Here is a 138,800-nt window from a genome sequence, read left to right on the forward strand (position 1 = left end):
TTAATTGAATATAATTTTAAATTATATTTTTAATACCTAAAACCTTTTTCTTATTTAGTTTAATATCCTTTTTTTTCATCTGATAGGTACAATACCTTTGCCTTCTCTGAGGATACAAGTTTAAGTTTTTTAAATGTTCTTTGATCTTTCCTTCTTCAGGGTCATTTATTCTGAGTGTTTATCTTAGTCTTTCTCTTTCCGACTGTGGAGTTTGCTCCTATTTCTGATGAGCCCTGATTATTAATTCATGAAGGAAAAGGAAAATCTAGTTTGCTAAGCAAGTATGGCTTCTCAGTAGGACATTCTCCTGAATGGAAGGCTGACTGGGAGCTAGTTGTTTTGTAATGGGATGGTCCTATTCATCAGGATTGGCTTCTCATAACCGGCTTTCCAACCTGAGCCAAAAATGTCATAAGAAAGAGTTTAATCTGGGCCTCCCTGGTGGTGCAGGTAGTTGAACGCCGCACTGTGAAGCAGTCTGCATCCTCTGCAGCACTGGTTTGATCCCGGCCCGGCCAGCCAGCGAGAACCCCACACGGCACGGCAGACCTCTCCTGTCACGCCCGCTGCTCCCCTCAGCAGTGTATTTCGTCAGTCTGCCTGTTCTGTTTCCTGCTCTGTCTCTGGTGAATCCTCTCACCCTCCCGCACATCTGGCCTGTACCCGGGTTCTTGTATAAATAAATAAATCTTAAAAAAAAACAACTATAAAACAAAAAAAGAAAGAGTTTTATCTATGTGCAAACACTTGTACTAGTTCTTAGAAGCCTTAGTTCTTCCTTGGAAATGGGTTCAAAGTCTCCGGAAAAGAACTGTCATTACGGGGTGGCCAACAGTTCGGAGGTGCTGCTGTGGGGGAAGGTTGAAATGATCACAGAAGACTGAGTTTTAGTGATGCCTTTGCTTTTGTCTCACATTCTCTATACAAAGCCAAGAACTCTTTATCCAGGACCCTGGAGGGTCCATTTCAAAAGTTTAATCTTTGGTACCCATAATACTTAAACATGGACAATCTCCTATTGACCAACTCTTAATTTGGGATCATAAAAATCCCCCAAACTGACTTTCTTAAGGAAACTTTTGAACTGGACTATTATACCATTGCTGAAGTCTGGTTTTTGTTTAGCGACAGTTTCTCTCATTTGCTAACTGACTGCTAATTCCATTTTGTGACTCCTGGGGAAAGCTCATCATTCCTCAAATTGATAAAACCATGGTAGCTGCCCATTCCTTTTTCTTACTGGTTGCATAGAGAGGTTTCAGAAAACTTGAATTGACTAAAGCTGATTAGTGGGCTGGACATGAGAGGTTTGCATCAACAAGTTAAATGATCAGAATATTTTAAAATAAAGGAAACCATCTCTGTGGGGGCTGTCAGCATGAGATTCATGCAGCACTCAGCTGGCTCCCTACAAGTCCTTCACCATACATGGGGGATTTTTTTCAAAGGACAGAACTTATGCCACCCACATTGCACCTAACTTGCCTGCCAAGCAGCTAGGAAGACATAGTGGTGACTTCTGGGGAAGACCAGGTGTGCATCACAAGACACTGGCCCGCAGAGGGAATGAGGGGGTTCTGCACAAGGAATTTCCCCACCCCACTGAACACAAAGGGGGAGCTGCAAACACCAGGAACCAGGGAATCAATCCAGGAAGGGGGAAGGGCAGGAGCAGCCTAGGTTGGGGGGGGCAGAGGGGAGGGGAGGTGAAAGGTGCCAGATTGACCGTGGGGATCACAGGGGAAAGGAGGTCACAACAGTACCCCTGCCGAGGAGGAAGTCAGGGTAGGACTGCACACCCGTCTGCAGACCTGTCCAAATCACCCCCTCTCTCCTCTGCCCCCACCCCTCCCTGCCCCTCCCACCTTTAACCAGGTGCAGACTCAAAGCAGGCCAGAAAATGTTGAGAGGGATGAGTGAACTCAAAATGAGTAAGTGGGCTCAGAATTGTTTTCACCACCACCACCACCCCCCCTGCCAGCAGGACAGGGTGGAGACAGGGGATGGTGTATGTACTTTTAAAATATAAGCTGCTTTTTCAAACACTCAGTTTGCAAATTTTTTAATTCATCCCTACTTGATATGGGAGCTCACCTGGGATTTGGAAATACACTCCAGGTGGATACATGCGCATGTAAACTGATTTGAAATCTTATACTAGGATTTTGAGTAAAATCCCCAGGCAAGGCCCAGGCCCGGGGAGAGAGAAGTCTGGGAAGTGACTGGAACAGAGTTGCTCAGCAGTCACTGCTGGTGTCAGAAACAGGGAGTGGACTGTGAGAGAGAGCTGCAGAACAAGGAGGCCTGGGCAGATCTGGGAACTCCTCTTTCGTCTCTTCCCCAGGATCTCTCTGAGCAAAGGCCTCCAACTCATTTCTCAAGCCTCCTCTCCCCATACAAGCCCAGGGCTTACAAATCTGTGTCTGTCCCACATCCCACTCCTGATCCCCAAGCCCTCTCTATCCCCGGAGTCCCTCCCCTTTTCTCCTCTTTGATCCCAGATTTTTGCTAAGCCAGTGACTGTGTCTAAAGATCTTCTGCCTTGCCAGCGAAAGTTCTTCAGTTTTAAGAACTATTATGGACTGGCTTTTGTAGCTGAGTTTAAAAATAACCCCAGCAGAAGGCCACTAAGATGTGGCTTCCTGAGAACCTGCAGGCCTTGGGAATGCAAATCTGAAAATGATCCCGCTGCCATGGGCACTGGCTGGGGAACACTGCATTTGCATCTGCTGTCCGAATCCCAGGGGCTGCAAATCAGTCAGTGGCTCATTCAAACCAGAACCCTGGCACCGACTGAAGTGCCTTGGAGATGGATTTGGAAGGAGGAATAGAAAGGACACTGTTCTGGAAACTGGGACTACTGAGTCCAGGGCACCATCAAAGCCACAGGCAGGTGGCAGGGTCCCCACCTGGCTGCCCCGCAGGTGACCTTGAACTTAATGGAGCATTCCCTTCCCTTTCGGTTAGCAGGGTCCCACCCCTCCCAAAGACACCTTCCAATACTTTAAGTCATTGCATCTATTTAAATAATGTCATCACCACCATGACACGTTTTCAGGCCTGGAACAGGAAAGAAGCGATTTCACAGAACACACATCCACATACGGCAGGCCCTTGAATAGCACCATTTGTTCAACAGTGGCATTTCGTTATAATATTGATGAGAAAAAAGAAACCCCCAGTCAACGTTGAACAAGATCACGTCACCCAAGGACCCAGTTTCATTCTTTGGTTTTGCTTAAAGTTGCAGTTCCCGGGGCCTTGGGTGAGCGCCACCCGCAGTGACAGAAGAGCCAATTGTGGGAGCAGAACCAAGTCCGCTTTTTCTTGCCTAGGAAACAGATTTTCCTGAAATCACTTCTATCTATGCATCTGAATGAGGCAGTTCCCTCCCACAAGCCCTTATCTGACTCACTAAAAACCTCATCATATTATATGATACCATAAAATATCAATTTAAAGATTAAATATCTGGTTCCCTTAAGATTCTAATCTCAGGGATCCTCACTGCTGAGAGCCAATGAAGCACCATCTCCAGGAAGTCCCCAGGGGACCCCTTGCCAGGAGAAAGAACACAGGGAACCTCAGGAGGTGTCATAATCCCCTTGGGCTCACTGCCCGCTGGCCAGAGCTAACCACACAGGCCACCTGAGACCAGATGGAGGGCAGGGTAGTGGGGGGGGCGTGGATGGGGACTCAGTGAGTCCCACACCCTATTCATAGAACATTCCATTGCTCCCATCTCCCCTAGAATTCTCCTTTTCTGCTAAACAAAAAAAACTCTCTCAAGATGCATGTGGAGAAGGGAAAGGAGAAGAAAGGCACACACCTTTATTTCCGCATTTCTCCAACACTCCTGTCAACTTCAACCCCCCCCCCCAATAGAGCAGGTGGCATCTCCCCTTTAGGGACACCCAGGCTATGACTCGCTCTTCAGAAAGGCAGGGGCGTACTGCTGTCTTGGCCTGGGTGTCACGGCCTTGGGGTGGGATACGGACAGTATGGAGGGCAAAGAAAGGCAAACAGAAACCATGCGCATTTAAGCGTTCTCAAACTCAATTCTTTCCATTTATAACACCTCCAATTTATACTCCCAAGTTCCAACCACCTTGGAACAGACAATTTGAAAGTCACAGAAGAGCACAGAATGCAATTAGGACATGGGAGCAGCAGCTATCCCTTCTGGGGATCCCAGAATGGAGATGGCCCCCCAAAAAAACAAAACAACTGCAGAGCACAAATCTAATAATGCCAAACAGATGTCAGAAGAGGGCGAGGGGGGGCTGAGGGGATTTTACTGTGTTGATGCAGCAGAAAAGGCAGCTGGCAGCTCTTGGAGAGAATCTGGGTTACCAGATCCAAGAGCTCCCCGGTGAGCATTCGCTCTTCTAGGTGGCATTCTTATCCTCCTCACAGAATGAGGACGCTTCATCCCCGGCTCCACAAACCTTGAAGGTCTGGCACCAAAGGACCCTCCAGAATTTCTGGGTCACAACTCAAAGGCTCAGAGTTCCCTTTGCAGAGCTGAGCTCCTTGTAATCTCCCCTGACGCTTCTCCACGCAAATCCAGGTGCTGGAGCCCACAGAAGGAAGGTGCCCTACCGCTTCCCTCCTTCCCTCCTTCCCACCTTCTCCTGCCTCCTTCCTTCCTCCTCCCTCCATCTTACATTTTCTCCTTCCCTCCCTCGTTCCTTCCGTCAACAAATTACTTAGTGACTACCCAACATGTGGTCAGGCTCAATCTCCATCATTTAGAAAAGAAGACTTTAAAATTTATAAGCAAACGGGCCTCCCCCGGTGGCACAGGGGTTGAGCACGGGGCTGCGAAGCTGCCAGCAGCCTCTGCGGCGCCAGTTCGATCCCCGGCCGCCGGCGAGGGTCCCACATGGTGCGACAGTCCTCTCCTGCCACGCCCGCTGCTTCCCTCAGCAGTGTATTTCGTCAGTCTGCCTGTTCTGTTCCCCGCTCTGGTTCTGGTGGATTCTCTCACCCTCCTGCGCTTCTGACTGTACCCAGTGCTTGTGTAAATAAATAATCTTAAAAAAAAATTATAAGCAATGTAGAAGTAAAAGGTACCTTTCCCAGGCAGACAGCTAGAAATATAAGGAGAGACAGAATCCCACTTCCACTGGATGCTTCTGCCCATCCACCTGCAGAAAAAGAAAAAAATCAGACTTTTTCTTTACCGGACAATTCTGGGTCTGATTTTGGGCTGAAGACATCATGCTTCCCCAAAAGCAAGCATACAGACGGCACCCCACTTCCAGTATCTGCAGCACAGAGGGAGCAAAGATTCTGCTGTATCTGAGGGAGAAAAGGGTGGATACTGCCAAACAAGCCCCTCTCCTAGACCCTTCTGGAGCCTGCTTCTTCTCTCTGACCTTGGGGCTCTGTTGAGAATTGGGGCCTTTTTCTGTTGGCTGTGTGCCCCAGGCCCCAGGCTGATGTAGATGGCACCAGATACCTGTTTTATTTTTATTCTCATTACCCCTTGCATTTTATCTGGACTACCCCACTCTACCCACTCACACCAACATCTTGGTTCCTGCACAGAACACAGCCATTTTTGGTGCTCCACAATCTGCTTCCCCCCAATTTTTTCCCTCACCCCAAATCCTGTCTCTCTCCTTGTGGAAGAGCTGTTCATAGAATACACTTATCATTTTTGAATGCTTAAAATGGCCCAATGACACACAAATTTATCATGTAATAAAATACCACAGGTAATTTTATTTCTAGCCAACTGCCTGCCACCAGCAGCTTTCGTCCTTGTGAGTGCTCTGAGGCCCGGGAGTGAAGGCAGTAGGCTCCCACATTGCAAGCAGAGAATCAGCTGCAGATCGCTACTTGGTGTCCTCAGGAAGCCCGAAAGTTTTCTGGTTACCACCGCAGGGTTTCTGCAGGCCAGACATTTACACATTGGGAAGCATTTTAAAGTTTAATTCAGAGCCGCAGAGACAGGCGCTGTCCTGTCTCCCCACGAGGCCATATGCCCCAGCTCTTCCTGCCAGCAAGGATTCCAAACATTGCTGCTGGTTCTTCCCTTGTGAATATCATCAGATCTTTCCACCCTTCCCCACTATTTCCTCTTCTCTCCTTCTTCTACCTCTTTCCCTCCAAATTTCTCAGTAAGAAAAATATCATCCAGTGTTCCTGGGAAGACAGGGAAGCCGTGGGCTACTCCAGCCCTCCGGCACAGGGAGACAGACTCAATGAGCTCTCCCCTCCCTGCCTGGGAAGAGGGCCTTTGCGGTTTGTGGGGTGAATCAATGGGATTTTGAAGCTGTCCCCAACAATCACCTTGTACCAGGCTTGTCAATGAGCTGGATCCTAGCCCGGACCACAGGGAATGACCGTCTCTCGACCACGGCCTCCACTGCACCATCTAAGAGTGCCCCCTGGCGACGAGCCACCCTCCAGGTAGGTCTGAGTGTCCACATGCATCAGAAGACAGCACCATTTTCCATCAAAAAATAAATCCCTTATCTCCCACCTAATGGCCTCTCCTCTCTCCAGGAGGACAGCAGCTCCCTGTCCAGAGAGGAGTCGGAAAAGCACATGGTATCCCCTCCCTAAAGGGAGTGCCAACTGGCTACTCAGTGCCTTCTGGTGTCACATACCAGTACAGACTGGGGTGAGCAGAACAGCACCCTCCCCAGAGACACCCCATCCTCACCTCTGAGACCTGAGCACTCGGCCCTCCATGGTGAAGGGGACCTAGTGGATGTGATGAAGCTTAGCACTGTCAGAATAATCCTGGATCATCAGGGTGGGCTCAGAGTCCTCGCAAGGGTCTTTATAAGGAGGGAGGGACTGTATGAAGGAGTTAAAAAGCCCCTCACAATGTGTGGCCCTTCATTAGATAAAAGAGGGTCACAGAATGGGAGATGAAGGGGAGATGAGACAGAAGCAGAGGTCAGAGTGACCCATTGCTAGCCGGGAGCACCAAGCCAAGGAATGAGGGCTGTGCCCTGTCGTGGAAAGGCAAAGGAAGGCTTCCCCCAGGAGCTGCCAACAGGAACAGACCTGTGAACACCCGAGGTGAGCCTCGGAGCCCTGTGTGATGGCCAAGGGGACACAGTGTGGGCATCCAGAGCACAGAGAGGGGGCCTGACATGGCACCTTTCTCCAAAGCTGTGCTCCTCAACTTAGGGCAACTTTTGCCCCCGGTGGGGCGTTTGGAAATGTCTAGAGACATTTTAGATCTTTACAACTAGAGGGACGCCAAGGGCAGCTAGTGACAATGACTGGAACAGGCTCCTACAAAGAATTACCCAGAATGTCAGCAGGGCCAAGGTTGTAAACCCTCATGCAAGGCAAGAAAAGAACTCTTCGGCCTCAAAGGGTCATCTGGGGAAAACCTGAACCTTATCGGCATCTCCAGCATGTGTCAAGGAATGAGGAGGTGGGGCGGGGGGAGAAGCATGACCCTCCTCCCCTGCACCCGACATTGTAGTTTGGGCACTCCCTACCAGATGTATGATTCGCAAACATTTTCTCCCTTAATGTGCGTGAGAGTCACTTTCTTGATAGTGTACTTTGATGCACAGAACTCATCTAATTTTGATGAAGTCCAATTTTTCTATTTTTATTTCATTGCTTGTACTTTGTCATATTTAGGAAACCATTGCATAATTCAAGATCATAAAGATTTATGCACATTTTCTTCTAAGAATTCAACAGTTTTAGCTCTTACATTTAAGTCTTGGATATTTTGAGTTAATTTTTGTATATGGTTCGAGATAGAAATCTAACTTTATTTTTTGCATATTCAGTTATGCCACTACTTTCGAAAAGACTACTCTCCCCCCATTGAATAGTCTTGGCACCCTTGTTGAAAATCTATACATTTGGTGGCAGTTATCATCATCTGAAATGTATGTGTTGAATATATTATCTGCTCTCCCCAAACTCCCTCCCCACCCCAACAGAAACTAAACTAAGTTTCATGAAGATAAGAACTTGTCTTGTTTACTAGTTATCTCCAAGGCCGGGGACATAACAGGCACTTGATAAATATTTGCTGGAGGAATGAATATATAAGACTTCAGTTTCATTTAGAAACAAAGGCCATTGTGTACCTTTATCCCTCCTCAGTGCAGCAAATATTTAATTTATTATTGCTCCAAAAAAACAAAAGATCATTGAACAATATCTATGCCAGATCTCATGGCAGTTTCCTGTGTGGGAGGAGAAGAGCCTAATTAGTCAAGTAAGTACCTGTTGGTAAAGAGAACATTCGCAGTGAACTTGAATAGAAACCCAAAGGCCAGGATAAAGGAATCATCAGTGATGCATTACTTGATAGTCTAATGATGATGCCACCCCCACAGGTGACATTCCCTTCACTTCCTGCGCCTGAGTTCACTCACCCCCACCAGGTCTCAGGCCACGTGCAGCACGGGTATCCTGGTATTCTGAAGTTGTCTAGTCTTCAGAAACAGGCTGTGTGGGTAGCTACAGTTGGTTTATTTAAGGAACGCAATTTTTTACTAGCAACTTATCTTCCAAGAATTAATATTAACAAGTCTGCTGATAAAAAGAGCTTTCTTATGGGAAGTGTCTGAAATAACCTTGACTGTGAGGATAAGGTTTCAGAGCTTTCCCTACAAGTGCACAGGTGAGACTCTCAGCCAACTGCCTGAAATAGAAAAGGTTTTCCTTGAGCCTGGTTAGAAAGAGCACGTCCGCCCACTTGTGGACCAAGTCAGGAGTGGCTCCGTTTTCCAAGAACGCAGACACGCCACCTTGCGGTGGAAAGTGCTAGCCACACTTCAGAGCTCGGGCGTAATTCATTGCCCCCGGGGACAGGCGTTGAAGAGGTTCTCTGAAAACCTTAGGGACATAAGCATCTCTGGGTGAACATATCCAAGGTAAGAAAAACAAACAAGTGCCAGGAAAAATAACCAAACTTAATTTTTCTGAACTGTGATTGTCGGCACAATACATATATGTGTGATATTGACGACAGTATTTAAATTTAAAATTGTTTTAAACAAAACATACAAAATAGAGAACACTTTCCTTTTAACATTTTCTTTTACAATCTGTTAACTTTTGTTTTGGAACCAGAAATCTGCAGCTTTTCCTTTCGCACCGACTCTTCATTGTTAAATCTTGTATCCAGTTCCATGTGAAAGCGGAATTCAGCCTTCGCTAGTGCTAGGAATGATATTAGTTTTGCTTTAATGAAAAGTCTAAAAACAGGTATTCTCAAGGATTTCAGAAAATCTTTGCACAACCGCTGGGGTGTCTGCAGGAGTCTGGCGCTGCAGAGTCACAGTCCCAAGCTTTCCTTCACAGGTCACGCTGTGGATCATCTTTTACACTCTAGGTAGAATTAACAAAGGCCCTCTGAAGCGGGGGAGGGTCTCTTCAGAGCATCTAAAAGCCAGAAGCCACCCTGGGTAGTCAGTTTTCGGTGTATCACAATTTCCCTGGCCGCTTCAGGCCACCAGTTAACACCTCCAGACACTAATTCCAGCTCCGACAAGAGCAGGAGGCCAGAACCACCTGTTCTCCATGATGTTTTCACAGCTGCCTTTGTGGGGTAATGTCCAAAGTGCTTCTCAACCCAAAGGCCAGTTAATGAGAACAATCTTTGCTGCTTAGCATAAACAGATTTTCTTCCCTCAGAGGATGTGAATGAATTCAACAATTCTCCTTCGCCTTGGGCCGTGACCAAGCCTCCCAACTGGTTCACGTGTCCGATTCACCAAACCACGCAGAACGTGTGGCCCTGGCCCCAGGAGGGGACCCAGCTTACAGGTGGCTGGCTCCGCGTCCAAGACAAGTTCCATTTTTATCTTCTAGCAGAAAGCAGTTCCCACTGAATAATCCTAGTGTGTGGGTAGACGTGTCCTTACCTAACTTGCCATGTGGAGCTGAAGTTTTACTGCAAGTCTGATATTAGCCCCATCTCTCCCAGGAATGGGGCCACATTAAGTTGTTGGGAAGCTGCCTCTCTCACTAAGATGAATTTCTTAATTACTTCCTGGTGTGTGCCTGTTGTGGGCACATTGTCCAATATTTTCAATCAGATAAAAATGCTCAAACCCACACCGAATAAATAGAGCTAATTATTACATCCAAGATTACTAAATATGGACCCTCATCAGCTGCGATCGCAAATGTCACCACGTTTAAAACTTTCTTCACACACATTATCCTTCCACTTCCTTGCTGTATTTACAGCACATTGAGCAGAGTGTTTCTGGTTGCACTTAACATTTGCACGTGTCTCTCTCTTTTCAGGACACACAATTTCCACTGCATTCATTAGAGGCTCTTTTACAACTTGCTATCTGTGAAGAATTCCATGTCCTGGGCAGATTTTTCACCTAAATACACAACTACTCGCTTTAGAACAACCAAAACAAACCTTCTTGACCTTTCCATCCGCTCTGCAGCTCAGTAGGTTTTGATCACACACTCCCCGCAGCCCTGGTCCAGTTCTCACACAGCTTTGTTGCATAACGCTATCTAAACTGCTTTCTCTCGTGGTGTGTTTTGCCAAATAAGCACTTGGGAAAATGGTCTTCCGTTTACAAAGTGGAACATTTCACCCTTTGGATCAATTTTCTTCTTCCTACTTTTCAGATAGGAAAAAAGACCTTGTTTTTCTAGTATTGTACTGTGGATACTGAGTTTCACAAGCCAAAAAACTCAGTTTTATAAGCGACTACAGTCACTTTCTAGAGCTGATCCTCTGGATCTGCTCTCCCTCTATGTGATGGGAGAATGTGTCACTTAGTCTCCAGGAAGTCACCCTGTTGTTTCCACAAGGATGTGGCCTGGTTCCTGCTGCCTGAGTGGCTCCTGGTGTCCACTCAATGCCATACAGGCGCCCTAAGGAGCAGCGGTCTGCAGCCCTCCCCTGCTCCATAGCTGAATTTCAATAGACAGCTTTGGGGATGCCTAAGCTTAGCTTTTTACTGACCGAATATTCAGAATCTTAGAGGGTGGGACATAGTCATGGGGGTACTGGTGTTTTTTAAGTTTAACCACACCAGGCTTAGACACTGTCAGACAAGATTTTCTCAAGATTTCTCCTTCCTGTTCTCCCTGAGGAGGCATTTATGTTCCTTGGAGATGAGAGAGAAACTGGCGGGGAAGGGATTCTCCTCTGTGGCCTTCTCTCCATGCATTGGCTGCATCGGAACCCAAGCTCGAAAATCCCCCTTGATATGACCGCTGGAGCCCTCGGGACACCAGACCTTTTTGTAGACCCAGGGAGGGCTTAGTGGCTCTGCCACATGTCAGTGGGCCATGCAAGAGTGAGGCCCCTGAGGACGGGGAGTGGGGAGCGTAGGGGGAGCGTAGAACAAGAGGGAAGAGTCTGCAGAGCCAGGAGTGTGTTCTCTGGTGCTGTTGGGGGGCCTCCACAGGCCACAGGGAGGCCCCAGGCAGTGGGAGACTCAGGAGCAATCCTGCAGCCCCCTCTCTGCCTCTGACATGCCCACCAGCCTGAAGTGCTGAGCGAGAGGTAGGACCCGGCTCCCAGATGCTCCTCTTCTGTAGCCTCCCGGGCTGCTGCTGCCATTCCTCCACAATTTGAAGAGAAGTGAAAGAAAAAAATGGATCCCCTCATCATACACTTGTCCAAGTCTGTTCTCTCCTATAACTGGACCAAAGCTTTGGACTTCATAGCCAAGAATGTGAACCCTTTGGTGCTTGGCTCCCCCATAAGAGCTTCCCTAAAGGAAAGGTACCTCCATTCCAGCTCCCCAAATGAGAAAGCACCATAACATAAGAAAACCGGGCCCACAGCCCTACAAACACGGTGCTAGGAGGGGCCCAGAGTTGGCAGCTGTGACACCGCAGCCAGTCTACAGACTTCAGCAGCCGTCCTCATGCCCACCCCCACCCCCACCCCCGACCCCTTCCCCAGGCTCAGAGGCTGTCGGTGGGCGGTAGGCGGGCTGCAGGCCTGCCAGGCCCTTCTGCTCTCCATTCAAGGCAGAGGAAAGTGGACAGAAGATGACACCGGAACAGAGGATCAACAGTTGGTTACAAACTCACCTAACTCGAGACAAGACAAGAAGGGGAGTTTGCTGTCCGGACTCCGTGAAAGCCGCTGACAGATTCGAGTCTCCCCTGTTAGCACAAGGGACATAAGTGAACGACTCTTAGAGATGAAAAAGAATTTCTCATCAAATCATGTTTCCCATTTCTATTATGAATAAAAATGCTATCAACATTCTTGTACAAGTCTTTGTGTTGACATGAATTTCATTTCTCTTAACACGGCTTCCTTAATTTTGCAATGTATTGCTTTGGTGCTGTTTTAATATAAACATGATTTAATGCAAAACAATTTCGTAATAAAAATAAATCCCTCTCTCCCCTATTGGAAATAAAATGAATTTGGGGTGGGAAAATGATTTTTAGCATGTCTCCACTCATAGTAGAAACATAATTCACAAGTATACCACCAAATGGTAACTGGCAGAGGCCTGGGGTCAGAGAGGCTGGGAATGTGTGGGTGCTGTAACAAAAAAAAGGGGGGGTACATACATGCCTTGCTAAGGGGCAGCTGCAATTCCCCTTCAGCCAGTTCACCATGCACACCTGATTTTGCCAAATCTTCCAATTTTCCAAGAGAAGACAGATTTTGGGGGGTTATATGTATGAAATCTGCTAAATTTAAAGGTCAGCCAATTTAAAAAAACAAAACACAACAAAACACAGAAGCCCTGGTTGGATTGCTCTGTCCGACAGCGGACAGAGCAGCAAGATAAAACACGAGTGCAGGCCGGGACTGGCTCCAGGCCCGCTGGTCCGATCTGGGTTACCAGCAAGACGACCTTTTAGCTTTTCAAAAAACACAGCACGCTGCGCCCTGTCTGGGACTGTGATGGACTAGGTCAGGAGTGAGTGCCGGGCGCCTGCGTGTATTTTTTAAATGCCTGGCTTCCTTGGGTTTCACAGTCAGGGTGAAGAAGCAGGAAATTAAACTTCAAGTTTCATCACATTTCCCAATGTCAACACCTGTTGAAAACACTCTTGCGCCGTCTCAGGCTGTCTAGCTGATTCTGAGCTTGACCGCACACGTAGATATTAGCAAACTAAGGCCGGTGACGGGACACAGCAAAATCTGGGTCCATGGGGGCGTCAGCTTTGTCTCTAATTAACCCAAATGGCATCCCGCTGGGGCTTTTCTGTGTACTCTCTGACGACATTAGAACAGCTGGCCCTTCTGGAACCAACTCCACTCTCAGCCACAGGTGCTCACAGGGGAGCTGACAGGAATTTCTTACTCACACACAGGCCAACCACTGGAATAAAAGCCTCTCTCCAAACTAGGGAGACGATGAGGAAACCAGGGGAAGCCGGTCAAAGAAGCTGTCCGCACCTTTACAGGTCATTTAGCAGAAGACAAAGATGTGAGACAAGGCCAGGGTCGTGGGGACACTGCATTCCTAGCGTGGACTCTGGCCCGGTGGGTAAACAAGCCGGGGAGGGAAGGTGCTGGGCAGGAACCAGTCTCAAATTCTTTCCAACGAGCTCCTGAGAGCCCAAGACAAATGGGTCTTTTTGACAAATGGAGACAACAAGCAACCGGATCCTCTCGTGGTTTGCATGCCGAGCCTGTAACTTACATTTCATGTCAAGCAAATGAAGAAAAATTGGAAATAATCATGAAATGGGCGAGGGGCATGACCGCAGCACTGGCTGCAGGCGAGAGGACTGCAGGGCGGGCGCTGCTGCAGGCCTGGAAGCCTGAACGTCGGGCCAGAGGACATGGCGACGACACACACGGAGGCCACAGATGAAGACACGTCCACGGCTGAGATCGTCCTCACCCTGACGGTGTCCGGCCTCGAGTGCGTCACCGGCATCCTGGGGAACGGCCTCATCATGGCCCTCCTCGGGGCCCAGTGGGCAAGCGGCAAACGCCTCCTGGTCGGCGACCACATTCTGCTCCTGCTGAGCTGCTCCAGGCTCGTGCTGCAGATCTGGATGATGCTGGAGAGTGTTTACAGCCTCCTGCTCCGGGTCACTTACAGCAGGACCGCCGTGTACGTGCTCTTCAAGGTCGTTCTCATGTTCCTGAACTTCTTCAACCTCTGGCTGGCCGCCTGGCTCAACGTTTTCTACTGTGTGAGAATCGCCAACTTCACCCAACCCTGGTTCTCCGTGATGAGGCGGAAAATCGGGGCGCTGATGCCCTGGTTCCTGGGGCTGTCCCTGCTCGTCTCCCTGGGCTGCAGCTTCACCTTCGCTAGCGACACCTTCTACGTGTACGTCAATACTTCCACTCCCATCCCCGCCGGGAGCAGCAACACCACTGAGCAGCCCGACCTCTCTGAGGCCCACGTGTACTTCTCTGACACCAACGTGGCCAACCTGGTCCTCCAGCTCCTCCTGGGGGTCTCCATGCCTCTGGCCATGTTCATCCTCTCGGCCGCCCTGCTGATCGCCTCCCTCAGGCGACATGCACTCCGCATGCAGAGCCACGCCACGGGCTCCAGGGACCCCAGCGCAGAGGCCCACGTGGGGGCCATCAAGGCCCTCAGCTCCTTTCTCGCGCTCTACATTCTCCACGCCGCGGCGCTCTTTCTGTCCATGTCCAACATCTTCGGTGCCAACGGCCCCTGGAGCGCCTTGTGCAAAGTGGTCGTGGCTGCCTACCCCGCTGGCCACTCGGTGCTGCTGATCCTGAGCAACCCTGGGCTGCGGAGGGCCTGGAAGCAGCTTCGGCACCAGCTTCATCTCCAGCTGAAAGGGCAGCCCCTGTGACCTCCCGCCCCGGGATGCCAGCTCCTGCCGGCTGTGCTTGTCCTGGCCCAGATTTCGCTCCTCACCATTCTCTCCTCCCCTCATCCTGCTCCAGCCTCTTCCCCAAGTAACCGGCTCCCTGTCAAATTGAAATTAAATGTTTAACTCGGGATTCTTAGAAGCAGCAGCTAATGGGCAACTGCAATGGATGTGTGAGCACTTCTTGATCTGTCACCCACACCCTGCCCTCCAGCTCCCTGCTCCTCCTCCTCCCCTAGTCTCCGCCACCCCCTGGAAGGTTGGCTGGGGGCCCCTTGCCAGGAGCGCCCATCAGTTCTCACAGATCAATCAGCCTGGGGCGGGGGGGAAGGATAGAGCCACCCTACAAAGGCACCTCCCAACCCACAACTGCACAGTCCAGGCGGCAGAAGGGACAGCAGAGCACCTGCAAGAGATGGGCTGAGGGCAGAAAGGCTACTCCTCTCTCTCCCCCACCTCCCGCCTCCCCCCTCTCTCTGCCTCTCTCTCCCCTACATCCCTTTATAGTTGCAATAGCTTGGGACTGACTTACCTAAGAAGGACATTATTTGTGATATCACAGCATTTTAACAGTTTTCCCCGGGGGGTATTTATTTATAGGACTATTTAAGGTTGATAAAATATGACAACTTAGATTTTGAGGTTTTATCCTAATTCCTAAAGATTAGAGAAACACGCTTTTTCCAAACCACACGTGCATATGCTACGAGGACTCAGATGGTCACAAAGGCAGACAGGAAAGTGGTGTGAAGACCCCGTCAGCAATGCGAGCGCCGGGATGCCCGAGGCGGCCCCCTGTCCGTGCTGACTGTGAGGAAAGCATGTGTCACTGTTTCCAAGAACCGAAAGGGGCAGCAAGGTAAAGAGCTTCCAGGACGACCACATCCTCCCCTGTGCTATCTCCTGCCCGCCTTCAACGGGCTGGAGTTTCCCAGCCTGCCCCTCTCTCCTCCCACCCCCTCCCTCTTTCCTTCCTTTTTCTTCCTGCAAAACCATGTAAGCTTCCAGAACACCCTGTCTTTGAACTGGTTGGCTTTAGGCAGCTGCCTTGGAACTAGAAAGTGAAGAACCGGGGTTTTCCTGTATTAAGGTACTGAGGGGTCCACTCTGCAAACTCAACATGCCTGCCCTGTCCCCTGGGAGAGCCAAGGTTCCTTTCCCACAACGTCACTCTGGACAACCCCCCAGGCCCCTGCCCCCCCTTCCCCCTGCAAGTGGGGCAGCTAAGGTGGGGGGGGTCACCACAGGACTCCAGTCTAGAAAGCCAGGGACAGGCAGGGGGTGTTCGGGCCTAGTCCAGTCCTCAGAGATGACTGAGCAGGCAAGCAGCCAGGGTGCGTTTCAGGGCTGGGATTCGAAGGGCACCGGAGGGTCCCACCGTACAACACAATCTCCCCCTCCCCACCTCCTGGGTGGCTGCTAGATTCCACTGCGGTCCCTGCTTTCCTTGAGCTTGCTAGGCAGGAATTCTCTTTTTTCTCCCAGGCATCCTAAGGAAAAGAAACTCTAAGGTCTTTTGCAACAGTGAGTCTTACGCTGGGGTGGGAGGGGCAGAAAAATCAGAAGCAATCCTGGCAGAAGAGATGGGGGAGGGCAGGGGCCTGACACAGATTCCTGTTCCCCCTTCTGCAAAGCGAATCCTTCAAGGAGAAGGGAATTTCTTACTCACACTGATTTGTGGGACGAGAAGGGAGGATGAAGAGGCTGAGGAGCCTGCCTCCATGTTGGGGGCCCGGGGGAGCTCCCTGGACCCCTCCTCTGGCTATGGCAGAGGGGACGAAGACGCCCCACTGGAGAGGGAGAGTGGAGGGAATGTCCTCTGGGGAGAGGCAGCCCTATGGCAAAGGAGGACGGGTGGAGCCTGGGGCTGACCCAGGAAGGGCAGGCCTGGGCAGAAAGCAGCCGCAGGCAGCACAACAGGTGTGGGCTAAGGGTGGCACAGACACAGCCGCAGCTGAGCAGCCAGCCGAGGGCAGGGAGGCGTGAAGGTGGGGTGAGCGGGAGGCGGACTCAGCTGGTCTCAGTTTGGAGAAGCTCCCACTCGCACGCAGCTCCTGCCTGGGCTTGGGCATTACCCAAGCCACAGAGCAAGGCTCCCAAGAACTCTGCAGTGGAACATTTCTGGGTGGGACCCTGCATAGTTCAGGATGCAGTGGTGCACCCTGCGGGGTCAGCCAATCACCAGGCTCATGGGGAGAAAAGGATCGTTTACAATGTGTTTGCTTGACTCTCAGTTTCCCTGACTGTTTTACTAACGTGTCCACGGAGCCTCTCCATTCTGTCAGGAGAAAAGTGGGTTTTGAAGACAGTCCAAAGAGAAAATGAAGGAATCCACAATCTCTGCATTTGGGTGAGGCAGCAGCAGTGAGAGGGTCCCAGGTGGAAGATCAATGGATAAATCCTCACTGGCCCCTCAGGCCACCATCCCCACTTTCCCCCACTCCAGGCTTCGTGCGCCGCGCCCCCCCAGCAGTCCCTGGAGCCAAGATCACATTAGCCTGGATCCACTCTGCTCCTCACTGGTGTGTGACATGCCGCATGTTATCAGATCTCTCCGAACCTCAGTTTCTGTGTCTGCAAAGTGGGAATAATCACAATACCTACCTTGGCAGCCATGGGATGGAAATGTGCCTACCAAAATGGATTTGAGGATACCACCCCCAAAGCCATTCACTCCATGACAATGAGTAAGAACTCCTCAAACTACAAATCACCACACAAAGATGAGTGTAATTATTCACTCAACAAACACACACTGAGCATATAGACTATGCATCGAACACAAAGATCCACCCAACACAGCCCCCCACTTCAAGATGCACTCGAAGGCTGGGGCAGAACAATGTACTAAATAGCAATGTGGGCGCCATTTACTAGGAGGTCAGGAATGTACCACGAAACTCAAATGTTCACAACTACAAGTCACTCCCCTCCAAAAAATACTGTATATCCTGCTCTTGCTGTCCTTCTGCAGGGCAAGAGGGAAACTTGGGACAGACTCCTCTCTGTCTCACTGGTCCAGTTAGAAAAGATGGGGGCCGAGAGAAGAAATGTTCCATGGAACATCCTTAGATCCCACAGGGCCCGAGGATGCAAAAAAGAAAGGCTTCCATTACATGCCACTGCCCTAGGGAAAACTGCTGTTTGCATCTCTTGCCTAGAGTCCTCCAGGACTGCAAGTAAGTCCTCGGTTTATTCAAACCAGATGTAGGGTGATGAATGATGGCCGGAGGCCCTGAGAGCAGCTGGGGCTGAGCGGTGGAAATGCTCAGCAAGGAGAGGTGGCGAGTGACTCTGGAAGTCTGGAGACCCCAGGGGATCCCTGTGTGGCTTCCTCTGTCATCGCCCTTGGGAGAGGACCAACTTTCACATTCTACCCATCAATAGTCATCCACGAGGACAGCATGCCTGCCTTTGGATTCAATGCCTGGGAAAACACTTCCAGGCACCTGGAGGCCATGTCTATGTGAGGCCCTGCAGCCATCCACTGACCTATCCTTACAGCCATGGCCAGGCCCCCAAGGAACAAGGGTGTATCTGTCTGGGGGAGCCTACGAGAGAAGTACCCTTTGCTGGGATTACAGGTAAGTGGGACTGTGATTTAACTCCTACCTCTACCGTCCACTCCCCACCCCACCCCCATTCCCTGCCTGAGCATAGGCCTCTCCCAGATTCCACTCTCCACATCAGCAGGTCCTAGGGGCCAGGTGCTCTGGGAGTGGGTGGCGAGAGTCATGGGGCGTGGGTAAGGTCAACCATAAAGTGGGAGAGCTGCAGGAAAGGAGAGGTGGTGTCACTCTGTGGGACCTAGCTGAGGTGTCTGAGCACATGGGCATTGCGCGGAAAACCATGGAGGATAAATCCCAAAATCCAAGCCGCAGACCCAACAGAATCTGGGGGTCTGCTCTGCATGCTCCCTGACACAGCCTTTGACAAAAGGAAAACATCTATCATCACCATGGAGGCCTCTAACTCATCCGTCCTCGAAACCCGTGGCCCCAGACCTCACGCACAGGATGGCAGAGCAGATGGCAGGTGGCATCGGTCCGTCAATCAACGCATGAGGGTGACAAGATGAGCAAGCAGGGGGAGACTCTAGCCCTGGAAGTACATTAAGTGAGCTATATGTTTGTTTTATGTTTGTTTTTGACGAAGAGTTGTTCTGCCTTGTGTGAGAGGGAGCTTAAGACGTATGTTCATGGTAATGCTTAAAATAGTAATATTCCTCTGAGCTCCTTTTTTCTAAATATTTGTAATGAAAACGAAGGTCTTCTCCCAATTGGGAGTGTGCGTGTGTGTGTGTTTGTGTGTGTGCACACGTGCACATGCAAAAGCATTTTAAAAGCTGAGACAACTTCTTGCCCTGCTCATTCTCATCTATGATTCAACCCCCTTCATGCTGGCATTCGTGTGTTTTTTCTCTGCGTTTTAGCTCTTCCAACTCCACTTTGCCCATTTCTGCAAATATTAAGCAGGCGCTGCTCTATTTAGCTGAAGTTCCTCTAAATAGGGCTCTGCTTGCTTGGCCGTGGCTCGTGTCTCTGGCACCTGAATATGCTGTGCAGTGGGGACACTGCACTGTTTTGATTTCCTTCAGCATAAAGCGATTGGGCAGTTTCATATTAGGCCTCAATAAATCTTCACTGTAAGGAGTTTCACACTAATCATAAGCTACCTGTTTCTGTTCAAATAAAAACTAAAATAAAATTTGAAAAGTCTTAAGATCTCATTATCCTATATTTTCTCAAAAATTAAGTTTCAATACTTTCCAAGTACCTTTTCAGGTTTCCCAGAAGAATGCTGTCCTCCCTTGGGTCTCTGAATTTTTTCTCACCCTAGGTTATGTTGGCAAAGAGGTGCTCTGGGGGGGGGGGGAAGAATGAATGAATGAATGAAAGGAAGGAAGGAAGGAAGGAAGGAAGGAAGAAACCCTTGGATGGAATTTTCTGGCTCCTACTGGGTGACTACCCCAGGATGGAATTCAAACTACCAACCTGATGTCACTAACAGGAGCCTGGGGGGAGAGGCACGCCACCCCCTCAATCTTCCAGGCAAAATCACAACAATAGTTTGAACATCATGATGCAAGAGCACACAATCTAGAGTTCAACACAGTAGGAGCTCTGTGACTTTGGGCAAATTGCTAACTCCTCTGAGCCCCAATTCCCTCTTCTTTAAAACAGGGGCAGTAAATACCTGTCTCAGGAGGTCATTATCATAATGTGTGAAATTCATCCAAGCGCTCCGCGTATGTTGTAAGCCCTAGGAAGTGTTTCTAGTCATCCTAGGACTGAAGGGCAAAATGGTGTTGTTTGGGTTCGCGGCCACAAGATGGCATCTCCCCCTTTCTGCACACAAACCTTTTCTGCAGAGGTACGTGCCGCTCACCCTTCAGAGAGCTGGTGAAGGGACCACATTTCCTCCCTCCCTCATCTTTTGTTTTAAGCTCCAGATAGTCCCTTGAAATTTTGTTAAGAACCCAGTTATTGATCCTTATTGTACCCTCCAGGGAGACTTAATAGCATTCAAGAACTGCCAATCTTCAGAATTAGAAGAACTAAATACGAAGCCACAGATGTCCCTGCTGTGGAAGGGTGAACTCCCTGGTCTCCTCTCTCTTCATCTCTCCTCTGGCTCAAAAGAAGGTGACAGTGGTTGAGCGCTGGGTTGCGAAGCTGCCAGCAGCCTCTGCAGCGCCGGTTCGATCCCCGGCTGCTCCCCGGCCACCGGAGGAGGGTCCCACATGGCGCGCAGACCTCGCCTGCCGCCCGCTGCTCCCCTCAGCAGTGTACTTCGGTCCTTCTGCCTGCTCTGCTCCCCGCTCTGGCTCTGGTGAATCCTCTCACCCTCCCGCGCTTCTGACTGTGCCCAGTGCTTGTATAAATGAATAAATAGATCTTTAAAGAAAAAAAAAAATCTCTTATAAAATTCTCTTATAAAAAAAAAAAGAGGTTGACTTCAAGAGGGGCCCCTTTCATCACATCATTTCACTGAAAGATCATAATCAGTTCATTAAGATTTCAGTTTCATCATATTTTTCTAGCTACCATATATTTAAAACTCTGTGGGGGAGCGGGGAGGGTAAGGATAGTACGGTAAATAATGGCCACAGAGCAGCAAGGAAACTATCTATCAACAAATCTACTAGATCTTTTCAAGAGGAAAATGATTATTTTTGATGAACCCAACAACTGACTCTAAAACTTACACAGAATAAAGGTCCTTGAACAACTAATCTCCCTGCGTTATGAAGGCATGTGACTACCAAGTCCCGTGTAGTTAAACAACAAAACAAGAAAATGAGCAGAAAAATAGTTTCTTTTATCCGTGGGAACTTAAGATACCATAAGAGTGAACGATATGTAAGTGGGTGCTTTATTTTTTATTTATTAAATGGTACTGGAAATAGGACTCCTCATTTGGAGAAAGATAAAGTTGGGGCCCTTCTTCTTACATTAGACAAAGGGAAATAAAAATAGGTAAAAGACTGAAGTCTGGAAGGTGAACTGATTAAATCGACAGGAAAAAATACAGAATAACTGAACAAAGGGTGGGCGATGGCTTATTAAATAATCCTCAAGAGCTCTAAAGTGGATAGACACCACCAGACACCCCCAGAGCACCCCTCACCAGTACCTGAACTATGATAAGCCTCTCTCAAGGAGGTACGTATCTCAAACCCCCCCAAAGTGCATCTTGTCAATTGAGTTAACTTAAAGACCTGAAATGTGCCCTCTCTGCTTTGTTTAGCGCATATGGTCTGCCTCTTTGTAAGTCTGCAAAGCAGGGGTGGAGGCGGTGAGAGGGAATCTTGGAAGCAGAGGGAGAAAAGTCCGGGCTGGCTTTAAACTCTTGAGGGAGGTGCGACCAACGAGAAGCAGAAGGGCCTTTGGAGGACTAAACCCAGTGCCCGAGAGTCAGGGGGCTACCAGCTGCTGCTGGAAAGAGAAACCGACCAGGGGCTGAAGCAGCAGCTACAATGTTATTTTGCCCTAAGAAGGTGGTTCTGGTTCCAAGAAAGGGGACTGGGTCATTGGCCAAGTTTACAAACTCTAGTTGCAAAATACTTGGTAGAAAGCATTTTGTTCATTTTGCTCATGAAGGAACACAGAAATAAAAATACTGGAGCAGCCTGGTCATTGCTCAGAGGATGATCTTGGGAGTAAAGTTGAAGGGGCCTGGCAGGAGTCCCTTCAAGCACCATTCCATGGGCAGGGGGCTGAGCAGCAGCACTATAGCTCTCCTGACAGAAACACAGGGAAGGGAAAGCCGTCAGGCTCGTTCTTTGAAACAATCTGCAAGCCAGGAAGTGGCCCAGAGCAGTGTTCAGCTGAAGAGCCAGCTCCAGATCACGTGCAGAAATTCTCACCATGCATCACCGGGGCCTTTGTGAGCATGAACAAGTTTCCCTGGCAGTAAAACAAGGTCCATGGTGATAACATAACCCACCTGAACCGCCACCATGAAGAACAGTTCATTAGCTTTTTGAAAGTGAAATAGAAACTTACCATTGGATCCAGGAATGCCCACCCACCCCACCCCACCCCCCGGTGTCTGCCCAAGAGAAGGAAAGCAGATGCCCCCACCAAGACTCCGTCGCAAGTAGTCACACTGCATGGTTCTCCATGGGCAACAAAGGAAGCATCCAAACGCCATCACTAACTGTGGTGCGGCCAAGCAGCGGAGTGACACTCAGCCCCAGAAGTAGAAACTGTTGACAGCACGGGTGAGCCCCCAAAACATCACGGTCAGTGAAAGGAGTCAAACCATCTGTAAGTGATGCCATCTGTAGGAAAGTTCCAGAAAATGCAAATCTATAGAGATAGCAGATCAGTAGCTTCCCAGGACAATGGTAGACCAGCCCCCAGGGAACTTGTTGGGGTGAAGGAAGTGTCCTTAGGCTGGGCTGTGGCCTTAATAAAAATCACTGGCTGGTGCACTTCGCTGAGGGGATTTTAGGAGGCAAAAATTATACCTCAATAGAGCTGCTGGAGTAAAATGGCACTGAAGGGATGGTTATGGTGACTGGATGAGTTAATATGCATTAAGCACCTTAGAAGAGCCCCCAAGGGTAGTGAGCTCTGTGTCTATTTCATAAGAACAAGAACAAATACTGTGTGATCCATCATGGGAGTAAATTACTAACAGTTCTTGTATGTTTTTCTTCATCACAGGAGGCACATCTGAGAACTTAAGCAATGGGATCTCTCCTCTTCAGTAAAAAGGTTTTCAAAAATCACACTGATTTTAAACTGATTTTAAATGAGTAACTTTGAAAAATCATTCAAGTTGAGACTTTGGCACCTGTCACAGGGGCTGGCCTCTACCTGCCACCCCTCCTGTCTGGACTCTTGCCTTTGCACTCTTTAAGCCTTCCAGCTAAAGACCCAAGAAGGTGGCACTCCCCCCTCTACCTCTCTGCTCCTTGTGGGAGGCAAATCTCCCCACTGTCTCTACCCAACCCTACCGGCCTCCTGGAGAGCCACTTTCTCTTGAAGCTTTTCCCAACTCTTGCTCATTGCCACACCAACACACACACACACAATTGAATCACCAACCAATTTTTCACTTTGTGTCCTCAAACACTGAGAATGGGAGGCGGGGCACTGGATGAACACTAGTGTGTGGGTGGGTAGGAGGGGGTGTCTGCACCAGCAGCAGCCCCAGGAGACTGCCAGCCATTCCATCACCACCAACAGCTCCCTCCAGCCTGTTCCCAGTCACTCCCGCCCCAGCCCAAGGCCAGGAGAAACCATGGAGCCACTTGCTGTCCTTTCTGGAATTTCATCTGAATGAAATCATACAATGTAGTCCTTTGCATCTGTTGTCTTTCACTTCACAGAAAGCTCTATTGTCACAGCTGGGTGGGAGGTGCTCCTGGCTGGGGGGTGGAGACCACTGGGATAGTGTACAGAGAGCAGAAGGGCCTGCACAAGGATTATCCTGACAGTAAGTCATAACTGAGGCCGAGAAATCCTGCTCTTGTGGAGGGAAGGAATGAATGAATGAAGAAATGAATCACATTTTAGACGTGAATTGAAGGATTGTTGGTCTTCTCAAAATCAAAGCAAGTATCTACAAACATTTCATTATCTCTCCCTTTTCCATAGATTGAACTTTGTTTCTCTGCTGATATGCTTTCAAAGAGCTCTCCAGGATGGGAGAAGTATCAGAATTGTTCTATCAGGGTGTAGTGGCAGGATGGGCACACAGCAGGTTTCTATGATCCTGCAGACAGGTAGAGTCCTGGAGCCCTCGGTGGCTTTCTCAGGCTTTTTTTGAGCTTTTACATGTAGTGCAGCAACCAGGTACACAGCAGGCAGGGGTGTCAGGGGGCCGGCCTCCAAGCCCCTGACAAGTCCTCACTCTGGGCTTCTCTCCCCTTCTTTCTCCTGCCTCTCTTCTGCCTCTGCGTCTCTTAGCGGATATCTCAATGCTGCAGTCATGGCCCACAGAAGTAAACACACCTACAATAATGTAACAAATGCAGGTGCCCACCATCAGGCAGGGCAATCCTAATGGTGGGAGAGCAGAAAAGCCTGAAAATCATTTACCCTACAATCCACTCCCCTCGGGGTTTTCTGCTAGACAGTTGACATGTAAGTTATATACAATTTTCCCTTAACAAATATACACACGGCAGCCATGGCCCACAAAAGAAAACAGCAATGACACAATACAACAGAACACAAGTAAGACCAGGCAGGGCACCAACCTAGTGGCAAAAAACAATTACTGGCATCAGCAGATGATCCACTGCTTCTGCTGCCAAAGGCACTGCTCATCCGAGAGGGGAACCACTCAGGCATCTGCCGTCACACACCAGGAGCTGTCAGGCTTCCTGGCCTTCTCTGGCTGTAGTCTTGCCACAAGCCACACCCCTCATCCACCCCCAGGATGCACTCACTCTTGGATTGGCAATTCTGTACTTAGGGGGTAATCACCCAATCTTCAGTGTTTCTGTCTGTGGTCACGCCAAGACTCGGCTTTCTTAGCCACCAATGCGACACGCAGACCCCCGCACTCAGGCCAACCCATTGCACAAGTGCATGGGTCAGGGATCCGTGGATACAAGCTCCACATGCGGCTTCTCTTGGGTCCCCTCTTTGGCTGTGGGCTCTGCTGCTACAGAGCAACCCCAATATAAAACAGGTTGCCTGACTGTGGGTCCTCACCAGTGCGCTTAAAGGGGAATTAATGCTAAACTGCAGACACACACAAACGGTTGATAAAAGGCTTATTTTCAAGGGAAGGGGAAATGGGAAACGAGTAACTCAGGGAGAAAAAGGGGGAGATAAGTTCGTAAATGTGTCCTACCCGTTCCACTGACCTGGAATCCCAATGACCCACCAAGCTGGCAAAAACCTACCAGTCACGTGGCCAAGAGCATGAGCCACGTGAGTGTTACCCCACTAACATGGCTGGTTATATTCACAAACAGGAGAAAATGGCTGCTTAACTCCGCCCTTAGGTCCTTGCAACTTTGGGGATCATGGGATTTGTAGTTCCCAGTGTCTTGATGAAGTGGGGATGGCATCCACAAAGCCTGTACGAAGTTTGCTCAAGACGTCCTTTCCCCCTAACACCACCACAAGCCACGTTCCCCACCCATCCCCCAAGTACGGGTTCCTCAGCTCCTCACCCTCACTAAACAATGAGCAGGACATCACCCACAAGTGACTTTAAGAGACTCACTGGCCTTCTGTAGCACACTTAGGCTGCTTAACAGCTGCTCAGGGCTTCCCAATCTCAGCACCAGTTTTTGCCTTTCTAAGTTGGCTTTTCCTCTGCCTGGCTGCAGAGAACTTGGCGAGGGCTTCCTCCCTCAGCCTCTTGGGCTCTTCTCATGCCTGCCCCTTCCTCTACTCTGGCCTTTGCCTCTCTGGGCTGTGGCCCTAGGATTTCTGGGCAATACACAGGCTGCTTTTAAACACTGAGGCCCACTGGCCACCCCGAGATTACCATCTCCTGGTACAAACAATACCATCCTCCCCCAGGGTCCCCAAAACTTAACATTACCCTGCCAACGTTCCTCCACCTTATGGCAGGAGTGTCAGTCCAAGTTCATTCGTTGTTCCTTGTGCCAGCACTGGGCGAGCTCTGAATCATGGTCCTTTCTTCCCCAACGATTCTGCTGCCTCAGATGTCATGGGCTGGTCCTCACGGGCTATCTCCCTCGTCCCTCAGCTCCCCGACCTTGTCCACCTCCTGTGTTCCTGCAGCATCTCTAGCTCTTCCTGCAGCTCCTGGCCTCTGGTCACCTCCTGTGCTGCCATGGCACATCCAGCATTGTAACAGGCAAACACAGTCTGCTACTCCTCAGGCCCTCCTGAGGTCTTCAGAGGGCTCCACACCCCTCTGCACTGAATCCATCTTGCTGACTTATGCCAATTGTAGGGGCAGGAAGGCACATAGCTGGTTCTATGATCCAGCAGATGGGTAAAGGAGAGTCCTGGAGCCCCCCGTGGCTTTCTCAGGCTTTTACTGAGCTTTTACATGTAGTGCAGCAACCAGGTACATGGCAGGCAGGGGTGCCAGGGGGCCTGCAGGCCTCTAAGCCCCCAGCAAGTCCTCACTCTGGGGTTCTCCAGCATTTTTTCTCCCCTTCTTTCTCCTACCTCTCTTCTGCCCCTGCTTCTCTAGGTGAGTATCTCAGTGCTGGAGTCATGGCCCCCAGAAGTAAACAACACAACTATAACAATGTAACAAATGCACGTGCTCATCATCAGGCAGCCTAATCCTAATGAAAATCATTTACCCTAAACAGGCGCACTGTGATGCCCTGCACAGATTCCCCCACAGACAGGACCCTCAGGCCATGGGGCACTGCCAGCAGCCAGTCAGAGGCTGATGGAGTCACCTCCACATCCTGGCTTAAGAGTGCCCCTCACCCTCACTCAGGGCTATTCTGAAGGCCCTCCAAGCCTCAACTCCTTGTGGGGTGGCTGAGGCCAACCTCTCCCTGCCCCTCCCCTTCTGGGCCTTCCCATCCCATAGGTGTCTCCTTGAATCAATCTGGAACAAGGCCCCTGCTCTCCACCTCCAAGAGTCTGTACCCAGCGGTCACAGTGGGAGACAATTGCTCTGGAGCATGAAGGCTTTAAACACATGTAAAATCTGCAAACTAATCTCTAGTGACAGAGAGCAGATGGGTGGTTGCTTAGGGGTGCAAGGGAGGGAGAAGTGGCGGGTGCTGAGAGCCACCAAGGAATGTCTGGGAATGATGGATACATTTACTGTCTTGACTGTGGTTTCCAAGGGGCATGCACTTGACAAAAGTCACTAAAGTGAACTCTTCAAACATGTGCAACATATTGTACGTCAGTTACACCTCATCACACCTGTTGTATAAAAAGAGGGAAAAAGCCTTAAGGAGAGTCTGTGGAAATAAGTGCATAATTCTTAATACAGCTATTTTCATTTTGTCCATCTTTTGTTTTTGTTCCGTGCATGCATATTTTATAAGGTACAGTGGCAGCCCCCATTCACTGTTGTCAGCTGGGATGTTGTCACCCACCAAACTTGTTATTGATCATATCTGAAAGTACCCCCAGTTTACCGAGGTTTATCTCTTTTAATATAACACAGCATATCCAAGATCAGAACCGTAATAATGTCAACAGCACCGTCTGGCATCTTGGTCTGGTCTCTGAAGTGCAGAAGCGAATGCACAGAATTCCACGTGACCCTTGATAAATCCTTTGGAAAATGTCAGGCGGTGAGAACCGGTGATAGGAACACTCAGCGGTATCTTGGCAAATATTATATCGTATAACTGTGTCACACATGCTGCTACGTGGCCTTCATAATTGACATTTTCCTTAAGTCAAAGTAAAATATACAAATGGTAATAAATCATAGTCTCCTTGCAATTTCCTCCCCCTTCTGCCAATACCAGTTCCCAGAGGCAACTTCCTTCTTCCTTCCTCTTTTCTTCTTCCTTTCTCCCTCCAGCCTTCCTTCCTGTCTATCTTTCTGGGCAGATAATATACTCACAAGTCAAAAAAATCAAAAAGGATTAAATGTCATGCACAACACAAGCTCTTCCTTCTACTCTATCCCTCGTCACTGAGCTTCTTCCCCAAAAGCCACCAATTTTTTTTTGTCAGTTTTTCATCTCTCCATCCAGCAATGTTAACAAGCATAAATGTTTATAACCAGTACACTTCGAGAGGATTTCTCCCTTAAAAGACAGCCTGTATTACACACTTTGTTTCACTTACGAACATATAGGCTATCATCCAAAAATATACAAAGTGCTTCCCAATTTTTCCTACAGTTGAAAACAAATGTTGGTGTACAGAGCTAGTCCAGCCTCAATGAACATATGGGCGGTTTCCAATCTTCTGCCATATTTTAATACCCTCATGGCACATCACACTGCGAGGAGGCGAGCATGTTTAGTGTACACTCTTAAAAACGGGCTCTCTAGGTCAAAGAGTATTCGCATTTGTAAACCAGAAAGATATTGCTAAACCGCCCTCCTCAAAGGTTATAGCAGCTAACGCTCCCACCAGTTACACAAGACAAGGACTCCCAAGAATCCCTGCCAACACCCTGAGTCATCAAGCTGTTTGATTTTTGCCAATGTGGTCAATGGAAACATACTGTAGTGTTATTTTAACTCAGGATTTTCATAAATATGTACAAGCAGGTTTTTTATGTTTGAGAGCAATCCATGTATCCATTTCTGTGAGTGTTCTGTTCCTATCACTTGCGCATTTTCCCATTGGCTTTATGTTCTTTTATCTTATTGATTTTTTTAGCTCTTTCTGCATTAGGATAATTAGCTTTTTGACTGTGAAATGAACCCAGTGTTTTTTTCAGTTATTTTTTGGGGTATGAATTTTTCCAAATGATTTTTTTAAATGTTATGTAATTGTATCAATTTTTCTTTCAAGGTTTCTGCATTTAGTATTATACTTAGCAAAGTTATCTCTACTCCCAGATTAAATACAAATTTTTCCATAAATTCTTCAGATAATTTATTCGTTCCTTTAGCGTTTAAATATTTGGTCCATCTGGGGACATTCCTTGTATACAGTGTGAGGTAGAGATTCACCCATATTTTGTGTAAACCTTCCTTGTTTTCCCAATACCATCGATTAAAGATCCTTGTACTGAAAAGGCAACTTACTTAAAGCATTTCCAGTTTCAAATATTAATTAAGTACAAATTACATGGTTAAATTGATTTTATGATGTTTTGAATATAGATAGCATCATTGACTGGCCTATGAAAGGTGAGAATTTGGTTTCCATAAACACCCCTCTCTCCCTCCGCCAATGTTTGATAATTACAACATGCTTAGTTCCTCTATAGGCTACTTTAGCTTCTTTAAAAAAAAAAAAAAAGATTTATTTTATTTATACGAGAACTGGGGTACAGGCCAGATGTGCAGGAGGGTGAGAGGATTCACCAGAGAAAGAGTGGGAAACAGAAGAGGCAGACTGACATAATACACTGCTGAGGGGGAGCAGTGGGTGAGACAGGAGAGGTCCGCCGTGCCATGTGGGTTGCTCCGAGGCTAGTGGGGATCGAACAGGCACTGCAGAGGCTGAGGACAGCTTCACATTGCTGCACTCAACAGCCTGCGCCACCAGGGGAGGCCCTACTTTTGCATCTTTAAATGGTTGACTTATGCCCCTATTTCTTGCTCCAAAAACTTGAATCAGTGCCTAGGCAATCCTGTCAGCAACATGAAGATAAGTATGTGTAGATGAATCATTAACATGTGCATGTTTGTCGTTCCCACTCTACATTATCCACAAGAGGGGATATAACAGAAAAATAATAACAATAGCATGCAGAGGACGTAGACTCAGATCAATGCTTTACCATTTATGATTCCCAAAATAAATATCTGTGAGTCCACACTGATATAAAATGATTGAATAAAGAAGTAAGACAAGATTTTCAGAACTGTAGAAGCAGCCACTCGAAGAAACCATACAATCGAAATTGCTGTCAGTAAGAGCCACTGATAGATGACAGTGTGAGGAGGAAAAGGATATTGGCATCACCTCAAATATGTCCCCTTAAATATGCGTTAATCACCCTGGTGATTTTTAACTCATGTCCACAAATTCTTTGATGTTCTTCCCTCCAAGAGGGAGATTTAATCTATCCCACTCCACCCCCAAGTGGTCAAAGAACAGATTGTGGAGGGGGGGAAATAGGTTCTCCACATCACAGGTGGTTAAGTCATGTTGATACGTGGCAGCCCCGCTCACAATGGGGAAGGGCTCTTCGCCTCTGGTATTCTTCCCAAAATCTATTGCTCTAGCTTCGTCATGAGAAACCATCAGAGACACCTAAATTTAAGCACATCCTACAAAATACCTCGTTGACACTTTTCAAAAATGTCAAAATCATGTAATACACAGAAGACGAGAAACTTTCACTATTAAGAGACATTCACAGCTAAAAGCTCTGCGGTATCCTGAACTGGATCACAGAAGAGAAAATGGGTATGAATGGAAAACTGGTGAAATCCAAATGAAGTCTGCAGCTTAATTAATAGTAATGTTCCACGTTGAGTTCCTAGTTTTGATCATTGTCCCACAGCCATGCACACTGTTCACATCGGGAGCTCCCAGAAACACACACTATCTCGACAATTCTCCTGTAAATTAAAGTTGTTTCCAAATAGAAAGGATAAAATTAAGTGATGATCTACGTTTAAAATAAAATCTTCTATTACTGGACTAATTGGCACTTGGATACTTTAAAATTAACACCACTCGGGGACGTTTGGAGGTCATGCAATTACTTCCGTTTGCAGGTGAGAATAACATGGTTTCTGATTCCATTTTGTATGTTCTATTCTACCTGAAGGTTGACATAGCGGCTTTGTATTCTGACGCCCTGGGGTTGTTTTTACAATGAGTAAAGATGAAAAAAATGGGAATCTTTAGTGTCTTGTGTTTTTCAAACCGTAAGTTAGTAATAGCAAAAAAATAGTTTTAATAAGACTAAAAGGGGCTTTTTAAAAGTTATTTTTCTTTGTGGTATATTATCATCCTAACATAACAGGCCACAACGCCAAACACAAGCGGGGCAGCCCATTTCTCATTAGGCCTACCCTACCATTATGCAGCAGTGAGTCCCCCTCGCGCCTGACCAAAAGTGTTTTGTCAAATAGCCCCCGGCATGCGCCCTGCTCTGCAAACACAGAGAATGTGGACTTTGGGAACTTCCCACTCTGTCCCTCTCCCGGGAAGGCCCAGCGGCTGCCGAGCAGCAGAACGAACCGCCCCGCCCAAGTGCATTCGAGGCCGGGGTTATCACACGCGCCCCCACTTTCACGCGCCCGGGAAGCTGGGACTCGGGGAGGGCGCGCGACCGCGCACGGCCGGCTGGAGCTGCAGGGAGAGCCCGGGCCGCGCGCTCGCCGGCCGAGAGCAGGCCCGCGGGGGGCTGGGGGTGCGCGCGGCCCTCGGCGCCCCGGCTGCCGGCCCGGGCCCGCTCGCGGGAGGCGGGAGGCGGCGCGGGGGGGGGCGGGGGCGGGCCTCCGGGGCCGCCGGGAACCGGGGCGGGGTCCAGGCGACCTAGAAAAAGGAAGCGCGCGCCGCCGCTCTTCCGGAGCCCCGCCGCGCGGCAACATGGGGTCCCTGCCGCGGCGCCTGGAGCTCTTCTACGACGTGCTGTCCCCCTACTCCTGGCTGGGCTTCGAGGTGACGGCGGGGGGCCGCCGGGGCCGGGCGCGCGAGGCGAGGGCAGACGGAAAGGCCGGGCAGGGCGAGGGGCCGGTGCCGTTCCTGGCGCTGCCCCACGGGCTCGGGACGAGCCGCTGGAGCGCCGGGGCTGAAGGTCACTTTGCGTTTCCAAACGGGACGCGGTCGCTGGCTCCAGGCCCAGCCCTTGTGTCCTACAGCAGCGCTGTGCTGGGCACCCCTGCGCCCTGTCCTGTCAGTTTTGGGGGGTGGAGCACAGGGCAGGAGGGACGCTGTCTGCAGAGGCAAGGTCCCGGGGCGGAGCTCTAGCCGCGGAGAGTTTGGCCATTCCAAACCGAACGGCTTTGTGTGTAGCCAGCATGACCCCCTGCGTGGAGCCTCGGGCTGACGGGCTGCCAGAAACAGCCCGCCCTCTGGCTGCCTTCTCGCCTTTTCCATCTCACATGCTGGTTCTGTGCTTCTCTGCTCCTGTAGATCCTGTGCCGCTATAAGAACATCTGGAATGTCAACCTGCAGCTGCGCCCCAGCCTCATTGCAGGGATCATGAGGGACAGTGGTATGAGGCGCAAGTCAGAGGCAGGGAGTTGAGGGAAAGCGGATCTCTAAGGCCTCTGGGAGCTGCCCTGGATGGGGACTCTACACGGGCACCCGCAGCAAGTAATCTGCTGTCTGCCCGATACTCAGGTCAGGGGTCCTCCAGCGGGGACCCTATTGGTCACTCAGCAGGGACTCCGACTTTCCCTTTGCAGGAAACCAGCCCCCAGCCATGCTTCCACGCAAAGGCAAATACTTGCTAAATGATATCACTCGTCTGGCCAAGCAAATGCAAGTTCCCCTCCAGGTGCCAAAGGATTTCTTCACTGTGATTCTTGACAAAGGTGAAGAGAGTGAGATACAGATAGGGCATCAGGTGGAGATTGTAGGGTCGGAGAAGGAGCTCTGGTGGTGACAGAAAGTAGAACAAGCTGTGGGTGAACTTGGCTTAAACCAAGCAGAGGCAGCGGGACACGGCGGGAGGAAGAGCAGGGTAAATGGGCAACGAGAAAGGGTTGGGAGCTTGGGAGGAGCTGGGGGACCCCAGAGGCAGAGCAGAGCTGTCCTCCATGGGGACTCATGCGAGGACCCCTCCTGCGTGCTGCGCCCCTAGGAAGCTTGTCAGCCATGCGCTTCCTCACTGCTGTGAACCTGGAGCAGCCAGAGATGCTGGAGAAAGTGTCCCGAGAACTCTGGATGCGAGTCTGGTCACGGGTGAGTGCAGGGCTCGCTGGAGGGATGCTGGATGACTTGGTGACCGTCCCCTAGTCCCGTCTCCAGAGTCCTGGCCCTGCCACCCCTACAGTCCACAGACCCTCTGTCGTCCTGCCCCCCGGTCACCCGCCCCCTTCCCTGCTGACAGCTCTTTTCTCCCCAGGATGAAGACATCACGGAGCCCCAGAGCATCCTGGCCGTGAGTGTCCTGCTCTTCCCCACTCCACTCAGAAGGCGTCTGGGAACAGTTGTATTTGGGGGCCAAGAGGACATAGTTTTCTTATTAGGGAGAAGAGGTCACAGTGATTTGGGAGGGGAATTACTGTAAGTGTAGAACTTAGAGAATTCAAAAAAGTTCACGGTTGAAAGAAGTGCAGAATTCTCCATGGCAGAAGTTACTTGATGAAAAACTCAGTGTTAACAGTGTTAGCACCCCCAGATTGGGGGGCGGGGGGATATAGGTAAGGTAATTCTTGACCTGGAAGATCCCAACACAAACCTCCCCCATGCATGTATGCAGGAAGCAGGAGATAAAAAGACAAAAAGAGATCATTGACTCAAGCCAGAATTCTCGAGAAGCCTGCATGAGAACAAATGAAAATAGTTCAAAACAGTGAAATGTGTGCCCAGCACAGTTATCAGTACAAAAACACATTTTTCTCAGGATTAAATCAGGAAATTCAAACCAATATTTGCTGTGCGGTTTACAAAAGATTGTGGAGATATGTTCAAGATATAAAATGGCAAGTCACAGATGTCAGCTATACAAAGAATGGCCGGTGTGACCTCCAGTGTTTTCCTGCAAAGTATACACATCCGCTTACCTTGTTACTTAATATTTAATAAGCATTTTCCATGCAATTTTTAAACTTTTAGAAAGAATTCTTAGCTTTTTTTTTTTTTTTTTAAGATTTATTTATTTATTTATTTATACAAGCACTGGGTACACTCAGAAGCAAGGGAGGGTGAGAGAACTCACCAGAGCCAGAGCGGGGAACAGAACAGGCAGAATGACAAAATATGCTGCTGAGGGGAACAGCAGGTGGCAGGAGAGGTCTGCGCCCCAAGTGGGACCCTCACCGGCGGCTGGGGATTGAACCGGCACTGCAGAGGCTGCGGGCAGCTACGCAGCCCAGCGCTCAACCGCTGCGCCACCGGGAAGGCCCAATTCTTAGTTTCTATAGAGTGTTCCATTCAGCAGGGCTATCTTTGCTTACTTAACCCCCCACATGTCAAACATGTCACCTTCTCATTTAGTCAAGGCGAAGATCCAGTCTCAGCAGAATGTGCTGCATGGCGTGGTGTCTCCAGCTCCAGGCCGAGTTCAGGCAGCAGTGGTTGTCAACCCGGGACCTGTATTGGAATCCCCTGGTGCACCTGGGCGCCACCTCCTAAAGTTTCCCCATAAATGTTTAAGGGCTGGCCTATGCATTAGGGGTGTTTTAAAGATGTCAGAAGATTCAAATGAGCAGCCGAAATTGAGAACCTGGGATCCCACACTCTTCCAGAAAGTCCACGCTGAAGCCTTAATCATTCTCTAGAAACCAGGCAGGTGGCTGCAGCCCTTTAACCTGCTCAGAGTCCCCAGGAAATTCTATGGGATTCAGCCCTGGATTTAAAAAAGTATGAGCTATTTGGGCCTCCTTGGTGACACAAGGGTTAAGACACAACCTGTAAAGCTCTCCGCAGCCACTGCAGCACAAGTTTGATTCCTGGCCAGGGAGCTGCCCACATGGCACAGCAGACCTCCTGTCTCACCCGCTGCTCCCCTCAGCAGTGTATTTCAGTCAGTCTGCCTGTTCTGTTCCCCGCCCTGTCTCTGGTGAATCCTCTCACCCCCCACACCTCTGACCTGTACCAAGCTCTTGTATAAATAAATAAATAAATAAAATGTATGAGCTATTCAGGAATTCTAAGAAGCAGGAAGGCAGCAGCCAGTGACTTGTCAGGGAACACAAATTCTAGCACCGACTCTGCTCCTAAGTAGCCCTCTAACACCTGGCTGTTAATGAAAAGGTGGGGCAGCCACCTCTAAGATGCCCTCTGGCGTTTAACTTCAGTAATTATGACTGTACCACTTGCTCTTTCCACCAATGTCAAGATTTTGAAAGAAAACATTGACCCTCAGGGCAAGGAGAGACCTCTGCTGGTGGGTGGGTAAAGGCCGTTGCCAGTAAAAATTTGGAGGAATAAAATAAAGACCAGAGTAGCTCCTGAGCCCCGCCCGCTGCCCCCAAGCGCACACATGAACACATAATGCATACAGTTGTCCTTTCCACATCCCACACGCCCTCAGGCAGCACAGAAGGCTGGCATGTCTATGGAACAAGCCCGAGGACTTCTGGAAAAGATCTCAACTCCACAGGTGAAAAACCAGCTCAAGGAGACCACCGACGCAGCCTGCAAATACGGGGTGAGCCCAGCTCCAGTGGTGAAGACAGCATGAATCTCTGCCAGGTCCCCAGGCGCCTGTCCAAAAGCTGTCCCCAACATGAGTCCTGGCTCTCCAGGACAACCCATATCCTCTCCCTCCTTCCCTGCACCCCCCGGAAAGGAAGGGAGGGAGAGAAAGATGGTGAGAGAAAAGACAGCATCTCAGAACACTCTGGCTGCGTTGCTTCTGTGACCTCAGACCAGAATTGCTGCACTGCAGCCTCCAACCCCAACCTGAGTGATCACACCCCTCTCCATCCCCTCCCACCACCCCCCCCCCACCACACCCGACTGCTTCCTCCAGGCCTTTGGGCTGCCCATCACTGTGGTCGAGCTGGATGGCCAAACCCACATGCTGTTTGGCTCTGACAGGATGGAGCTACTGGCACACATGCTGGGTAAGCTGCAGGTTCATCTTGAAGACACTTCACCCCAGCCCAACCCCATAGTGTCAGTTGACCATATGGACAGATTCAGATCCAAGAATGTTCTAGGCATTCTAACAACTAAGCCTAGTATGGGCACAGTGGTGCTGGAGGTTGAAGGGGATGGGGCCACCTTCACCCCACATGACAGAAGTAGCCTTCTAACCGTGAAACCAAGCAGAGCGCCCCCTGGAAAGCCTCTCAGGCTTGTGGCCAGCCTCTGATGAGTGATTTTCTCCACACAGGAGAGAAGTGGCTGGGCCCTGTGCCTCCAGCCCCGAGTGCCAGACTTTGATACCCAGAGGAAGAAACTACTGGAATAAGCAAGCAGACCATCAGCTTCCCCCTCCTCCATGGTGGGACACTGGAACCCCAGTTTCCCTATCTGACAGGTTCGCCTTTATTCCTGGGGATGCCAGGAGGAGGCTGTGGGCACATCATGGACAGTGACTGAGGCTGCTCTACCTTCTGGGCCTCACACATGCCTTCAGAGCCTCCAATTCTGCTTCCCCACAATAAATGTTTATGCTCTCGGGCATGATCCCTCGGGTCTGGGTCTTCCCTGATGTTTGTGTTCTTGTTCCTGAGTCACATCCTGTCCACTCTGAGTACTTGAGAAGACCCACTCTCCCTGTCCTCCAGCCCCTATCCACCTCAGCAGCTCTCATGGAAGGAGCGGAGAGCAGTTCCTTTTTCTCTTCTACAGAAACTCTCTGTCAGGGACAGAAAACTGAGCTGGATGGAATTTGCCACTGACAAGTTTGGCCCTTACCGTCTTCTGACCAGCCCTGTTCCTGGTACAGGCAGGGACTAAAGGTCGCTGGAGTGAAGGCTGGAGGGCAGCAGAGCCTGACGGAGTTTGCCCCCAGATGGTTCAGCGGCACTGACTCTCTGTGCCAGGGCACGCGTCCAGGGAGAGCAGTCCACTGGCCAGATCTGGGACAGCAGCTCCTCCCCTCTCGCACAGTGCAAAGCTGGACGAAACCCAGAGGCCTTGCTCCCAGGCCTGTATAAGCCCCGTCCCCTCCCACACAGACCTGTGGCTTTCCCAATCCCCCACTTATTAATCCAAGCCCCTGCTCTATCAATAGAGTGCACCAGAATACTGTGTTGAAAGGGTTCCTGGACCCAATTTCAGGTGAGTGTGTGTGGAGGTTTTCCCACACCCACAAGCAGCTCTTGGGCACCATGAGGGTGTCTAAGACACAATCAGCTCTGACACAATCTACATCAGAGTCCACAGGTCAAGGACTCCGTCTCCCAGAACCACCTCCACTTGGGAAGCCACTCACCAACCCAGGCTGTTACCTGTGCTTCTGACCAGCTGGCTCCAGACTGGGTGTCTCGGACGCCTCATTTTAGGCTTCAGGTGTCAGTGGCAAGCCCAAACCAGAGGTTCCCGTGACCCCCCTCCTCAGGTTTATTAATTCACTAGAGCAGCTCACAAAACTCAGGAAACTCATTTACTCACTAGGTGACTGATTTATTACAAAAAGAACTCAGAACAGCCAGGTGGAAGAAATGCATGGGGCAAGGGAGGGGGAAAGCACATGGAACTTCCATGCCCTCTTTAGGGGGTGACCATTCTCCCCAAATCTCCACGTTTGCCAACCCAGAAATTCTCTGAACCCCAACCTCTTCTTGGATTTTTACAGAGGTTTCATTACTTAAGCATGACTGATGAACTCATTGGCATCAGCAACTCAGTCTCTAGCCCTCTCCCCTTCCACTCTAACCACATGGCTGAGTCTCCAGGCAGCCCACCCCCAACCAGAGACCCTCCAAATACCAGGTAGTTACATATGAAAGACACCTGGATCACTCTTAACGCTTAGGAAATTCCAAGGCGTTGGGGAGCTGTGAGCAAGGCACTGAGTGAAGGCCAAATATATACAAAAAATACATTTTAGTCACCGCATGATCAAATACATATTTTTCTTATAAACCACAATATCGCTCTTGGACTTCTTTGAGAATACTCTATTCAGAAGCTGAAACCACACTTGGACCCTTGTTCGGAATCAGGAATAGCACCTATGACAGCACAAGGAGCTTTAGGACTAAATGCCATCTTCCTTTTGCCCCTTCCTTCTGGCTTCTTCAACGCAGTCCATTTGCCCCTTTTTATACCCCATCACTTTGTCTTCCGCCTCTCTCCCCTTTTCATTATTCTGGCAAACCCCAGGATTTCAAACCCCGCACCTGTCCGCGATCTCGTCTATCTTGACTACCTGTGAAGAAAGCCAAAAGTACATCTCCAAAGAACCACTCCTTCCTCAAAGAAGATTTCATGACAAGTACAGCAAATATAAAATCAAAATATGGAGGCAATGTCCAGTCTCAAGAAACATGAGGGCAAATTAAAACAAAATGTGATGTTTCATACACTGAAGTTATATATATTCAAGCTATATATCCAAGTTCCCATGTTTGCTGAAAGCCTAGTGAGTGGACATACAGTTTTATGGATAGATGCTTATCCCAGCAGTATTTGTGACAGCAAAAAAAGAAAAAAATTAACAGTAGAAGGATGCTTGAATACATTATGCCGTATCTAAGATGTAATATTTCATTGTCATCAAAAATTGCATTTGTGAAACATTTTAAAGAACATTGAAAATTCTTAGCAAATAATATTGATTGGGAGAAATGAAATGATAGTGTGATATCTTGATGTATAAAAATATATTACATCACAGAGGACACTAATATATTAATCCTGGAACAAAAGACATCAAAATGTATCCACTTCATTTTTTGTGTATTTTCTAAATGATCATTTATTCTGATAAACAAATACACACACATATATGTAATAAGAATTTGTATGGGCCTCCCCGGTGGCGCAGCGGTTGAGCACTGGGTTATGAAGCTGCCCACAGCCTCTACAGCGCCGGTTCGATCCCCAGCTGCTCCCCGGCCACCGGAGGAGGGTCCCACTTGGCGCGCAGACCTCTCCTGCCGCCCACTGCTCCCCTCAGCAGTGTACTTCGGTCCTTCTGCCTGCTCTGCTCCCCGCTCTGGCTCTGGTGAATTCTCTCACCCTCCCGCGCTTCTGACTGTACCCAGTGCTTGTATGTATGTATGTATCAATCAATCAATAAATAAATCTTTAAAAAAAAAAAAAGAATTTGTAGATTCACATTTGGATATAATTGTGCTTCTTTTCCATTGTTTTCTAAATGTATCAGTTATTGAACTCAATCCTAAATCTCACCCTGGCTAATGTGGGATAATCTCTTACGATACAGGTGTATTTCTCCGATTTTCCCAGTCTTCCTTCAAAGACTCTAATATTCTATATTCCTAATCCAATAGAGTTTAAACTTCTCCAGAGGGACAAGAAAATTTCTAGATTAATCCTTACACACATAATCTAGATTACACACAAGCTAGTGTATAAGTATCCTTATACACATAGAGAAGGAAATGTATCACAAGGGATTGGCTCACATGATTATGGAGGCTGAGGCGTGCCATGTTCTGCCCCCTGCAAGCTGGAGTCCCTGGAGAGCCAGTGCTGTAGATCCAGTCCAAGTGCAAAGTCCTGAGGATCAGGAGTTCCTGTTTGAGGGTGGAGAATGTGGATGTCTCAGTTCAAGCAGAAAAAGCAAATTCACCCTTTCTCTACCCTTTTGTTCTATTCAGGCCCTCAGCTGACTGGATCATGCCCAGCCACACCAAGGGCCATTTCAAGAGCATTGTACAAACGGAATTAGATTTGCTGGTTTTCACAGCCCAATTCCCTGAGATCTACCCAAGATGCTTTTTATTTCTGAGTAGCATTCCACGTTATGGATGTGCCATGGTTTATCTGATCCTGTTTGAGGACATTTAAGTTGTTTCCAGTTTGGGGTTATTACAAGTAAATGCAGTAAGTGCCATGTACATTGACGTACAGGTTTTTGTTAGCATATGTTTTTGATACTCTGGGATAAATACCCAGGAATACAATTGTTGTGTCATATAAATGCATATTTAGTTTTTAAGAAACTACTTTATTCTTTTTTAAAAAAGATTTCATTTATTTATGCACATAAGAGCTGGGGTCTAGACCATAGGTGTGGGAAGGAGGGGGTGAGTGGATTCACCAGAGATAGAGAGGGGAGCAGAACAGGCAGATTGACTGAAACACACTGCTGAGGGGAGCAGCGGGCAAGACAGGAGAGGTTTGTGGGTTTGTGTGCCATGTGGGTTTGCTCCCTGGCCAGGGATCGAACTCGTGCTGCAATGGCTGTTGATAGTTTCATAGTGCTGAGACTTAACACGTTGTGCCACCAGGAAACTACTTTATTCTTTTCCAGAGTGATCATGCCATTTGATCTTCCTTCCAGCAATGCCTGAGTGATCCAGTTTCTCCACGTATTCACAAGCATTTGGTATTATCACTATTTTTTAGTTCAGCCTTTCTGATAAGTGTATAGTGTTATCTCACTGTGATTTTAACTTGCATCTCCCTACGGGCTAATGATGTTGAACATCTCTTTGTGTGCTTATTTGCCACCCACATATCCACTTCAATGAATTATCTGTTGATTTCTTTTGTCAGTTTTCTAACTAATGAGTGAGATTCCCATGGGGTCTACTATGTACACCTAAGAGTGCCCCACACAGCAAGTGAAGAATAACTATCCACTGAGTCAGGGAGTGAGGAATTAGGCGCACCTGCTGTGGGAATGGGAGTGGGAATGTCTACCACTCTCTGTAAGAACACTGTAGCCCCATCGATCAAAAACTTCACCCAAAGGACTTTCTGAAGTATCCATGTGGATAAAACACACACACAAATATATTAAGTGCAAAATCCTGTAAAGCATCTAAATGGTCATCAGTGGAAAAGAAAAATAAAATAGTGGTTGTTCCATAAAATGAAACCATTTTTTAAAAAGAATATAAAAGGATGGAAAGAAATCTCACAAACAGGGCCTCCCTGGTGGTGCAAGGGATTAAGTCTCAGAACAATGAAGCTATCAACAGCCACTGTGGCATGAGTTCGATCCCTGTCCAGGGAGCTAACCCACAGCAGACCTTCCGTCTCACCCACTGCTCCCCTCAGCAGTGTATTTCAGTCAATCTGCCTTTTCTGCTCACTCTGGTGAATCCTCTCACCCTCCCCCCTCCATCTCTGGAACCCAGTTCTTGGATGCATAAATAGTTCTTGGATGCATAAATAAAATAAATCTTAAAAAAAGAAAAGAACAAAGAAATCACACCAACAATTGCCTATGGAGCTAACTGGGATGGGGCCTGAGGGAACTTTCTGGGTGATAATAATGTTCTATATCTTGACTGGCACTTTACTCACACAAATACCTGTCTTCATCAAAACTCATTTTATTGTGTGCAAAGTTTACTTCAAAAGAAAAAAAGTTAACTGTAAACAAATAATTAATGAGTCATTTTCATGCATACTTAAGTAGTTAAGTGTGCAAATGGGGAGTTACTGTTTTATTGGCATGAAAGGAAGGAGTCCTCTACAGAAAAAATAAGAAAATAAAAGATACTGATGGATTAGTAAAGGGATGGATTGATCAACGACACATAATAAAGCCAAGTACAGTGAAATACTGGTTCTGAATTATGCAATGTGTACATGTGTTGGCTGTAAAATTTTTTTCTGCATGTTTCCAAGAATTCATGACAAGATGGTGCTTCCACGCTCACCTGTATGTATAAGAAACATTCCACGTGTGGTTAAGTAGAAAAAGCAAAATATAAAACAACGTATGTCAGATCCCACATGTATGAAGAAAAGGAACTTGATTGTCCTACATTTGCTTATTCATGATCTCTCTGGAGGATACCCAGAAAAAGTTGGGGAACTGGTTGTTTCTAAGAAAGAGGATTGAGAGACTGAAGTGTTGAAGTCTAAAGCGACATACTTTTTACTATAATTCTATTGGCTATTGAATTTTATACCATGAATATAAATTATACTTTTCATTAACTCTAACAATTACTTTGAGTCATATATATCCCTTATTTTTTCTTCTAAAAAATTGTTAATATCCACATGATACTTTCTCAGATACCTTCCTTAATCATTATATTTTTGTATTGCTGAAAATCCAGATAATCTCCTATCTCATTAAATCTCTTCAACAAAAACTCCTGGAGACAGAGATGTTGCATTTCCTGGGTAGTATTCCAGGAAATATTTCCTGGGTAGTATTCACTTAGAGGCTATCTGTCTATGCAGGGCATGTATGATGTAAGTCACAAGCACATGCCCCATCATGAAATCAAGTCCCCACACCAGGACTGTGCTCACCCCATCTGACCTCTGTTTTGGCTTTGGCTGAAGCTCCCGGGTCACAACCAAGCTGGAGGAGCAGAGTGGGGAAGTGGTGACAAGTAAATTTAGTTTTAAATTCTGAAGTTCAGAAAGGTTAAATAATTACCCAGGGTCACACAGTGAGTAAGTGAACGAACTGATATTTGAAACCTGGTCTGGCCACCTCTAAAAAATACGTGTGTGACCACACTACCTCCCCATTTTCCCATATTTAGGGACACATTCATGTGTGACCTGTTCCCATCCTCTGTAGACATTTCTAACAACACAATGCTGGTTTTGTCACAAGTCAACAATCACACTCCATTTCTCAAATTCCAGAGTGGCTTTTTGTGGCTTAGTGCTGAATTATTTGAGCTAGAGGGTTGGCCTGAACTCCATCACTCACTCTGTTCATTCCTAGTGAGCTTCTGTACAACATGAAAAGTAGTTGAGGAGGGTGACCTCACACACTTATCACTACCTACTGAAGGGAGATCATGCTCTGCAAGCATTTCCATCTCAGAAACACCAATGTTGCTGACCTAGTTCATGCAAAATCATTTCTTTCACCTTCCCTACTCATTTGGGAAAACTATTAACACCCAGGAAAACACTGTCAACTGAGTTCAAAGGTCAACATTCTGAGGTTGAGTCTAATAAGCAAATCACAGGCTTTCTCTGGCTGCTTTCTTCCTCTGTTAGAAAATAATCACAGGACTTAACCCATATGATTGATACCAAGATCAAATGAGATTGTGGATGTGAACCAAACTGTTCACACACCCACACACACACACACACACACACACACACAAATCACCACCAACACCATCCTTGAGGAGTCACCTGCACAGTGGGCTGGTAGTTATGCAGTGAAACATGGTACTGAGGCTGAGTCTAAAGGGTTAAATTGCTTTCAGACCCGAAGAGCATATAAGAAAAGGCACCCATCTCCACTTTTCCTGAGGCCTGTTTTCAGTGGCAAGCAAGTGTGGAGATTAACAGCAACCCCAAGCTGAGCTCTAGAGCAGCTGGGAGCTCAGAACCCAGAAGAGGGGTGCCCAAACAACGACTCCAAACGCCAGTGATCTGAGGAGAGTTTCTGCTTTCTTCCTGCATGAGGTGCCCCATGACTGGCCAAAGAGCCTCATGGGTTCACATGTCTCTGCCCCTGACCTGCTTCCAGCCAATAAAATTGAACTCCCTTGTTCTCAAGCCCGCTGCCCAAGCCTACACAACTTCTCTTCTTTTCTTAATGTGAGCAATGGCGTCCTGGATAGGAGTCTGGCCGCCTCTATAAGGCACTAGTCTCTGGATAAACCTTCTTTCTCCCAACTCGAGCACCATGTCTCACGTCTGACTCATGAGTGATGGGCAGCCGGATTTGAGTTCAACATCATCGCCTCTGAGACTCAGTCCCAACTAGCTCGTAAAAGATAAGCATCCTGATACAGAGCGGATGATCTTAATTTCCCAATCTTGCCAACCTTGTTTTGTCTCTGACATCTGCTGCTGCTGCCTTTGCTAGAGATCAACCTTTTTCTGAGACTTCGAGGTATGGGTCAAACGGCATGTAACCAGTCCCCCAGGGAAGACCACAGTGGTGATGATCTCAGAATGTCATAGTTGTCTTCATAAATTATCATTATTAGGGCAGCCCAAAAGAGTGTTTACCCTGGGATGACATAGTAGTTAAGAGCCAGGGTTCGGAACTGGGACTGTGGGTGCAGATCCTGACCCCGCCCTTGACTAGCTCCACATTTTCAAGTTTCTGACCTCATCTATGAAATGGACAGAATAACAGTAACTACCTCTTATTACATCATATTTTAAGCTACTTAATTTGTGTGAACATTAAGCACAATGAGCAGGACACATAAAACATTCCACACATGTCAATTACAAATATAAAGCCGATCCAGATTCAGAAACACAAAACTGGGGAAACGGAAAGCAGGCAGAGATCCAGTAACCTTACAGGGTGTCTGTCAATCACTTCCCCAACATCCTCCCCAAAGGAGGTGCAACAGGGGAAACCTCTAGCAAGGTGGCCTGGCAGAGGCAAGTAGAAAGTACCTTCACGTGACGAGTGAATTAACTGGAGCATTCCTCCTTTGCTAAGGATACTAACTAAGCCTTTGAAGACAAAAAGAAAAAGAAAACCTTAGGGAAGCGGTTTGGCCAAATATATTCTGGGCAAAAACAAACTTTTCCGTTGCTTGTCTCAATCATGACATCTCTTGGAACTCAAGTGGAGGAAATAAGCAAGAAAGAAGGAAAGAATATGCATAAGGTCTTCATTGTACTGTTAGGGGGAAAAGGCTGTCCTAAAGCTAATTCCATACAGGCTTTGTGGACGCCACCCCCACCCCAGGCCAAAGCCAAAGACACGGGGAACTCCAAATCCCATCACCACCAAAGGAAAGGTGGCTGGGACCTGAGGGTGGGGTTCAGCAGCCAGGTTGGTATAAAGCCAGACATGTGGGCTTTGGAGGGGTCCCCCATTTTGACTCTCTGCCAGCTCGCAGCGTCCGGCCAGCTCGGAGAGTGCGTTTTGGGTTTCCAGGTCTGCGGATCGGGTAGGAAGCATGAAAGACTTTATTTCCCTATTTTCTCCCTGAGTTGTACATTTTCCTTATTTCCTTTTCCCTTGTAAATAAACCTTTCATTAACATTTTCTGTGTGCCTGCAGTGGAGTATTCATAAGTCCCTTGTAAGCGCGCGGGTGAGGACCCACAGCCAGGCAACCCGTTCAATATCGGGGCTGTCCTATAACAGTACCATTATTTTTCAAAAGTTTTATAAGGTTCTAAATCTCCCTTCTATTTACAATCCAATGTTTTTTAAAGGACATTCACAGAGTTGTGCAAACACCTTTACACAACTTTAAAACATTTTCATCACCTCAAAAAGAAATCATTAGCAGTAACTCCCTAATACGCTCTCCTCTAGCAACCGCTTGATGACCAGAAAATGCATTGAATAATATAAACTCCACATTATTGAGTAATATAACATAAAGGTATGTTAATCAAATTATGGTATAGCCATTCAATAAAATACTACGTGGCTGTTAAGAAATTATGACAATGAAAGTTGTGGCAAGCAGTAAAGAACACATGACATAACTTCACAATTTCTTAAGTGATACAAAATGGTGACTATGTTCTGATCTCAACCAGAGTGTATTCTGGGTTTGTGTGGACAAACTGGAAAATGTGTAGGTTAAGATGTGACTGTGATGATTTTCCTTCAGCTTTTAAATCTTTGTAACATTTTATATTGTTTAACAAATGGAAATTTTAGCAAATCTACTTAAAGTGATTAAAATACGGAATATATTAAAGAGCGCAGCCAGCGGTCCAGCCTCTCTGTCTAGACCCAGTTCTGATCTCTACAAGCTGGTGTCTTCCTCTGACTTCCAAGTGTCTTGAGCTACCGGTCCCCCCCGACCCCCCACCCCGACTGCTGCCCCTTGACACAGTGCGCAGTCTCTCACCTGACATCTCCCTCCTGCACTGGCTCCAGACAAAGCCCTCTTATTCAGCGTAACCGCCCACCATCTTGGCCAATTTCCTTCCATGCATAAGTCAAATGTGCTTAGGACTCCTTCAGATCCCAGCTGGACTTTCCCCAGAGGAGCTGAATAGTAAGGAAAGGGTGGAAACAAAGTAACAGCCAGTTCTGCTCCCTCCACCATCCCCATGTCCCAGAGAATCATCAGGCCATTCCTCCACATCACACACAGACCCCTCCAGACACACTTGCCTCCTCCCTCCCTCTCTCTCACACACACACCCCATATAGATCCTCTGCCCAAGCAGCCTTAGCTCTGCCCCATGACTGTGCCAGGGATCTGAACGGTGCCCCACTCTCTGCTACTCCCTGGGCTTGCTCACTGGTATCACCAAAGGAACAGAGCTGAGCCTTGCCTGCCCAACTCTGTCTCCCGGACAAAGGACAACTCTCATCACTCAGCACTCCCAGCACCTGCCTCACCTTCTGACCCACCCACTGAGGCTGGCCTAGCACTGCCAGTGTGGGGGGAGACCAGCAAAGGTCTCCTGATAAAAGAGATCAGCAAAGGTCTCCTGATAAAAGCATTCCATTGGGTATAGTGAGCACCCATGGGGTCAGGGACCTTGCGAGAGATGACTGAAACCCATCACCTGCCTTGAGCTCACAATGGAAGGAAGGTAGGCAAATGGAAAATTATATTAAGCCAGTTGATGGAAATGGGGAGTTGGCAGTGGAAGCCTGGCCACCATGCCACACCTGGAGGGGCACACGCAGGGTGCAAGGCACTGTGTGCTACAGACAGGCCCTGGTCTCTGATCCCAGGCCCAAAACATGTCCCCCAAGGCTATGGCAAACAGCTGGAAACACTGCACACACAGTGAAGGAGGGAGAAGGAAAGGGGATTTCACGCTGATCCCAAGTACGAAGACGAGTGTCCCCTCCCCCCCGCCGAGCTCTGTGATTAAGGCACTCAGGCTAGGAGGTGGGTGGAGTGAGTAAAACCCAGAAAAATCAAGAATTCAAGGTGGGGCAGTAGGCAGGAGGTCAGCCTTGAGGAAAGGGAGGAGGAAGCCTGGGCTGGGACAAGGGACCGGGCAGAAGGGAGGGAGGGGCCTGCGGGCTCCAGCTCCTCCCTCCTCCGGTTCCCCAACAGCCCTTAGGCGGAGCCAGGTTCGGACAGGTGAGGGAGGAACTCCTAAGACCGGAGCCCCGGGAGAGTGCTGGGATTGGGGTTGGGTGTAAGGAGAGGTTTGGGCCTTCGCAGTCTCCCACTCCTTGCTGCAGCGCTCAGGGAACACCCAACAGCTGGTTTGGGGGTGTGGGCTGCGAGTCACTGTGTTGAAGAGGAAAGAAAAGGCTTCTCTTCACCAGCCTCCCAGCCACTGTGATAACCCCAGCAGGAAACTTGAAATGTAAGTTTACTGGGTTAGAGCCAGTAGAGGGGGTGGGGGAAACCCTCATAGGTATGGGGTGCAGGTATGGGGTGTCTGGGCAGCTGTGTCCAGGCCTCTGTTGTGTCCCTGCACGCTTGCTCCCTCCAATAGGGGCATGGGCTGACTGCAGAAAATGGTAAGATGACGTCAGGGGGTGTTCTCTCCCCAACTGGGTCAGACTGGGGCCCTAGGGCCGGGGGAAGTGGGGGGGGGAGGGGTAGAGGTCCAGTTCCAGCAGTAATGGAGATAGGGCAGGGCCCGCCCCATCACCTGGATTCCAGAGAGGCCATGAGCATAGAGGCCCTAGTCACGGCCCTCCCAGGACTGGCTCCTGGGTGGTGGGGAAAGATAAAGCAGGAGAGGCTGCCTCAGGAAGGAAGAAGGAAGGGCAGCAGGCGTGCTGTGTGTCAGAACTCCTGGGCTGACTTCCTGCTCACCCTGGGTCAGCGGTGATCCAGGACAGAATGACAGACCTGGAGGGGACCCCCCCCCCCGATCATTTTTTGGACCATTTATTTGATTTGCAACTGAGAAACCTGAAACCCAACCAAGGGGTCTGACACTCCACCGCGCGCGACGCCCACCGCTGGCTCAGACACAGCCACTGTGTGTCTCTTTGCAGGTGCCTGGGGCGGGGCCATGGTGCCCAGCCAGTGGTGGGGGAGACTGCAGAAGCCGCTTCTCTACCTGTGCTGCACCTCCTTCCTCCTGGGGCTGGCTTTGCTGGGCATACGGCCGGACCTCGCCCCTGTTGCTTATTTCTTTCTCACCTTGGGTGGCTTCTTCATGTTTGCCTGCCTCCTGGTCTGTTTTCTGGAGTGGGGCTTCCGATCCAGGCAGACTGAGAGCCCGGGGGCCTCAGATGGTGCACGGTGAGTTAAGGGGCGGGCAGCATTCTGGAACCCCTTCTCCCTGTATTCCTCCCTGTGGACACTGCAACAGCGTCCACATTCCTGTGTCCCTGGTGTCCCTGAGAGGTGGGATCGCGGGCTCCGTAGCTGGGTCATTTTGCCAGGTGAAGACAGGAAGGGGGCAAAAGGCTCTTTCAGGCACCCACCAATGACTTCATTTCTTCTCCCTCAGGGACAATGAAGTCTTTGAGGTGCCAACCTATGAAGAGGCCGTGGTGCTGGAATCACAGTGCCACCCCCAAGAATCGGATCAACCACCCCCCTACTGTAGTGTTGTCATCCCCCCAGGACTAGAGGAGGCACAGCCTAGCCACCCAGAGGGGCCGAGGAGAGCCAGGCTGAAAAGGCGAGTGGTCTCAGAGGGGTCCATGGCCCTGGGCGGGAGCCCTGGAAGAACCCCAATTAGCCTTCGGCTGCGGGGATTGCGAGTCATGTCCACTGCTTCTGATATGCACAGCTTGGGTGTGCTCCCCAAGTTGGAGCCTCTGACTCCACCCCCCGCCTATGATGTCAGCTTTGGTCAGCCTGATGATGACAATGTTTTCTATGAAAACAACTGGACGCCCCCATAAGCGACTTTCCCAGGACACGTCATCTCTGCACCAGACCCACCATCCATTTGGCCAACATTCCCCAGTGCCTGCTGCCTGTCTGGAAGCTCCACCTGGACATTCCCCCGTGGGGACTGGAACCCAGAGGGGCACCAGGTGATGGCCAGCCCTTCCCTGTTGAGTCGGGGTGGCCCACTCCGGGTCTTCAGGGAGCTTTCAGTGACCTACCCAGAGCAGACAGTTCCAGACTCAGATGGAAAAGGTGCAGTGAGAAGGTCCAGGGAACCTGGAGAAGAAAAGCAGCAGCTGAGGGACAGCTGAGTCGCTGCTGCTGCGGGGACTGTCTCCAGCCCGTCCCCTGGTGTCCCGGCCTGCGAGGACCGTTACCCCCATTTGAAAAGCAAACGTCCCCGGGTTCAGGAAGACGCAACGCTTTGCACAGGGACCCGCTGCTAGTAAAGGAGCATAAAATGACTCGAGGGTCCCAGTGCCAGAGCCCCGTGTGCTCCCAGCACGAGGGGAGGGCAGCCGAGCCCGCACGCGTCTGGGGTGACCGCTGCGCGGGGTGGGGATCCCACGCGGGCAGAGTGGGGGGCCCGTGCAGCGGGGGGGGGCGGCTGCAGACAGGGCGGACTGAGAGTGGCCTGGAGAGCGCCCGGCCCCCCCGGAGGGGGACCCCCCAAAGCCACCGAAGCTGTGAGCCCCGCCGCGCGGGCAGCTGGGTCCGTCCTCCTGGGAGGGGGCGGCCAGAGGGGCGGGGGGGCCCCACGCGAGCTGTCCGGCGAGGGGCCGTCTCTGGGTCCCTCTGGGATCGCGTATGGGGGCGCGCCGTCTCCACGCCTTCAGCCTCACCCCGCGGCCCAGCGCCCCCCCCGCCTCGGGCCCCGAGGGGACCCCAGCTTCTCCGGGGCGACCGGCCGCGCCCGTGAAGGTTTCAGTCACGCGGAGCTGCGCGGCCGTCGCCGACCGGCCCCCTCAGGGAGCGCCCCTCACCCGCGGCGCGAGCGCCCGCCTGGCGCCCCCTGGCGCCCGCCTTCCGCCCTTACCGGGCCCGGCCTCGGCCTGAATAAAGCGCGGAGTCCGGCCACGCCCGCGTCCGCGACGTTCCTGCGATAGGCTGAGGGGAGGGGAGGGCGGCGCGGGGGCGGGGGCCGTGATTTCCGCGGGAAGCGCCGACCAATCACATCCCTGGGTGGGCGGGGCGGCCCTGCGCTCCGCCCCGCCCCTTCCCGTTCCGTCCGGCGCGCGCTCTCATCCCATTGGACGGCGCTTCGGCCTCGAGGGCTCTGCGCCTGCGCCGGCCCGGCGTCGCGTCCGGGTGGCGGCCGCGGCGGGGGCGCGCAGGCGCGTCGCGCGCGGCGGGCGGGGGAGGGATGCGGGGTCCGCCCGGTCTTGGGGTTTCTTGGGATTGTGGGCGGTGCGCGCTCAGCCCGGGAAAGCGGGAAATGGCGGCGCCGAGCGCCCGCTCCCGGCCCGCCCTCCGGCCCAAGGGGCTAATGGCGGCTGACAGGGGGCGCAGGTGAGTGCGAGAGGGTCGGGGGGGGCAGCGCGCCCTGGGCCCCCCGGAGCCCCGCGGGCTGGCCGGGCCGCGCGCCCCGCCGGGGGGGGCCTCAGCCCCTTGGGGGCTCGCGGGCTGCGGCGTCACCGCGGCCGCGCCCCGCGTGATCGGGGGTCGCCCGGCCTCCCCTCGCCCAGCCCGGGGGGCTCGGCAGCGGGGTTCCCGGGCCGGACCTCTTCCGCCGAGTCCCGGCTTCCCTTCGAGGGCACCCCCTGCCCCCCGGGAGGGACGGGGCTCCGGCCCCCGGAGAATCCAGGAGACCTGCAGACTCGGGGCTTTGCGCCATGCGCGTTGCGCGAAGAGCGAAGCCAGCGCGCCCCGCACCCCGGGGGCTTCCAGGGCTCCCACCGCAGGCCCCGGGCCTGAATACCTCGAGAAGGCGAGGAGGCCCCCGGGGCGCCCAGTGAGCCGGCCTCGTCCCCCGGCCCCCCATGTCCTGGCAGGCATCGCCCCAGGTAACAGAACAGGTTCATGATCCTGGCCAGACCCGCAGGTTAGTGCAGCCCCCGCGGGGCACAGACTCGCGACCCAACCCCCCGGTGCCCTTCCTGCCACCCCCTGCGCCCCCCAGGGGGCCCCGAAGCTCTGGTTGACTGCGGCCACCGTGGGAGCCCACCTGTGCGAGTCTGGGTGATGGGGAATACGGGAGGGGGCAGGTGTGTGGAGAATGGATAATGCTTCAGATGAAACCCAAGTTCTTGGCTGAAAATTCAAACCCGGAGCTTGAAAGGGTGAAGAACCGGGTGTCCAGTGAATTCTGAGTGTGGATGGGCTTGAATGGGGAGAGGCCCTTTGGGGGCACACCCCGCGATCTGAATGGAATATTTAAGGGCAGACCAAAGGCTTATTCTTGGGAAACCAAGGGAGGAGAAAACTTTGAAGAGGAAATGCTACCGGTGCTCTTTCCTCCCCTGCTGTGCGCCTCCCATTTGCCGGCTGGTTTTGTCTTTTTTTGTTTCTGGCCCCTTGTTTGGTTGCCCTGTATTCCTATCCCCACCCCCCACACAACCTCCCTCCTGGGTGACTGGGTGGTGGAAATTTTATGGAGCTTACACCTGAGAGGAGAAATCAAACATTGTGCAAAAATGAACAATGACGTAAAAATATATGTATAGGTATATATGAGTATATTTTTAAAAAAGAAAATGCTGTTGGTAAAGTAAGGTAGAAACCTGGGTGACCCTGCATGTATCCTAAAGAAATGTTCTTCTTTGTGGGTGTCCCCCCAGCCCCCAGCTGGTGTTTTAAATTAATGATAGGAAAATTATGAGCTGCAGAATGAGATGGCACAAGCCACCCACCCAAGAGGTGAGAGAGGAGTCGCATCTGACAGCACCCTCAGCCTCCAGCTCCCATTTTGGGGAACTGACCTCTCCCCTCCCAGCTCCCCACTTTTACTTGAGGACAGAGTTTCTTTCAGTACACTCACAAAGGAAGTAACCCACATGCACACACACCCCCCAGGTGGGCTCTTACAACTTAGTGTTATAAGATTCGAGAAGCTGTTAATTTAAAGGGTGCTTTGCTTCTGAATGCCCTACCTCTGGGCATGAGCGGGACTGTCATAGTATAAAATGCCTGCACAGCAGTTCAGGAGATTTTTTTCTCATTACAAGCTTCCAGCTGTGTATGATGTTATTTTTGTGATTAGCCTTGTAGCACCTATTTTTACCAGAGTTCATGTGTGTCATCCGTGTTACTGCTTTGGTGTGTTCTCAGTTGATTCTTATGCAGGGTTTTTGATTTCTCTAGATATTTCTGTGGCTGCATTTATTGGTCTGGGATAAGAGGACTATTATAATAAAACTGAAGAAAGAAGTTAAAATGAAGTTTTGAACCTCACTGTCCCAAACCCCAAATTTAACCAAAGTTGGCTGCTTTCCACTCTGGGACTGTCTCCCTGACTGCTTCTCTGCTTTGGGATCCCACGTGCTTCTTCATGGATCTCTCTGAGCGCTTCCAATACTCTGCCTTGCCTTCTTCTATAAATCTCTCGCCTAGAGTCAAGCCCAGTGCGTCGTATAAATACATGATATTTCACCGATTCTAAGATGAGAATTTCCATCTTCCCCACTTAAGCATCTTTGAAATCAGGATGCTTTTCATCTAGATTTTTTTTTTTTTAAGATTTCCCCATTTATTCAAGCACTGGGCACAGTCAGAAGCGTGGGAGGGTGAGAGAATTCACCAGAGCCAGAGCGGAGAGCAGAGCAGGCAGACTGACAAAATACATTGCTGAGGGAAGCAGCGGGCGTGGCAGGAGAGTTCTGTCATGCCATGTGGGACCCTCCCCAGGGGCTGGGGATCAAACCAGCACTGCAAAGGCCATGGGAAGCTTTGCAGCCCAGCGCTCAACTGTCGCGCCACTAGGGGAGGCCCTGGACTAGATTTTTAAGTTATAAACTGAAAATGTTACCATATCCCTTTCTCTCTGCCATCATGCCCTAACTGTTATGTATTTGGAAACTAAGTGGGCTGGCGAGTTCTAGATTTAGAGCTAGGCACATAAATGAAATACATGAAATGGGATTCATTTAGTTCATAAACAAAGGCTGATTTCTTTCCAAGCCCATAGTAGAAAACTTAAGAATCCCTGAGTAGAGACATCCCTGGTAAACAAAATTACCAGAGTAATTTAACTCTTTGAGTGATTTCCAGTTGATTATGTTGATCTTCTACCTATTTACTGTGATTTCCTGTCATTTTCTACTTTGCTCTTATAAGATCCTTATCATTTCTAGTGTCACTTTGTCACAGGAACTAAAAATCAGTTATGATTGGTATGAAGTGTGTAACTGGCTAATTTATTTTACTGTAAGATGATTTGAGTTTTTACCATTTTAAGGCATGTGAAATTTTTCTGGAGTGATCATTGCATTTGAGCCAGTAGAGGAATAATCCCTCATGAATATAAAGTGCTGATATATATATATATATATATTATTTTTTTTTTTTTTGGTCAAGATAGATAATTCCCCTAGGCAGATCATTATATAAAAATGATTTTAGTTCAGCATTCTCCAGAAAGAATTACGCAGCATTTTCTTGTGTTCAGTGGTCTTAATAATTAATACTTCCTTGTTTTTAACCAGATTCAGTTAATCTTGGTTATAGTAAGTCGTATTCTTTTTGTTCTTCCAACCCACCCTTCTCCACCCCAGTCTTTTGTGCCAAACCTTGAATTTGACAGTCCTCCGCCTTTATCCGCAGGGTGCAGGCAGTGTGTGGCATGCATCCTGACCACCAGGAGGCTCTGAGGAAGAACCGTGTGGTGCTGGCCAAACAGCTGCTGCTCAGCGAGCTCCTGGAGCACCTGCTGGAGAAGGACATCATCACCTTGGAAATGAGGGAGCTAATTCAGGTATTTGGAGGCTAAAGAGGAAAGCTAAGAAAACAAACTGGCTGTAGGCATAGGAATAGAGCATGGAAAAGGGTAGAAGCCATGTAGAGCTACAGAAGGGATGTAGCACTTCCTAAGCAAGTGAAAGTACCCTTCGGAGCACTTAATAGAAATACACAGCATTCAGCAGTATCAGGAAGGACTTCACTCTGTGGGTGTTTTTCCTGTCAAAGAAATTCTTGAGACAGATGATGAGTTGCCGCGGAGGTCTTCTGGAGACGTAGAATAATAGCGCTGGAGAGAGAAAAGGACTTCATGTTTTATTCTTGCATCTCAGGCCAAAGTGGGCAGTTTCAGCCAGAATGTGGAGCTCCTCAACTTGCTGCCCAAGAGGGGTCCCCAGGCTTTTGAGGCCTTCTGTGCGGCTCTGAGGGAGACTAAGCAGAGTCACCTGGAAGATCTGTTGCTCACCACCCTCGGGGGTCTTCAGCACGTGTTGCCTCCAGTCTGGAGCCTGAGAAATGTATGTTGTGCAGGGTGTTTTTGCAGGAAGGGGCCTTTTGCACCAGGGTGGGGGAGACTACATTTTTCTGTTTGTTTGGACTGCACTTCTCCCTCAGCCTGGCACAGCAGGTCCTGATTTCTTACAGTTGAGCTGCGACTACGATCTGAGCCCTCCCTTCCCGGTGTGTGAGTCCTGTTCGCCTCACAAGCAGCTCCGCCTGTCCGCAGGTGAGGCCCACGGGAGTGGCGGGCCCGGCGTGGCTCTTTCCTCCACCGCTGGCTGCCTGCGCCACGCTCACTCTCGTGGGTTTTGAGAACCCTTTCCTCTGAATTTGTTGGGCCAGCATGAGAGTTTGGCTGGGGGATTCATTGATCCTATTTTCCTTCTATCACAAATGGTATTTTTTATGGTGATTGGCTCTTGGAGCAACTTCTGTGGGTAGGGAAGGGAGTCCCTGTGGTCGGCCTGTTCCTCTATAAAACTGGGCTCTTTTAGATGAGAAAAGATGGCCCGTTGGGGCCTGATGACTGAGTAGCCTGGTGCCTGGAGCCAGGCTGGTGCCTGATACCCCATTCAGCCATTCGATAGACCCTGGCCAAGGGCAGAGGGTGCGGTGGGGAGCAGAGGCAGACCTTCAAATCGGGAGTGAGATATCAAAACCCTAGTCAGAGGGGTGCCTACAGTTAGATTGTGGTTCTCAGATTGATGCGTAGGTCTTTTCGGCGCTCTGTGCCACAGATACCGTGGAACACTCTCTGGACAATGGAGATGGTCCCCCCTGCCTTCACGTGAAGCCTTGCACTCCTGAGTTTTATCAGACACACTACCAGCTGGTGAGTTGCAGAATTGTGTCCTTTAAATGCCATTTAGTTTGCCCCCACATTTCCTTCCTGTTTTGCTTTCTGTGGGCATGTCTGTTTTGACCTGGTGGGGTTACGAAGATGACGATGTCTTTGTCTCCCTGGGACTTCTCATGTAGTGGGAGAGACGGAGTCCTTGTCCTCCAGAAGCTCACGGTCTTCTTGGCCTCCCCTCCCCAGGCCTATCGGTTGCAGTCCCGGCCTCGTGGCCTCGCCCTGGTGCTGAGCAATGTGCGCTTCACTGGAGAAAAAGACCTGGAATTTCGCTCTGGAGGAGATGTGGACCACAGCATGCTCGTCACCCTCTTCAAGCTCTTGGGCTACTCTGTCCATGTTCTACTTGACCAGACTGCACAGGTACACGAGGCAGAGATCGCTGGTGTAGCCAGCAGAGAGTGGGCAACGCTGGGCCAGGACGTCTGCTGCTCTGCCCACTGGGCTATTTTCCCTCCTTACCTTTTTATTTGCTCCCTCTGCCTCTCACCTTGTGGTGAAGTATAGAAGAGTTGGGGCATCCGCTGCTTAGCTGTTGGCCTCTGCGGCCGTGCGCTCCCTGAGCCGTGATATAGTCTAGGGTTGGCTTCGCCCTTCTACAGGTTCAGAAACTTGACTCCTAAATACTCAGGAAGTGAGTGATGAGATTTACCCAGCCAACTGAGAAGAGATATTTATAGTCAATACTACACAGGACATTTCCTTCTTGGATACTGTTACTTAGGAGTCTGGTGTTTTTCTAAAGATCACTGTGACAGATCATATTCTTACAAATGGAAGTTTGTTAAGAATTGTCCTGGTAAATGCCATTTTGTAGCAGTTTAATGAATTAATGTGCAGGGAGATTCCTTACCGTTGTCAGTTATGTGGTCCCAAGACAGATGTTAGGCTTTTTTACTTTCTGGACCTGATTCCTGTGCCTCGTGAGCATGTCCATGATGGGTAATATTCCCTGTGAACCTCAAATTCCTGAGTTGCACGACTCACTTGGTTACCGCTATTATTTCTGTTTTGAAATCTGTAATTGCCTGTTGTAAAATTTGATACTAAATCTGTATTTTGATTCCAGAATAATAGTACTTCTCAAACTTGCCTTTGGAAATGTCAGTGGTAAAATTAAAATTTGGGGGAGAGTCACATTGATCTGTCCAGGTGGGGAATCTTTGTTTCGTCTTCATTGCTGTCTGCGGCCTGTTTCTCAGCTGTCCTGCGTCAGTGAGAACAGTTTCTGGGAAGGCAGTTCTCATCGCTCGGCACCTGGGTGCTGTCATTTTCCTGCATGTTTGCCGGCTTCCTGATCAGCCCCTGCAGAGAGGTAGCCCGCCTTTGCTTCAGAACTATACAGCTTCTATTCATCAGATGTTCAGGTCGGTTGTATGCTTTCCGCTGAGGTCTGCTGGACATGAAGGGGGCGAGGAGGGGACAGTAGTCATGTTTCCTGCAGAGAGAGTCCTGTTAGAAAGTCACTGACAAGATGAATGTATTTCTATTTCTATACAGGTTTGGTCTTGTCATTCCTTTTACTAGGGATTTGTTATCTCATGGTTTTCCAAATTGCGTGTAGTTGATAAGGATCGTCCATGCTGGACAGTTGAAGATACAGCCCAGCATCGCCAAATCAGCTCTACACCCTTGTGTTTTCAGAGACATTAAGTAGATTTGACAGGCCCATGAGCCCACTTCATAGACACATAGCTAGTTATGCTGAGACTGATCGACATTCGAGGGCTTTTATTGTTTAATTCTCTGGTAACACTGCTCTCCACCTGGAATTGTAGAGGTAAAGTTTAAGCACATAGCGGGGAGAGGGAGGTACTGGGTTAACCTCCAGAGATTTTAACAATGTGGACTGTGATTTCAAGGACCTCAGTTAGCTGAGTCCTGACATCAGCAAAAGAGAAAGCACGTACCCTATATTCCTGAGGACCAAGCAGGGTTAGAGACCGTGTCCTCTACAGCAGCAAAGAATTGCCTCAGGTCAGGAGCCTTAGTAAAGGACGAGAGATTTGAGCTGACCTGGAAGGGCAGAGGCTACTAAAGCGAGGCACTGGTGCAGGACCCTTCGCAGGTGGGACGGTGGGTAGACAAGAAATGTGTGTGTGTTAGGGACATAGTGGGTAAAGGAGTACCAAGAAGATGGGAAATGAAGGGCCAGGATGCACAGGGCCTTGAATGTCTGTCTCCCCCACTTTCTTGTCTTGCTATTAGACCACCTTAGTAATTTGTGAACAGAAGGGTGATGCATTCACGGTGATGGTTAAGAGAGGTATCCTGTACCCTGGTTCTTATATAAATAAAATCTTAAAAAAAAAAAAAAAAAAGAGGCTAATCCAATACCACTGTCAGGAATGAAGTAGAAACCTGTAGCCAAGAATCCAGTTTGGAGTTAGTACAATGCCAATAAAAGATGGTAAGGGCCTGACCAGCCTAGCAGGCCAAAAGGGAGAGGGTTTATGGGCATAATAGTTAAGGGTGTGGCGCTCTGCCAGGGCTTGGTAGTTACAGGGCTACAGAAGGAGCAGGATGGAGAGATTTAAGGTGAGGAATTGAGGGCCTCAGGGTGTCAAGACCAAAGATGTGAACTTGGGGATTACATTACCTGTGAAAGGAAAATAAGTAATCAGAGAGTATGAAATCTCTGAGAAACAGGCTAGAATAACAAAAGCAAAAAGGCTTAGGACTGAACCTTGGGCTATAGCTCTCCTTGGTGAGATATCTCTAACTAATCCTCAGCTTTAGAGACTGAAAAATGTGAGGACATGGCAGAATCCATTTCTGACAGTGGCCAGTTAAACTCCCCACTACGGGTAAAGCCTGGTAGTTCCAGTGGGGATGCTTACCTGATGCCCTGGACATCTGCACCAGACTATTTCTCCCTGGAAGCCTCTCAAGGCTCTATTCTTTATTATCTAATACTAGGTGAACAAAGAAACAGAATGGGGGAAAACTTAAGATCCTCTTCCCCCCATTACACTTTTCTGACTAGAGATAATTCCATTAAAAATGGAAAATGGTATCTCAGAGACCTCTCCTCCCTTGATGGTGCTGGAGAGAAGGCTGCGGTTCTCACTGTGTATGTCCATTTTCTGCATCATCAAAGCCTCTCCTCATCCCATCTCCCTCCTGGGGTCACTGGTTCTAGAATTACCACTTATATATTAGAAAATGAGATCCATTTGAAGTCGTGACTTCCCTTTTGCTGTGTGGTTTTGGCTTTTGACTTGCATTTGGGTCACAGACTGCTTTGAGAATGTAGGAAAAGCCACGGGTCATTCCTGGAAAATAAAGCTGCCCATAAAATTTTGTGTGTAATTTCAGAGGCTTCCCGCGTTATTCTTTTCTGGGGTCCCAGCCCCCAGGCAAAAGCACATGCAAGAGTTACGAACTCTGCTATTTATAGAAGTACTGCAGTCTTCTCAGAAATAAATCTATAGGTACTATTTTAAGCTATGCAACTTTTGGAAAAATTCCCCCAAATGACTAATCCCCATTTATTGACTGGTTTAGTCTTATTAAATTCAGTTATAAAGCGTGGGCGTTCATGTTTTGGGCTTTGTTGTCCTTTATTAACTGACCTAATAATCTTACTCAACTTTAAAATGCTCGAGAGTAGGTGCCAAGCATATATTTTTATTTCCTTTTTAGAACAAAATTAACTTCCATTACTATATATTAAGTTTTACTATGGTAAATCCCAGAGGGTCATTAGTACATATCTGTCCTCTTGAGACTATCTACTCTCGAAATAAATGGTATCTTTTTTGGATCTCTTATTGCATTAAGATTTTCAGAAAATCTCCTAGAAAATACATACTTTTTCAGAAAACCAGCTTCTCCATTTCCAATTAGTTGCAGACTTACAAGTTTGTTTTGTTTTTTTTTCATCTGAAGTCCCAATTATCTGCAGCAAGAACTGATCTAAACAGATTAATAATTCTCAAACGTTCCCATGTCCGAATCACCTGGGGCCTGTAAAAACACAGTTGCTGGGACCCAAGACACTACCTCTCCTACCGGGTCCAGGGGGTGCAGATGCTGCTATGGCGAGGCTCACCCCAAGATTCCACACATGTCATATGACGGCTGTTCATATGGGGCCGTGTGGAGTCGCTGTTAGAGATGTGTGTGCTGAAAAGGTCCACCTAGAATTTGCTTCATTGTGTTTCACTCAAGTGCATAATAAAATGAACTTGTTTTTTCTCTGCTCATCTCAGAGAGGAGAGAGGACCTAGGCATCTTGAGTTTTCAAAGGAGACGTAGGCGTAACAGTTTGACTCAAATTATTATGCTATTAGAATAATTTTCCATTGAGTGGGCCAGTACATTCGTGGATGGTACTTAGTGGGAGATAAACAGGACTCCTGAGGTAGACTACACAATTGGCCAGGAAGAGGCGTAACTGAAAAAATGCTAACGTCATTAGCATTAGAAGAACATGCACCTGATAGTAATGTGGGTCTTTGAGATATGTACTAGACAGGTACAAGTTCTTTCTCTGCAGTATCTCATTTAATCTTCACAAATGGAGCAAATTAATTTCCAATTATCTTCTTCCAAAACGAGCATTGGGGCGCCCTGCAGATGCCGGACCTGGGCACCACAGATGCAGCTTCTCGGCGGCACCTGTGACAACGGGGCGGAGAGAAAGTGGCTATTTCTACGCTCAGTGCTTAGAACCGTGAGCACTAAGAATGGTTTGTAGCCAGACATTCCTATGGAAAAAGAGGGGAAAAACAACCAGTGTTAGTGCTTGAGGAGCTAAGTAGCTTTTCCAGTTACGGAGTCAGAGGTCAAACCTCTGTCCGTCTGATACTATTGCCCATGATATAGGCAAGGCCCTGAGTACTGCGTGCTCTCCCCAAACTGCATGTTTTGACAGACGTCCGCTCTGTCTCCGGGAAGTGGCTGTTTCCTACCTCAGGCAGCCGAGCGGTGCTGCTGGTCTCTGCACTCGGGCTCCATTAGCCTTTGTCTGTTGTCTCGTTACTGTCTTTCTCTTACAGGCGTGTTGCTCACTCACAGCTCCCCTGGGGTCCCCCTTTGCCATTTATAAAGGAGGGCGCCTGCTCTGAGGCACGAGATGATTGATGAGTGGGGGATGGATGGTTTATGGCGGGCTTCGTTAGTAACTTGCTTGCTTCTTAACATATCTCTGTAAATCCGTGAATTCTGTGAAATTATAGTCAAAATTCTGTGTCTGAAGGCAGACATTTTTCTACTGCAGCCACAGCCTGTTAATTTAACCTCTTGAGCCCCTGACTTATCACTGACCACAGGGAAATGCCGAAGACATTTCCTCTTCTAATCGCTTAGGCTTTTAAACAGACACCAAAGAAAACCTTATGTTGGTGCTAACTGTGGTGATGACACTCCGGGTGTCTTTCTTCTAGGAGATGCAGGAGAAGCTGCAGGATTTTGCCCAGTTACCTGCTCACCGTGCCACCGACTCCTGTATCGTGGCACTTCTCTCTCATGGTGTGGAGGGCGGCGTCTACGGTGTGGACGGCAAGCTGCTTCAGGTGTGTGCCCTTGTGGCCAGCAGCCGCTGGGTGCAGCCACCTCGCCTCCCCCTTCTCTCTGTGTGGCTGCTGTCACATGGAGGAGCCCGGACACCCAGAAGCTCACCGCCTTCTTTCTCTTGGCAGCTACAAGAAGTTTTTCGGCTCTTTGACAATGCCAACTGCCCGAGCCTCCAGAACAAGCCGAAAATGTTCTTCATCCAGGCCTGCCGTGGAGGTGAGTGCCCTGCAGAGCGGCACCTGGGTGGCGGCTCCAGGGCGGCTTCCCACCAGCTCTCACTGTCCTGTTTGCTCCTCTCAGGTGCTATTGGATCCCTTGGGCACCTTCTGTTCACTGCTGCCACCGCCTCTCTTGCTCTGTAAGTGTCTCCCAATGCATGGGGTGAGCTGGGGCTTGGGCAGCCTTGGCTCTCAGGCTGTCAAGCTCTCTGCAGCGCCGTGTCCTTTTCCCAGGACTCTTTAGCGGTGTCTTTGTCATCTTTCCTGAGAACTTGGACTCTTTTCTGTGCTTATTAACCTGGATGTACTTTTTTTTGTTACTCATTCCAGTTAAAGGTTTCTCTGTCTCTTGCGCCTCTTCTCTCGCCCCTTCCTTTCTGCCCTGCTCCCCGCCTTCCGCAGCCTCCTTTGACTTCTCTTTTAACCTGCTCTTCCATTCTTGCGCCTTCCTGCTCTGTCATCCTGTGCCCTGCAGGACAGCCGTGGAGTCACGCTCTTTCCTGAGCTGCTTCCAGTCGCTTCTCTCCTGCATGTGATGCATTTTACCCCCTCAAAGGCCAGGACTCTGTGACAAGGCTCCAAAGACTCAAAGGCTTTCTTCCTGTGACTGTTTGTGTCAAGCTAGAGAAGTGACTCATTGTCCCCCTACCTTGGCTTCCTCGATATAAAATGAAGCTAATGAACAGGCCTACTTTTAGGGTGTTGTGATGATTGAGTGAGAAACACATATAAAGGATTTACTTAGCATACACCTGGCTCCCAGTAAACCCGCTGGAAAATGCCAGCTCTTCCTGTTAGCTTCTGATCCATGGCCTCGAGGGGCTTATAGTTTAGATTAAAGGTCTCTTTGTCTAAACATTCCATTCTTTTCTTTTTTTTAAAAGATTTTATTTATTTATGCATATAAGAGCTGGAGTGCAGGCCAGAGATGTGGGGGTGAGAGGATTCACCAGAGACAGAGTGGGGAACAGATCAAGCAGATCGACCGAAGTACACTGCTGGGCGTGACAGGAGAGGTCTGCTGCGCCATGTGGGTTGCTTCCTGGCCAGCCTAGGGAATCAAACTCATGCTGCAGAGGCTGCGGAGAGCTTCATAGGTTGCATCTTAACTCCTTGCGCCATCAGGGAGGTTCAGTGAATATAAGTGGTTAATGTTGTTTTCCTCTGACTCCCACCAAAGATATAATTTATTAAGATCCTACGAGATGACTAGATCACACCTGGAGTGACCACAAAAGAAAATGTGTTCTCTCTTTCTAAGGAGCCCACCAGTTGCTGAGAAAAATACAGCAAATCTACGTGAAGTAACAAGAATAGTTCAAAGGCCCTGGGTGAGCAAGGGTGAAAATGAGTGAGGTAGAACTAAATCCAAGGAGTAAGCAATAAGAAATAGGTCATCTTAAATCAGTTTAACACGAAGGAGTTTTGTAGAAGCTTAATTTGGAGAAGATTTATGTAGGTGAGGAATGGCAAACCTTTCAGAGGGGATGGAAGAGCCACTGTAACCAGCACACGAAGATTGACAGTACACATCCCCCCTCCCCACAAAACATGGTGAGCAAGGAGTTCGTGCAGGTCTAGTTATAAAGCCATATCTGGGGACTCCCTGATGGCGCAGGGGTTAAAGTCAGTGCTATCAACCTATCACTAGGCACTGTAGCATGAGTTCAATCCCTTGCCAGGGAGCTACCCACACAACGCAGCAGACCTCTCCTGTCTAGCCCTCTCCTCCCCTCAGCAGTGTATTTCAGTCAGTCTGCCTGTTCTACTCCCCACTCTGTCTCTGATGAATCCTCTCGCCCCCTCACACCTCTGGCCTACACCCTAGCTTTTATATGCATAAATAAAAATAAATCTTTTTTTAAAAATTTAGAAAATTTTAAGTAAATAAATAAAACCGTGTCTGTACGTGTAGAGACATGTCTGCCCCCCATGGGGCAGATCCAGCCAATCATAAACCTTAGTCACAGCTGAGATGTTGAACTTCAGCAGATAACAGGGCTGAGCCGTTAGAAGCTGAAGCAGGAAAAACTGTGATGACTTTTTCTAGGACGGTGGCCGTGGCAGGAGCTGTGCTGAAAGTATGTGAGGGCAAGGACTTGTTATTCACCTGCCATAGCTCGGGCCCAGAACTCTGCTGACACAGGCAGCACTGAGTAAATATTGAGTAATGGATGAAAATTAATCTGCCTAAAAACCTGGAGCAATAATGTGGAAAGCAGGTGTGAGGATATTGGGGTGAACACCAGTAACGTTTATTGACGAGGAGCTTCGATGCGAGTGTACAAGAGGGTGCGAGGCAGCATTTAGCTGCGCCTGCCCCTGTAGGGTGCATTACCGCGCAGTGAAGTAAGTGCTCCTCGCGGTCGCCCTTCTGGAATCCAGAGAGCGCGCATAAGATCTGTATAGGGAGAACACGCTCAGAACTGGGGTGATAGGAATCTTTCGCCCTGCCTCTCAACTTCTCTCTGCCGTTGTGCCCTGAGGCCACATCTGCACTCATCTCTCTTCTGCTGCCTTAGTTAATTTAATTGGTGTTTGTGGAACAACCACCTCTCCCGCAGCTGACAGGCTCCTGGAGGGGAGTGAGCTCCACCCCCGGGGCATTCTAGAACAGTGCCTGTCATGGGCATCTAGTCTCCAAACTTCTTCAGGTCACCCCTGCGAGCAAGCTCCCCAACCCCGCACCCCAGAATGGGCATGGGGTGGGCAACCTGTGCCAGCGAGGGCACCACCTCCACCTCTGCTGCCCTCACCTTACCACCCACAGCACCCTGCCCACCCCTCAGACATAACGTCATCAAAATACACACCTGTCTGGAGGTACCCGAGGCCTGGGTCAGCAGGTGGGACATGTGCGCAGGGGGTGTTGAGATGCCCCTGCTGGAGTTGAATGATGTGTTCTTTTTTGATTGCTTAGGAGAAAATACTCCTGTTATCCCAATTTTGAGTGTTTCCTCTAAAATTTCTCTTAAATCTTGGCTGCCTGCTAAATTTGGCTTATGAAATTAGAAAGGTAAATTAAGTTAATTACATAAAATGTTTATATACAATTTAAAATATTGGAAACACTTTGGAAACAGCTGATCCATGCTTAGTTTTTCAGTTTTTTTCTGTGGATACATAGATTCGAAGTGGTGATATTTATACAGCCTGTGGGTAGTAATGTCATTTGGGGTTTATTAACTTTTTTTTATGTAATGGAATTAAATGTATCAGTATTTTATGACTGAGCAACAAAAAGCACTGTGACTTCCAGGGGTCCTGCTGAGTGAACGAGGACTCGTGGCTGTAGGTGGTTTGCTGTGCGTGGACGCGGAGTCTCTGACTCACACTTTTCCTGTCTCACACGGAATAGAGGGTGCTCAGGCATGTGCGTGGCGCAAGCTCGGGCCGCGCACCGGCGGCTCCCCCTGAGCAGTGGAGCGGTGATGCGCCCTGGGAAAGGCGTGGGAGTAAATGACATTTGACTTTTAGCCCCTCAGCCCTCGGTCGAGGCCGCAGCTGGAAGTGGCTCTTCCCGGTCAAGGTTGCAGGAAACTTGCCCCGAGAGAGATGGGAGGAAATAACATCTTATCCTCTCTGTCTGCCCTTCTGCAGATGAGACCGACCGAGGGGTTGACCAGCAGGACGGGAAGCAGCACGCCCGGTCCCCTGAGTGCGAGGAGAGCGATGCTGGCAGAGAGGTGCTGCTGAAGGTGCGGCTGCCCACGCGCTCGGACATGATTTGTGGCTATGCCTGCCTCCGAGGTACTGTGCGTTCTAGAAGGTTGAGCCTAGAGCGTCCTCTCAGACTCGCACTCCCCAAGCTGGGCGTGCAGTGCAAGTCTGCTGGGGCGCGCTGGCAGTGAGGGGCTCCTGTGACCTGCTGCCCTACTTGCAGGGACGGCCGCCATGCGCAACACCAAGCGGGGTTCCTGGTACATCGAGGCCCTCACCCAGGTGTTCTCCGAGCGGGCTGGTGACACGCACGTGGCCGACATGCTCGTGAAGGTAAGTGGCTCTGCTTGGCCCGGGCTCCGCCCCTCTTCCCCTGCGCCGCGCAGGGCCCTCTGCCTATCCTGTCCTGCTGGCCTGGGACAGCAGCTTCTCAGACTCGGCCTCTGCATTCCTCCCGCCCAGGTGAACGCGCTCATTAAGGAGCGGGAGGGCTACGCTCCTGGCACCGAGTTCCACCGCTGCAAGGAGATGTCTGAGTACTGCAGCACCCTGTGCCAGCACCTCTACCTCTTCCCGGGACACCCGCCCACATGAGGCCCTGTGGAGCCATCGAGGGAGGCCACCGCACCGCCCGAGGACGCTTTCTGTTCCTCCCCTCAGGGACTGGGACTCTCCCAGCCTCTGTCATGCCTGCCCGCCGAGTCTGGGAGGACAGGCAGCTCCTGTGTGCTCCGCCTTCCTCGCGGCTCTGGCTGAACTTGTGACAGGGGTGTGGACTGCCGGGGATGCCATGGACACGGTGTCTCTGGGGAGGGGGCAGGTGGCTTCCTTCTTGCCGGTGTTCAGTTCCTGCCCACGGGCTTCTGTGGGTGGCTCCTGGGTGGTTGCTTTGGTTACATCCATGACGAGGTCTCAGAAGGCAGTTCCTCTTTCTTTCCTCTCCCACCCGCTTGGCCCTGGAGTGAGTTTGAAAAGTGTCCTTGCTTGACGTAGGCGTTTGGTTGCGTTTGGTTTCGTTTGGTTTCAAAGGGGCAGACAGGACTGGAGCCACACGACACGTGTGTGGGCACAGCCCGCGCCCCCTCTGCCTCCAGGTCCAGGGTGCAAGGACGCCTCTCCACCCCACACTTGGCTCCTCTGGGCTCTAGGAGCCCAACCTTTTGGCTGATGTTCAGGCCTAGGGGGGCCCTTGTCTGTAACTCACTCATCTTTGCCCGGGGACGTTCCAAAGACCTTGTCGTGAGCTGCTCTTCCTCCAAGCAGTGTTGCTGAAATAAGCCCCTCAGAGGCGCCAGCAGAGGAGAGGGGGCGCGTCCCTGAACCCTGCCACCCTCTGCCTACGAGAGGTCCCTTTCTAGAAAGTCTTCCTAGGTGTTGTTTCGTTCTGTTTCTCCCTGTCTGCTTCATTTCACCCTCATTTCAGGTTTCATCCTTCCCCAAACCTGCTAAATACGACCTCACTGGGCCATTTGACTGCTCAAGGGAAGAATGTAGAGGCCATGTTCCTGCCTCCTGCTCAGTGTTACGTCCCCTTTGGTTTTGTTCAGCTTATGTCTCCTGCTCCTTCTGGCTCCATTTCAGGAAGCCCACTGTCGTAGATGTTGTGTATTTATGCCAGGCGCGCGCTTTATCTGTGCGTCTGTAGAGTTCTTAAAGAGCTTGCCTGTTCTTTAAAGCCTTCTCTTTTACTTCCATTCTCGCCCCCTCCATATACTTTTGGCTTGGGGGTTTTAATATAAATCTGATCATGTCAATCCCTTGCTTAGTAGCCTTTGGTTTTCTGTTACACCTTAAATAAAATCCATACTCCTGACGTTGGCCCGCAAGGCTCTGCGTTCTGGCCCCTGCCTTCCCCTTGGACCTCACCAAGTACTCGTTTCCCTCTGCCAAGCCCCGGGGTTTGCTTTGTTTCTCCAGCTTTCTCAAGTCCCTGCTGCCAGACCAGCACAGGCCCTCCTGGGGGTCTGCTGAGCTGCACCCTCCGCTCTCTGGGCTTGGACTCATCTTGGCCAGGGCGTAGCCTGAATGCCTCGTTCCCAAGGAGGTTCCCAGCCCCTCTGTCCCTGAACAGGCTTCTGTGTTTTATTCCTGTGCCTGTCTGTTTCCTTCATCACACTTGCCACATGTATTTGCTTGCTTCACCTATTCATTTCTGTCTCCCCTACTAGGTTGTAAGCTCCATGGGGACCGAAACCTTCTCTCTCAGTCACTAATAGGGGCCCAATGCCTGGCATGTGTCGATCTTCAAGAAATGTTACAGGAAGAAACCTACTGGGATCCTACTTTTTTACAACATTCCCTCTCAGCATGCACAGTGAACGTATCTGTTCTCTATATTTTTTCCGTGTGTTTCGTTTTATCCACTGGTATCATTAGCTCCTGAAGGCAGCGGTCACTTGGGAGACGACTCCCTGCCGTCTCCCCCGGCACCTGGCTCAGTGCCCGGCCTGCAGGAGTTCAGGTGCTCAATGAATACTTGCTCTGAGCCAGGTGGTTCCCGGGGCTTGTTGCCAAGCCCTGCCCTTGGGTCAGTACCATATGGAAGTTTTGGGTGACGGGACCTTCCCACTGCCAGGATTTTGTATTCTACCAGGTGCCAAATAAATGTTCATATTTATTACTGATGTGTGCCCCATGTCTCTGTCTATAGATATCCGCCTCCTAAAGGCCACGTCCTTCACTCCCTTAGCCCCTCCTGCCTTTCTCACCCCCGCCCAAGGCCTGCCCAGAGCAGAGCCCCCTCTTACCTTGCTGCTGGATCTCCACATCGGCAGGTGCCGGCCCTTGGTTGTCACGGCCATAGGCAATTGCCCAAAATGCGGCCGGCACTGGGGTTTCTCTCAGTCCCAGGAGATGGAAGAGTCCCTGGGCCGCATGGGGGGAAGTAGGGGGATGATGCTGTAGCTCCCCCAGTCCAAGCTGGATTTGAGGTACACCAGGTGGGGTTAAGTGTAAGAAGTCCAGGGCCTGGCGGTGGGGGGGGGGGCAGAGGCTGTAAGTGGGGGCTCCTCGGGCACGACGCTTGGGAAGTATGTGGGCCTGGCGCAGCGGGTGAGCCAGCACAGACTGGGAGGTTGGGGAGAGATGGGGGTTCTGCAGGGCCGGTGTTTGGCAGCAATCCCGGGCCTGGTACGTTCACTGTCAGTTCAGGCAGACAGACAAAGAAGAGTCCTGGAGCACTCAGTGGCTTTCTTGGGCTTGAATGCTCTTTCTGCGCCAGTCGTTACCACACAAGCCTGCGGGCTAGCAAGGCGGGAGGTGAGGGTGGTGCCCGGGAGGCTGACAGGCCTCCTAGTCCCCGGCGAATCTTCACTCTTTGGACTTTCTCTGGCTGCTTCTCCTGGTCCTGCCTCCCTGTAGTCACTCTCCTCTAGTAGCCATTCCGCTGCTGCCGTCTCTGTGACGCCACCATCATGGCCGCAGCCTCCAGGCTCAGCTGTGACCACTCACGCATGCCCACACCACATTCCAGGTGTCCACCATCAGGCATGCTTGCCCCAAGCCCAGGCTCCCGAGAGCCTCCTGCACTATCAGCTGCAGGTGATAGCCATAAAGGCCGGTGTTGTAAAAGCCTGACCATCTCATTTACCCTCCAGGCAGTGTGGCAGGAAGCAGCTGGGGGACACTGAGGACCAGGAGGAAGAGCAAACATTACTTGAGCTGTGTCTCGCCACCAGGTCAAGGAAGGGCAATGGCCTGATGGACCCCAGTGGTGAAGAGCCAGGACAAGCGACCTGAAACAGTCGGCTACACTCTGGAGAGGGTCTGAAATGCCTGGAGCAGGGGCGGGAGGAGGTGCCACCTCCTCGGGTGGGGAGGCTGCTGGAGGCCTGCAGAGCGCCTGGCTCAGCTGAATCCCTTGTCCTTCCCACCCCGCCCTTGAATAAGGGTATCGGGTTGAGTTTCAGCTCTTTCCCTTCCCCCTGCTTCCCTCTGCCAGAGGATTCTCTTCTAAAATTATCCCCCCGCCCTGAGCCGGGGCTGCCCTTCCCTGCTGCCCTCCCCCAGCTGCTTCCTCCAGTGGGGAAGAGGAAACAGGAAGAAATGAAACCCACCGGCTGTCCCTGGAGGGAAGGGTCCCAGTGTGAGGCGGCTGTCAGCCCCGACCCTCCGAGCTCCCCAGGAGGGGATTGGGGAGGTCAAAGGCTTCAGTGTGCCCCAACTTCCCCACAGTCCACAGGACAGTCATTTTCCTTTTTCAGAAGAGGCAATCAAGGCTCAAGAGACCGCAATCATTTAAAAAGTAACGAAGCAAAGCAGTTTCCAGGGTACGGACTCCAGAATTAATCAGAAGTTGAATGCTGGCTCGGCCTTTAAGAGGCCTCAGGTAGCTGCCCTCACTGGACCTCGGCCCCCTTAGCTGAAAGTGAGGAAACGGCTTCCACCTCACAGGCCTCTGAGCATTAAATGTGGTGATGCCAGCAAGGCAGGCGACGTCATTGTGTTGTAGAGCAACCCCGATACAAAACGGGGTGCCTGACTGTGGGTCCTCACCCGCGCGCTTAAAAGGACTTATCAATGCTCTACTGCAGGCACACGTGAAAGGTTAATAAAAGGTTTATTTACAAGGGAAGGGGAAATGAGGAAATATACAGCTCTGGGAGAAAAGCGGGAGACAAAGTTTTAAATGAGTCCTACCCGATCCGCCGATCTGGAACCCCAAAATGGCGCTCTGAGAGCTGGCCGCCAGCCAGGAGCGGTGAAGCCGGGAGGCGAGTGATCGCGAGCCAGAGAGAGCCCTAGGCCCACGTGTTTGGTTTTTTATATCCAACCTGGCTGCCCAACTCCACCCTCCGGTCCCAGCCACCCTCCCCTTGGTGGTGATGGGATTTGTCTTCCCCAATGTCCTGATGGTTTTAGTCTGGAGTGGGGGTGGAGTCCACAAAGCCTGTATGGGATTAACTCAGGACATCACTTCCCCCTAACAATTGCATCACAGATGCGTGATTGCGTTGACTGTCTCCCAGAATGGCTTCCTTTAGTACCGGTAACGTTCCTTCACAAGGCATTCTGTTATCAGCTTGATCCTCTAAGCGACTGCCTTTCTGAGGAAACTGAGGTGGGAAAGCGAGACAAGACTGTCAGCTTAAGTGTAAACTCTTAACTGGCAAATTAACTTCTGTGACTTTTTTCCTAGCATGAGATTTTTTTTTCTCCCTTTTTTTGGGCTGCAGATGTGTCCCCTTTGAGCTGGGAGACAGTCTGGAACCAAAGATTTTATTCCCTCTTAGTCTAGTTAGGTAGAGACCAGGGACAAGTGTACCATGTTAGAAAAGCCAGAAGAGGGAGAAAGAGTCCTGTCGGGCTGTGGGGAGGCCCTTGTGTGCAGGCCAGGGGAGGAGCCAGGCTCCTCAAAGCACCTGGAAAGCAAAGTCCAACAAGGAGAGGAGGTGGCAGCGAGCACACTCCAGAGAAGGCGTCTTCGGAGGAAGTGGCCCAGCTGACGTTTCAGAAAGGGGGTGGCTGTAGGTTGGGGTAGTCTGGAAACAAGGGTGTCACCCGGACAGAAAGCTGGTGCTTGAGCTGACAGAGGGGTCACCTCACCCAACACATCTCCAGCACCTGTGTCCCAACAACCTTCCCGCCAAAAGCAATTCTGTATCCCTGTAGGTTTGAATCTTTTGTTATCAGGGACTGCAAGAGAATCTGTTTCAAACTCCAGATTTCCTTGAGCCTCCAAATTTCAGGGTCTGATTCTGGGCACGCTGTAGGCGCTTCTCCAGGACTAGGTAAAGTGTGGGCCTTTCCTAGGCACTGGGATCTCTGTCTCCACCTCAAACCCATGCCTGGAGGGAGGAGGAAGTCTCTGCATTAGCTATTTGCAACTGGAGATTATCAACCCGCTACAGAAACTAGCTATGTCAGGAGCACCGCACTCCCTAAAGGGTGAAGACCTGTCTCTGAAGCCCTACAAAGAACTTCCCTTTGGCGGTCTATTTTCTTTATTAAGAAAGCTGTCCTTTTTTTTTTTTTTTTAAAGATTTATTTATGTGTATAAGAGCTGGGGTACGGGCCAGAGATGTGGGGGGTGGGGGGGTGAGAGGACTCACCAGAGACAGAGTGGGGAGCAGAGCAGGCAGATTGACTGAAGTACACTGCTGAGGGGAGCAGTGGGCGAGACAGGAGAGGTCTGCTGGGCCATGTGAGTAGCTCCCTGGCCAGCCAGGGATCGAACTCGTGCTGCAGAGGCTGCGGATTTCTTCATAGTACGGTGCTTAAACCCTTGTGCCACCAGGGAGGCCCCAAGAAAGCTGTCCTTTCATCGCACACCAACTCTTACATCTCCTTCCTTATGTTCTACCTGCAGAGAAGGTGGACATCACAGAAGCTTCCATCCCTCGAATCATCATGTTTGTCATCTTTGTGGGTAGATTATAGGCCTTTGGGTTTGTGGGATTATGCTAGAAAAGGGGCGTTCCATGATTCCATCTTCCTACCAGCTTTGGGCAGTTCCATTTAACCTAGATCAAAATTGAAGAGCTGGCTTCAGCTGCACCGACGCTAGACTTGGATCGATACAGAGATTAGCGTGGCCCCTGCACAAGGATGACACGCAAAATGAAGTGGTCCAGGTCTTCACACTAATTCCACAGGATATGTGCACCCTACGGGCACTGCAGCACTATTTGCAAGAGCTAAGATTTGGAAACAACCTAAGTGCCCATCGATGGACAAGTGGGCGCAGAAGAGGTGGTATATACACATAATGGACTATGACTCAACAAAATAAGATGAAATCTTGCCATTTGTGACCACGTGGATGGAACTGGGGGGAATGAAGCTAAGGGAAATAAGTCAGATGGAGAAAGACAGCTTCTCCCTGATTTCACTCATACGTGAAAGATAAAGGAACAAATAAGAGCAAGCAGGTGCCTCTCTGGTGGCCTAAGGGGTTACGATGCAGCGCTGTGAAGCTATCCCCGGCCAGGGAGCTACCCACATGGCGCAGCAGACCTCTCCTGTCTCCCCACTGCTCCCCTCAGCAGTGTACTTCGGTCAATCTGCCTGTTTTGTTCCCCACTCTGTCTCTGGTGAATCCTCTCACCCCCCACACTTCTGGCCTGTACCCCAGCTCTTGTATGCATAAATAAATCTAAATAAATAAATAAATAAATAAATAAATAAATAAATAAATGCAAACTCAGACTATAGTAAAAAAAAAAAATCCTGGCTCTCTGAAGGGAAAGAGTGTAAAATGGTCTAATGGGTCAGCTGTGTGGTGGAGAAGGGATCTAGACTTCGGGGGGCCATCTTCATGGAGCGTCTGCAGCTGTGGAATTGCAACGCTGGACACTGAGGCCTAAATAATGTTACCAGCCATCGTCGCTTCATTAACAATTCTTGAAATTTCATTGTAGACGGGATGTTTGGTGTCCCCACCCTGCCGCCCCTGAACACCTGCTGTCCGGGGCAGACCCCACGGGCCATGGGTTCTCAACTACACACAGGCTGATGGGGAATAACTTTGTTTTCAGCGAACAGTTCACAGGGAAGGTCCTAGGAAAATTGGTTTGAAAAAAAAACCAACATGGTGCCAGACAGAGTGGCCTGACCTTGACCAGAGAGCATTTATTGACCTGAAAAGGGAAGAATGGCCGCGAGGACTTCCCCATTGTCTCTTACATCTGTGGGGCTCCACCTGAGAGCGCCCACTGCCTCTCCCCTCTGCTTCCCCTGCAGCCCTGGCCACTTCCCCTTCCTCCCCCCATTATCTAACCTGGCCTGATGGCCTGGGGCGGTGGTGCACCCCCATCTAGATGCACCTCAGTCCCTCCCCGAGACAAGAGTCCAGGCTGCTGGTATGACAGCATTGACCTGTCTGGGAATCAGGGAAAATGCCCGAACCCAGGGCTGTTCCCCACAAGTGCCCACACCCAGTGGGTGATAAGGTTGGCGTCATGGGGTGGCACCGAGGCATTACTAGCAGACAGAAAAGGCAGAGCTGGAGGCGAAAATTAAAAATTGTTTGGGTTGGGAGAGCTGGTCAGACCGATGGGGACAAAACCCTGGGAAGAGACGGAACCAGGAACCACCCAACAGGGAGAGATGGCAGAGAGGCTGCAACTCCTGCGCCCGGTGAGTCCTCCCCACGAGTCCGGCTGGCAGCCCACCCCTCCACTTTGCAGGGGCTGCAGAGAAGGGGTGTGGACCAAGCACCAGCTGGGCGCACGCAGGGCGGGCAGCACAGAGTGCTCCTCCATCCTGGCCTGGGCAGTATTTATAGAGCGACCAGTGACCTGGGGCTGGAAGCCTCCTGGAGACTAAGGAGGGGGTGGCCGGGCTGGCCCTGTGGAGCGGGCATTCCCGGTGGGGCTGTCCCGCAGGTTCCCATCCCTGTCCCTCCCCCGCCCTGCCTCACACCTGCTTCGACCCCAAGCAGATCAGATGTGTCAGTGGGGGGGTCATGTGACAGCCAGACGGCTATAAATAGCCGGGGTGGGCATGATGCCCCAGACGCCTTGGGGACGGGCAAGTCAAGAGGCTTAAGGAACCGGGTTGGGGGGTACAGGGGGCCAAGCAGGCCGAGGCCTGGCCGGGGGAGGGAGCATGGAGCCACCTGGGTCCCGCCAGCGTGGGGACGAGCCAAGCTGGTGGGGTAGCGCCCCCCAGTACCAGTATATGCCCTTTGAACACTGCACCAGCTACGGACTGCCCTCGGAGAACGGGGGCCCTCAGCACCGGCTCCGCAGGGATGCAGGCCCCCGTCCCAACACCCGCCCCACACAGGTAAATTCTGGGAGGGTGGTGGACTCAGGGCGCTGCATGGGCGGGGGGTGGGGGGTGATTCAGAAAAGGGCGAGAAGAGGGAGCAGTGTTATCCTGGTTTTAGCTTTAAAAAGTACAGTGATAGGTTCGACACAGCGAAGTCCTTCCAAGGGCTGGCCTCGGCTGAGTGTACCTTGTGGACACACACACTTTTACATAACTGCACAGACACACTCTCGGCTCCGCTGCGGGGACGGAGCTCGAGCTTACATAACCCACATGAAGGGGCTGCAGCTCCTGTACGGGGCGCCCTGACACCCTCACTCACAGGCAGACAGCTGCAGATCTCTCCCTGCCGGCCTCAGCGGAACACACTCCCACAAACACTCCGCAGAAGGCAGAGAGCTGGCATGAGCCAGAGAGCAGGCTGGTGGCACATTAGCCATCAGCTACACCAGGGCCCGGAGGAGCCTGAGAGATGTAGTCAGACCTGCAGGCGGGGAGGTGGGTCCCCTAAGAGCCTATTTAGGGTTGGGGCACCTGAAAAGACAGAGATCGGGGCTCTCAAAGTTACAGGGGTGCCAGGAGTAAACATGGTCCTGGAGCGGGGTGGGGCGGGCTATGGGCATGAGAGGAAGGGCACCCTGCAGGGAAGGTTGGGAGATTGTGGGGTGAGCAATACAAGTTTGACTGGGGCGCAAGCATGTGTGCAGAGCACGGATGGGCTATGGCAGGAGGACCAGGAAACTGAGACTTTCAAGTGTCTGGGCGAAGGGGGGGCCATGGGTGAGGGGGCTGCAATTCCTTTCATTGAGGGGACCTGGGTGGGGCTGGGAAGCTGAGGGGCCTGTCTGTGCAGGTCACCCCGGCCTGGGGGACGGGGAAGAATGGTCAAGAGAATCCACATCCCAGCCCTGATCAGCCCCCCAGGTGGCTGGAGGAATCACCCTGGAGAACACTGGGGGACATCAAAGCTGGAGGGGGTAGTCAGAGAAGGCTTCCTGGAGGAGGCCTGTGCGACTGGACAGAAAGGAGTCCCCGTGGCCCTGCGCCCACTGTGAGCTTGGGCCCGTCCGGGTGGGGAGGCAACGCAAGGGAAGGGCTGTGATGTCACTTCCCTGACAGTGAGGAGGCCAACGCAGGCAGCGCGAAGGTCAATATATTGGGGCGTCAGCTCAGACTGGCACCCGCGTGGCCTTGCAAGCCAAGAAGAGGAGTTTGGATTTAAGTTTTTCTCGGCTTCATTACGGCTGTGGAATATTTCAGACTCACACAGAAACAGAGCGAAATGATGACTCCCAAGTGGCCCTGAGCCAGCGTCAGCAATTAGCGATATTCTGCCCACGTGGTTGGGCCTGTCCATCTCAGCCTCACCCCTAACTCCTAAAGGGGGCACTTTGGTTCTAGCCCCAGGCGTGACATCCCTTCCACGGCCCACCTCCCTCCCTGCCTCCCCAGTCTTGTCTGGCAGGAGGGGAGCCCTGAACCCACCAGCACAAATCTGGCCTTTCTCGAGTTTCCAGAGTTTCCAGCTGATGCTTGGGGTGGTGCAGGCCCCCCTCAACACAGCCAGCGGGCTGTGTCCTCTCTTTGGGCCCAAGAGGGGCTTGGGGGGAAACAGTCTCCCTTGGTCACCAGCCTCATCCACAAAGACGAAGAGCCGTGGGCGGGCATTCCTGGTGCCCCTGTCCAGGTGGCCCCACAGCTCAGCTGCTGTGTTGTGAAATCAGATCCACAACCAGCTCTCCCAGAACCAGCAAGACGGCCTGGCCTGACCCCGGACAGAGGGGGTGGGGAGGCTGAAGGCAGTTAGAGCCCTTGCACCCCCGCACCCCCGCCCTACTCCCAAACGCACAGGCTGGACATCTGGATGAGAGCCAGATCAGAGGGCACTGCCCTCCTTCGCATATGCCAGGGGGGCGGGTGCATGGCATGGTCGTGCCCTGGGAAGAAGGGGTTCAACTTGGCTTCTCAGGGTGGGTGGCTGTGGGGCGGAGGGGCTTTCTCTAAGCTCGACGGAGGCCCTGGGTGGGGGGCGTGCAAGTAAGGCTGGACACAGCAGGCAAGTGCAGCCAAGAGTCACTGACCAATCCCCTCACCCTGTCCTCCTAGATTCCAGAAGGAAAGGGGTGTCTGGGGTGTTATCAAGAGGTGAGCTCTGCAAGCACAGAGGCACGGGAGACACCTGAGGGGCATGAGTGCCCCAGACACCGGCTCCTGGGGAAGCTGCTGAGACAGGCGAGGACAGAGAGACGAGGCTAGAGAGTGGCAAAAGTGGGGTGCAGGCCCCGCAGGCCCCGGTGACCCCATGTGAGGCCCTCAAGGCCCAGGGCTGCTGACTTGTTTTTGTTTTGTTTTTTTTCCTGTGGATTTATCTGCTTCACACTGTCCCTTCCTTTCCACTCTTCAGCAAGACAGACATTTCCCTTCTCCCTCTGCCCAGATTTACGGCCATCGCAAAGAGCAGAGCCCGGACACGGAGCAGGATTTGGAGATGCCCAACAAGACGGGCTCCAGGGCCACCTTGGACAGCAAAGACGAGGATCACTGTTCAAAGTGTCAAGGTGATGGGGACGGAGGAGCAAAGGGTCTGGAGTAGAAGGAGGCACAGGAATCGGACACTAAGTTGGGGTGTTCATTGCATGCTCCCTCCACCTGGCATGCTCCCCCCACCCCACTACGGCTCTTCTCCAAGTCCCAAGGAAAGGGCCTCTCCCCATCTCCTCCTGCCTCGCTCTGCTCTGCCTGGTCCCTGCCCCCGCTCCCAGCCAGCCCCAGGAATTCACACACCCACTGGGGAGTCTGACTTTGGCGCCTCTGAAGGGCAGAGAGGTAAAGGGAAAGTCGGTGCCTGTGCCATACAGACGCCCCCCAGCCTTGGTCACCCCTCTGGGGTGGCTAGTTAGCTGCTCTCCTCTGTGTTCTAGGCTGTATCCGCCGCTTGGGACGTGTGGTGAGAAGAAAATTAGGGGAAGACTGGATCTTTCTGGTGCTTCTGGGACTCCTCATGGCCTTGGTTAGCTGGTGCATGGATTATGTCAGCGCCAAAACCCTTCAGGGTAAATGTGACCTGGCCCTTTACCCTCCGCCTCTCCCAGCTAATGTGGCTGTTTCTGGAGTCTGGGCCTGGGGGTGCTGGGTGCTATGGGGAGGGGTGTGTCATTCAGAGGACCAGGCCCAGCTCTTCCCAGGACAAGGTCAGACCCAAGTCCATTTCTCCTGCCCCTCTCCCCGCTGCCAGCCAAGCTGTGGGTGTCCTCTTCAAGGTGACCAACCCACCTCCATTTCCCAGGACTGTCCCTCTTTGGGCATTGAATATCCTGAGGCCCAGACACCCCTCAGTTCTGAGCTAACCTGACAGTTGCTCAACCTGTGGCTTCTAAAGATGTGGCCACCAGTCCATATCTCTCACGAGGGATGGAACCTGAACAGGTCTCGTCAGGATCCTTGCATTTCCCATGGAAATAGTACCGTCTCGTGAGGTCACACGGGCAGCGGCTGCCACTGCCGAGACCCCTGGCACGCTGTCCTGTGAGGCGGGCAGGGTGGCGGTGGCGGCCACTTTCCCTCCGCAGGCGGCTGAGCCCGCGGTGTCCCCGCAGTCTACAAGTGGACCTACCACCGGATGCAGCCCAACGTGCCGCTGCAGTACCTGGCCTGGGTCACCTTCCCGCTTGTCCTCATCCTCTTCAGCGCCCTCTTTTGCCACCTCATCTCTCCCCAGGCTGTTGGTGAGACCCCCTCCCACGCCATCTTCCCAGACCAGGTCACCGTCACCACCTCCTTGGCCAGTCGGCTGACGTCTCTGCCCTGCCCTCGCCCCACCCGGGGGTGGCCCTTTCACCCGCTTGGCCGCTTGGCCGTGTCCTCCCTCCACAGCCACTTCCCGAGGCCCACTCTCCAGACGCTTATCTCCTTCCAAAGCTCTGCCTGGGACCTGCAGCTACTGGTTTTTGAATCCTTGTAGGCTCTGGCATCCCTGAAATGAAGACAATACTCCGCGGGGTTGTCCTGAAGGAATACCTCACTCTCAAGGCCTTCGTGGCCAAGGTGGTTGCCCTGACCGCGGGGCTGGGCAGCGGCATCCCTGTGGGGAAGGAGGTAGGTGTGATGTCCCTGAGGAGCCAGCGGGGACGCCTCCTGGACAGCAGGAAACAGTCCCAGGGCACTCTGGGAGCAGCCCATGGGGACTGGGCCAAGGGTACTGAGGAAGGGAAATCCTCAGAGACGTCCAGCCTTGGGGGCGCAGAATAAGAAAGCACATTCGAGCCAGGAATAGTCACTTGTGCTCAGTGCTGCTTGGTTCCGGGGGGCTGTCCTGTGCATTGCAGGTGTTCAGCAACACCTCTGGCCTCTCCCCCCTAGATGCCAGTAGCAGCCCCCAGATGTGACAATCAGAACATCTCTAGCATTGCCAAATGTCCTCTGGGGGGCAAAATCTCCCCCAGGTGAGACCTACTCCTTTAGGTAGAATCCAGATCCATCCCCGTTTTTATATGCAAACACTGGCCTAGAAAGAGCCTGTGCTTTTTTCAAGGTTATTCTCGCCCCACGACAGACCCATCAACACTCCACGCAGCCGCCAGTCATCTTTCCCAAATGGAACCAGCAGTGTCTGACCTCTGGTCAGGACCTTCTAATGGCTCTCCAATGTCCTGCAAATGCAACTCGAACTTCTCGTTGGGGCCCAAGAGGCCAGCGGTGGGGTGACGGCCCGACCTCTCATGCTCCCCCTCTGTCACTGAGGCCGGGTCACGAGGTCTCCCTCCTCCATCCCACAAGCTTGGATGTTCCACACCTTGGCACAGCCCTCGTCCTGACGCCCGGTGGCTCATCCTGTCATTTCATTCGAGCGCTGCCACCGGCTCTCCTGGAGCCCTCTCCAAACAACCCCCGCTCAGCGCTCTGCCCCAGCCCCTCACCCTCCCATCTTCTCACTGTCCTTAGCATTTTCTGGAAAGACCCACATGCCAGTCTATCGTGGGACTCACGAGAGCAGGACCCCTTCCTTAGCACCTTCCCAGCGCCCGGGCCAGTGCCTGGAGCAACTCGTGGCCCCATCCGGCCCCCACTCCTGACCCTCCCCGCTCCCTCCAGGGCCCCTTCGTCCACATCGCCAGCATCTGTGCCGCTGTGCTCAGCAAATTCATGGCCGTGTTCTGCGGGGTGTACGAGGTAAGGCCGAGAAAGTCAAACGAGGCAGGAGCTGTGTGGGCTCAGGCTGCCGGCCGTGGAGGGCTGCCTTTGCTCTGTGCTGGCCGTGATGCTGAAATGGGGCGCTGCACGAAGCCACGCTCCGCACCCACATCCCCCCAAGCTGCCTGCCCTAACCACAGCGGGCCTGCGCTGTCCCGTCAGCCCTCTCTCCTTGACACGTGTCCCTGCATCACTGTCAGCTGCCCCTGTGTGGCTCCCCTACGTTTCCCCTACCCCTGGGGGTCCTGGCTCCTGCCCCATCTCCATCAGGCACTGCCCCTGCCCTACTCCCTCCTGGCCCCGCGTGCTTCTCTGTTGCAGACCGTGCCTCTGCGGCTTGACCTCCTGGTGCCAGCCTGCGCGGTGGGCGTGGGCTGCTGCTTTGCAGCCCCCATTGGAGGCAAGTCCTGCTCTGCCCTCCCTGGCCGAGCACCACACTCAAGGGCCGACTGCTTGAGGGTGGAGGGCGGTGTGCACCGGAGGGACGAGTGGGTGGGCATTCAGGAGTGACCCCGGCCCCCAGGCCCTGCTCTCTGGACCCCCAAACCTCTACCAAGAGACCATGGTGCAGCCTCAAGTCTCTGTCCCAAGTCTCTCCCTGGCATGGGCACCTCCCAACCTGACTGTCCCCACCTCCAGTCCCTCTCTGGTGACCCCTTCTTGGCTTCCCCGCTTCCCAAATGTTCGCTTAACTTTATGTCATTTTCTATGGTTGGCCTTGGCTATGAGGTCACTTCCTGTTTGCCCAACTCACTGGGTTTTTCTTGGCCCGGGGATCACAGGGGGGATGGGCCGACTACTGTGGTTCCCTGTGACTTAAGCCTCGCCTCTGCCTTGTCCCCCACCCTGCGTGTTCTCCTCTCTCTCCCTGCACCCCTTCCCTCCTCTCGCATCTCCCCTGTCTGTCTCTCCCCCAGTAGCAGCCCTACTATTACACCGACACGCTGACGGTGGGCTGCGCGGTGGGCGTCGGCTGTTGTTTTGGGACACCGCTCGGAGGCAAGTGACTCACCCCTCCTACCTCCGTCCACTCGCCTGGCCTTGCTGCCCAAGGGTCTGGTCAGCAGCACCCAAGCACCAGCTGCACTAGCAAAAACAATAATATAGCAGGAGCAGCTGACTTCCAAGGAGCATCTACTAAGCGCAGGCAACATCCTGGGCACGTTTCCTTTATTCCTGCCGGAAGCCGTGCAGGCCAGAGGGCCGAGCTGGGCCACAGAGGGAGGGGCATAGCCGGGGTATCTCCCTGAGCAGGTGGCCGAGGCAGCAAAGGCTCCAGGCACCTCCTCCGTTCCCCTTCTTACCTTCAAACCTTTTTGTGGTATTAGGCTTCACTTTTTCCATCTTCTAACAGGGGACTCCAGGAAAAGCTCACTTTTTCGTGTGTTATTAAGGACAATGAGGGCCGACTTTACTGAGATTCAGCCAGTTTTAGAGGAGGGATTCTGAGGGAGTTAAAATGTAATTGTTCCTTGACATGGATTCACGGTTGAAGTTGGCTCTTTCCACATCTGTAGGGTAAAGAGTGACCTTTCTGATTATTTTCCTGGATGACTAACAAATGGCACAGTCAGAGAAAGCAGTCGTGGCTGCTTGTTCACAATAGATCAGCCTCACGCCTTGTTGCCGGATGAACAGAGCAGGGGTTATGTGGATTATTCAATGGATTCATTGATGACTTAAAAAAAAAAAAAAGACACTATGCTAACAGCTGGAGAGACAAAACTGCGGGCAAGGCATAAGCTTCTAAAACACACCAGCCATGGGGAGGGTCCTTTTGATGATGAATATGCAATTGGTCCTTTCCTGACAGAATCTCTCTGGGTAGATCAAATGCTTGGCTCAGGAATGCTAGATGGAGCTAATAAAAATGTCACACTCGCTTGTCCCTGAGTCAAGGTGTGGCCTAAGGAGACAGGTCAGGGAGCAGGGCAGGTGGCGTGTCTGCACTTCAATTCTGCTATCATCTCTTGTCATTCAAGTGACAGGTCCCCATCAGTGACGGGGTGGGGCGCTGGAATTTCTGCACACATTAAACATTCACACTTTCACCTTTCTTTACTCTTTCCCTTAACAAATCCAGAAGCTCTAAAGAACACTTTTAAATGGCAAAAATTTGATAGGAGGATGGCAGAGGAAGGAGGTTCGGCGGTTAAGGAGATTCTTTGAAAGTGAAGAGAGTCGCAGTTTCTGTGTAAAACTGGAATTTCTGGGATAAATGAGGACATCCCTGCCTGGTCCTGGGTAGAGGGTGGGTTGGCAAGGCCAGAGGAAAGTTCAGATGAAGCTCCACTCTCGACACAGGAAAACTGCAGGCATTCAGAGGTTAGGGGTTACAGGATGTCTGTGTTAAGTGGCAGATCATAAATGTGCTTGCAGATAGCCTGACCTGATGGGTTCGTTATGAACGTAGATTAATTATGAAAGAAAAAGCAGTATCAAGATCAGTTATTCACTATGTGAACTCTGAATTCCTTAACGCTGATAAAAGAAATATAACACCATTCTACTAACATGACAAACAGCCTTTGCTTCCACTCTGTCCTCTGAGGTTCCAAGGTGCTCCGGGTGGGAGAGTCTGCAGACAGGCAGACAGGTCATCGCAGCCCCTCACAGAGACATCTCAGAGGCAGCCTGGGCACTTCCTTTGAAGCCAGGTGGCCAGGGCAACTTCACAAAGATGGAAGGTTGGATCTGACTTGGGGGAGTTAAGTGGGAACCTGTAGGAAGAGGATGAGGGCGGGATAGATGGGTATGTGAGGGACATTTGCACCATTATAGAGAAGTCAAGAGCAAAGTCAATACCTCCAGCAGATGAGAATTTTCCAGAGGGTGCAGGGAAAGGAGTGACAAGAAATGAGTGTGGACAGGTAAACGGACACCACCTACATGAATGTAGATTTCGTTCTGTAGCTGGAATTTGCTCGCATGTATCTTACACTTCTTCATGGCGTCGCTAGATGGAACAGGGAAAAAGTTTGCCAGGTTAGGTGAGTTGGAGAATCTTCCTTGCTTGCTCACTGTGGTCATTTTTTTTTTTTTTAAATAGAGGCATGTTTTATTTATTTATTTGTTTGTTTGTTTGTTTGTTTTTGTTTATACAAGCACTGGGTACAGTCAGAAGTGCGGGAGGGTGAGAGAATTCACCAGAGCCTGAGCGGGGAGCAGAGCAGGCAGAAGGACCGAAGTACACTGCTGAGGGGAGCAGCGGGCAGCAGGAGAGGTCTGCGCGCCATGTGGGACCCTCCTCCGGTGGCCGGGGAGCAGCCGGGGATCGAACCGGCGCTGCAGAGGCCAAGGGCAGCTTCGCAACCCAGCGCTCAACCGCTGCGCCACCGGGGAGGCCCTCACTGTGGTCATTTTTGAAGCTGGAGCTGTCATCAGGCTTGGCACTCTCGTGAGCATTGTGAATATTTAAAACCCAGCTTCCATGTAGCTTTCCCCCCACCAGAATCCCTCTGCTAAGGTCTCCTTCTCCGAAGGCCCGGCTGGGTCTGATGTGGGGAGATGCTGTCACAGGTGAAGGGGAGCAGGGAAGACTTTTGAGCTGGACCCACCAGCTCTGCATGTTCGTCTAGTCCCCGGGGCGGATGCGTGCGGGAGAGAACGGGCCTGTGGCTTCTCGGGATTAATCAAGATTAACCAGACTCTGGTCCCGATGCTGGAGGATGAGCGAGTGAGCTGGGCAGAGGCAGAGGAGATGGTGAGGAGGCTGACTGATCCACGTGGCGCCTCGAGAAAGTGAGAGGGGTGTGACCTGGCAGCTGCTGTTATGTGAGAATGTGAGGGTAAGAGGGAGGAGGAACTAGGCTAACTCCCAAGTTTACAACAAGGGAAACTGAGTGGGTGTTGGCGCTAGCAAGCTCGAGAGGGAACGTGGGAAGTGAAACAGGTCCGGGCAGTTGATAAATCAATCTGAATGTGTTGCATTTGAAGGTCCTGTGGCAGGTCCGGGAGATCCAAGCGGCGGCCGGGTCTGGCGCGCAGGAGCAGGGCTGGTTCGCTGCGTGGCTGCCCGGTAGCAGGCAGGTGGCAGGTGAAGCCACAGAACCGATGACATGGGGGAGAGAATGTGTCTGTGAGCAGCAAAGGTAGAAGGCCAAGGCCACAGCCCTGGGCGGGCCAGAGGCCAAGAGCCAGCAGGAGGCCAAGGAGGACACCTAGGGTGGGAGAAGATAGCAACCTGGCAGAGCCCAGACACCAGGGACACCCAGAGCCTTCCTAAAAGCTGTTTGTGTTTCCATTGCTTTGTTTCTTCTTAGCAACACATTTTCTGTTTGGCTCAGATTAATATTAAAATTAGTTCTTATTCCCGAATACACAGTGACAGACTGTTAGGGAAAGAGCCACATCTGGGGGAGGGGAAAAAAATCTAACCTAGGATCTCAAAAAGTGGCTGTGAAATAGTCGTGATCTGGGTAGTGTGCACCCCGACAGTAGGAGTTGTTTGGGGTTCGATTGCTGGTTTAAAAAAAAAGGAGAGAGGCCGACTCCACCTGGCTGTGCCAAATTCTCCTTTGAGGCCAAAGTGGCAGCTGCCTTACCGGATGTGATTTGAGGAGCAGGGGCGGAAGGGGTGACTGGCAGAGCTCTGTGTGCCCCAGATTCCCTGCTCCCTCATTCTGTTTTCTGAAATTCCACCCATTCTGTTGTCTCTGGTTCTCTTCCTTCTCCGCTTTCCTCTCCCTGCCCGCCCCCGCCCAGCCCTTCCGCCCACTCCTGTTCACTCATAGAACAGGCATTGAGCCGGTTGTGTGCCAGGCACTGTATGAGGTGTTGGGTTCCCAGCAACTTTCAGTCCTGGGGGATCTCAGGGGTGTGAACAAATGATCACATCTGAAAGCGGTAAGTGCTCTAACTGTGCAAAATCCTGAGAGAAGAACGTAAGGGAGGGACTGTTTTGACCTGAGGGAGGAAATCCCCAGAGCAGGTGGCATGTGAGCTGACCAGCAGGAGTCCTCTGACGAAGGCCGCAGGCCACCACCCCCTCAGCATAAATGCCCCCTGTGGGAGAAAGAGCAGCACCCCCTCGGCATAAATGCCCCCTGTGGCAGAATGGGTGGGAGTCCTGAGGGCTTCCAAGCTGTGACTTCAACCACAGAACCCGGATGTCGAGGCTAGGCTGGAGATGCTGGCTGGACAGAGAAGGGGGTCCACAGGGGTGTCCTGGCAGGTCAGCAAGAGGGAGTGTCTGGGTTTTCCCTGCTCATTTAATTTTATGTTGCGTTTTCCTGGTCCTCCTCGCTCACTTTCGTTAAGCATGTGGCTTAATTAGATATCAGGTGATCTGGCCGTCAGTTTTTACTTTGCTTCTAATCGAAGTCCACTCTCTTATCTTTAACACAGTGTCCTCCACCCCCATCCTCAAGGGAGACACCCCAAGGCTCCCTGAAACTATAGATAGCACGAACCCTATCGATTCAGGTTTTTACGATACACACATATATAATAAAGTTTAATTTATAAGTTAGGCGCAGTAGGAAATGAACAGCAATAACCACAAACAAAATAGAACCCGAATACCATTGTGCCGTATAAAAGTTATGTGAATGCGGTTGCTCTCTCAAAATACTTTATTAGACGTAATACTTTCCTACTGAGGTTGACCTTGGGTAACTGACACCTTGGAAAGTGAAACCACAGATAAGGGGAGACTAGTGTAGAGTCAAAGATTTTTTTCTTTGTGTCTCTTAAATCTTGCTTTTCAGCCCCCAAAGCATCCCTTGCTCTGTCCCTACCCACCCTTGCTATTTTTCTATATATCTACCTCCTCGGTTTCTGCTATTTAGGACTACAGTACTATATAGGGCTCCTGATCAGCTTCCCTTCTAGCTCACCTACCTCTGCTAAGGAGAATTGCTTTTCATTTCTTCTGGCCTCTTGGATTTCCCCCTTGCTTTTAAGTCAAGTTTTCATACTAAGTTTTGAATATTCAAACGATTCCTCTGTTTTCATGGAGTATTAAGGATTGTCAGCTCTTGCAAAGGCTTTTCCTAGTCATTGTTCTGATTTCTTCTGATAAAGCTGCCCCAGGGCACAGAGGGGGAGGTAGGAAGGGCGAGGTGGTTCGAGACTGTGCGTCTGAGCTCTGCACTGTGCTGCACAGCTACTTTCTTTTAACTTTCTGCAGAACGTTACCAAGGCCCTTTAAGTCCCCACTGCATGTCCTACCCACCCTGCTCTCTAAGGGAGCGAGAGGGCATGCCCACCTGATCCTCGTGTTTGGCAGGTTGTGGCCCCCCCATTTCCATCCTCTCTGTGGCTGGTTCAACAAGGCCCGGGGTGGGGTGGGGGGTCAAGGCTCCCTGGTGCAGCTGGCACGTGGCTCCCAGCGGGCACCTGCAGGGCTCTCTACTTCCCACTGCTGCTTACCCGAGGGCTCGGGCCTCAGCAGCAACTCCTCAATCTGGGGCGGGAGTGCGGAGCCTCCACTCGGGCCTGCACCTGACCCTGCACCTGACCCTGCACTTCACCCGGCAGGAGTGCTCTTCAGCATCGAGGTCACCTCCACCTACTTCGCCGTGCGCAACTACTGGCGAGGGTTCTTTGCAGCCACCTTCAGTGCCTTCGTCTTCCGCGTGCTGGCCGTGTGGAACAAGGATGCGGGTAACCTGACCCTAGGGGAGGCCGGGGAGGCAGGGAGGCTGGCGATGGGGTGAGGAGGGGAGCTCTTTGGGCAGTTCAGGAAAGGAACGGGTGGCATGACCCAGGCCCAAGGATAGTGGAGAAGGCTGTGGGTTGTGGAGCGTGAGAGGGGAGAGGTTGTCCATTGAAAAAGGAAATGAAATAGAAGAGCAGAGCTTGGACGTGGAGAAAGAAAGAAGTTGGCCCTGAAAGCTGCTGGCCTCGGTTCCCTGCCCGGGGTCTCCGGACTGCTCTCACCGTGGCCTCGACCCTTCCACCCCGCAGTCACCATCACCGCTCTCTTCAGAACCAATTTCCGAATGGATTTTCCCTTTGACCTGCAGGAACTGCCAGCATTTGCCATCATCGGGTCAGTGGGGCCAGCCGCTCTGGGAGTGGTGAGCCAGGGCTGGGGTGTGGCTTTAGATTGGACGGGACCCAGAAGGTGGGGCGGGCCGTGATAAAGTGTCCCTTGTGGAAGTGGGGGTGGCTAGCTGGCTTGCGTGGTCTTTCTCCCCCCGCGGGGGCTAGGGCCGAGGGCTGAGGGCTTCCTCTCTGCCTGACTCACCCCCCAGGATCTGCTGCGGCTTCCTGGGAGCTGTCTTTGTGTATCTGCATCGCCAAGTCATGCTGGGTGTCCGAAAGCACAAGGCCCTCAGCCAGTTTCTTGCTAAGCAGTGAGTCACTGCCCTTCCTTCGCCCTGCCCACGTCCTCACTGCTTTCTCCAGGAGTTGCTCCCATTTAATCTCCATGGAAGGCACTGGAAGCCTTTAGGTGGCTTGTGATAATATAGAAGGAAGCCCTGATACTCTCCTGGGGGCAACTGGTGTGGTTTCTCCTTTGAAGAGAGCTTTTGGATGGAGAGGATGCTCTTTGTTGGAAAAAGTGAGACAGCAGCACCCTGCAGGAAACGTGGCTGGCCGGAGCGCCCAGCTGCACCCTTGGGGGCTGGCTCGCTTAGGGGAGGATTCACTCTGCTTCCCTTTCAGCCGCCTGCTGTATCCTGGCGTCATTACCTTTGTCATCGCCTCCTTCACCTTTCCCCCAGGAATGGGTCAATTCATGGCCGGAGAGGTCAGCTCTTGGGGGTGCTGAGGTGGGGGGTCAGCTCACGGAGCACACACCTGGGACCATGTGCTCGGGCTGCTGAGCATATACACTTTTCCCCAAAGGGTGGAATCTGTCCCTGGGAAAAAAGACAAGGGATCTTGGGGTAATAACGAAATCATGAGGCTGGGGGGTCATTTCTCCAGAAAGGGAAGTGCCCTGGAAAACGGTCCTCGCCGCCCCTTCCCCGCCACCTTTTGCTTCCTCCTCTCACAGCTGATGCCTCGCGAAGCCATCAGTACCCTGTTTGACAACAACACGTGGGTGAAACATGTAGGTGACCCCGAAAGCCTGGGCCGGTCTGCTGTCTGGATCCACCCACAGGTCAATGTGGTCGTTATCATCTTCCTCTTCTTTGTTATGAAGGTACTTCTCCCTGCACACTTGGCCCCTGCTTCAATTTAGGGAAACCCAGGGTTTGCATGGGGTAGGGAAGGATACAGCATCCCCTGGTCTGCACCCAACCGGAAAAGACATAACTTTGATAACCACAGCACAAGTTCATTACTCATCTGTAGACGTGAACCAATGTCTGAGTTAATTGCTCCGTTCATGTCAACTCACCATGATGCCTCAATTATTAGAGTCCTTCTAATGGTTCCACTTGATAAATTATTAAGACATCACAGCAGCCAAGTAAACAAGGACAAGATAGATACAGCCGGGCAGATAACTGTGCACAACCTCAGATGAATTAGCCAAATCCCCCACATATTAGATAATGAGGTACTTCATTCTCCATGTTTCTGATTACCCATTTTTAGATGATCTACATATCCATTCTTTCCCCCAGCCTAGTGGGTAATCTATTTTCTAGAATTGCAAAAGAGATAAAATATTGAAATCATTTTTATTAGTGACTATAAATAATTTTTATAAATGGTGTTATCCTTTGTTTGGGTAACAGGGCTGTGAGGATCTTGCGATTCTCAAACTATTTTCTTCTCACTTCAGTTAGGAAACAGAAGCTGGTCTCTTTTACATACATTCTTTTTCTTATCTGCCCATCAAGGATTGTGTATTTATAGACTTCTCAATTACTGCCTATTACCATGATATTTTTATTTCCACCCCTGGTAGTGATATCTATTATAATTGCTGATTGCCTTTCTAAAATTTTCGGATGATTGCCTTATTATTAATAGTATGTCTTGCCTGAATAATCCAACATTTTCCTCCGTATACCAGGGCTCACATTTAAAAATCTGTCCACCCTGGAATTCCATGACTTCAGATATTTTGCTATTAATCATGATACTTCTATGAATCTATATATTTACCCCAGGATATGAGTCACTAAGTTATATTTGTACTGTAATCACTAGAGCGAGTTTATTTACTTATTTATTCAATACATGCTACTGCGCACCTACTACATGCCAAATATGTAATAAGTGAATGTTGATCTTTGATGAATCTTATGCTTAGCATTGAAAACAGTCATTTGGAAATGTCCTTCCTTGTTTGTGGCTGTCATTTAACGTGTTTGTCAATGATCTTATGATCAGAGTCGCTAAGTGCTGAACATGCGTGGGCCCAAGTCTGTAACCTACATTCTCAGAATTTGCTGTGAGTTCCGGAAGCTTTTTGTGTGTGTTTTTTCCCACACACACAATGTAGGGGGCGAGGGGACTAAGTAAATCAAAGGCTTCCATGGTGTGCATGTCCATGCTATTAATTAGATCCTGTTGAACTCTTCTCTCAAAGGATTTTATTTTTTTAATCATAAGGAAGTTCTCAGTGTCTTGTTCGAAACGTGACTTCTGGCCTTTCGTTATAAAGTTTGTCTTCTCTAAATTATAAATCCCACTTCCTGTAACTGGTGGTAGTAGCCGAGTTCAAGTTTTGATGGCATCTCAGAATCTACTCTTCAACGACCATCACCATCATTAACATATAATTATTAGATGTTATATAATAAAATATGCAACTTTATTATAATACTATATAACAATAAGACAGTGATAATGTTATAATATAATAACAACAATAAGCAGAGCTGTTGTTCTGACATTAATCTTGACTGAGCAATATGGTAACTTTGGCATCAGAGAGTCTTTCAAAATGTCAAGCTTTAAAAATTTTTTGAGAACTAAAATGCTGTATATTTTTCAACATTTCCCCCCACACCTCAACTCATCTCCCCAGATTCCCAAGTGTATATCTGGATTCCACTTCACAGGTAAAGTTTATTCTGAGAAACCTACTGGGATTACCTAAAAGGACTCAATTCCATGTCGTATCATTAATTTCTCGCTGCATTACTTCGTTGATAAAGTGTACATCATACATTTTTCGGGAAAAGAAGCACATACACTCCCTGAGCCATAGCTCAAACCCAGCAGTTTGCAACAGACCTATAATATTCTGTGCTATTTACAAACATAAAATCTCCCATTGCTATAAATCCATGATATTGCCTAGTAACACAGCTTCCAGCATTTTCACTGTTTACCACTAGCCACATAAGCATATCCTTATTTTTTCCAAGTGTGGGCAATAGCCGACCTAACCAAATAAAATATAAAAGTGACTAGAACTATTTTTCCACCGTCTGATTTGAATGTTAGTCTCTGTGGTCTTCCAACAATACCCCTGCGGGTGGTTAAATTTCTCATTTCAATAAAGGGAACTTCCCTCTTGCTCAGTCTCAAAACATGGCACATATTATCATGTTCTGAGTCAGGAACTTTTACAATGAGAGCAAATATTATTTCAGCCTCTCACTTTGCCTTTTAACAAGTCCATCATTATCACTTAATCTTGGAGTTGTCAGCACAGCCTGAGGTTCTGTAGGATTCTAGATGCCTGCTCCTGCTTGTGAAGCCTCCAAATAAAATGGGGTGTGTGATAATGGGTTTCTATGTTCCCAGTTCTCTAGAATTTGGTGTTTAACATCTTAGGGGTTACTTTTGTTCCACAGCAGAGACTTTGCTTCTGGAGCTTTCCTTTCCTGTGCTAATAGCTCAGAAAGTTTGCTAATCTTATGTGTCATTGTTTGTGCTGTGGGGGCTGAGAACTTCAAACCCTCTGATCCTGATACTGCTCTTATCTTGGAGGATAATCTAAAGATCATCCTCTGAAATCAGATCTATCCTTCACCTATTATCTGTATTACTGGAGCTTTCAGATGAAACTGAGCCTACCAAATCCCTGTGGCTTTCGTGGACTTATTCCAAAGAGCTGGTACAGAATAGTTCAAGGGGTCTCAAACTGTTACGTGTCAGAAGCACTTAAGAAGCTTAAAGTAAAAGTGCTTAGAATTCTGTCTCTAGACAGTCTGATGTGGTCGCCTCCAGCGGTATCTGGTCATCTGCAGCTTCAACAAGCTCCCCTGGCGAGCATTACCGTTAGGTGTTTTAGCAAATGTTAGCTCTCAGAAGCTTTTTCTGCTCTGCATGTGTCGGGGTCCCTAGACCAGACTCCAGTGAGTGTGTGGAGGCTTCCCCACCCCAACAAGCAACTCACCCAACACCACAGCAGGGTGCTGGAGAGCTCAATTCAGTTCTGAAACTCTCTACCCAAAGAATGCAACAGAACGCACAGGTTAAGGACTCAGGCTCAAGACCAACCTCCACTTCAGATGCCAGTCTCGAGCCCAGGCTGTTGACTGCTTCTGATTGGCTGCCTACAAATCAGAGGTCCCCACAACCTCCTCCTCAGGCTCCATTCCCTTCCCTCCTCCCTCCTCTTCCTCCCTCCCTGCCTTCTCCCTTCTTACCTAGATTTATTGAGCCCTTAGAGCTTTGTTTCTTTCAGAAACACCTGACCAGGAAAAGGCATCCTTCGACTTCTAGAGTTTCATTGTCTTAGCTGAGGTGAACTTTCTGAGCTGAGAGTACCATGGGCTAGGGACCCTTGGGTGCAGTGACGGAGAAGTCCTCTGGGGCTCTGCTCCTTATTCTGATTGCAGGAGGATTTGGGTGAATCATCTCAAGGAACTTTCTTCTAGTACTTTTCTGGTGATCTCTTAGCCTGAGATTTTGTAACTTTTGCTTCTGGCAGAAGGGTGACAGCTAAAATGGCTTCCAGGAATGGCTATCCCAGGACTTCTGTGACTCTTTTTTTTTTATTTATTTATGCATACAAGAGCAGGGGTACAGGCCAGAGATGTGAAGGGTGAGAGGACTCACCAGATACAGAATGGGGAATAGAACAGGCAGACTGACTGACCTTAGGGGAGCAGCAGGCAAGACAGGAGAGGTCTGCTGCTCCATGTGGGTAGCTCCCTGGCTAGGGATCGAACTGGTGCTGCAGAGGCTGAGGATTGCTTCGTAGTGCGGTGCTCAACCCCTTGCACCACCAGGGAGGCCCCACTTCTGTGACTCTTAAAGGAAGGAGGAGGATCGTGGGCAGGGGGTTGAATGTGCATACATACAGTGGGCAGAGCTGAGAGGGTGTGCTGATACCTCTTTTTATCCCAGTTCTGGATGTCCATCGTGGCCACCACTATGCCCATACCCTGCGGAGGCTTCATGCCTGTGTTTGTGCTAGGTAAGTTCTGATGGGGAGCCTGGGATCTCACTCACAACTGCAATCCAGGGTACTGGGAAAATAAAGAAAGGTCTGGGATGCTGGGATCTTGTATCTGGCTTTATACTCTTGAATCCCCAAGGAGGGATCGGCCCTGAAAATATAGAAGATAAAAAACTTGGATCTCCAACACCTGCCTTCCTTTTGTCTTTCTTCTAGGAGCTGCCTTTGGAAGGCTGGTCGGAGAGATCATGGCCATGATCTTCCCCGATGGCATCTTATTTGACGGCATCATCTACAAGATCCTCCCCGGGGGCTACGCAGTGATTGGTGAGACACATTCCACCGTGCTGTAAACAAACACAGAGTACCTCATCCCCACGCTCAAACTCTCCCATGACATCTTCATGCCAGGCTGAAAAACATGGCCTTGGGTTAATGCTACTTAATTCAATTTTCACTCAAATAATCAAGTATGGGCTCTGACTTTTATTCACTGTCACTGAATTTCTCTGAGCCTTGCTTTCATGATGTGGAAAGAGAAAGATGGGGATGAGAGGAGACAAGGATAAAAACATCTAGAATTTTGCGTCTCGATGTCTGCTAAGGGCTTTTTCTTCCTTACAAAGAATCATGGGGGCAACAACACAGGTGACTGGCTTGGGTACTCCCAATCAGCAGGTGTGATCCTGTTGATGGGGACCAGGCTTATCCTGCCACTTGTCACCTGGATGAGCATGAAGCAAGTTAGCTGCCTTTCTGACCCTTAGTTTCTTTCTTCTGACATCTTGCTTTCTTCGGAGATATGTGAAGTAACACTCTGAGCGTCTACAATAACATTTTTTTTCCTAGTAAAATACTTGGCCCCAACCAAAATCCAACCAAAAGCCATGTCTAACCATCTTAGAGGCATGTACAATCTCCAAAACTTTTTTTTTTTTAAGATTTATTTATTTATTTATGCAAGCACTGGGTATAGTCAGAAGCGCGGGAGGGTGAGAGAATTCACCAGAGCCAGAGCGGGGAGCAGAGCAGGCAGAAGGACCGAAGTACACTGCTGAGGGGAGCAGCGGGCGGCAGGAGAGGTCTGCGTGCCATGTGGGACCCTCCTCCGGTGGCCGGGGAGCAGCCGGGGATTGAACCGGTGCTGCAGAGGCTGCGGGCAGCTTCGCAACCCAGCGCTTAACCGCTGGGCCACCGGGGAGGCCCAATCTCCAGAACTTTTTATGCCTCCTCCTTCCCTCTCCTTTTCACCAAAATCTTGTAGCACCTAAGGTCATGCCACCCTTAGATCTAGGACTGACCAGCTTTACAGCACACGTGGTCAACTTCCTTCCCCATCACATCCTTTATAAACGCCTCTTTAGTCAATAAAAATCATCTGCTCTTATTCCCCATCCTCCTGCTTCTGAGTGTTCCCCCATCCTCCCTGGTGGATACTTCCCAGTATTCAATCTCCCATGATAATTTGTGTGCTGAATTGTGATGACGTATGTTCTCAGGCACACTGTTGCACCATCCAATAGAATCATTCCTCCCTTTTCCTTGTTTCATTTTCCTGTCTGCTTCCCCAGCATCTTTCTCCTATTTCCCCCATATTAAAATAAGAAATATAGCTAACTCACAGGGGACAATTTGGGGTAATGGGAAATTATAACCAAAAATAAGCAAGACAGATTCTGTCTTCAAAGAGCTGATAGAATCATAACATTTTAGATCTTCAAGCATCTTAGAACTCATTTAATCACCCCTTTCCCCTTACCAGTGAGACTTGGGATTCCAGAAGAACTAAGTTCTACTTGAACAGTTGAAAGATAGTGGAATCGAGTTCTAATGTATCTGGCCTTATATTCTTGGTCCCATTGCTCCAAGTCTGGGCATGAGCCGTGAGTTTCCCCTCTACTCACTCATAAATGGTTGGCATCAAAACCTGAGGTCTAAAGTAAAATGCCATAATCGGGTTTTAAAATGTTCAGTTAAGAATGAGCCAAATTTTCAAAAGCAACGAATAGGTAGGACATCATTATCTTCATTTTATTAATGACAATTTTGGCGCACAGAGATTCTGGGACTTGCTAAAGGTCACAGAATGAGCAAAATGATGATTTCCAAACAGTTCAACATTCTAGCCCCCACTCTTGACTAATGGTTACCATGGGCGTGTTGGCAATGCCAGAGGGTCAGCAGAGTGACCCTGGTCATGCAGCCTTGACCCACTGCTCCTTTCTCACGTCTCGTTCTAGGAGCAGCAGCACTGACCGGCGCAGTGTCCCACACCGTCTCCACAGCTGTGATTTGCTTCGAATTAACGGGTCAGATCGCTCACATCCTCCCCATGATGGTGGCTGTCATCTTGGCCAATATGGTGGCTCAGAGCCTGCAGCCCTCCCTCTATGACAGCATCATCCAGGTCAAGAAGCTACCCTACCTGCCTGACCTTGGTTGGAACCAGCTCAGGTCAGGACGACCAGCTGCAATTAGTTCAGATGTGATGGGGTGGGGGCAGGAGTCTTGGACACTGAGACTGAGAACAGGGTTCATGTTTGGAAGCACCCCCTTTTATTTCTTTTTATGCCCCGTGTACTTAACGCATGCTGTGAGTGTCTGACGCCTGACAAACCTCTAGGGAGGACTGAAAGGGGCAGCAAAGGGACGGGTCCCTGGTGGGGCTAAACCCCATGCTTTCTCCCTCCATAGCAAGTACACAATCTTTGTTGAGGACATCATGGTGCGTGACGTGAAGTTTGTTTCAGCTTCTTGCACGTATGGGGAGTTGCAAACCCTGCTGCAGACCACCACAGTCAAGACCTTACCACTGGTTGATTCGAAAGGTCAGTGGCGAGGAAGGAAGCGGCTCTTGAGTCAGTGACTGCACAGGGTTCCATAGAGGTGGGGGCGGGACTGACTGTGACTTGAGCTTGTCCTTAGGGGACACCCAGTCTGCCATGGGACACCCAGCCAGTGTTCCTTAGGGACATACATAATCGTCCTTCAGGTAGGAAAAATACAGCGTTCACACAAGCCCAGGAAGACACTTAAAAATCCAATTAAGGAAATACAGTCATTTCTCATTATTCACAGTTGTGTTCTATAAAGTCAGCACAAACACTGGCCTTGGAATCCTACACCGAGCCACAGCGCTAGGGCAAGTGCAGGGTTAGGGTCCTGCGAGCCGCTGGTCACATTTCCTTCACCTAATCAGTGCATGAACATGCTTTCTGTATGCTTCTTTATAAATATGCCGGATTTAATACATAATGTTGATTCATTATCGTTGAACTCATGCCAACAGCACTTAACGAGCATACATACATATCTTCTCACATCACAGCCTGCTTGGGCTTAGGAACACTAGAAAACACTTTGGAACTATGCTTGAGGGGGGATTTGAACAATATCATCACTAACTCAAAGCACAAAATTGCGAAACAAAGTGCAATACACAGACGCTTGAAAGAGATGCTTGTTTACAATAGAACAGACAAGAAGGCAGAGGGTCGCCTTGGTCAACCACCGTTGGAAATACAGACCTAGAGCGACTCATAGGTTGTATAGTCCTGCACGTTGCTGGGGATGCTTTGAAAGCTCTGTGAATATTGATTAGGGTTACAAACGTATTTTAGACAGTTGGCGAAATTGCAAGTAGGGAATTTGTGAATAATGAGATTCGGCTGTAAACCTTACAGCCTTTTATATGCTCTCTTCATTAATTAAATCGTGACAGTTCCTTTTAAAAAAAAAGATTTATTTATGCTTACAAGAACTGGGGTACAGGCCAGAGTTGTGGTGGTGAGAGGATTCACCAGAGACAGAGTAGGGAACGGAACAGGCAGATTGACTGAAATACACTGCTGAGGGGAGCAGCAGGGAGACAGGAGAGGTCTGCTGCTCCCTGTGGGTAGCTCCCTGGCCGGGGATTGAACTCATGCTGCAGAGGCTGCTGACAGCTTCATAGGCTGCATCTTAACCCCTTATGCCACGAGGGAGGCCCCAATCATGCCTGTTCTTTAGTGCTCGATTTGAGAGGTTGAAATGGTTCCATATGAAGTAGATTGTGATTTTAGTAAACAGTGACTTCACACTTCACTTCCTCCACCATCCTTTTTGGGCACCGCTGACACTTCATCATGCTTTGTAGTGTTCCTTTTTACAGCGCATACACACATACACATATATGCCTTGTCTTCCTCACCAGACTGGTAGCCTTTGAGAATAGATACTCCAACTCCCATCGCCCTTAGGCTGCCTCCTTATTGGTATTCATTAGATAATAAATAAATACTTGCATAATGTTTGAATTTATGTAACAAAGAAGAATCTTACAGGGCCACATGGAGCCATTAAAATGGTTGGTTCTGATTTCAGATCATCAGAGTATCCAAATGGCTCATGTTCTATTAGCTCTAATATTTCCCCAAGTCCCAAATTCCTTCTAAGTGACCTCTAAAGCCATGGCTCTTTGCTGGAGCAGGGGAACAGCCAATGACGTGTCCAGAGTTTTCCTACTAATGACTAAGATGTAAGGCAGATTTATCTCAATAACACTGCTGCAATTTTATAGCCTTAAAATTTAATGAAAATGTTAATTATAGTAGCAGCATTTCAATAAAGATATGAAAGACCTTCCCAGGAAAGGCAGCATTTGGCTTGTATCCTAGAAGGACCCAGATTCTTCCAATGATTAAACATCAGATGTCCTTATAGACTTCTGGTGTGTTCACATCTGAGCCTGTCTAAAAGGCTTTGAAAGTTTTTTCTTTTTTTTTGGACGAGGTTGATTAACTTATTTTAGTACCACGTTCACCGATTTGCACACAGGCTATATAAGAGCTGCATCAAAATAAGCCCAAGTTAGCACCAATTAGTGTCCTGTCATCTGGGTCTCTAAGTGCTAAATGGGTGAAATGAAAGGGATTGAGTGAGGTCAATCCTGGAAGGTTTTTGAAATGAATTTTTAGGAAGAGAGGCAAAAGCTGAAAAAAGAAACGAGGGGTGGAGACTCTGCACCCCAGCGAGCAAGCGAGCATCCTGCTGAGCGCGCAGGGCTGGGGGCATTCAGCAGACCCTCAGGCTGAGCTTGGGGCGCCCCCCTCCCCCCCAGACTCGATGACCCTGCTGGGCTCCGTGGAGCGGTCGGAGCTGCAGGCCCTGCTGCAGCGCCACCTGAGCCCCGAGCGCAGGCTGCTGGCCGCCAGGGACCTGGCGCGCAAGCTGTCGGAGCTGCCCTACGACGGGAAGGCGCGGCCGGCGGGGGAGGCGCATCTGGGCCTCTGGCCCCAGGGCCGCCGCGAGTCGTTCGCCTTCGTGGACGAGGATGCAGACGAGGACCTCTCGGGGAAGCCCGAGGTGACCGCACGGGGAAGGCGGGGGACTGGCCAGACCCCGGCTCGGGAAAAGCGGGAAGAGGGAGGGGCGCCGGCGAGGGCGCACAAAGCCGGGCCCCCCGGATCTGGTGCCCACGGGCCGGGCGCCCTGGAGCCAGGAACAGGCCATAGGGCTGCGGGGGATGGTTGCCCTGCGGATTCAAGGGACGTAGGAGCTGTGGACCGGGGAGGAAGAGGAAGGCTGGATGGGTTCCCAAGACCTGCTGGAAAAGGCGGGAAAGCCGGAGGCAGCGCCCCTCCCTGACCGGCTCTCCTGTTCTCGGGTCCCCAGGCCACACAGCCGCCCCCTCCCGCGCCTGCTCACGCCTCTCCCACCGCCTGGCTGCCTCCAGAAGAGCCCAATGGGCCCCTGGCCGGTCACAAACAGCAGCCAGAGGCCCCCGAGCCTGCAGGTGAAGATTCTGCCTTTATGCCCCCTGCCTTGGGGGTTCTCTCTGACTCTCCCCAGCCTCAGGGAGGGGCGAGGCTAGGGGGTGCCTGGAGGGGGAGGGAATCCTTTTCCTTGCGTGTTCGTATTGCCCAAGGAGCTGGGCCAGGGCTGGTTAGGAGCTGGAAGAGGGGCTGCCTTGGAGGGGGGCACCTGGGAAGAACAGGTACCACCGGGGAGCCCCCACACCTCGCCTTTCCTCTCAGGACGCACGCAATTTTGTTTCTGTTTCCTTCCACTCACCGCTACATTCAGGTCAAAGACCCTCAGTCTTTCGGTCCCTGCTGCGCTGCCTGCTGGGCAGACCTCGGCCTCCGAAGAAGAAAGCAGCCCAGGTGACCAGGCTGCTGGGGAGCGGGTGGCAGGGACGGGGCTTGCCCTTGAGGAGTGAAGAACCCTGGGCCTTGAGTGAGAAGGGAAGGGACCTCGCCCAGGAGGGGGAGTTTCGCCAGCTGGGAGGGGTGATTGGCCCCAAAGCCTGCATGTGTGGGGAGGGGCCTCGTGGCTGATGGGACATAGCTGCTGTGGGACCAAGGGAAAGACCTCGAACTGTGTCTGTCTTCTCTAGGATTCAACGACTTTGGTGGATAACATGTCACCTGAAGAAGTAAGTAAAGGAAATCGCAGCCCCGGGGCAGATGGTTCTGTCCCATCAAGACATTGCTCATTTTTTTTTTACCTTCTTTATTGGGCTAAGGATAGACGCGAGTCCAGGCAGGAGAGCATTTTCAGATTTGGGAAGAGGTGATTATGGAGAAAGGGTCAGGTGCCTTGCTTTAGAGGTGGGGCCACACCGTGGACTCTGGAGGGACCATCATTTCAGAAGAGAAAGTTTTCAGGCTCCATGTGCAAATGGGATCATGGTGCTGAGACGAGCCTTCGATCTTGTAGACACTGGGCATGTTCTGGCCCTAGGCAAAGGAGATACAGGCAGGATGTGCTTTACCAGAAGAAAGATGGTACTGACAGCCAGCGTGCACACATCAGAGGAGGGGTGGAGAGTGACAGCGAGAAGGAGATGTTTAGCCTTCCACGGGCACCTCCCTCAAAACACACACTTCTGACAAACGACTAATGGAAAAGTTGAACAGGTGATTGCAGAATGAAAAGGAATTCTCTTCCCCTGCCTGCAAGCAGGCCTCAGATGGGGCATCCCTGTCATGAAGGGTGCCTTGCTACGATGCACAAAGCAGTGATGATACTTGTTGAAGAAACAAGTAAAGGTGTTCCCCCATCTCTAAAGCAAGGCGCCTGACCCTCTCTATATTCCAGATAGAAAGTCAGCTAGTTGGTTGGTATTACATGACTACTGGAAATAAAGTGCCAACCAGAGATGATAAGAAAATTCTACAGTTTTAGCTTATGTCTTTCCCAAGGAAGATTATAGGGAGCTACTAGCAGCCATGTGACCCACTGAGATGTTTTGGAGGGATAGGATCCGGTGGAGTCACATTTCAGGTTATCTTGAAGGTTGTTTGCAAACTACATAGATGACACCATGGAGATAGTGAAAGAATTCAGTTACAGGTTGCAGGAGTCCCCACAGGTGGCTTAGGACCCACAGCCAGAGCTCTGATTGTAACTGGTGCATGCAGTGAGATACATTAGACCCAAGAGCAGACCCCCTCCTCGCTTGGGACAAAAGCTGGGGTTGGGGGCTGGCACACAACCAGCAGTCAAGGTCAGAATTCTAGGTCCAGCTCTGTGTGATTTGGGGTGAACTTCTTAAGCACCCTGTGCCTCTGTGTAGTCATTTGTGAGATGGACGTAATGGCAAATGTAGTCATTTGGCGGAGAGGATTAAATGAGTGAAGACACTAAGAGCAATTAGACCACAGAGCAAGTGCTGGGGGTGTGTGGACTGGAAATGGGTCTGTTGTGGTTGGTTCTGACAGGAAGGCAAACTTGGAAGGGTGGAAAGCAGGAAACAGAGAAAGACCAGGAGGACAGGACTGGCCAAGGTAGTGGAAGTCTAGCCCCTCATCCTATAAATCAGTTGTCTCTACAACACCCCTGCTGAGTGGTCATCTGTCCTGTGCTGTGTGAACCACTTGTCAGGGAAGGAGAGGGCACAGAGGAGTGTGACTGCAGTCCAGAAAAATCAGGAAGGGACAGATGGAGAGTATGCCACTGTGCAATAAACATTGGACCCGGGGATGGTCTCCACCGATAGCCTCTGAAGCTTGAGGGGTGTAGATTTGAATACATTAAAAAACAAGTCAATTAGTACATCGTTCAGAAGGTAATAACAAGAGATTTCAGAAAAATTTAGGCTCATTTATCAAAGCCAGATCTCTACTGGATTACGTGGAGTCTGGGGGATTTCAGCATGTGTGCCAAGATCAAGTTGGTCTCTGCACCGTAATGATTTTGTCATATACAAAGCGAAACCAACAAAAGCAATTTTGCTCAAGTCCATGAAGGTCGGCAATCTAGTGGTCCAGTGCAGCTCTTCAAATTGATCATATTCGTTGTGATCTACATGTGAAAGGCAAGTGTACTAGCTGCTTCCCAGCGCACAGGTATCCATACCTTGTCATATGCTTGAGAAGTTCACGTCCCGTGGGCAGACGTAAGACAAATGCCAGTACAAGAAAGACAAATGCCAGTACAAGAGTGAGCGAGATCGATGGCACTTCTGCAAGGGAGAGAGCTGCAAAGTACTGTAGGAATTGACCCAGGGGCAAGAGCACACTTGCCTGGGGTGGCAGGAATACAATGTGTCTGTGGGGGGTCGGTGAGAGGGGGCAGGTGGGTGCCCTTCAAGGAAAGACAAACCACAAGGACAGGGGCAGAAAGGCAAGTCTGAGGAGCCCAAAGCTGTTGGGTTCCTCCAGAGTCATGGGTGTGGCAGAGTCGTGGAAAGAAAGGCTGAAAGATGGCTTGGAAATAAGTGTTTGGAGTGCCAGGTGCAGGAGAGAGTGGTGTTCTGTGGGCTCCAGGTGAAGGTAGATTTGGGGCCAGATGAGGGAGGGAAGGTGAGGTCCCACCCACTGGGAAGAAGGGAGGTCTAAGGATCTGGAGGGTCCTGGGGAGTCCATTGCACGTTTCTGGACTCCGGGTGGGAGGGTAGGGTAGGCAGGAGGGCTGTGTGGGCTCCAAGCCGTGTAGCTGAGGTTGAAAGAGCTCCATGAAGATGTTGGGTCACTGCCCTGCTCTGCCCACAGATTGAAGCCTGGGAGCAGGAGCAGCTGAGCCAGCCCGTCTGTTTTGACTGCTGCTGTATTGATCAGTCCCCCTTCCAGCTGGTGGAGCAGACATCCCTGCACAAGGCACGTCCTTGCCTACCACTCAGTGCTTCATTCGGGGGAGCAGGGGAGGCGTGAGACCAGACCACTCACCTGCCGTCTTTCCTCGCAGACTCACACACTGTTCTCACTCCTGGGCCTCCACCTGGCTTACGTGACCAGTATGGGCAAGCTCAGGGGCGTGCTGGCGTTGGAGGAGGTAATAGCGATGTGTCCCCTCGAGCACCAAGAGGAAGGGTAGACGTGGGGAAGGAATGGCTTGACCCCCAAATGTCCCTCTTTGTTTCTCATACAGAGATTGGAGGGGGGCACAAGGGGTGCAGCAGGTAGAAGACAGAGGACTGCAAAGTCTATGGGCAGACGTGGTCCCCCAGGGATGGCATGGGTTTGGGATGAGAGTGGGGCATGAGTATTGGTCTTGCTGAAGTACCCTATGGGGAGGGTCTGGAGAGAGAGAAGAGAGGGGCATGGCTGAAGGAAGCCTGACATTCAGGGGAGTTGAGATTTGATGCTCCGCGGATAAGCCCCTGGCCACACCTCTGCTTTCCTTCCACGCTGTCTTTCCTGCAGGTTTCCCTTCCCTTCCTCTCTCCTCTCATTGTCTGTTTTCCTCACAGTTTTGTCATGTCTTCCCAATCTCATGCTCTCTTTTCCCCACTCCCCAGCTCCAGAAGGCCATTGAGGGCCACACCAAGTCTGGGGTGCAGCTCCGCCCTCCCCTTGCCAGCTTCCGGAATACAACTTCAATCCGAAAGAACCCCGGGAGCGCCCCTCCTCCTGCAGAAGCCTGGGGCCTGCCTGAGGGTGGAACTGAGGCTGCTGGAGGGGAAGAGGTAGCTCCTGCCTCCCCAGTGTCCCCGCCATCCCCAGAGCCCCCTGGGTCCCTGCCTCCGGCCAAGGCGCAGGGGGAGCTGGAGGAGCTGGAGCTGGTGGAAGGCCCGGGGCCAGAAGAGGAGTTGGCTGACATCTTGCAGGGCCCCAGTCTGCGGTCCACAGATGAGGAGGACGAGGAGGAGCTGATCCTTTGACACGCCCCGGGACCTCCTCATGGACTGTCGAGACCCCTGGCCAGAGAGGGGCTTTGTGTGGACAGAGCACGTCCTGAAGAGACCAGCAGCCCAGCCCTCTCTGGGAATGTGATAATCTTAGAGGGGTGGAGTCTGGGTAGGATCAATTATCCAGGCCGCTGCTCCCCACCCCCAGGCAGGCAGGTGGGTCTGACCAGTGAAGGGCCTTGGTATTCTGTGGGTTTCCTGAGGGCTCCTGCTGGGTGGTGGGAACACTGCCTCCCCACCCCTCCCTCCGTGGCTCTCCAGGACTCTCATCCCAGCACTTTCCTGGCCTTGCCCAGATTCCGCCCCTCAGTGTCCACAGCAGTGGTGGTGGGAGGTCCGGATGGCTGGCCCTGTGCGTGCCATAGTACAAGAGACAGGAGTGCCTTGTGGCCTGGCTCACGAGCAGCCCCCTGCCCCTCCTCCCGGACTCCCCCCACATGCTCCCTCCTGCTCCTGTCCTCTCCCTGACATTTGCCTCCAGGCCCCATTGGGGTGTCTCATGTCTGTTCCGAGGCAAAGGGCCTCGAAAGGCCCATCCCATTTCCCCTCCTTGGTCCAATTTAAGCAGTGAAATGTGAATAAAAAGACCACCCTGGACGTGACCTAGACGAGAGGTCAGAAGCTTCCCTGCAGAAGGTGCCTTTGCCCCCCTCAGCCATGCTGCCCACCCTGTCCCAGAGGCTCCGCCAGAAACCCCTATCACCCTGTGCCCCCACACCCTCCAGTTCCCAGGTCACTACCCAGAAAACCGCTCCTCTCTCCCCACTGCAATCACCGCCTGCCCTGCCCAGCAGCCAGCTCTGCCTGCAGCAAACCTGCTCAGGCTTCTCCACCAAGAACCAAGACCCAAGGCAGCCAGGCCACAGGCTCACCCGGACCCCGGCCCTTCGTTGGCTAGCTCTTGGGGGTTCACTATCCAGGAAGCAGACCAGCTTGATGATCCTCCCCTTGGGAAACTCAGATCCTCATCCTCCCAAACGAGCCCCAGGGCGCCTGCCATTAGCCCACAGGCTCCTAAGCTGCCCCAGTGCCACGAGCCCCTGGGCCTGCACCCAGGGCCTTTCTCTTCACTCCTCTCATGCCTGGCTTAGCCATACCACCCCCCCACTGTCCCTTCCCCTCCCCTGTGTCCAGTGTCTTTCATCCCCCAAATAAGACGCTCACAGCAAGGGATGCTACCACATTGTTTATGCTGCAGCTCGCAGCCCACAGCCTGCTCCAACAGGACCCACCCCAGCCCGAGAGAGAGGCTGAGGCCTGGGGAGGCGCTGGCAGTGGGCATTCGAGCCCGTGCCCACCTGTATATAATCTATAATAATCGTATTTATATATAATTCTCTCTGTAATATATGTCATAGAGTCTCTCTTGGGCCTGGGGTGGGGGTGTCACATTAAGAAAACATGCGAAGACTGGCCATACAAAGGCTGTCCCCCACACCTGAGTATGGGGGTGTAGAGGTGGGGGCTGGGCGAGGGGAATAAACTCATTCACCGAGAGTCCCTCCTTCACACAGAGATAAGAAGGAAGGTGAGGGGGTGAGGTGGGGGCAATGGAAGGGGAGGAATTGGAGATTCGGATTTTCCTTTAATAAAGTAAATTGAAAATGATAGTGCCCCCCCCCAAAGAAAATCATTTAGCAAGAGCAGGTTCATTGACAGTAGAAACACAGCCCTGTTCTGGGACTGTTGAAATACGTGCTGCACAGCCTGTCACCCCAGAGGAGAAGCAGCCCCCCACCCCCCACAGCCTCTTCCTGTACATGCCCCTCCCCTCCCCCTAAAATAGGCTATAAGCGAACCCCATGCGCCCTGCCCCCAGCACCAGAGAGGCGGTTCCTCCAGAAGAGCCCTAAAAGGCTCCCAAGCCAGCTCCCTCTCCTGTGGAAGGGGGGGTTCCTTGCATAATGCAGACCCCACCTGGCCTCTGTTCTGTGGAGGCTGGCACCCTGGGGATGCCAGCCTGCGCTGGCCAGTGACCTCTACCACATGCCTTCCGCTTTCTTGCCTTTCTGCAGGACCCCGTGGCTTCCTGGGGAAGGCGGGGAGAGGAAAAAGGAGGGAGAGAGGAGAGCTGCTTCCTTAACTCCAGGGCCCTGAGCAAAAGGAACTATAATGAGCGAACCCACTCGTGGGCTGGAATATGGGGCATGAAGGGTGTTAAGACTAAGACGAAATGAGGCTATGTGGGGAGAACAGATGGGCAAGGCAAGGGCGCAGGGACCCCACGGGAGGAGGGCGAAACTCCAGGGGCCGAGGCAGCTGTCCAGGGCCAGGGTCAGCAGCTGGAACGAGGGGGTGCCAGCTGGCTCCCCGGGGCTCCTGGAAGTCGGGGGCCTCCAGAGTTGGGCCACGGGCTCAATCACAGCGCCAGATTCACAGAGACGGCTTCAGAGCAGGGAAGTGACTCTCCTCCCGCCTCACTGCGTCTGCTCCACGTCACCCCCAAGAACCGACCCCACGGCAGCCATTGTCCCTTCCCAGGAAGACCTGGGGCCCTGCCTCGGTTGTGTTCAGTGTCATGCACAGTGCATGACAGTGTGACCTCGAGGTGGGGAGCAGGGTCACAGATGGAGACGACCACCCCCAACTCTCCACCTCTTTGTTCCAAAGCAGCAGCAGTCTGGGGCCTGGAAGAGGGGGTGCGTTTGCACCCAGGGTCAGGAAGAGGGCGAGAGTGCTCCCTTCCAGCAAAGGATGAAGCAATGACCCCTGACAAAGTGTGGGTAGGACAGAGACCTGGGGCCTGGAGCCTCGGGCATGCGCAAGAAATGAGGGAAAGCGGGGTCAATGAACCCTTTGGCTCCAGTTTCCCCAGATTCTCCCCATGCCCAGGGCTAGCAAAGGGGTACCCCTGCAGCAGCGTGCTGGCCTGCTCACCCCCAAACCCCTGCCTGCTGTCAGGATCTCTTAGGGAACTGTTGCACTTTCACATACTGCAGAGAAGTCCCCGCCAGAATGGACACAGGGTGTGGGGGACCAGCAGTGTCAGGAGCTTATGCCTCACTGTCCCTCGTTCTGGAAGGAAGCATGCTCATCCCCGTCGCTCCCCTGCAGGAGCCTGGGGCGGGGGGAGGGGGTCTCCCAGGAGAAGCTAAAGGAGGGGCGTAAGCGCCGATGCCCGCGTTGCCCCTCAGCACACGACCCACCCGGGCCAGGCCTGGCAGCACCGACTCCTCCCTCCACCCCGCTCAACCCTGAGTCCCCAAGAAGTTATAAAAATGTAGAAAAGGCAAAGAGAAAAGTGTAAACAGCTCCAGAGAATTGGGGGGCAGGGTATGGAGGGAGACACAGCACTCATGATCCCCTTTGGCCGGAACACACGCCTTCCATGTCACCCCTCGGGGGCCCGGGGCTCCGCAGCAGGGGGAGGAAGAAGGCAGAAAAATGAAACGGAACTGGAGGAGCCAGCCCCAGCCGGGTCCTTCCCCGCAGACTCAGCATCCTCCGTTCAGCCCTGGAGGCTGGAGATCCCGCAACAAGCGGCCATGTTTGGTCTTGGCCTGAGCGGTGCCTTTCCGGCCTCTGGACAGGCCTCCGAGGACAGCATCACCTTTGCGCCCCCGCCTCGCGGCCACACGCCGTGGCTCAGAACGCAGAAGCCAAGTTACCCTCAGAGGGCAGCCTCAACACCCCCTAGGGAGACGTGGCCTCCCCCGAGCCGTCAGGCCAGGTCCAACAGGCCCTGAGGTCTGTTCCTCGCTGGAGATGAGTGGGGGCCACCGGCAGAGAAAACAGAGCCGGGAAAAGCAAGAGTGACATGGAGGAAGGAGGCATTTGGACAGCCACAGGCAAGGCTCCTGGAAGACAAAATCAGGGAGTGAAGAACTGAGATCCAGTCGACGGCCACCTGCATCTCAGGACACATGCGGAGCTCCGTCCTCGCAGGCCCCGGAGCCCGCAGCCAAGCCACGTCCACAGCCACCCAGGTGCCCGGGTCTCAGTTCCGGACCCGGGGCTCCTCGGGTGGGAGCCTGGGTGACGTCCGTCCTGGCCCGGCTTCCTGGCGAGGACTGGCAGCCCAGTCTCGGCTGTGCTGCTGGGGCGGGCGGGTGCTGCTGCAGCCATCCCCTCCGCGGGGAGTGGAAGGCAGGGCGTGCGCGGAGGAAGCTAGTTGTTGGCCTCACCCTCCTCCTCGTCAAAGGACTGCACACCTGAGGATGTGACGTCAGACACCTTCCGGCTGAGAGCAGTGGACATCTCGGGGTCTTCTCGCGGCGAGAGGGACTCCAGGTCCCTGCATCCTGCGTCCTCCTCTTCCTCGGGGGCCAAGGGCCTCTTCTCCTCCTCGGAAGCGCCCCTGGCCAGGTCCACCTCGCCCACCCCCGGAGCCCAGTCAGTGTCTCCCCCCAGCAAAGGCGGAGGCTCCTGAGTAGAGTATCCCGAGGCAGGGTGGGAAGGTCCCATCTCGTGCAAGCTCGGCTGCGAGTCATCAAATGCAGGGCCAAGATAGGATCCTGTGGCGGGAGAGGCAATGAGGGACTGGTCGCTCGCTTCCCAGGCATCCGAGGACCCCAGACAGTACATGCCCTGGGACACGTAGGAGTGAGGCCATCCGTCCATGGGTCCTTGAGCCAGGGCATCTGTAAAGAGATCATGACGGTCAGGGGCGTGCACAGAAGAGCCAAGGCAGGACCCCCAGCGCAGAGAACTAGGGGGTCGACACAGAGGAAGGACGGTTTAGAAGCGGAGTGGACAGAAGGTCTCGGGACAGAGATGAGTGGAGGGAGCATATGTGGACGGGGCGGTCTCTCAGCCTTCAGGGTTGGATTCTGGAACCATCCCTCACCCTGACTCTCCATCAGCTCCTGGTAGTTGTCGCTATAGTTGCAGCCCAGCGGCTCCTGGGTGGAGTTGACACTCATGTCCTCGCCATCCATGGAAGACCAGGCCATGAGCGTGGCCTCGGAGATGGCAAACTGCTCCATGACTCCTGGGAGGAGAAAGACAGTTACCACAAGGTACCCCGGGGGGCCCTTGGCGGCACTGGGGTGCGGGGACAGTGTGGTGCTGTTCAATAGAAAAAGGAAGAAGTCACCCATGCAATTTTAAATTTTCAAGTAGCCATATTAAAGGAAATGAAAAGTCGGTGAAATTAATTTTTTAAATATCTTATGTTAACTCAATATATAAAAAGATGTTCAATTCAGCATAGAACCGATGTAAAAGGTAATGAGATATTTTACATTCTTTTCTTCACAGAAAGTCTTTGAAATCAGCTGCTGCGCTATAGGTGCAGCAAGCACAACTCCATTCAGACCAGTCACACGTCAAGTTCTCAGTAGCCACCCGTGGCCAGTGGTGACTGTACTGGACAACACAGTCCTTGCATATTCCCAGAAACAAGGAAAAATCCTGGGGGACTTCCCAGAGGCCAGATTTAGGGTCTTCCAGTGAGACGGACTAAGGGATTGAAGTTAGGGACTTCCAGAAATTTGCCTTTGGCAGTTTCTAGGAATGGTAGCCACTGCTAGGCCATCAAGGACAGAGGACTCTAGACTGGGGGTCGGGGGGGCGGTGGTGAGAGGCAGGCGCAAGGTCAACAGAGCATCTTCAAAGGAGCATCATGGGATCGTGGGTCCACACTAATATGGACAGTTGAAGAGATTCAAAGGAGGGGAAGAGGAGAGAATAGTGAGGGTGGGTAGATCTGGAGGCTCCTGTTCTAGCAAAGCAGGTTGACTCTTACTTTGCCGGCTGCCTACCCCCATGTTTGTCTCCCCTCCCCACTGACGACCGCTCCCCTCCCCTCTCTCAGACCCCCCACTCTCCCCAGCCGTCTTGTTGAGACCTGCCACTAGGGTCTGGCCACCGTGTGGGTGCATGAGTGCCTTCTACCTGTGGGTTCCTGGGACGGGGCCTCTTCTACCCGCCACCCTTCCTCACCCAGGAGCCTTGGCTCGTATCTGTCACGAGAACTGAGCCCAGGAAGTGAATCCAAGACTACTTGGTGCAAGGACAGAGGAGGAAGGGACCCCAAGACCTGCCTTTTTTCCCCCTGATGAAACACCAGTACAAGTCCAAGAAGTCCTTCCCCAGCCCAAGGTCTGGCCTGAAAGAGGCCAGGGTTGGACAGCCCCGTATGCAGGAGAGAAGGCATGCGGGACAGGGGGGCCCTCAACCCTGTGTAGCTCTCCCCGGTTTCTCAGATGATAATAAAAGTAAGTTTGAGGGCTCGTATCAGGATGCCCAGTTCAAAATACTTGAAATTGGAGCTGACTGGGCAGTAAAGCCCAGGGGTCGTGGTGTGGGCAGACACATCCTGCCATTGGGGGTGGGGCAGCCTCTGGTCATCCCACAGCCGTGTCTCCCGAGGGTCCAGGGAACAAGTACCTGCCAGGAAGCGCGCCTCCTTCTCGCCGTCGCTGAGGTCCGAGTAGGCATCCGTGTCCCTGCGCACAGCTTCGTGGCTGTGCTGCGGCTGAATGGCAGGGGCCTTCCCCCAGCCCTGCCACTCAATCATGTGTGCCACCCGGCCTTGCCCCATGGCAGTAGGCTTCGTCACGTGGTCCTTCATGCTCCTCGAAATCCCTGAGGGGTCAGACATTGCCACATCCTCCAGAACAGGTGCAACGCCCACCCCAAGCGCCCCCTACACACCCACCCGGACCCCAGGGGATGCCATCCCAGCAGGGCAGGTGTGCCCTAGGACTCCACGTGGGGGGCAGCCAGGAGGATGGGCATGGCAGGCAGAAGGGCAAACAGGTCAGGGGTACAGAGATGAGGGTCTTCTTCAGGCCTGAGGAGCAGGGAGGCTCCTGTCTGGATGGCGCCCGGAGCAGGAGGCTCACCTGAGAATGATGACTTGGCCAGGGCTCCGATGCCGTAGGCGTTGGAGTTCCGCTTAAGCTTCGGGAGAATGGAAGTGGTGTCCTCCATGGAGAGCTGGGGGAGCGGACACAGGAGGAGAGGGAGAGGACTAAGAGGGTTCAGAGCGCTTTACATGTGGAGAGTGCTTGATCTCAGGGGGAGGACACGCCAGGGCCGGTGACAGGAAAAGCATTACACGCCGGAGTCCCTACCCCCCACCCTAGGAAAGGTGGAGGTAGACAGAGAGCCTGAGGCCCTCCGTGCCTGCTGGAGGCTGGGAGCACTGGGCTCTATGGACAGGCTGAGGGAGAATATAAAGAAGAGAATCCAGGGGGCTGGGCAGGTGTGGGGGTGCTGCACTCACATTGATGCCATCCCAGGAGAAATCCGTTCGGGTTTGCTGTGAGGGGAGAGGAAAAGAAGCGGGTGTCTTGCAATTTCTAGGAATGCAAGTACTCCCCCCAATTCCTCAGAGGGGCTTCTGGAAGGCCGTGAAGTGGGGTGCATTGCCCTGAGGTTACGGGGTTACGGCAGCTGGCACCCCGAGCAAAGGCCAAATGTCCTGTGAGAGTGTGGGTCTGAGGGAGCCAGCAGGAGTGGCCTGTGAGTTGGGACGCTAACTCAAGTCTCGGGCAGTGGGGAGGCTGTGGTTGCGGGGTCCTGGAGTCTTTGGGTAGAGGGGGGTCTCACCTCCGTGGACGGCCGGTGGAGGCTGCTGCCGTGCAGCGAGCTGGTGCTGTCCATGTTGATTTGGTCAACATCCTTCAGGCCCTTCCAGTCCACGGCCATCACCTCGTTCCCTGAAGTGGCCAGAGGTTAGTTGCTCCACCTTCAGCTCCCTTCACCTCACTCACAGGAGGGGGTCAGCCCTGCCAGATGCAACTCTTCCCTTTGCTCAAGCTACCTCTCCTCCTCCTGACAGCCCCCCTGTCCTTTTGCACCCCACCTCTCCCCCAGCTGCTGGTAAGAAGAACAATCACGCTGCACCAAAAGATTCCATTTGTGCTCAAGCAAGAATAGCACGCGGGGAAAAGTGTTCTACGGCCTTATTTGTTGTGGTGGTTTAAATGGACGGGTCAGTGGCTGGAAAGATGTCCACGCTGTCCTGAGGGACCTCAAGGCTTCTAAGTGGGAGTGTGTGGCAGAAGCATCTAGCAGGTTTCTACAAACAACAAACAAGAGCAGGGCCTCACCAGGGGAAGCTTCCCCAGGCGTGGGCTTGTGTTTGGGGGGCAGGGGGGGGCACTGTATCTTCCTGCTGGACCCTCCAGACACCCTCCAGACTGGAAGGGGATCGGTTAGCAGCCCAGAGGCAGGTGTTGGGACTGTTCCCCCGGAGGCAGCAAGAAGAGGGATGGTTTCCCCCAATTGTGGGGACAGGAGAGAGGGATCAAAGCCAGGACAGCAGAACCCAACAGGAGGGGCGAGGGGCCCTTTTTAAATAGGAACAGAAAGAATGGGGGTTCAAGTCAAGAAGACCAAAGGCAACGGAAAAGCAGGGGTGGGCGGGATTCAGGGGCCGGCGAGGGAGCTGCAGGCCTAGGGGATGGCAATTTTAAGGTGAGGGAGGCCCCCCTGGAGGACCCGGGCAGAGCCACCGGGAGGCTGTGGCGGGCTCCCAGCGGGCCAGCTGACCCGGCTCACCCTTTCTGCAGAAAGTTGTGGGGTTCTGCATTTAGGCTAGGGGCCTCCTCCTGAGAAGGGGGGCGCTGAGCGGCGCGGGGTGGGGGCATGAGGAGGTCCACAGCAGCAGCCACACAGCACCAGGCAGGCAGGAGGGTGGGCCCCGCCAAAGTGGGTCGCTTCTACCTCGGGGCACCTGGGGAGCCAGAGGCGGGTCAGGCCCAAGGCAGCGGCTGGCAGAAGGGGGGAGCCGGCCCCCCCCCCCCCGGGCCTTGGGAGCAGGCGTGGGGCAGGCAGAGAACATCTCCAAGAGGGAGGGGGGAGCGCAGAGCGGTTGAAAGGCGAGGGAGGGGAGGTGGCCTTTGTAGAAGAGGGAGAGCTGAGTCAGAGCCGTGGGGGGCAGGGAGCGAGAACCCGGCGCGAGGGGAGCGCAGGGGGCGGGGGTAGCCATGGAAATCGATCGGGTCTCCGAGAAATCAGGCTTCCGGAGAGTGAGTTTGTTTGGAATAATAACACGAATTATTCTCTCAGCCTGAGGTCACTGGGGCGTGTGGGCGGGAGAAGCTGGGAGTTAGAATGGCAGAAATCGGGGGGCTGGGGAGAGGCCGGATTGATGTGCCGCGCTGTGAGCGGGGTGGGTGCCTGGGATGGGGTGAAGGGGGCGGCAGCCGGGCGGAGCGCAGGGCAGCAGCCGGCCGGGGAGGCGCCTCCTCCCTCCCCCAGTGAAAGGTAAATAAAGAGGCGGCCCCGCCCCGCCGGCCCCCGCTGACAGGTGCCGGCAGGTCCCGGGGCTCCCGCGCCCCGCGCGCCCCACCCTCCCGGGAGCGGGCGCGGAGCCCCCCGCCGCGCTGTCCCCCGCCCGCGCCCCGGGGACCCCGCTCGGCGCCCCCCTCAGTCCGCCCGGCCCGGGGCCCTCGGGGCCAGCACCCCGCGCGCCCCGAGGCCCGGCTCGGCCGCCCCCGCCGGGGGCCGCGCACGTGAACAAAGCCGCGGGGAGGCCGGCGCCGGGCACGGGCGCGAGAAGGGGCCGAGCCCGAGGCCCGGGCGCGCGGGGAGGCTGGGGGCGCGGGTGGGGCGCGGGGCCGAGCCCCGGGCCGGGTCCCAAGCGGGGGGCGCGGGCGCGGGGCGCAGGGCCCGGGGCCGGGGGACGCGGCGGGGACGCTGGGGCGCGGGGCCGCGCGGGGGGACGCCGGCCGGAGCCGGGGCGCGCCGAGGGAGCGCGCGGGGCCGGCGGGAGGCCGCCCGGGGGCGCCGCGGGGCGCGGGGGCCGGGGGCGCGGGGCCGGGGCGCGCGGGCCGGGGCGCCGGGGCGCGGGCGCGGCGGGAGGCGGGGCGCGGGCGCGGTACCCACCCACGGTCCGGGAGCCGATGCAGCCCATGGCTCGGGCCTCCGGGGCCGGCGCTCACCGCCGCGGGGCGCGCGCCGGGGGGAGCGCCGGGAGCCGCGCCGCCGCCCCAGCCGCTCTGCAGCGCCGCGGCCGTCTCCGCTCGGCTCGGCTCCCCCCGCCCCTCGCCATCCCTGCGCGGCCGCCGCGCCCGGCTCCCCCGCCCGGCTCCGCTCGGCTCCCGGCGGCGGGGAGGGGGCGGCCCGGCGATTGGCTGCGCGCGGCGCCTCCCCGCCCGGCCCCCGGCCCGCCGCGCGCTCCCCGCACCCCGCGCCGCGCCGCGCTCCCCTGGGGGGCCGGGCCGGCCGCGCCGCCTTCCGCGCCCGCCCGGGGACGGCCCCCCGCGGGGGCTCCCCGGGGGCGGGGGGGGCCGGCGGAGACGCGGAGGCTGGCGACCCGGGGTCTCAGGAACCCCCCGGCTTTGGCTCTGGTTGGTCCATTTAAAGGGTCGGGGCCGGAGGAGCCGGACAGAGAGCGGGGTGCGCGGGGTGGGGACGAAGCCTGGACGCACGTCCCGCAAACGCGCACCCCTCCCCGGGCTGCTCCCGGGACTCGCGGACACGCGGCTCTGCGCCCCCGCGGGCCCGGCCCCCCAGCTGACCGCCGGCCGCGGGCGAGGGGACCCGGCTTCACGCGGCCCGGCGTCGGCGCGCGCGGGGATTCGGGCTCGGTGCGGGGCCGGTGCCGAGACGTGCGCTCAGGTCCGACTGGGGATGGGGCCGCAGGACGAAGATCGTCCGATCTCGAGGAGGGGAAATAAAAATGCCAGACCCGAGCCTGGCTTGGCAGACGTGGTTTCAGAGCCACCGTAACTTCTCTGAGACACCAGGGCCAGGATGCGCCCAAGCAGTCTAGAGCGGGGACCTTGGCCCCCTGTTTAGCGTGGAGGGACCTGGCAGGCCCTCCTGAAATCTGCGTCTTAACCAGCCCATTTCCAAAATCTAAAAATACAGGACTTTGGCAGAACGCCCCAGCATGGAGCTGGCACTTCCTAGCTGGTCCCCTGTGGGGCACAACCCCAAGGGGAAATCATGCTCCTACCTCTCTGGTGGCTTCAGAGCTCTTGGGCAGCGGAAACAGCACATTCGTGGACCAACCAGGGACTCCTGTCCCAAGAACCATGGACAGAACCCAGACTGTAGTGTCCCTGCCTGGGGAAACTCACGTCTCTCTGTTCCAGACCGTGGAGCTGAAATGCCCACATATCTCAGTTACGCAGGCAGACAGCGAGTCTGGAGCCTCTAGTATGAAGGGTTGTATTATGTCCTTCTCCACTATAAAAATTACAGATATTTCTATGATACAGCAGTTGTTACAGATTTTTTTTTACGGTGTCCTTTATGCTCACCATTACTTTGAAATTATGTAAGTATTGAATCTGCTTCTACATTTTCTCTCCAGTGCTTTTATAAAGAAGTTAATATTTAACTATATCACAACTGTGTAACAATTTTATTACTGTCTTTTGATATAATTGGTTTTCTTTGTAAATCATGTATGTGCAAATATATATATATATATATATATTGCTTTATGTATTTAGTATTTTTCTGAGAGTGTTTTCCAGATCGCCAGGGGCTCCAGGGCACAAAAAGTTTAAGAACCAGCAACTCTGGTCCCTCAATAATATCGGGGGGGTTAGCGGGGGCTGTGGTGTTGGTGGGGGGGGGTGTAGTTCTGCAGGAGCTTCGTGCTGTTAATAGTACCAATTTAAATGATGGAGCGAGACACCTAACATCGCATTTTGAAGGCTGTGTCTCCAGAACATAAAATCTGTCCCTTTTATCTGCAGGACTGAAAAGATCACACCAAAGCTTCCTGCCTGCCCCCCTACCATTGGAGAGACTCTAAAACACATCAGCTCCCTAAGGCATGTGTGTGTGTGTGTTCATGGAAGACTCTAGATCACAGTGATGCCCTATGAAAAGATGCAACCGAGGGGGGAGGTTCAAAGCATGAAAGAGGAAGATTAAAAGGAGCTGAGCACGCATCCCTAAGGCAGCCACAGGAGCTGGCTGGAGCTCAGTGAGAGGGATGGGGCTCCTTGTTAGCCGACTCTTCTTTACTGTGGCAGAAGGAGAGATGGAGCAGCTGCCAGCAGGTTGCCTGCCCGTGTGGTGTCGCGAAGATGAGGGATTCCCATCTGAAGGCATCTATTTTCTCTGAGAAGTAGGAGGCAAGATCATCTACTCAGAGCCTGGGAATGGGGGAGACAGAATAAAATAATAATAAATAACATGCAGCTCTCACTCTACAGTTGACAAGAGTTTTCAGTCTTTTCTTACAACAACCCTGGAAGGGGACTTGCTCAAGACATGGAAGCGCTAGAGGCTAATTAACTTTCTTCTCCCAGATGATCCAGGTGGAAAGAGAAGGAGCCAGAACTTACACTCAAATGGAAATTTCTTTCTGGATCCTGTAGGAAAGAACATCTTTATGTGTATGTTTGTATATTTAAATAATCTGAGTTACTTGGTTTTGGAAATTTTATTTGATACACAGTTTCTCACTCTTTAATTAAGCTCAAGAGTGGGCTAAGTCTATCTGCATTTCTAAATTTTGAAATGGAAAAGCTGGGCTCTGCCATCGGGGAACAGGGAGCCCTTGCTGCAGACTGTTGGTGTAGGTCGAGGTACGGAGGGCAGGAGCCTCTCAGTTCCTTCTTGTCAAAGTCCTTGTATTGAGCAGAGTCACTCTCAGGCTGCCTCCAAGTTTAATCAGCTTTGAGACAGCTCTCCGTGGCTCACACTTTGCTGAAGCCACGGGAAGGGACAGGCTGACTCTGGAGAACCTTGGAAAAGGGGGCTGGTGTTGACTGTAAGGTGTAGCATGGGGTGGGCTGGGAGTTGGGATCTGAGAAGGGGCAGCAATCGGGTCATCGCCTCATTACTCAGTGAAAGGGGCTGGGGCTGGTTTGCTGGTGAGTGCACAGACTCACAGCTATGGGTGGGTCGGGTGTTGGTACTGTGTCTGTTGTACTTCCACAGGGGAGGTCGTGCCCACCTGCTTCTGTCTTGCTGGTCGCCGGAGTCCTCTTCCCAAGTCAGCGGGATCCCAGAGGAATCAGCAATTGCGATTCCTGGACATTGTGCTGGGGCAGGGCAATTCCTGGGCAGAGCAAATTTGCTGAGGAAGGACAGTTCAGGGCTGAAGCTAGTTCTATAGAATGCCAAGTTCCATTGCTGAAGTTTCTGGTTTTGGTGTGGGTGGTGAGGACAAAAAGACCTCATGGGATCCATTTCTGATGTGTTGGACATGGAAGGAGACAGAACCTTTCAGTCCAGCCTCAGTCACTACGTGGCTCATTTGACTTTCAAGCAAGGAAGTTTGAAAACTTTGCAGAAAGATTAAGGCTCTAAGTCTAGCTCAGTCCAAGGCTGGGAGGCTTGGGCACTGGGCACGAGTCCTCCCTCCCAGCGGCAGACCCCAGAGACACCCCCTTGTGTGGGGCCAAAACCTGTGTGGACAGGTCAGCATGGCCAGCAGGGACGTGTAGGTCCTGATCAGCAGAAGAGAGGGCCTCGCCCACGTGTCCCTGGCGACCCCACTAGTCTGCCCGAGAGAACCAGGGGAATGCATTCATTAGAAGCAGGTCCAGGGGAAAGCCTGGTGGAGAATCACTTCAGATGTGAATATTCCAGCCACCCCTGTGGGCAAGAATGGCCACGCCAGGACCTCTCCCATATAGCTCTCAGAGAAGGGGAGCGTTTGGCCCAGAGGGCCTGGGACAGTGCCAATACTTTCCTGCTGTCCCCTCATTAGGCCCCAAAATACACTCAGTTAGGGCTGGTGCACCAGCATCACACCCAGGTCGCAGGCAGCTTCAGAGCAGGCAGAATACCAGGGCTAGTGAAGCAGAGCCTAGAGTCTGGGCAACAAGGAGGCAGAGGCCAGGTAAGCAATACCGGAGTTCCTCAGTGCAGAGCCCGAACCAGAACCAGATGGGATCTTCAGAGATCCCAGCGGGTTGCAAGCACTCCACCCTCACACATCCCAAGCCCTAACAGAGACTGGATATAAAGGTGACCCCTAGGGCCTCCCCTGGTGGCGCAGTGGTTGAGCGCTGGGCTGAGAAGCTGCCCGCAGCCTCTGGGGCACTGGTCCAATAGGGTCCCACATGGTGTGACAGTCCTCTCCTGCTGCGCCCGCTGTCCCCTCGGCAGTGTATTCCGTCAGTCTGCCTGTTCTGTTCCCCGCTCTGGGTCTGGTGAATTCTCTCACCCTCCCGCGCTTCTGACTGTACCCAGTGCTTGTAGAGATAAATAAATAAATCTTTAAAAAAATATTAAAAAATGAAGGTGACCCCTACTTCCAACCCCCTGACCCTACCTACCAATGTAGGCTCCTCCCTCCTGGAGGACTGGTGAGAAACTGGAATCGGAGACTGATTCTGAGCATCACAGGAAGTGTCTGGCTACAACTTATGAACTCATAGGGCTGCCAATGTCACAGCATGCCCCTGGAGCCCTCTTATCTCTCCTTGGGAACCCCTTGGGCCCCAGTATTGTGCCCAATCCTCCAGGAGAGATATTGACCAGCTGTTTACCAGGCATCCTCCTAGTGTGCCTCTGAATCACAGCATGATGGTTGACGCTCTAATGCTGACTGCCAGGTAAGAGCTGACAGCCCACCTCTGGGATTCCTGAATATCCCCCCCATCATGAGTTCCCCAGCCCTCTGGCTTCCCCCAGTCTCAATTTGGATTCCTTTTGCAAATGCTTTCTCGGACAAGGAATTGTTTTTGCTGCCAAGTAGAACTAACTTTCCTGCTGATCTGATGTGTTTGATACATGATAGTGTGTGAAGGGCAGGTGTAGCTTCAGACTGAGCCCTCTCCAGCGTGCCACCTTCTGTTTTAAACACGTTGAACAAGTCAAGAGGCATTTTCCTAATAGTGCAAGAGCAGCGGCATCCAGGGCATTAAGGACAGATCTCTCAACCTGAGTGAGACCTAAGAAGTCAAGTTCGCTTTGTGCTTTACAGGCAAGGAACATTCATGTCTCAGACTTCTACGAACAGCTAGTAGTTAAGTGGCTCAATTGTGGCCAAATCCAGGTCCCACTGACATTCTTTTCCCTACTCTGTGATGTCTCCCCAAATCTATGTAGATTATTCTTCTGACTTTTATTATAACATTAAATACTATCGCAGTACGTTCAGGTCTCATACTCGTGTTACTCATCTAGACTGATTAGCTCCTTTGGGATAAAATGCCATAAAAGAACATTGTTCTGTGAGGGCAGATTTCATGTTAAGTGTTTTTACCACAATAACATTTTTTTAAAGAAAAAGAACGTGATTCATTCTAACTTAGGAGTTCCGGAGCTAACTGTTCTTTTGTTCTTTGTGTTTAAGATGGGTGTGTAATCCTTGTGTGTGTGTTCAAGTCATTGTTTGGTTCAAGTGTTTTTGCTGTCATGAGCTGACAGGGCTGCTGGCTTTACTCTCCTGCTGGTGCTGGGGGTGGGCTGTTCACTGCCTGAGTGTATCATGACGGACTTGTTCATCGGCCGTAGACCCACCCAGATGGGACAGACCAAAAGAGTCCAAGACTTTGAATGCCAGCTGGTGGATCTGTGTTTCTTTCAAATAAGATGTATTCATTTTAGGAAAAAAAAGAAAAAAATATATATACACAAGACAAGGAAAAAGAAGCAAATCAAAGTCACCCCCTATTTCTTATACTGTTACCACTTTGACACATTTCCTTTCAAACTTCTTTGTGCATATGTATACAATAAAGCATCCAGTGTTAGTAGAAGTTGAATTTTATTACCACTGTTAGAAAACTGTTGAGGGAGAAAGTGCAAAGAATTTCTGCCTGCTAAGGTGGGAGCTGGGATTTGCCGCTTGATCTTTCCCTCCCTGCAACTCTCTAATTTCCTTCACAGCCAAAGGTTTCACAGAGCTGTCGACATTCATCTTCATGTCCTCATCTCCATTCCCTCATCTCACTGCAGTCTGGCATCTTCGCTCTACTGAAATATGTCACGGGAGGGTTCCACAGCCTTCACGTCAACAGGTTTTGTTCATTTCTGATCTTACTTGATCCATCAGGAGCATTCCATGCTGTTGGCCACCCCCTGTCCCCAAACCCTCTTACCCTCTTTCCTGATTTTCCTCCTGCCTTCATGGCTGCCCTCTCTGCCTTGTGTGCTAGGCAGTCCATCCATCCATCCATCCATCCATCCATCCATCCATCCATCCATCCACCCATCCATCCTTCTCTCACTGCATCCATTGATTGATTGATTCATTCATTCATTGATTCATTGATTCCACATGACAGCTATTTGTGGAGCCCCCACTTCCCGTCAGTACCCCTAGGTATTAGGGATAAAAACTCATGCCTGCATGGGACTTACTGCCTAGTGAGATGTAGTGAGGAGGAGACAACCATGAATAAATAAATTAAATAAAGAAATTAAACAAGGGATATAATTTTTGTGGTGAGCCAGAACTTGGGTCTAAATGGCATAATATATATAAGGTGATAAATGTTATGAAGAAAAGAGAAAGAAAGGAGGGTAATAAAGGGTATTGGTATAGGGCCTCCCCGGTGGCGCAGCGGTTGAGCGCTGGGTTGCGAAACTGCGCGCCGCCTCTGCGGCGCCGGTTCAATCCCCGGCTGCTCCCCGGCCACCGGAGGAGGGTCCCACATGGCGCGCAGACCTCTCCTGCCGCCCCTGCTCCCCTCAGCAGTGTACTTCGGTCCTTCTGCCTGCTCTGCTTCCTGCTCTGGCTCTGGTGAATTCTCTCACCCTCCCGGGTTTCTGACTGTACCCAGTGCATGTATAAACAAAACAAACCAGCAAACAAATAAAAAATAAAGCATGCCTCTATTAAAAAAAAAAAAAAGGGTATTGGTATATGTAGTTTTAAATGAGTGGTCGGAGCTGCTTCATCCACTGAGAAGGTAGAGTTGGAGAAAAGATATGGAGATGATACTAGAGTGATCCAGGCAGATGTCTGGGGAAGAGTCCTCCAGGCTCATCTGTGCCTCCAGCAGGCACAGATGCCGAGGTGGGAATGTGCTTTGCACGCTGGAGGAACAAGGAGGCCGGTGAGATTGGAGCAGAATGAATCATAGAAGATGAGCCCGGAGAATATGTGAGACTCATTTGGATAGAGCCTTGAACTCTGTGAGAAGAGCTTTGAACTTCATTCTGAGTGAAATGAGGAAGGATGGTTTTGATCAAAGAACGAATATGATCTGAAATTAGATTAAAGGCTATCTTGGCTGCTATTTGGATGGCCAGTTGTAGGGAGGCAAAATATTGCAGTAAATCAGGAGAGATGATGGAGGCTTTGACCAAGAAGGTGCTGGCAGAGATAGTAAGAAGTAGTCAGATTCTGGGAATGTTTTAATGACAAAGTCAGAATGTCAAAGACAACACAGATTTTGGACCCAAATCAATGAAGGGAGTTCCTAAACACTGACACGAGGAAGATTATGGGTAGAACAGATTCTGAGGGGAAAGAGTAAACATTAAATTTTGAACAGGTTATTTGCCATTAAATAACCTATTTGATTAGGTTATTCATGAGTAAGGGATTGGATAAGTGCATGAGGTTACATGAAAGGTCAAATATAGAGATACAAATTGGGGAACACTTAGCATGTAGATGACATTTAAAGTCTTGAGATTGGTGGAGTTAGGAAGAGTATAGAGGAAGAGAGTGATAAAGTCTCAAATCTGGGGAACCCCCAACATTTAGAGATAAGCTTGAACCAAAAAGGAGACTGAAAAGTATGGGCCAGTGAAATAGGAGAATGAGATGCGCTGAAGTGATGCAATAAATGCTTCACAACGGAAACAGTAAACAAAGGAATCAAACACAGCTGACGCAGCAAGTGGGAACTGAGCGTCATTCGTGACCTTACAATATGGAGGTCACTGCAGACCTTAGGAAGAGTAATTTCAGTGAAATGGCGGGGGGGTGGGGGGTAGGGGTGGGTGTGGAGGTTGGTTAAAGATAATTGGGTAAAAGATATTCTTATCAAGAATAAGGGGGGAGGGAGAAATTGAGATAGCAATTCTAGAAGACTCAAATTCTAGAAGATAGCGATTCTAGAAGGAGTTTTGTGACCAGCATGAGCAGAGAAATGGAGTGGTAACTAGAGAAAAAAATGGGATTTTTTTTTTCAAGTTAGAGAAACAATAGCATGGAATCCACACTCATGAGAATGAGCTAGTTCAGAGGTAAAAATGGAACTTCAAGACAGCGAGTTACTTGTTGGAGCACCGTTCTGAGTCAGGTGAGAGGGAACAGGGTCAGCAGCTCAAGATGGCTTTAAACAGGACTGTGGGTCATTCAGTCAGGGAGGAAAGAGAGAAGTTGGGATGGGGATGTGGGGGGAGTCCAGGCAAGGTCTTTGTGGCTTCTTCTATTTTCTCAGTTAGACAGGATGCAAGGTCATTAGCTGTTTGTGAAGATGGGGAAGAAGCTGAAAAGAAGGTCTAGGAGTCTTCAGAAGAGTGGGGGAGTGAATGGACAAGGGGTCTGGTGTGCAGCAGAAGGTGTGGCCATGATGTCTAAAGTAAACCTGGTCAGAAGTAGGTCCAAGGGTTTCCTCCAGCCCTGTCAAGCTGCCTGGGTACAGGGTGGAGTTGGTTGAGTTGGACTGAACCCAGATTTGGGGTTTTGCCTGGTGAATAGCACAGGCTAAGAGAGAAACATCAGGGAGTTGAGAGCAGATGCCGGGGTCACTCTCCTGCCTGCCCACGGAACTGAAACTGGGAAAGAAGGGCAGGATGGGAAGATGGAGAGAAAAGTTGCCATGTGGGTCCCAGCAGGCCCAAGGATGAAGAGAAGAGTGAGCTGGGCAGGGAGAAGAAGCTGGCTGGAGAGAAGCAGGTTTAAATTTGAGACTGCCAGGGTGGTACAAAGTCCATCTAGAGTTGAGTTGTCCAATGCAGTAGCCACTAACCATGTGTGACCATGGAGTCCCTGAAGTGGGGCTCATCGAAATTGAGATGCCCCATAAGGTAAAATACACCCCACATTTCAAGGCTTAGGACCAAAACAAAGTAAAAATTTCATGAATAATTTAAACATATTGTTTACATGTTCAAATGATAGTATTTTGGACCTATCAGGTTAAAGTATATATTTTTTTAAGATTTATTTATTTTTATACAAAAACCGGGGTACAGGCCAGATATGCAGGAGGGTGAGAGGACTCACCCGAGACAGAGCAGGGAACAGAACAGGCAGACTGATGAAGTACATTGCTGAGGGGAGCAGCGGGCGAGTCAGGAGAAGTCTGCTGCACCATGTGGGATTCTCGCCGGCCGGCCAGGATCGAACCCACGCTGCAGAGGCTGCGGACAGCTTCATAGAGCAGCGCTCAACTGCTTGTGCCACCAGGGAGGCCCTAAAGTATATTATTAATGTTAACAGCATCTGTTTCCCTTTCAGTTTTTTTTTTCTGTTACACACGTAGCCCACACCATATTTCTACCGGTCTGTGTTGGTTTACGTTATTACCATGGGGACGGTGGTTGAAGTGGAACAAACACTCCGGAGGAGAAGTTCAAGAAACAGAGAGGCAGTGAGGATGAAGGACCATCTCTGTGGTATTGAAATCACCAAGAATTAATCGCAAAGTTATTTTGAAGAGAGTCCCAGGAGCGAGGCATAGCCACATTGGAGGGAGGGGTGAAGGGTGGAGGGTTGTAGGAGGATGGGGCAGAGGTGCTGTAGGAAGTTCCAATCTGGAGGATTTAGGGTGGACGGGCAGTGAGGATTAAAGGGTTACCTATCTCTTCCACCTCCGCGCTAGAGGTAAACAGGCCGTAAGAGAAGCTGACTGCCGCTGGAGAGGGCTCATCCAGCAGGTGCTTCCATGGCCAGGGTCATTGCATCTCTGGGTGGCAAAGTAAATTAAAATAAGGCAGTGCAGGAAGCTCTGCGGGTTTGCTCAGGGGTGCCCACTTCCTGTGACAGATTACCTCGGGGTTTCTTCATCTGAGGCCATTTTATTAAAGGGGGTGGAGATGGTTGAAGAATGTGGAGAAACCCAGAACCTCTCTTCTCAGGCTAGCTAGTTATCTACGTGTAACCCCCACTCCCTGAAACCTCGACTCCCCAAAGTGGCTCAGGGGCTAACACTCCAGGGCCCAGGCCAGGCTCTCTTGGATTTGGGTGTCTTCTGCATTCAGAGAGAATGCAGGCAGCAGATGCCCCATTTAGGGGTGCCCCGGTGCCAGGATCCTGCCTGTGCTGCTGGGGGTGCCCCGGTCTCCTTTCCTGTCTGCCCTTCCCAGCTCCCTGGGCTGCTGACTCGGTGCCATCTGCCCATCTGCCTGGCTCTGCACTTTTCCATTTCTGGACCTCAGTGCTACCAATATCTACCAAATAATTTTTATATTATAAGCACTCTGGGTGTAAACATAAATAAAGTGTGTTCTTACCCTCAAAGAACTCCCATCTAGAGGAAAAAGCACAAGGCACATTTCTGCCTGCTGACGCTGGCAGTGCCTTCGGTGCCCATGTGACCTTGGCATGGATGCCACCCCCAACCCCTCTCCACCCCCCCATCTCCTGCTGCTCCTCTGACCCCAGTGCAGGCTCCACTCCCTGCTCCCGGCTCCTCACTGCTGCTGCCCGCCTGCTGGGATGATGGTAATGAGGTTTCAGGGCGACAGGCCACTATTTTTTTTTTTTATTTTATTTATTTATTTTTTTTTATAGAGGCATGTTTTCTTTCTTTCTTTATTTGTTTGTTTGTTTTTTGTTTATACATGCACTGGGTACAGTCAGAAGCGCGGGAGGGTGAGAGAATTCACCAGAGCCAGAGCGGGGAGCAGAGCAGGCAGAAGGACCGAAGTACACTGCTGAGGGGAGCAGCGGGCGGCAGGAGAGGTCTGCGCGCCATGCGGGACCCTCCTCCGGTGGCCGGGGAGCAGCCGGGGATCGAACCGGCGCCGCAGAGGCCGCGGGCAGCTTCGCAACCCAGCGCTCAACCGTTGGGCCACCGGGGAGGCCCCAGGCCACTATTGTCCTTAGTGGAGCCACACCAAATGGGTGGGTGAAACTCTTTTTCTCTAATCTTAACACCGACCTTACTATACTAAGAGTAGCGACTTAGGTGCTTTTCCCTCTAGATGGAGAGTTCTTTGAGGGCAGAACTGAATTTATCTTGATATCCAGAGTGCTGAGACGCAGGAGTTATTTGGCAAATATTGGTAGCACTGAGACTGGAGAATGGAAAACCGTCCAGAAGATGAGGTTCTGGTGTTAGCTGACTGTGGAAGAGAAGGGGGCGCTGCTGCTTGTCTGTCTACCCCTCCATGGCTGTGTGTGTGTGTGTGTGTGTGTGTGTGTTGGGGGATGCGTGGGCAGAGCAGAAAGTTGTTCTTTGGCCTGAGGTGCAAAGAACCCTGGGTCTTGCTGGGTGCTTCACCCCCCATCACCCCCACTCCCATACCCACCCTCCCCCTCCTTTGTGTCTACCCCAACCCTGCTGGCTGATGGAAGCTTCTGTGGAGAGACTGGGAAGAATTGGGAAAGTGACCATGTGCAGGGAAGACCCTCTGTGGAAGGACAAAGAGGTGCCAGTTCTGTCATTTATAACTACATTTTAAGTGTTCCTAGAGAAAAAGGTAACAGTATAAAAGCCTTCTGCTTTCCCTTAATTCTCCACCCTAGTACCAATCACTTCTAAACTTCTTGGGGAAGCCTTCTGGAAATGTTGTTACACAAAAGCTTACACACACACACACACACACACACCATGGATGTGTTTAGACACACAAATGGACAGACAGACAGACAGGCAGAACTTGCTGGTGCTATGGGATGGAAAGCAAAAGTGGAGGCTGAAGGAGTAGGAGGCGCACCTGAGGAGGCTGTGGCTGGGCCAGGCCGGGGCTCCTGAGGAATAAGTGATGACTCCAAGGGTACAAGTGGGGGGCAGAGGTGTCTTCAAATAACATACGCGTTGCCAAGGCGTTCATGCCTCTGTCAACATCATGTCCTCTACAGACAGATGTCGATTTAGAAAGACGCACACCCAGAACCAGTATCATGTTGCAATCCAGTGCTACCGCAATGTCAAGTTTTCTTAAATAAAAATTCTCTATTTTCTTATCCCCACCCTTTTTTTTTTGCATCCAGGTGGCCTCAGTTTCCTTAACTGAAAAGTGGGAGAATGACATCTGTTTCTCACAGGGCGACTGTGGGGATTTCAAGGAGTAAGATGTTGCAGTACTGAGGTGACGCCTTGCGCTAAGCTCCCTCTAGGCAAGTACTCTTGTGGCTGTCATGGGGCTGATGCTCTTGCTAGGGAGCCTAGCACAGCGCCTGGCACTGGATGGGCCCCTGTCTCTGGACAGCCGGCTTACAGAAAGGACCTCGTGACAGCATCCCTCATCTTGGAACTCATTTTTCCACGATCTCATTGCTTTTCTTTCCCCTTGACCACACTCTTTATGTCGTGTGCCCTGGAGGGACACCTCCTGGTACCTGGAGGCTGTAAGTCTTGGCAGCATGGAGAGCTGTTTTAGTAGCAAAGCTCCCTGCCCATTTTCTTACTTCCTCTCCCTCGGCTGGCCCCCAGCTGTTGGAAAGGGTTAGGGGGAGCATCGACCTGCTTGTTACACTTTCACACGCTACCTAAGAGACGAGTTAGAACTAATTTCTTAAAAATACCCAAGAATCATGAGGGTCGCTCCTGTTTATTGTATTGTATTGACACTGGCCCTGCAGTGCCACTCGGGACATCCTGGCCTGGCGACTCTGCCCTTTTTGGACGCTCTGTGTGTTCCTACGTGTGTCGGGAATGGCTGGCTTGAAACGCTCAGCTGTAATATTCTGCATCCCGAATGCATTCAGTTGTCAGTAAAACTAGCCTGCCTACGCACTCTTCTATTCTAGATTTATAAATAGGTTCAGCTGCCTAACAATTAAACATACTATATTTTGCACATGCACATTCCTTAAGGAGATCGTATAGGGCAGATGGTTGTTCCTCTCATGGTGCTCTCTGGAAACCATCTTTCTTGCTCTTTCCCCCAAGGGGCGTGATTTTGAAGGACTGGCAGTGATTCTTTTGGTCTGTAAAGCCCAAAATACAATCTCTAACATGCACAGGAAATTCAGTATCAAATTTCTCGAAGCTCTTCACAGGGACAGGCCCAGGACCAGCTTCTACGTGTCAGAGAAGGTTTGCACTGCACTGTTTAATACACACATGGCCACACGTTTGTGGCTATGAGAAATACGGGTGACAAAGACAATAAGTTGCTAGAGAAAAGCAAGATCTGTGGAGCCTGCGAAGGAGAAGCAGAAGTAGACTTAGGTCTAATTAAGTCTTTAAGTTGAAGGGAGGAGAGTGAGAGGCTAATGCCTCTACCAAAGTCCAGAGACGTCTGCCCGCAACCCAGAGGGAACGTAGCGGGAAACTTGTTAACTGGCTTGAATCTCCATTCTGGACAGAAGTGGGACTCGAGTAATAACATCGAGTATTCACTCACGTCATAGCACTTTCAGAAACGTGGTTGCATTGATTTCCCCATATACTGCAATAAGGTAGGTGGAATAGGGGTCATCACCCCCCAACACCTGGGGAGAATGAGGAGACCCGGGACTCAGGCTGGGGCCTTCCCCCTGACCTCTCTCTGTTCTTCTGTGCTGGCCCCCTGCCATCAGGCTGCAGGGAATGGGCTCTGGAGACAGCAGGTCTAAACATTCCCTTGCAGTCTGTCCCTGCTGCTAACTGGGTTAAGCCGGCACCAGGGGGGGCACATTTAAGCTCCCAGAGACTTTCTCAAGGTATATTTAAGGGGTGAGACTGCATGATCTCCACAGACAGGGGCCTGATGCTCCTTGGCGGGAGTGAGTAGCCTTTGGAGGGACAGAGGCTGGCGCTGCCCAGTAGGGTGTGCACAGACTGGCCACAGCTCTGCAGGCCAGCAGCACAGGACAGGCTGGTGCTGGGTGGTGAGCTGGGCTTAAGGCCACCCGACTCCACAGCTCGGAGGTAGTGAGTGTGGACGAATTCAGGCGACAATTTGGTAAGTTTCCAGGGTCGATTAAAAAAAGGGGACAAACAAAAAAAAAGGAAGAGCCCCGTTCCAGCCGCTTCCCCTAGCCGGGGGCCAGCGCAAGGCCCAGGAATCCGGCCGGGCCGGTGGGGGGCTCCACCGAGCGCGGTCCCGGACTCCCCCAGGGCGCAGGGCTGCCCGGGGGCCCGAGGAGGGCTGGACCTCGGGGCAGCGGTGACCTGTCCAAGGCGTGTCGCGGGCGTCCACGTCGGTCCTCCGGGGTGGCGAGTCCCCGCAGCCCCCGCCCGCGCCCCGCCTCCAGCTCCCTATCTCCGCCCCCGGGGGCGGGGGGCAGGCCCAGCTTCCCTCCCGCAACGCCGGACTCCGCAGCCGGGCGTCCGCGCTGCCAATTCCTAGAAACCTGCGAGGCTGCCCAGGATTTGCAGCTAGTCTCCCCCAAGGACCCTTAAGGTTCGTTGTGACCCCCACCCCGGGCCGCGGGCTGGGCGGGCTGGCAGGGAGCAAGCCCCCCTCGCCGAGCCCAGCACCCCCGCGCCCAGTTCCGTCCGGTGCGGGCTGACCTGGGGGTTCTGGGGCGCGGAGCCGGCGGCGAGGGGGTGGGGAGCCGCCGGGGCGCGGGGGGCGCGGGGGGCGGGCGGGGAGGGGCCGGCCGGGCGGCGGCTGGCGGGGGCGGCTCGGGCGCCTCCGGGCACCCACCCGGTCCCCGCGGGTGCAGCCGGAGTGGGGCGGGTGAGTCAGACCTCGGGCCCCCGCGGGTCGGGGGGAGGGGAGTCAGGAAATGACATCAGAGGCCTGTGCTGGCGGAGGGGTGGTCCGGGCCGGGCCGGGGCGGCGGCCGGGGGGCCGGGGGGGCGGGGGGCGCGGGCCGGGGTCCGGGCCGGGCCCCTCCTGGGGGAGTTTCCTGCCCGCGCGCCCGCCGGCTCTCCCCGCCCCCTCTCCGGGCCGCTCCTTGTATGGTCTGGGCGCGCGCTCCGCCCGCCCGGCCCCCGCCCCGGCCCCCGCCCCCCACCCCGGCCCCCGCCCCGCCCCGCCCCGCCGGCGGGACGCGCCCGGCCCGGGACGCGCAGAGCCAGGACCCGGCGCCCCGGCCCCGACGCGCGCGCTCGCTCCGGCCCGCGGTGAGCGCGGGGAGCCGCCCGGGGGAGGGCGCGGGGCGCCCGGGGGGCCTCGGCCCCGCTCCGCGCCCGGCGTAACCCGCCCCCGCCCCCCGCAGCCCGGCCCGGCCATGGCGGCCCCCCGCCCGCCCCCCGCGATCTCCGTCTCGGTGTCGGCGCCGGCCTTTTACGCCCCGCAGAAGAAGTTCGGCCCGGTGGTGGCCCCCAAGCCCAAAGTGAACCCGTTCCGGCCCGGGGACGGCGAGCCCCCCGCGGCCGCCGGGGCGCAGCGCGCACAGATGGGGCGGGTGGGCGAGGTCCCCCCGCCGCCCCCCGAAGGTATGCGGCCGGCGCGCGGGCCGGGCCCCCGCGGGCTCCGGGGCTGTGGGGGTGTCTGGAGAGGTGGCCGCTGGCGGAGGGGGCTGGGCGCAGCCACCCCGTCCCGACCAGATGTTCTTACCTCATCGCGGAGTCGTGGCGGGGAGCCAGGGCTCCTGGGGCGGTGCCAGGCCCGCCGGGGGTGGGAGGCGGGAGCGCGGGGCGCGACTCTGCCCCCCGGGGCCGCTTTCCGAGGGGTCACCCGGGGCGGCCCCGGCCTGGGCCGTGCCCCGGGCGCGCGCCTGACCTGCGGCTCCCGGGGTGTCCTGCGGCCCCCCACGCCCGGGGCCCCCCGAGGGAGTTTCTTGGGTCAGGGGTAAGAGCTGGAGAAGGAGGGGAGCCGCAGAGGGCCCCCCATGACTGCCCCCCTCTCTCCTCCATGCCGCAGACTTCCCCTTGCCGCCGCCGCCCGTCCTTGGGGATGGCGAGGACGCGGAGGGCGCGCTGGGAGGCGCCTTCCCGCCGCCCCCTCCCCCGATCGAGGAGCCTTTCCCCCCCGCGCCGCTGGAGGAGGACATCTTCCCCTCCCCGCCGCCCCCGCTGGAGGAGGAAGGTGGGGCTGAGCCGCCCCTACCGCTCCCACCACAGGTATGGAGCCGGGTGCTGGGCGCAGCTGCCCCAGGACATCACCTGAGGAAGGAGCGCGGGGCCCTTTACTCTCGCCCGCCCTGCACCCCCTGCTGCTGAGGGTGGGGTGTGAGCGAGGATGGCGTGGGCCCTCTGACTCCTGACCCTCCAGCCCAGGGAGAAGGTGAGCAGTATTGATTTGGAGATCGACTCTCTGTCCTCGCTGTTGGATGACATGACCAGGAATGACCCCTTCAAAGCCCGGGTAAGGGACAGGAGAATAGGACACGCAGGGCAGGACACCTTCCAGGTCTAACGCCCGTCTCTCCCCTCTGCCTCCCCTCGCAGGTGTCCTCTGGATATGTGCCCCCGCCAGTCGCCACTCCGCTCGCTGCCAAGTCCAGCACTAAGCCTGCCGCGGCGGGCACTGCACCCCTGCCTCCCTGGAAGTCCCCGTCCAGCTCGCAGCCTGTGCCCCAGGCTCAGGCCCAGCCTCAGAGCCACACCCAGTTCCCTGTGCAGCCTCAGTCCCAGGTCAAGCCCCAGGCCAAGCCTCAGGTCCAGCTCCACGTGCAGCCCCAGCCCCCGGCCCAGCCTGTGTCTTTGGCTAATGTCCAGCCTCGAGGTCCCCCAGCCCCAGCTCCAGCCCCGGCTCCAGCCCCGAAGTTCTCTCCAGTGACTCCCAAGTTTACTCCTGTGGCTTCCAAGTTCAGCCCTGGTGGAGCCAGCTCACAGCCCACTCAGAAGGCAGGGCCCCCTGAAGTTCCCTCGTCCACTGGCACAGGCTCCCCTCAGCCCCCCAGCTTCACCTATGCCCAGCAGAGGGAGAAGCCCCGAGTGCAGGAGAAGCAGCACCCAGTGCCCCCGCCGCCAGCTCAAAACCAAAACCAAAACCAGGTGAGGGGGGGTGGCAGGGCCAGGTGGGACTCAGTCAGGAACTAAGGAATGAGGGTGACTCCCCGGGAGGGTGGGGTGGGCAAGGTTTGAGGTGAGGTAGGAGTTTTCCACCTCTCTGGTCACACTAGCAGACAAAGGTCGGAGAAAACTCTTGGGAGGAGGGCTTGGTAGGGCTGGGCTGGGTGGGCCTGAGTGGGGGTGGCCAGGCTTTAAATTGGGGGGGGGGGTTCTGTGCACCTTTCCTCTCTCCCCGCCCCAGGATGTTAAAGGGGCAGGGTGAGCTCACCCTCCACCCCACCTAGGTCCTGCCCAATTCTTGGATTCTTGAGTTAATCTGTCCCCTCCTCACTGCCGGAGGGGCCTGTCTGGTGATAAGCCTGGAAGTTCGGTAAACACTGGCTGAGCCAGCTTTGCCGCTGAGTGTCAGGCTGGGTGCTGTGTGTGCGGGAGGGCAGGGATCCAGGGAGGTCTGAGGGACTCCAGGGGCCTGGGATAGAATTCTGGGCCTTGATGAGCCTACGTGAGTTAGGTGAACTTGGAGTAAGTTGCCCCCTCTTTGAAATAGCACTGTGGTGGCTGTGAAGGTCAAGTGAGTTAAGGCACAGAAAGTGCAGGAGTCTGGATCTGGCACAGAAATGCTCAAAATAGAAAAGTCATCTCGTCTGCCTCATCAGGAGCTGATCCCTCCTGCCTGGAGGAACCCAGAACCTGGTCTAGTGAAGACAGCCTTAGGGTTAACCCAGAGGTGGCTGTGTGTGTGCGGGCGGGTGCTGTGAGCAGACAGGCCTGGTGCCCATGAGCTCCGCAGAATCCCAACAGGGAGTCTGCATGGGCAATCTGGGTGAGGCCTCCTGCTTGGTGTGCCTTCAAGGATGGGTGGGACCTAAGAATCCAGACAGGATCAGATGGGGAGACCATGAGCGAAACTCAAGGGTGCAAATACACTGGGGTGTTGGGAGAATAGAAAGTAGAGGCTGCAGTGGGGAAATGACAGATGAGGGGGCCAGAGGGGGTTGGACATGGTGGTGGGGGGTCGTTGGTGATGGCTTTGCAGGAAGGCCTGTGACAGCTCTGCTTTGGGGCAAGTTTTTCCAGCAGAGGTGTGGCTGGAGCAGGAGGTCATTGATGTGTGGGGGTTGCCTCCTGGGTGACTAGTAGTGGAGACGAAAAATGAGGCCCAGGTAGGAGAGCTGTTAAAAAGGAAGCGCCTCCAGGCCACAGTAACCGATAAGCAGTTGGAAGAGGGCGGGGGAGGAGTAGGGAAAATGCCTGGTGTGTTGGGGAATTGCTGACAAAATAGAGAAGTCCAGAAGGGGAAATGGTTTGGACGGGAAAAGGAGGGGTTCAGCTGTTGGCGTGTTGAGCAACTGCTTCCAGGAGGACTTGCTTTCAGCTGGACGTGTCATTCAGCTAGAAATGGAGGGCCAGGTGCCCGAGAGGGCCTGCCGGGACGTGTGCGCCCGTGTGGTCGCCGGGCCCGACGGGCTGGCGAGGCGGCGGGGGTCTGCTGACACAGGAGGAGCTGGGGATGTGGGGTGATGCGTCCAGTGACCAGACCCCCACAAAGAGGGCCAGAGAAGGGGGGACGGGAGAGACAGGCAGGGTGGGGATCTTGAGGAGGATGCGATGGCTGAGCCCTTCAGCCAGGGGGTCAAGGATGAAGATTAAAATGAGGTCAGAGATTTGGCTATCAGGGAGTCATAGATGGTCGTGGGGTGGCCTTTTTGTGCCCTGTGGTGGGGTTGTGGAGTGAGTGGTGGCGAGAGGATGGAGTTGCCAGAGTAGCCTGCTCTCCAGGGTTGGCAGGGAGATGCGGGCTGAGGGGGGCTGTGTGTGTGTGTGTGTGTGTGTGTGTGTGTGTGTGTTTCACTTCAGAGGAGGAAGACTGTAGTGTGTGACGGAGAAGGGGTTGCTGAGGCCTGAGTGAAGTGATACCCCCACCCCCAGGGGCATCCCCACAAGCAAGGACAGTCTCCACAGCATTTTCTGGGGAGAGGGGTGACGAGGGAGCTAGGGCTGGCGGGCTTCCATCTTCTCAGTCACGGAGGAGGTGAGGTCATCAGTGAGTGTGAGGGGGCGAAGCAGTTGGGGGCTCAGGCAATGGAAAGGTTTGGAACAGCTGCTGTGGGGAAGGCGACCGGGAATCGCAGGAGCCAAGTCGCAGAGCTGGAGCCTGCTGGAGGCTCGGGCTGCACTGTGCTGTGATCTCGACACCTACTTTGTGCAGCTTGGAGAAGGAAACAGGAAGCCAGTGGTGGTGTGACCCGGGGTTGAGACTGGGTCAGATAAACCCTGGTGGCCTAGGGGGGTAAGAGTGACCCTGAGGCTAGTGGATATGAGTTGTCAAGGGGCCAGGCTTGGGCTGGGGGGTTGGAGGGCGGGGGAGGCCAGCTCGGCAGGCCTCGGCCCTCCACACACGTGGGGTGGACCCATGGGGTGCGGGGGAAGACCGGAAGCCCTGAGCAGGTTCATCTGGTGGTGTGATGGGAGGAGAGGAAAGGTGGTGAGGTAGAGACAGCTACCTCGGGCCCACGGTGTCCCCTGGAGGAAGGTGACTGAGGTGGAGGAAGGACACAGGCAGCAGCGCTGGGGCTGAGGAGCTGGAGGGCCGCGTGGGATGCTTGCCGCGGCTGTGAAGTCGCCGTGACGTGAGTGTGACTTCCAGGCGGTGGGCAGAGAGGGAGGCCGAACTGAGCGTGTCCAGGATGGTGGAGACCCTGGGAGCTGGTGTGTGTGTTGTTCATACATGCAAAGAATAGAGCAGGGATGTGAAGTGACGGCAGAGAGCAAGGGCTCACTGGGTCCCCTTCTGTCCCCAGGATATCAGGCAGGGAGGATGGGGCGAGGGAAAAGGTGACGCTTACCTGGCAGGAGGGGTTTAGGGGAGACGGTCAGGCTGAGCCTGGGGCCTCTGGCCCTGGGCTTCCAGTGGATGCTGTTCTGGGTGCAGCCCCGGGGGGTGTGAGCTGGATGGATCCAGGGCTGAGGGAATGGTGGCCCTGGGAGGAGGCAGTTGAGAGGCCTTGAGGTTCCAGGCATTGTGGGAAGGAGGCCTGGGGAGGTGGAACATGCTGTGACCTTGGTACTGGGGGGGACTTACCCAGTAATGGAGAAGCCAACCAGCGCTGCTGTGGGAGTGTCTCCTGGGCGTGCTGGTGCAGATCCGCCAGTCCCCTAAATAGTAGAAGTGGGTCTAGGGAGCAGGCCAGCCCAGAGGCCCAGTGGGGATGGCACCGGGTCAGGTTGCCAGGGCTCCTGGGGGGACCCGGCACCTCTGTGGGGAGCTGGGGGCTGGGGCCTGCAGACAGCTCTGGGGTTTAACCTGTGATTCCCACCTGTGTTGTCCTCACGCTGACAGAGTCTGCTCAGCAGCAGGTGGGACGGTAGGTGTGGGTGCGTGCCCCACTGCGTGCCAACCCTTGCGGGGGGTGATGCCCAAGCATGCTCTGTGGAGGTGGCGCGGGGCCTGGCGTGGTCAGTGCTTCAGTGACCTGAGCTGCTGTGTGTGTGACCTCTGACCTCTGTTCGCTTGTCATTCTCGCCTGTCTGTGACTGCTCAGGGGGGTTTGAGCAAAGGGGGGGGTAGGAGGACCACCTATCCCCCACCCCTTCATTTGGGTTGTGCTGGGGGTGGGGCAGGAGATAGAAGCTTTGGGGTCAGTCCTGAGCATTTGGGAAGCAGGCGGGAGTTAGTCCTTATTGCAAGGCGGGGAGGCTGGCTGGGGAGGCCTGGAGGAGGGGTGACCTTGGGGAGAGCATGACACTGTGTTGGGGTTTCAGGTGCGCTCCTCCGGGGCGCCAGGACCTCTGACTCTGAAGGAGGTGGAGGAGCTGGAGCAGCTGACCCAGCAGCTGATGCAGGACATGGAGCACCCTCAGAGGCAGACCGTGACCCCCAATGGTGAGCCCCCCCCCTCACCTCCACCGCTGGAGCCAAGCCAGCTGCCCTCTTCCTGCTCACGTCCTTCCTCCTCTGTGACCTCTCTCTTCTTCGGCCCCCCAGAGTCCTGTGGCAGCTGCCACCAGCCCCTGGCGCGGGCACAGCCTGCGGTGCGCGCCCTGGGCCAGCTGTTCCACATCGGCTGCTTCACCTGCCACCAGTGTCAGCGGCAGCTCCAGGGACAGCAGTTCTACAGCCTGGAGGGGGCGCCCTACTGTGAGGGCTGCTATACCGTGAGTCGGGGTGGGGCTCCGTGGGGAGTGGGGGCGACTAGCAGGCGGCCGGCTGCTGGGGACTAGCCCCGGACCCACCACCTGCGGCTCCCTCCTCAGGACACCCTGGAGAAGTGCAACACCTGTGGGCAGCCCATCACGGAGCGCATGCTGCGGGCCACGGGCAAGGCCTACCACCCTCAGTGCTTCACCTGCGTGGTGTGCGCCTGCCCCCTGGAAGGCACCTCCTTCATCGTGGATCAGGCCAACCGGCCCCACTGCGTCCCCGACTACCACAAGTGAGGGCTCCCCCAACTCAGACACCTTCTAGGCTCCTCGCTGGGCTCCCGCCCTGATTGTTAGGAGGCCATCCCTGACCCTCAGACTGCTCCAAGCTCCCCTGTCCTATACAGCCTGTGTGCAGGGAACAGACCAGTTCATCGGGACTCAGCTGTACAAAGGCTTAGGCCTGGGAAGCTCGCTGCCCTCTGGCCCTGGGCACCCCAAGGCTTCTTTTGGGGTGTGGGCTGGTGGCCCTCTGGCCCTGGGCACCCCAAGGCTTCTTTTGGGGTGTGGGCCTGTGTCCAGCAACGTGTGCAGAGTGACGTCATTGCACACCCGGGCTGCGATCTCAGAGTTCTTTGGAGGTCAGATGTTTGGAACGCAGGTTTCCCCTGGGAAGCAGTGTTTACACGACGGCTGCTTTCTCAGGCCCGCAGGGCGGAGCAGGGTCTGGCTCCCACCCCGATGGTGAACGTTTTTAGGATTCCACCTGGGGCCTAGGATCCCACGCCCGGCCGTCAGGCAGGGGCACCCTTGGGGTGGGGAGGGTTAGGGCCAGGACCAGGGGTCCAGGGAAGGGAGCTCAAGGGGGGCGGCCTCTGTGTGATCCTTCTACGGGCAGTGCAGGGGCGGGGGGAGGTCAGGACCTAGTGGTCCGGGCTCCTGGGCAGATGGGGCTCTGGGAGGGTGAGGGGGGCCAGACCACACCCCTTCCTAGGGGCCACCGTGGCTGCCTGGGCTCAGGCCTTTCTGCTGCCTTCCTCCACCTGGAGATGTGACCCAGCCTCTCTGGTAGTCATTTTCCTCGTGGGGGGTGCCCATGGTCCCTCACTAATTTCTGTCCCTGGCCTTCTGCCCCCCGCAGGCAGTATGCCCCCAGGTGCTCTGTCTGCTCAGAGCCCATCATGCCAGAGCCTGGCCGCGAGGAAACGGTGCGAGTGGTCGCCCTGGACAAGAACTTCCACATGAAGTGCTACAAGTGTGAGGTGGGCTGGCCCTGGCGCCTCGAGGCAGGAGGGGCTGCTTCTCGGGACCCGGTGGCAGGTGCCCACCATGCCCACCAGCTCAGATGCTTCTGTTACTGCAGGACATTGGGGTGTGGGTTTCTGGAGGGTCATTTTGAGCTACTGATAAACCAAGAAAGGGAACTGGCCCATGAGAAGAAGGGTGTTGCATTTTGTGGTGGGAAGCACAATGAGAATGGAGATAGGGGTGCTCTCCATCCTTTTTTGGGGGGGCACTGTTAAAGCAGCTTTACCCAGCTTTCTGCAGGACAGAGTGACAATGCATAATAGAAGCAGGAGAGGACAGGAAGGGTGGGAGGGGGCGGAGGGTGTGGTGGTGGAACGCTGAAGCACAGGCCTCCCTAAAGATGAGGGGTTGTGGGGTACAGGGGGAACTGCCCGCCAGTGCTTTTGTCTCTCCTCCTAGGATTGCGGGAAGCCGCTGTCTATTGAGGCAGATGACAATGGCTGCTTCCCGCTGGATGGTCACGTGCTGTGCCGGAAGTGCCACGGGGCCAGAGCCCAGGCCTGAGCGAGGATGGCTCTCTGCACAGCGGTCCTAGTAGCGCACCACCCGCTCTGCCCCTCCACCTGTCCCGCCCCCTCAGTTATTTTTGAATGTCCAGCCCCTCCCTCCATTCCAAACCCCACCCCAGGCTCCTAAGGGCCCTGATCCGGGTCCCAACCCCGGTGAGGGAGGCAGAGTTCCTGCCCCTGCCCCGGCTTTCCAGCCCCCACCGCCCTGCAGAGACCACCCACCGACCTCCTCCAGGTGTCCATCTGAGGGGGCGGCTGCTGTCACTGCTGCACCCCTGTTCTCGGCTGGCCCCCAGCAGTCTGGAGCTCTGCTTGCTGATTGCAGGAGAAGGCCCTGACCCTCTGGGCGGTGGGCAGGGCTGGGCTGAGCTGCCCACACGCTCCCACCTGTCCTGTGCTGCCAGGTGTGGCTAATGCTACAAATAAAAAACCTTGTTTTCCAGAATTCTTAGTAGTCAGCTCTTTTATAAGTGCTCACGGGGTGGAGGAGCTTCAGGGATCAAAAACAAACAAGCAAATAAACAAAAATCAGGGGTGAAGGTGACAGCTCAGTCCTGTTTATTTACAAAAATAGATATGTATATGTTTATATATTAAACCCTCCCTCTCCCTCCCGAAATACCTTTGTACTTTACCCCACCTCCCCTCGTAACACAGAGGCTCCCTGGCCCCTGGGACCAGCTCCCGGGAAGGAGGGGCTGGAGCAGCACCAGGTTGGCAGGTGGAGGGCCAGGGCGCGAGTGACCATGGGCCCAGCCTGGCTCCCTGAGAGGCAGGCGCTGCTGGGGGCTCAGTCCTTGAAGCCCTGAATACTGCACAGGATGCGCTTCTGGTGTCCCGGCAGCGTGATTCCCATCTGCGCCAGGTCCCTGTGGGCAAAGAAGGGGGCAGTGAGTCTGCAGCTCGCACCCCAGCTGCCCTCCCGGGCCTGGCCCCGGTCCTCACTCAGCCGTCAGCTCCAGCACACACTCCATGGTGTCCAGCCCGGCCGAGCGGAAGTGCAGGATGTAGCGCTTCATGCGGATGGACTCCAGCCATTCCGGCACGCTCCGGTAGGGGATCCCATCCGAGCCGCTCAGGCTGGGCAGGCGGAGCGTCACCCTGCGGGACACGGGTCACCTCAGTCACACCGGGACGCCGGGGCTGTCCTCGGCCTTCCTGAGCGGGGGCTCAGCCCAGGAGCCGCTGCTGCCAACATTCAAACTGGGTGTCTGAGCAGAGAGGTTATGCAGACCTCGTGGATTAGCCCGGCCATTGTCTGTGAACCCATTTCCTGGCCCGCTTCCTGGTGTGTGTACAGCCGGGGCAGGCCGGCGGGCCTGCCGCAGAGGCCCAGGGGAAGCGGTAGCCCGGACATCCCCAACAGACGCGGCCCCCCGGCTCATCTCCATGGAGAGGGCAGCGTGGGCAGCTGGCGGGGTGGCGAGGCCGATCGGCACCAGCATCCCGGCTGCGTGGAGGCAGGAGAGTGGGGGCTCTGGCCGCCGGGTGTGGTCCCGCCTCAGCTCAGGGTGGCCCTGGGCTTCTGGGAGCAGCCCTGGCTGGCCACCCCCAACCCCCGCTGTTATTCTTGCTCTCCGACACCCACAATACAATGAGTGTTCCTGTACTCCAGCCAGCCAGAGCCAAAAACCATTAGCAAAGTAAATCTGCTGGGGGAAAAATATCCAACATTCCAGAAAGATTAGCACATTCAGTCTCCAGTGTGCGAGGGAGCTGGGCTCCAAAAGATAGTTTCAAAAGTTGGAACTTGAAACACATTTTCTCCCAGGAACAAGGTTATATATGGCGGTTTGATACGGAGGCCGGCACGCCAGGGCTGGTTTCCCTGATAAAGCACAGCCCGGCCCGTCGCCCCACCGCCCGCCTGTTCATTCTCCACATTCTGTCCATGTTTTTGGTAAAAGGCAATTCTGACCATGTCCCTCCCATGGATAGTTTTTAAAAAATTGGTCGATAGCGCTCTGTGCTCAGGATAAAGTCCAAACTTCTCAGAGCCGGTCCTCCTGGCATTAACCTGCCAGCCCTCCAGCTGCGTGGCTGGCCACTGACCCCGCAGTGGATCCTGCAGTCCGTCCGCCCAGCCCCAGCTCCCCAACTCGGGTGATGCCTCCAGGCTGCCCTCCCAGACCTGACATGTGGTTGCTGGTGTCTCTCTTCCCCAGCCCCAAGTGAGCTGCCCAAGCTCCCTGCAGCTTCTCGGGACATCAGCCTGGCCGTATCACCAATGTCCGGGAGAGCTCAGTAACCAGAAGGCTCTCCACAACGTGTCGAATGAATCCCCCTTTTCTCCAAATGCAGGAGGTTTTATAGGGGAGGGGGTGCATTCCGCTGAAACCCCTCAGAGGAGGGGTGCTAGCACAATGCAGTGGGACAGCCGCATGGCCCCAGGAGGGTGCCAGGTCAGGCAGCCTGAAGAGGGAGAGGACCCAGGCCAGGTGAGGCCAGGTAAGCTGGGGTCTGGCTGCGCCCGATCTCCACAAAGGTGGGTAATTGGAACTGACCTCTAACTACTTCTTTTCAAATGCTCCATGTGCCTCCCGGTCACTGTGCTCCTATCAAAATACAGCTACTGGGGGGAAGGGCAGCTCCTCCATCAGAGTGGCGCCCCGTGGATGTCCTTTCTCACAGGTGGGAGTCTAGACCCCGGGGGGGGGGGGGGTGGGGCCGGTGGCGGCTGGTGAATGTGGCTGAATGCCCATTTCCCTCTGCCCACGCCTGCCTTCTGAAACCCCAGCCCTGCCCAGCAGCCTCACCTGGGATCAAAGTTGGCAATGGTCCGCAGCGGATGGGGGTTGGCCAGCAAGTGATCCAGATGTGCCTGCAGCTGGTGGAAGTGGGGTCGACGGGCCCGGTCGTAGGCCCAGCAGTTCTTCATGAGCTCATAGAGAGGGGCAGGGCAGTCCACTGGCGGCGGCAGCCGGTACCCGTCCTCGATGCTCTTCATGACCTGCAGGGGAGGGGAGGAGGCTCACCTGGCAGCCCATGAGACACCGGGTTCACATACGCTCACTGCTATGGAGCCTCTGGACACCCCAAAGAGAACAGGGACTCAGACGGGAGCGTAGACAAACTGGGTTGGGAAGAATTAGTAACGGCATTTGCAGGAAAGAGTTGGGAGGATGTGGAGAGGAGATAAGAGGTGAGTTAAGGACAACTGGGGAGCAGCATCCGGGCTTACCTCCTGATTGCTCATCTCCCCATAGGGCTTGTCCCCAAAGCTCAGCACCTCCCACATGACAATCCCAAAGCTCCAGACATCGCTGGCCGTGGTGAAGATCCGGTGGGCGATGGCCTCAGGGGCTGTCCAACGGATGGGGATCTTTCCTCCCTAATGGGGCGTGTTGGGCAAAGAGGGGACATGTTCCAGGGCATAGAGGGGTGGGGAACCCCTATGTGGGTTAGTGTTAGGGCTAGTGTCCACATGAGGCCGAGTCCCGTCTGACACATGTGAGCGCGCTCGACGAGAGGCTGTGGTGGGCGCAGGGCTCTAACCTGGGTTTCGTAGGTGCCGTCAAAGTTGTCCAGGAGGCGGGTCAGGCCAAAATCAGACACCTTGCAGCTCAGGTTCTGACTCACCAGGATGTTCCTGGCAGCCAGGTCCCGGTGGACATAATTGTGGTCGCTGAGGTAGTTCATGCCAGAAGCTATGCCCTGCAGCATGGCCACCAGCTGGGCAGGGACCAGCTGGTCCTCCCGCTCCTGCAGCGGGGGAGTGGGCTAGTGAGGGGCTGGGTCGCCCTTCCTGGGCCAACGCCCAGGGCTCCCGAGGGCACATCTTCCCTCCCAGCTGCTCCTCACCCGCCTCACCCGCAGGAAGGCATCCAGGGCTCCATTTTCCATAAACTCCGTGATGATCATGATGGGCTTTCCTGAGACACAGAGCACGTCACCATGGCAGCTGCCACCCCCACCCCCACCCCCACCCCCGGCCCTCGCGGCCCCCCTCCCCAGCCGCCTCCGGTGGTCTCGAAGCCCCCGCCTCGTACTCTTTGTGACCACGCCTTCCAGGTGCAGGATGTGCGGGTGGTTAAACTGGCCCATGATGGTGGCCTCGCGGAGGAAGTTCCACCACTGGCCGTCTGGAGACGTGTCTTTCAGGGTCTTGATGGCCACGGTCTTGCAGTCCTGGCTGGGGATCCTCAGGGTCCCTCGATATACTTCCCCAAACTCTCCTGGGTGGGCAGAAAAGGGGCCACGGCACGATACACAGGCGGCACTATCCTCCAGTCTCCCCGCTCCGACTGCAGCGCGGGGTGCCCGTTCTGGTGACACGGGCTCGGCTGCACTTCCAAGGGGCAGGGGGCCGAGTCTGGACAGGGGTCAGCAGGACCCACCAGGGCAGCCGGCTGGCTCACCGCTTGCGCTCAGAGGAGGGTGGCCATGGCCGCTGTCTTCCCCGAGCCCCCCAGTCACGGCTTGGCCGGCTGGGCTGCATAATCGGCAAGGACACTGCCCAGCTTTGTTCTCCCCAGATCCATTTCCTCTGGTGACCCACGGGATCAGGGCAGCCCAAGGACACTAGGCCCCTGATGGGGTGGAATGTGGGGCGAGGGAGGTTCCAAAGCTCTCCGATGATTGGGAACCATCTGTAAAAAGTCTGAGCCTGGCACTGTGGCCCCTCTCTTGACAGACCAGGTATTTAAGCCTCTGTCAGGAACTCTACAACCACCGGAGCAGACTGTGTGGGGCTCGGGGCTGCTCCAGTGCCCCTGGTGGGGGTTACAGCACGTGCCCTGCAGTTCCAGAGGAGTACGGGGTAGACAGGGGAAGTCGCCACAGGAGAGGCCAGCCGGCCCCTTGGCGAAGGGCTGAAGGGCCGGCTGGCTGGCAGCTCGGTGCCCCACACAGGGGAGCGGCAGCCTCACCTTCCCCTATGACCGTGTCCACGATAAGCCAGCCTGGGTCGAGCTCCTGGGTGAAGTCCAGGGCTCCATGGGCAGGGTCCTCATAAGCCTGCAGGTCCACGTACGGCTTCAGCCACAGCTTGTCCTCTGCAGGGAGGGCGCAGTCACGGGCATACCCATGTCAGAGCTCTGGAGTATTGGGGGTGAGGGGAGGGGAAGCGGCCAGCAGCAGCCCCCAGACTCATGCTTCTGTCCTCTGAGGACTCTGGTTTGGGCTGAACAACGAAGTCTCCACATCCCAGCCGTTCTTCTTCCCGTCTCTGTGCAAAGCTCCTGTGTCCTCACCCCCAAAAGGCCTGGGCAATGAGCCAGGGCTCAGACCCAAAATAGTGTCCGCCGCCTCAAGTTTCCCAATCTCCTGTGGCTCCTTGACCCGCTTCAAATTCCTTGCCTTTCCACCTCACCCCTGACATGGCCCTCCACTCATTCTCACCTCGTCACACTCCCCCACCAGCCCCTCCCGCTGCTGCTTGGACACATCAAGTCCCCCCCGGCAAGGATACCCCATGAGGTGGCCAGCAGGCACCCCGCAGGCCTTGGAGGATGTCAGGGAGACTGTTGGGCAATCCCCCTCCTGCCCAGCCTCAGCCTCAGCCTCAGCCTCAGCCTGGCCAGCCCGGAGGGGCTTGGAGACCGAGCGCCCAGCTGGGGTACGGGGGCCCATCAGCTAACAGGCAATTGTACTGAGCCTCTGGGGGGCTGTCAGTCCAAAGTTAATTAGCCAAAGTTAATTAGGTAGCAAAGCACAGATGCCCTGGAGACGATAAGGCCCACTCATGCCCCAGAGTTGTTCTAGCAAAAGCAAGTCTCTGGCTCCCACCCAGGTACCCCGACATATGCACACCCAGCCACGCATGCTCCTGGCTCACCCCGGTCCACGTCGGTGACTCGATCTCGTTGCCTCGGCTGCCGGCGCCGCTGGCCATTCCTGCGGAGTTTGGGGGGCAGCTTCTTCAGGGTCCAGGACTGCCCCGGGGGCCCAGTGGACTCAGGCTGAGTTTTCCCCAGCAACTTTGTGGGGTGGGCGCACAGGATGGGTGTGGGGAC

At 52.8% G+C, this 138,800-nt stretch overlaps 8 protein-coding genes across 12 annotated transcripts in view; 6 read left to right on the forward strand and 2 right to left on the reverse strand.

Annotated features, from left to right (window-relative positions):
- Nucleotides 1-13,743: 13,743 nt before the first annotated feature.
- LOC311168974 (taste receptor type 2 member 40-like) lies at nucleotides 13,744-14,832 on the forward strand (the record flags this gene model as incomplete). Its single annotated transcript, XM_084230678.1, has 1 exon — nucleotides 13,744-14,832. The coding sequence occupies one exon, from the start codon at nucleotides 13,744-13,746 to the stop codon at nucleotides 14,740-14,742; it is 999 nt and encodes a 332-aa protein (XP_084086804.1). The 3' UTR covers nucleotides 14,743-14,832.
- A 16,532-nt stretch (nucleotides 14,833-31,364) lies between these two features.
- Nucleotides 31,365-36,042, forward strand: GSTK1 (glutathione S-transferase kappa 1; the record flags this gene model as incomplete). Its single annotated transcript, XM_084230388.1, has 7 exons — nucleotides 31,365-31,436; nucleotides 31,911-31,992; nucleotides 32,584-32,684; nucleotides 32,848-32,883; nucleotides 34,981-35,097; nucleotides 35,422-35,515; nucleotides 35,788-36,042. 7 exons carry the CDS (start codon nucleotides 31,365-31,367, stop codon nucleotides 35,835-35,837), a joined length of 552 nt encoding a protein of 183 aa, XP_084086514.1. The 3' UTR covers nucleotides 35,838-36,042.
- Nucleotides 36,043-47,395: 11,353 nt separating this feature from the next.
- Nucleotides 47,396-48,254, forward strand: TMEM139 (transmembrane protein 139; the record flags this gene model as incomplete). Its single annotated transcript, XM_084229340.1, has 2 exons — nucleotides 47,396-47,643; nucleotides 47,855-48,254. The coding sequence occupies exons 1-2, from the start codon at nucleotides 47,411-47,413 to the stop codon at nucleotides 48,252-48,254; spliced, it is 633 nt and encodes a 210-aa protein (XP_084085466.1). The 5' UTR covers nucleotides 47,396-47,410.
- A 1,395-nt stretch (nucleotides 48,255-49,649) lies between these two features.
- CASP2 (caspase 2) lies at nucleotides 49,650-64,482 on the forward strand (the record flags this gene model as incomplete). Of its 3 annotated transcripts, XM_084229604.1 has the most annotated exons (12): nucleotides 49,676-49,752; nucleotides 53,002-53,152; nucleotides 53,469-53,636; nucleotides 53,782-53,863; nucleotides 54,375-54,469; nucleotides 54,677-54,853; nucleotides 59,881-60,009; nucleotides 60,136-60,226; nucleotides 60,311-60,368; nucleotides 63,818-63,978; nucleotides 64,112-64,221; nucleotides 64,351-64,482. In XM_084229604.1, the coding sequence occupies 12 exons, from the start codon at nucleotides 49,679-49,681 to the stop codon at nucleotides 64,480-64,482; spliced, it is 1,428 nt and encodes a 475-aa protein (XP_084085730.1). The 3 variants fall into 3 exon arrangements, with proteins under 3 accessions (XP_084085731.1, XP_084085730.1, XP_084085729.1); XM_084229605.1 differs by lacking the exon at nucleotides 60,311-60,368 and having other exon boundaries at nucleotides 49,650-49,752; nucleotides 63,829-63,978; XM_084229603.1 differs by lacking the exon at nucleotides 60,311-60,368 and having other exon boundaries at nucleotides 49,679-49,752; nucleotides 53,469-53,654; nucleotides 63,829-63,978.
- A 7,858-nt stretch (nucleotides 64,483-72,340) lies between these two features.
- CLCN1 (chloride voltage-gated channel 1) lies at nucleotides 72,341-100,082 on the forward strand (the record flags this gene model as incomplete). Its single annotated transcript, XM_084229219.1, has 23 exons — nucleotides 72,341-72,615; nucleotides 75,038-75,158; nucleotides 75,522-75,653; nucleotides 76,197-76,325; nucleotides 76,562-76,695; nucleotides 77,692-77,769; nucleotides 78,711-78,789; nucleotides 84,271-84,396; nucleotides 84,700-84,784; nucleotides 84,990-85,091; nucleotides 85,405-85,489; nucleotides 85,739-85,888; nucleotides 89,947-90,016; nucleotides 90,215-90,325; nucleotides 92,239-92,452; nucleotides 92,693-92,826; nucleotides 95,097-95,341; nucleotides 95,660-95,771; nucleotides 96,062-96,141; nucleotides 96,375-96,413; nucleotides 98,974-99,078; nucleotides 99,167-99,253; nucleotides 99,720-100,082. The coding sequence occupies exons 1-23, from the start codon at nucleotides 72,436-72,438 to the stop codon at nucleotides 100,080-100,082; spliced, it is 2,961 nt and encodes a 986-aa protein (XP_084085345.1). The 5' UTR covers nucleotides 72,341-72,435.
- A 3,792-nt stretch (nucleotides 100,083-103,874) lies between these two features.
- FAM131B (family with sequence similarity 131 member B) lies at nucleotides 103,875-109,917 on the reverse strand (the record flags this gene model as incomplete). 2 transcript variants are annotated; one of them, XM_084230082.1, is made up of 7 exons in its annotated part: nucleotides 103,875-104,689; nucleotides 104,896-105,039; nucleotides 106,440-106,637; nucleotides 106,898-106,991; nucleotides 107,281-107,316; nucleotides 107,607-107,716; nucleotides 109,890-109,917. In XM_084230082.1, 7 exons carry the CDS (start codon nucleotides 109,915-109,917, stop codon nucleotides 104,217-104,219), a joined length of 1,083 nt encoding a protein of 360 aa, XP_084086208.1. In that variant the 3' UTR covers nucleotides 103,875-104,216. The 2 variants fall into 2 exon arrangements, with proteins under 2 accessions (XP_084086208.1, XP_084086209.1); XM_084230083.1 differs by lacking the exon at nucleotides 107,281-107,316.
- A 15,243-nt stretch (nucleotides 109,918-125,160) lies between these two features.
- ZYX (zyxin) lies at nucleotides 125,161-133,291 on the forward strand (the record flags this gene model as incomplete). Of its 2 annotated transcripts, XM_084229514.1 has the most annotated exons (9): nucleotides 125,161-125,368; nucleotides 125,796-125,995; nucleotides 126,147-126,239; nucleotides 126,323-126,871; nucleotides 130,652-130,772; nucleotides 130,875-131,044; nucleotides 131,144-131,322; nucleotides 132,171-132,291; nucleotides 132,737-133,291. In XM_084229514.1, the coding sequence occupies 9 exons, from the start codon at nucleotides 125,161-125,163 to the stop codon at nucleotides 132,839-132,841; spliced, it is 1,746 nt and encodes a 581-aa protein (XP_084085640.1). In that variant the 3' UTR covers nucleotides 132,842-133,291. The 2 variants fall into 2 exon arrangements, with proteins under 2 accessions (XP_084085640.1, XP_084085641.1); XM_084229515.1 differs by lacking the exon at nucleotides 126,147-126,239.
- A 345-nt stretch (nucleotides 133,292-133,636) lies between these two features.
- EPHA1 (EPH receptor A1) overlaps nucleotides 133,637-138,800 on the reverse strand; it is a gene marked incomplete at its 3' end in the record, with an annotated part of 14,152 nt that continues 8,988 nt past the window's right edge. The window contains exons 10-18 of the mRNA XM_084229964.1: nucleotides 138,623-138,681; nucleotides 137,715-137,840; nucleotides 136,836-137,021; nucleotides 136,657-136,718; nucleotides 136,342-136,548; nucleotides 136,028-136,177; nucleotides 135,603-135,796; nucleotides 133,792-133,947; nucleotides 133,637-133,715 (exon numbers count right to left, since the gene is read on the reverse strand). Coding sequence (XP_084086090.1) covers nucleotides 133,637-133,715; nucleotides 133,792-133,947; nucleotides 135,603-135,796; nucleotides 136,028-136,177; nucleotides 136,342-136,548; nucleotides 136,657-136,718; nucleotides 136,836-137,021; nucleotides 137,715-137,840; nucleotides 138,623-138,681 — 1,219 coding nt within the window. The remainder of the gene's footprint in view (nucleotides 133,716-133,791; nucleotides 133,948-135,602; nucleotides 135,797-136,027; nucleotides 136,178-136,341; nucleotides 136,549-136,656; nucleotides 136,719-136,835; nucleotides 137,022-137,714; nucleotides 137,841-138,622; nucleotides 138,682-138,800) is intronic.

The sequence above is a fragment of the Talpa europaea genome (assembly GCF_964194135.1).
Source record: "Talpa europaea genome assembly, chromosome: 3".
Lineage (NCBI taxonomy): Eukaryota > Metazoa > Chordata > Mammalia > Eulipotyphla > Talpidae > Talpa > Talpa europaea.